Source organism: Lissotriton helveticus, chromosome 3_1 (genome assembly GCF_964261635.1).
Source record: "Lissotriton helveticus chromosome 3_1, aLisHel1.1, whole genome shotgun sequence".
Taxonomy (NCBI): Eukaryota; Metazoa; Chordata; class Amphibia; order Caudata; family Salamandridae; genus Lissotriton; species Lissotriton helveticus.
This window is the reverse complement of record NC_136061.1, coordinates 143213816-143357994: the sequence shown is the minus strand read 5'-3', so window position 1 is coordinate 143357994 and position 144179 is coordinate 143213816.

The following is a 144179-nucleotide window of genomic DNA, read 5'->3' as shown; positions in this document are numbered from 1 at the left end:
ATTTGTTTGTCTGTTAACTTTGAAGGATGTGCATTAATTTAATTCAAAGCTGTAGAAAGATACGCTGAAAATAGATTAAAAAGTAAGGGGGCCAGGACACACCCTTGTTTTAATTCACTAGACGTTGGAATTTCTTTAGTTAGTGGGCGTCCGTCCCCAATCCTCACCCTGACGCAGGTATCGGAATGCAGGAGCTTAATCATTTTTAATAACATGTCAGGAATTCCTTGTTTTTTAAGTTTTGCCCACAAAAGTCATCTGTCAACACAATCAAAAGCAGATTTAAAATCCACAAAACAAAAATATAAGGGTCGTTTTGCTAAAATTGCCTTATCAATTAGTAGATATAATATTAACACATATAATATTAATATATTTGTAGGGGTTCCAAGACCTTTAATGAAGCCTGTTTGATTCTGGGGCAGTACCTGCTTCTCCTTTGCCCAATCTATTAAACTCATTAATAAACAGTTTTGCATCAGTGTCTTGGAGGGTAATTAAACGATAATTTTCCGGCAATTGCCAATTTCCTTTCTTAAAAATAGGAGAAATGAGGGAGCCTTTCCACAATTTCGGAATTATTCCACTCTGAACCACTTCATTAAAAACGTCAGTTAGACAGACGGACCAAAAGTCTGGTTCTTCTTTGTAAAATGCAAATGGAATACCGTTGGGACCGGGAGCCCATCCTTGTGTTTCTTTAACAGCTTGGCCACTTTTGATTTAGTTATACACATTTCATATTCACATTCTAGGTCCGTTTTACTCGTCTTTTTCTGTATGCTATCTGATCTTATCTTATCTTAAGTGCCATTTGTAGAGCGCACTGTCGCCGAAGCTTCCTGGCGCTAGAGACAGAATATGTGAGGAGGGAAACCAGGATAACAAAGAGCCTAACTGAAAGAGGGGAAGAGGTGAGTTTTTAACAGTTTCCTGAATTTGAGGAGAGATGTAAAGGATTTGATTGAAAGTGGGAGCAGGTTCCAGAGTGCAGGAGCCAGGTGAGAAAAACGACGACCGCCGAATTTTTTAGTTTTGCTTTTGGGGGTAACTAACAGGTCACGATGGGCTGAACGGAGGTTACGTGATGGGCAGTGAGGATGAATAAGGGATTTAAGGAACCCGGGACTGGGGCAGTGAAGAGCTTTAAAGATGAGGCAAGCCACCTTGAAAGTGGACCTCTGGTCTACCGGGAGCCAATGAAGGTTGCGGAGCAGAGGCTTGGCTGATAGCCATCTGGGGGATCCATGAATCAAACAGGCCACTTGATTCTGGACAACTTGGAGGCGGTGTATCAGAAATAAGGGGAGACCGTGATAAATAGCGTTTGAAAAGTCCAGTCTGGAAAGCACGAGTGAGATACCAGTTTGAGTAAGTGCTTCGGGGGGGAGAAGGTGACGGACTTTGCGTATCCTCCGGAGTTGGTACATACAGGAGGATACTACAGCCCCAACTTGTGTTTGAAGGGTGAGTTCAGTGTCAATGATTATGCCCAGGCTTTGTACAGCTTTAGCTGGGGTAGGGGGAGAGCCGAGCTCTGGAGGCCAGTACTGTGGGCCCCAAAGGGTATGGCTGAGCCCTGGGAGAAGGAGCTCAGTCTTGCCGGGGTTTAGTTTTAATTGATTCTGGTTCATCCAGAGCTGGATGTGGATCATGACCTCGTGAAATGTTTTAGTGGCCTGAGGAGAGTTGAGGGGCAAGATGAGTTGCAAATCATCTGCATAGTTGAAAACTATGATATCCCATTTTAAGAGGGATTGGATTAGTGGCCGAAGGTACAAGTTGAAGAGGAGCGGGGAAAGGGAAGAACCCTGAGGGACACCACAGGAAGTGAGGAAGGACCTGATCCACTCATAAGCCATGCCTTGGATGCCCGCCTCTCCGACATGGTGGAGAAGGATGTTGTGATCCACCGTGTCGAACGCGGCCGACAAATCCAACAGGACCAAGGCCTGGTGATGTCCGCCGTCCGCATTGCTTCTGAGTGTATCAAGAACTGCCAGGATGACAGCCTCAGTGGAGTGGGCAGGTCGGAAGCCCGCCTGGTTGGACTCCAGTTGGCCGGAGGATTCGATGAAATTAGACAGGCACCGAGTAACATGGGCCTCCAAGATTTTAGAAAAGTAAGGAAGGAGAGAAATCGGCCGATAGTTCGATGGCTCTGCAGGGTCGGCACCAGGTTTTTTTAAGAGGGGTAGTAAAATAGCCTCCTTGAAAGAGGTGGGAAAGATGCCACGACAGAGGGATCAGTTAAGTAGATTTAGAATGTCATCAGGTAGATTGAGACATACATTCCGCAAGACAGATGGTGGGCAGCAGTCGTTAGGGGATCCGGATTTTACACGGATGGCAAGTTCCGCTAGGGAAGTAGGATCCAAGGCGGGGAAAGTAGAAAAATCATGGGGTTGGTAGAGGAAGTATCCGGTGAGGATGACAGGAGAGGGGATGGAATGGTCATTTTAATTTTTATGATTTTTTCCAGAAAGAACAAATTTGAAGTATCGCAGGCCTCCTGAGTGGGGGTCTGAGTCGGGAGGGTTCTGTCATCAGAGGTTAGCTCATTCAGAACTCTGAACACCTCCTTAGATTTGTCTTCTGCCGATAAGATCCTTTTTGAAAAGTGATCTATCTTTGCCGATCGAATGGCTGCCTTGTATTCTTTGCGTGCAATCAGATAAGATTGTCTGGCTAAATCTGAGTAGTTGCGTCTCCAGATGCGTTCCATCTGGCGGGTTTTCAATTTGTAGGCTTTGAGCTCTTCAGAAAACCACCTGTGAGAGTTGCGATGCCTGGTGCGGGGTAATTTAACCAATGGAGCGACTAAATTGCTAGCCGATTCTAGCCAGGAACCTAGATTTTGTTCTAATTTGTCGATATCATCAGAGGGGTCAATACGAGAATCCGTGAGAGCAGCAAGAAAGCCCTGAGCATCAGAGGTGCTCTATTTCCGTGACAAGCCACCGGCCATCAATGGGGCAGGGATCTGACTGGCCATTGTTATGGTGGTGTCCACCAAATGGTGGTCTGACCAGACACAGGGGAGTATGTCTGGCGAAGACAGGGCCAGGTTACAGGACCAAATCTGGTCCAAGATATGACACTTGATGTGGGTGGGTTGGGTGACATGTTGAACAAGATTCAGGTTGGTGAGGGTATCGAAAAATTCGACGGCATGAGTGCCGGCGTTAGAGTCGTTGAACCAATAGTTCAAATCGCCAAACATAGCAAAGCAGGAGTGCATTGTTAGCAGAGAGGACAATTGTTCGTTTATAGTGGAAGAGAAAGAGGGCATTGAGTGAGGGGGCCGGTAGAGAAGGAGAAGAGTGAGAGAGCCAGAGTCCGTTTGTACACTGAAAAGTAGATTCTCCACCTCAGGAAGGGGGAGAGAGTGAGAAGAGGTACATATCAGGCTGCCACCCCGCCACCGGGTCGGTCGTCAGGACGATCGGTATGAAGGATGTAATAGTCGGGGGGAGGGCAGCCAGTATATCAGGGAGGGACTCTGAGGTTAACCAAGTTTCTGTGAGTAGAAGCAGGTCAGGATTGAAGTTAGACAGCAAGACGAAGATGTCCTTTGCGTGCTTTACTAGTGAGCGGGTATTCAGATATAAAATCCTAATGGGCGTGGAGTTCCTGGTAAGTGAGGCTGAGGAAGCACAGTCACCGGAAATAATTTTGTTACATGCTACATTGGAGATTTACAGAAGTTTCTGGGTTTAGGTGTTTTATAAGGAACATAGCCCATCTTCAGTTAGGACAGATCCTACAACAGATGTATTTGGTCTGGCTAGACCGGTAATCAATCTCCAGAAATCTCTTGAATTTGTTAAAGTACTTGCATGGAAGATTTTTGTCCAAAATTCTTGTCTGGCTGTATTTTATTCGTTCCAGATCAATTTCCTCAGGTTATAATTAGTATGTTTTAATTGTACCCGTAAATCATCTTTATGCGGAAACTTGAATAACTGTTTCCTAAGTCTGTTGCGGGTATGTCTAATTTTTCTCACAGTGTACGAGAGATAGATGTTAGTTTCTCTTGTTTCAGTCTGGGACGCTTTTTTTGTTTGTGCACATAAAGGGTTTTCGTTATGGTTCACTATTTTCTATGTGATCTTTTCCCAATGGTCAATTACTGTTCTCATCCTTGTTTCTTTAAAACACTCTTTAACTAGATTTTGTGCTTTTTCCTGAACATCATCCATATTATTTGGTTTCCATATACGTTTCCTATAATTGATGGTACAAGTCTGGCCTTGCATTGTCAAATACTGTTGAGGTTTTAGACAGGATAGTTTTATCTCAATAATCTGTTGGCTATGGTCACTATCCAGCACTTTATTCAGATGGTAAGAAATCACTTTTTTGAAGGTATACAATAATACTATTGGATAATCAATTCGTGAGTTACCGTTTTGAGAATGAAATGTCCAAGCAGGTGGAATGTCCCTTGGAAATCTACCGTTTAGTATTCTTAATCCCAATGCTTCCAAGTCCATTAAAACATTTCTCCCCATTCTATTTTGTTTGTTAGTTATTTTAGGTTCCTTTGTTTGTTCAGGGATTTCTCAGTGTTGGTTTTGTGACTGAACAAAGTCGTCCCGTAAAAAGGATATTAAAAAGTTTATAATAAAATCACCTGTTATGATATAATCTGCCAAAGGGTCTTCCATGATTTGCTCTAAGAGAAAATTATTAAGAGCATCACACATTTCTATCCTAGAGGTCTGTTGTGGCGGTATATATACGTTAATTAGAATTAAGGTTTTTTGTAACCAAATTTTGCCAGATATATATTGCAGGTTCACCGCAAGAAGATTAGGATTATTCGTAACTAAGCACTCATGATTTACTTTTAATTCAGTCAATATAAATATTGCTAACCCCCCACATGGCCGGCCAAATTTGTGATTTTTGATTGCATGTTCAAAATATCCTTTATATTGTTTTAACATCAATGGATCCATTGCCCACGTTTCCTGCAATAATATTACATGACTGGTATTTGGTATTGCATCTATTTGGGCATCTTTTAGATTTTTACAAATCCCATTTATATTCCATGAACACATCCTTATCAAGAAAGTGTCCATATTCTGCTCTTCTAATTCTGCATGTAATGAGTTTCGTCAATGCTCTTCATTACCATGTAAGGCTGTCACTATCCATTTTTCATTTATTCCCTTTGTATTTTCTTCTTTTACTTTTTTGGGGGATTTTTTATCTTCAGGACATGATTTGCCAAGGATAGGATAGACCTTTGGAGTCGGTTGGCTAATTAGAATCCCCGAGTTTTGAAAGATTTCTTGCTCTCGCATGATCTAATCCGCTAGAGACACAGTGGCCACTGTTAACTACGTTAGAGGGTGTCAGCCTTCAGGATTAGGTAAAAAACCTACACATTCTAAATCCTCAGATGTTATCTTTTCTAATGTAGTTATTGTTTTTATTAGCTGAAGGATATTTTTTCTATTCAAAATATCAAAGGTACCCCGTGAGTCATATAGCGCTGTAAAGATAATTTGAGCAAACTTTTTTGGGAGGCCTTTTTTTGTTCTCAATTCTTCCATGTTCCTCATATGTGATCTGTCTGTTATGGCCGCTTCTTTCGATCACTAGGTTATCCCGAGTTTTTTTATATTTCGTTATATCTATTATTTCTTTTACTTTCCAAGATTTCATCGTTGTTCTGTCGGGCCACAATTCATTCCTAGCCCAATTATCTTTTTGTTGGTTTGTGTTCCTGACTAGGGGGCCGATTATGATAGCGGACGGACCTGAGTCGGTCCGCCACCGTAGAGTAGGAGGGACCGTGCAGGGGCTGCGGCGGTCCCTCCGTGAAGATTAGGATGTGACCGCCACCCTGGCGGTCACATCCTCAATCTTTAACATTGCGGCGGGTGCAGCTTCAAGCTGCACTCGCGCAATGTTAAAAATGCATGCACGGCATTTGCGTGCACAAAGCAGCAGGCACCGCGCGGTGCCTGCCACTTTGTCCACGCAAATGCAGGGGGGTACCATAGGTACCCCCCATGTGCACCCCCCACGCCCCCTTCACCAGGGCCCCCAAAGTCAATGTCCGTATGCTTTTCCACGGCTGAAAAGCCGCCGTGGAAAAGCATATGATTTCCACTATCCTAATATGATAGACACCGCCAGCCATGTTAGAGCTTTTCTGCCATGGTCGGAAGGCGACCGCGGAGGAAAAGCTGCGGACGGATTTTGAGACCCACCGCCATCCTAATTTGGCGGTGGGTCTTTTGTGCCTGCACAGCGATTTTCCCGCATCCTCCGGGCCGGCGGTGGCTTCCGCCGGCCCGGAGGATGCGGGAAAACCGCGATCCTAATCGAGCCCTAGGTTCAGTGCAGTATTTTTACCTTGGTATATTATCCTCTTGACCGATGGACCTATATAGTTTGGCTCATCGTTCTGATTATGTACCGCAGGTCTAGGATCAAGTATATTTAGGGGCTTCATTTCTTGGGTCATATTTTATGTTTGTTCATTTTGAATATCACAAGAAATGGCCTCTGTTATAACACAACCATTACCATTGAGTTTGTGTGGCGCTTCTTTTTCTTGGGTCCTATTTAATTCAAAGTCAAGATCACAAGGCATCTTGTTGGTACTAGCAGCTAGTGTAATTATATTTGTCCTGACAGGATTTTGTTCGCCACAAGATTTCCTAGACTTAGTAATGATATCATAGTATTTTTCTATTCCATCCAATGTTCTTGCATCTATCCGCCCACTCGCATTACTATCTTGGTTTCCTATTGATTTTTTCCTTAGGTTTCCTCCTGCTTCTTCTGTAGTAAGAGATGGATCCAATTTGGTAGCTATTTTTGCTGCATTTTCCTTTTTTAAAGATGTATCCAATTTAATATCTATTTTTACTGTACTTACCTTTTTCTCTTTATTTCTTGCTTTGCTCAGTTTTTTTCTTTGTCTTTTTGTTATTTCAAAGACTATTGGGTCCTCATCATTTTCTCCTTCTTTCTCCAACTCATGTGAAGAATCCACCAGTATTTCAGTACCTTTTGTCTTGTTTATTTCTTGTTTTATACTCTGTATTATTGCTGTACTTGATTTAATAACGTCCTCAGTATCTATTTTTTGGCCCGGTTGCTCTGTCTGTTTTTCTTCTGCCAGAGCGAAAAAACCCTTTTATCTGAATGACGACCATCCTCCTTACGATATTCCTTTTTTCTGCTGACAATATGTTTGACATCCTCTAGAATTGTATTCGCAACATCCGGAATAGTTACCAATTTATTAATTAAGGGAGCACATATACACTCAAGGTAACTTGAGGCTGCTTCCCTTTGAGCTTTAGTTATGAGATTATTCAATTCAGCCAATTTATTCTCAATCCCGGCAACTGCATTTGCCATAACTCCAAGTATATCAATTTGAGCGGCCATTTTGTTTGATTGTACTGTTAGGGCTTCAATGGTTAATACTGATGTTTGATAAAATATGTCCCATATGGATCCTACGTCTTGGTTGTCTTGATGTTTGTTTTTTGTCCATGTATGTTTCCTTAGCACACATTGAAGTATTGATGAAATCATGCCCACTTTCTTTATTTGGGAATGGTGACACAGTTCTTGGCATAGCCTTACTAGTATTGTAGCTGGCATAGTAATTTGTAAATCGAAGCTGGTCATTACCTCCCAGAATTTTATTTCTAATAACTGGTGTTTTTGATTGATTTATTGTGGCCTGTTCTTGGTGTTCTTGGTTTTCGTAGCTCTGTTCCATGTTATTTTCTTCACCAGTATATATTTGCATACTTGGCCCATATACGGAATCGATTACACCAGTAGAGCATTGTTGTTGGTTTCCTAATATATGGTCAGTTTTAGTCTTTTCATTATCCTTTTGATGTAATGCTTTAGTTGCCAGTGTATTATTATTGAATAAATCCTCATTTATTTTCCTTATGTCAAACTTAACTTCTAGAGGCAACGGAACTCTGCCAGTGAGTACATTCTTGGTCTTATCAATTTGTATTAATTCCTTCGTCAATATTACCATTCTATTTTTATCCATCACTTTGTTTCCCGTTTCTGGTAATAATGTTTGATGTAGTGGATGTACAAGGGTTAATGATTCCACATTCTCTATTAGCTCGTTTCTTTGTCCTTCCAGATCTTTGGCTTGCCGATCGTTAACCTGATCCGATTTCCAATCTACATCAACTAAGTCTATATTCTCTTTTTCTTTCAACCTAGTCGTTGGCTTGATTGGGGTCTGTAAACTTTTTGATTCTGCTTCTAATTGCATTGACATGAGTGTGATTGTTGGATCTCTCATAAAGTCAAATTTCTTTTTTTTAATTTTTTTTTTATTGAGTTTTTACCCATTTTATCCCGTGGTGGTGGGAGAAAAGTAGACCATCAAAACTTACATCATACGAAATACATGCATAAAAAGAGTTATAGAGGCATGACAAATAAAATGAAAAGAAAAAATAATCATAATTAATTTGCGACCCATTTTTCAAATGGTCCCCAGTTCTTAGAAGCGATTAAGCGTCTTCTCTTTCCTCTGAAAGCCTGAACTGAAGGCTCAAGTTTGTACCAGGCCAACATCCTGGCTTTCTAATGACAAAAGGTAGGAGGTTCAGGATTTATCCAAAGTGATGTAACACAAAGTCTGACCATGGCCCTAGCAATAAAGAGAGACGCTTGCAAATGTCTTGTTTTTTCCAAGGCAGTAGAATATTCATAGCCGGTGATGACCATTTCAGCTGAAATTTTGACTGAAATTTGAGTAATCTGCGTGAGAAAGGTTTCAATTTGGTTAATGAAGAGAGATAACTCCGGACAACTATAGAACATATGAACAGAATCTGCAGAGTGGAATTTACATCTTGCACAGAACGACCCTTTGCCCCCACAGACGACCCCCCATCTAACAAGTTTTGCAGGTGTATAATAGAGATTGAACATAGCCATATAACTTTGTGAGCGGAGGGTACCTGATACCAAGACAGACCTAGCAAATACCAATGGAAATTTTAAATCGATAGAGGATACTCCGAATTTTGTCGCCCACTTATTATTCTGATCATCTAGATCATCAGGAAGTTGGGATAGAAAAGACTGATATAGACTGCCAATTTTCACTTTCTTTCTAATTCAACTAAAGCAACTTTTTGAAACATTATTGGGTTCTGAGGAAGCTTTTTATCAAAAAAACTTCTCATTTGGAGATATTTAAAAAAATGATTAGAGTGTAGCTGAAATTTCTCGTTTAAGAAAGCAAAAGAAGCTATTTGCCCTAGATCGGCTAAATCACCGATCTCCTTTAAACCAAGAGCTATCAAGATATTTGCCACCCCATATTGAAATATCATTGGGAGTAGTCCAGAGGCAGTTAGTGGGGTATAATAAGTAAGCTTAGAGATGTGAAAATGTCGGCGTACTTTTTGCCATACCGAGAATAATGCCCACAATACCTTGGGGCAGATTTATGATAACTGGCGCATCCCCAGGGATGCGCCAGTTATTTTGCGCCGCTGCTCCGCCAACCATGGTGCGCCGCATTCACAATGCGGCGCACCATGGGGCAAAAACGGCACAGATGCGTGACGCATCTGTGCCGTAAAGGTGGCGCATTGCTGTAGTTGCGCCGCAAGCGCGATGCAGCCCCATCTTTACGATGCTGCGTCAAGACCTACGCCTGCTTCAAGCAGGCGCAGGGTTTTGACGCAGCATTGGCCTGAAAGTGACTGAGTGAAATCTTATAGATTTCACTCAGCCACTTTTGCGAGGCGCACCTGCCCCGGAAAGCCCACCCGGCGCCGGAACGCCCACAAGTGGCGCAGGGCTTTACAACGTGACGCATCTGCCTAGATGCGTCACGTTGTAAATAGGTCGCAGGGATGCGCCACGTTTCCGCGCCATTGCGTGACGCAGCGGTGGCGTAAACGTGGCGCAAGTCCGACATAAATCTGCCCCCTTGAATTTAGTTTTTTTGAAATAGCTTGGTTCGAGTATACGAGTAAGTACCCCTTTTGTGGAGTCTCCCAATGATATTGAGTACATTGAAGGTGAGAGATGGACCGGAAGCTCAACAGCATCACCTAGTAGAGGGACAGCGAAGTGTTGGACCATAGCTGCCCAATAATAAAGCATTAGATTTGGGACTGCCCCCCACGATCCTGCGGGAAACAGGTCCACTTGGCTGCCCGCCTTGGTTTACGATATGACCATAAAAATCGTTGGCAAATTCTTTCTGCTTTTTTTAAAATTAAAGAAGGAATTAATAATGGGATAGATCTGAAAAGATATAAAAATTTAGGGAGAACGAACATTTTAAGAATATTAGATCGGCCAAACAACGAAAGGTGTAGGTGATCCAACCGCTCTAATTTTGTCAGGATACGCAGCTCGATCGCGCCTGCCTTGCTCAGAAACTACATTTCCCATGAGCCGGCGGAGCCCCGCAGGAAGTACATCTTCGACACAGACGCGCTTCCGGGTGCGCGTTATTCTGGATTTGTTTTGCCTTCGGCGTGAGAGCGGCCGCTCTGCACGCCGCCTTCGAGTCTCCTGTTGGCCCCCTCCCCTAAGGCTCCGTGTGGGGGAAATCTGCAGGCTGTCTCTGCTGCGGACGGATCACAGCGCCAGCAGGTATTGCCGATCTGTTATCTTCGGCCGCTCTGGCGGTCAACTGTTTACTTTCCTGTTCGGTGAGCGCTGGGAAGTACGAAGTCTGTTGCTCACAGATTCCAATAGTTGCCGATACTTTCTTGGCTAATTTGGGTGTGGCGGAACACAGTGGCGGTCGAAACCACGTGTTACCGTACATCCTGGTATTATTTCGGTACTAAGAAAGCGGGGCGCGGTAGTGAGGACAACTACGCGTCTCCGTGATTTACTGGGTATTTACAAGGAACTAAAGAGCTGGGCATGTAGTGAGGAAACTACAGGTTTCTCCAGTTCTCATTGTGTGTTCACCCATTGTGTGTATTGTTGGCAGAATTCAGTGGTGGTCGCAACTACGTTTTGCTGTTTGGCATTATCCAAGCATGTTCTGTGGGGTCATTATTTAAAGAGCGGAGTGTTGTAGTTTTTGCTTCCTACACACTACCGTATCCCTCTTACTTTGTGTTGGAGCAAGCATCCATACTTTGGAGACCTTGGACACCCCTTGTACATTGCGTCCTATGACACATCCGTGGTATGATGTGAGTGGTGGGTTAGGTGTCTTAGTACAGTGTGTGTCTGGTATGACAGGAATGTTTTCTTTAATTATCTATCTATGTGTTCCTTAGGCCTTCCTCACAGATTGTGGCAGAAGGGCTGTAGTAGTTTCCTATCCAAGGTAGGGTTTTCTTTCTGCTCAGGTACTTGCCTAATTTCTTGGTTTATTAGTGAGACTATACGAGAGTAGCATTTCATGTTAGTAGCACTTAACTGATGCATGTCTTGTCTTTTGTTACAGGCGTCCTTTCCCTGCTGACCCTACCTTTACCCATCCCACATTTTTTTATTTTAGTTTGTTATTTTTCTCCCTCGCCTAATGGCTCGAACACCCTGTGTTTACACTTCAGGGTGTTGGTGACATTTGGAGGTGGAACCATACTTGCAGCGACTGGATCCCGTGGAGTACACCTGACAAATTTGTTATGAAGAGAGTCAATAGCAGGGGAATAATTAAGATCTAAGATTTGATCTACATCGGGCGAGATTTGAACACCAAGATATGTTGCTTCCGAAGTTATAGAAACTTGGGAAATGGGCATAGCCGTAGATTGTAAAATTTGCGTTTTTGCAATATTTAATTTACAGCCCGAAATTAAGCCAAATTGGGCTGCCAAAGTAGGAAAGGATTGAGCGATGTTATCAGTTAAAACTATGATATCATCAGCATATGCCAATGACTTATATTCGGTTCCATGAACAATGACGGGAGTGATGGTCCTGATGCCCATTTTGGGGGGAGAGGGGTGTGGGGGCTCATTGGGTAGGGGGGTGGGATTAGATAGGGTGGGTGGGCCAACTAGGGTGGGTTGTGGGGTGGTGTGGTGGTGGTGGTGGACAGAGATAACCAGATTATTGATTTATAATTGGCTCTGCTTTTTGAATGCATCTGATGCAACATTAATTTTTCTACTTTTCATCAAGAAACAGTTCGATTGTAATTATATCTGCTATAAAAGGTTTAATAGGTGTCCAGGGCTGTCGGTCTTTGATCAAATTTCATGGCTGCTTCTAGATTGACGTGTGCAACTTGGAATATCTGTGGATTAAATGACCCCAAGAAACGCAGAATTTTTTATGAGTTATTGAAGGTGATGCAGGTGGATATAATCTGCCTGCAGGAAACCCATATTCCTTGGGGCAACCAGGCTTATCTTAGATTTTTAGGTTATGAATTAGCGGCTTGCACCCAACAAACCTCTACAATTAGGGGAGTTGCTATTATTTTAAAGACTGGGATAGGGCGTATTAAAAGAGTAAAACAAGACAATTCTGGTAGATGGTTAATAGTAGAGCTATTGGTCAACGGCTGTGTGTTCTCTATCTGCTCAATATATGCTTCTAATCTAGACGACCCACAGGTTTTGAGGAATCTAAATTTAGAGTTAGCTACGTGGCCTCATCCGCTGTTTTTTTGTGGGGACTTCAATATAAATATTCCAAGTCATTTGCAAGCTGATGCTCTGGTGCAGACCACAGGTACAGGCCCCAGGTTTCGCCCTATTTTTTGCTGGTCAGCAGTCACATGGCCTTAGACTAGCGATACTTAATACGCGGTCTTTACAAAAGCACCATCTAGAAGTCTTCTCCCTACTGCTTGATGGAGACATTGATATCCTTGCTCTTTCAGAGACATGGCTGGGCTCTGCCTCCCTGCCTGACATTCTGGCTGCCCTACCCCAGAATATGACGCGCTTTGGTATAATCGCCCAAATGATTGTAAAGGGGGGGTGTGGCCGTTCTGTTTAAGAAATGGCTCGTAGTGAAAGAGATTGTAGCACAGAATTGTGCCAGTGCAGAGCTGTTAGGGATAAAAGTCTCGTTTAAATCCTCATGTATAATAATACTGGTGGTCTATCGCCCGCCACAAAGTTCTCCGGATTTCTGTGACGTCTTTTTTGACCTTCTAACGGACTTGGCTACTAGATACAAGTCCCTTTTGGTGGTGGGTGATTTCAATTTCCACTGGGACAAGGCACCCAGAGGCCCCACGGAGACTGAGTTCGAAGCCAATCTTTCGTTGCTCAATCTGCAACAGCTAGTGGTGGGGCCAACTCACGTGAAAGGCCATACACTGGACCTTGTTTGGTCCTCCTTGCCCAACACAGAAATAACGGAGATTAGTCCATGTATTTGGTCAGATCACTTCATGATAAAATGTTGGGTTCCAGGGGACCTTGTCAGGGCTGTCCCTAATAAGTCACGGAGGAAAATCCGATCCTGGAGTAAGGTGGAAGCCAACCTCCTAACCTCGACCCTGCTCTCCTCTACCCCCCCCATTATGCATGGTACAGATCTGGACCATGATGCTAGGATGTTAAAGACCTGGTTATTCGTTGCTCTGGACAAACTCGTCCCTGAGCAGATGGAGAGCACTAGAACTAAAGGGAGAGGAGCACCCTGGTTTGATGCCTCCTTGAAACAGAAGAAGCAAGCCCTCCGTAAGGCAGAGAGAAGGTGGAGACTTCACTATAGCCAATCAGAGGCAGAAACTTTCAAAACTCTGCTGTCAAAATATAAGGCAGACATCCTGGAAAGAAAGGCTGCTTTCTATGAGGGAAGAATCAGGGAGGCAACTAACCTACAGCGAGAGACATTTACGATACTAAGGGAACTCACACAACGAGAAGGGAAAATCTCGGTGGGCGACCAACCTGACTGTGACTCCTTCCAAACCTTCTTTCTACAGAAGGTACAGGACATTATTGCTGACATCAATGCACGACCAGCCATAACCATGCCGCCTAGCCAGATTGCTCAGGCGCCATTCATGACTTTGAACAGCTTTCCGCCCATCGACGCCAAATGCCTAGTGGAACTGGTCGGTCAAATTAAGTCAGGTTCTAACATAGATCCTTGCCCCCTAAAATCTTCAAAATGGCCTTGCCAGGCATCCAGCGTCAGGTACTGAGTCTACTGAATGAATCACTTAATTCAGGTTATCTGCCAACTCAGATGAAAGAAGCCAGGGTCTCCCCACTCTTGAAGAAAGCAGGAACGGACACGACAGCCTTAAAAAACTAAAGGCCCATCTCGCAGTTGCCTTTTCTAAGCAAGATCTTAGAAAAGCACGTCCTTGGCACTCTAGCCGGCCATCTGGAAGAACACCATCTCCTTCACACCAGGCAGGCTGGGTTCCGGCCCCAACATAGCACAGAATTAGTCATGGCCTCGGTCACCGATGAGCTGAGAGTCAGGGCAGATAATAAACAGCCATGTGCCCTGATTCTATTAGACTTATCGGCGGCCTTCGACACGGTCAGCCATACCATCTTGCTGGACCGTGTCGCGAAATTGGGGATCACAGGCCAGGTGCTCAAGTGGCTAGAATCCTTCCTGTCAGGTCGAACCCAGAGAGTGCAGCTTGGAGACCAACTGTCTAAGATCTGCGACGTGACCTGGGGGGTGCCCCAGGGGTCGGCTCTATCCACCCTGCTTTTTAACATCTATCTACAACCACTGGTGGTGGAGCTTATGTGGATGAACTGCGAAATTTTCAATTACGCAGGTGATACTCAGCTTCTAGTCCGGCTGGATAACACCAAGGAAGCCCAGGAATCAGTGAAGAACCAGCTCTCATTCACAGTCAATTGGATGACCACCAATCTGTTGAAAGTGAATGCTGACAAAACGGAGGTGCTGGTGATCAGTAACAAAGAGGATCCCTGGAGTGACCTGTACTGGCCCCCCGAATTAGGAACCACACCGCATCCTGGTACTGTAGTAAAAAGCTTAGGGTTAAGGATCGATGCAGATCTCTCAATGGCCCCTCAAGTTTCTGCCGTGGTTGGATCCTGCATAGGTGTGTTGAGGCAGTTGCGAAAGCTAGTCCCCATCCTATCTGGTTCCACAATGCAATCGATCGTATCTGCCACAGTCATCTCGAGACTTGATTATGGTAATGCCCTATACCTAGGCCTGCCTCAGAAGCTGTTGAGGAAGCTGCAGGTAATACAGAACGATGCAGCCAGGCTGATCCATTCTCTGCCTAGAAACTCACACGTAACCCCCCTGCTTCAGAAGCTGCACTGGCTGCCAGTAAAATTCCGAGTCCAGTTCAAATGTCTCTGTGTGGCCCGCAAGGCACTCTTCGGGAAAGCCCCAGAGTACATCAAGCAACGTCTGAAAAGGTACATCCCCGGGAGACCATTGCGCTCAGGAACCACCTCCAACCTGATTCAACCTAGGTTCAAATTAAAGACCAAAGGAGGCAGGGCCCTGTCTGTGCTTCTCCCGCAACTGTGGAATGAGCTCCGGCCCACCTTGAAAGAGGAATCGTAGCTCCTTCCCTTTAGAAAGAAATTAAAAACTCACCTTTTCAGAAAGGCTTTCATGGCAGTATAGGAGGTGAAACAACTGATGTTCTAAGGGCATTAGTGTGTTATGTTTCTTTCTGGTAAGCGCTTAGAGACCAGTGGTGATAGGCGCTATACAAATAGTCCTTAACAAAACATAACATAACTTATTCAAGCAGCAAATGCTAGAAGTTTTTCGTCTCGCCCAGACTGGGTTAATTCCCGATTCTTGGCGACACTCTACCATTGTACTTTTTAGAAAGAAAGGTAAGGATGAATTACACTGTTGGACAGGCCTCGTGGCCGGGCCGTCCCCCCTCAGCACGACGGGGCCCGGACCCCGGCTCTCCCTGAAACCCCAGCAAGAGCTACACCGGCAACCCCCCGAGGCAACCCACAACCCGTCCACAACAGGACTCCAGCTCCTGAACACTCCCGTACCGGCTGGCCTGGTCCCCGTTAGCACCATGGCCCCGGCCCAGCCGCCATCTTTGGACATTCCAGCACGAGGCCGCGTGGCCTCGACCCGACCCCAACCCTGGGCCTGGCCAGGCCCCGACATCGAGGCACCAACCTCCCCTCAGGAGGTAAAGAGACCACTTGGCAGGTCCATGGAAGAAGGAGTCGTCAACGACTCTCCTCCGCCAGGTGTCGATTACCCCCGGCCGCCCTGGGCGCTGGCTCCACCCCCCTGCTGGGTGTCTGGACTCCCTCACCCCGGACCTCCCGACCTCCAGGCGCGAGGGTCCGGACATCAAAGGGGACCAGACCTATAACTGGGGCAGCTCCAGACCAGGAAGGCAATTGTATCCTGGAGTCGAGAGACACCGAGAAGAACTCATCCTTGACGGACTGCTGGCGCTGCCGCAGCCCTGCCCTGTGAACCCTTCGTCTTGGCCTGCTGGCGCTGCCGCGGCCCTTTGCAACGTGAACCATCGTCTTGGCCTGCTGGGCTGCCGCGGCCCTTTGTAACGTGAGCTATCGTCTTGGCCTGCTGGCGCTGCCGCGGCGCTTTGCAACGTGAACCATCGTCTTGGCCTGCTGGCGCTGCCGCGGCCCTTTGCAACGTGAGCTATCATCTTGGCCTGCTGGCGCTGCCGCGGCCCCTCTGCAACGTGAGCTATCATCTTGGCCTGCTGGCGCTGCCGCGGCCCCTCTGCAATGTGAACCATCATCTTGGCCTGCTGGCGCTGCCGCGGCCCTCTGCAACGTGAACCATCACCTTGGCCTGCTGGCGCTGCCGCGGCCCCTTCGTTGTAAGCCTTCATCCTAGCCGGCCGGCGCTGCCGCGGCCCAATCTTGCAGACTCTTAAGCTCGAGGATTGTGAGCTTCCCTCTCGCCATCCCCTGTACCGATCCGGTACCAAGACTGTCCCGCTACCCCCTTTCCCTACAGAGACTAGAATTGAGGGGACCCTCGAGTCCTGCATCTCCTGTATCGTTGATAACCTTGTCACAAGAACCCTATATAAAGAGCGTTGTTCTCATCCTTGTGTGGTGCCTGTCTGTGGGGGGGAAGTGACTTGTCTGTACGATCGCCGGAGACGGCCCTCAGCGGAGGCCTCTCCCCCAATACTCGGCCGACCCTCCGGGTCCCCGCCTAACATTGGTGGCCAGCGGCGCGATCCGAACCAACGCATAATCGTACAGAGAGTAACTCGCCCCACGACACACAACCACCATGACGACAAAAGAGAGTGGAGCAACGGAAAAATTCCAGATGGAAAAACTGGAAGAATACAACCACAGAGAACTGAAACAATTCTGCATAGAACTAGGCATTTCAACTACAGGACTAAGCACGAAAGAGTACTTCAAACGAGCCCTAGAATCTTGGGCGGAGACGGGTACGACCCTACCCCGAACACGAAGCCCCGAGACACCCGAAACGAGCCCCCCGCCGATGGAAGAAAGATCGGGTCTCTCTCCAGAGGAGGTCCGAGAACGTGAAAAAAGCCGACTCCATGAATTGGAACTGGCGCGACTTCGCTTAGACGGAGAGCTCAAACTGGCGGAACAAAAAATAACGTTGGAACACTTGTGGCTCCAAGAGGAGCGAGAAGAGAAACAAAGGCAGAGAGAGCTAGAAGAGAAGAAGCTAGCCTACGAACATGAGCGCAACCTCAAGGAACTAGAGATTCAGAAACAGAACAAAGAGCTCGGGGTCCCCGAACGCACAAACACTCCTGCCACTACCGATCCCAAGGTCCACATCCCCAAAGATGTCATCAGAGAGTACTACAAGAACGATGATATCCAGCAGTGGTTTAAAGCCTACGAGGTGGCCATGACCTCCCACCGGATTCCCAGGAGCGACTGGGGAGCCGGGTTATGGGGAAGGTTCGTCAACGTAGGACGAGACGCCCTGCTGCAACTCCCGGACCATCTGATGACATCCTACGACCACATGAAAGCCGCCCTCCTCACTCGATACGGGCTCACCCCCGAGATGTACCGCCAGCGGTTCCGCGACTGCAAACGGATCCCGGGTACAACTTGGGTGGAGTACGTGAACTTCTTTAGCCGAGCCTTCGAGGGGTGGATCAAGGGGAGCAAAGTGACCACCTACGAGCAACTTTTTGACCTTATTGTGTGGGAGCACTTTTCTAACAACTGCTTCATCGAACTCAGGCAGCACCTGCTGGACAGTAAACTAACGGAACCTCGGCAACTCGCCGCCGAAGCTGACCGATGGGAAAGCACACGAGTTGGCCGAAACGGGCCCAGCGAACCGCACAGAACTAACCAAGGGCCCCATCGCCCCCGTGGGGGAGGAGGAGGCCAGGGTCGGGGTAGAGACACTGGCACCATGACTCCCACGAGCAACCCCCCGCCCCCGGCCGGCAGCGGGAGCCCCCCGATGCGACCCGGCTTCTGGGCCAACATCATTTGCCACCGATGCCAACGACCCGGCCACTACGCCAATGATCCCAACTGCCCAAAGAACCAGAACACTATACCCCGCCAGGTCGCTGCTGCCGCCCTGGGGGAAGAGCCAACCCCGGAAGACCAAGAAGAGTACGAGACCGACCAGCCTGAGTGGGAACCGGCCGCCATGTCCCTGGTTTGCTTAGGGGAAAGAGACATGATCCCGCGGGCCCCCCTTCCCGCCAACACGCAGAAGTACAGCCAGTGGGTCAACATTAACGGCCGCCGGGCTGAAGCACTCCGCGACACCGGGGCCAGTGTGACCGCAGTCCACTGTCATCTGGTGACCCCAGACCAAATCTTGCCGAACATTCTTTGCCCTGTCCGATCAGCCGACAACTCAGAAAGTCTGTGTCGCATGGCCTACGTCCCCTTCGAGTGTGGAGGAGTCTCTGGGATGCTAAAAGTAACTGTCCGCGATGATGCCCCCGTGGATTGCCTCCTGGGGAACGACCTTGAAAGTTCTCCCTGGGCAGCAGTCGAACGGAGAGAACACCTGGGGATGCTGGGCCTCCCCGAATGGATCCCGGGTACAACTTGGGTGGAGTACGTGAACTTCTTTAGCCGAGCCTTCGAGGGGTGGATCAAGGGCAGCAAAGTGACCACCTACGAGCAACTTTTTGACCTTATTGTGTGGGAGCACTTTTCTAACAACTGCTTCATCGAACTCAGGCAGCACCTCCTGGACAGTAAACTAACGGAACCTCGGCAACTCGCCGCCGAAGCTGACCGATGGGAAAGCACACGAGTTGGCCGAAACGGGCCCAGCGAACCGCACAGAACTAACGAAGGGCCCCATCGCCCCCGTGGGGGAGGAGGAGGCCAGGGTCGGGGTAGAGACACTGGCCCGATGACTCCCACGAGCAACCCCCCGCCCCCGGCCGGCAGCGGGAGCCCCCCGATGCGACCCGGCTTCCGGGCCAACATCATTTGCCACCGATGCCAACGACCCGGCCACTACGCCAATGATCCCAACTGCCCAAAGAACCAGAACCCTATACCCCGCCAGGTCGCTGCTGCCGCCCTGGGGGAAGAGCCAACCCCGGAAGACCAAGAAGAGTACGAGACCGACCAGCCTGAGTGGGAACCGGCCGCCATGTCCCTGGTTTGCTTAGGGGAAAGAGACATGATCCCGCGGGCCCCCCTTCCCGCCAACACGCAGAAGTACAGCCAGTGGGTCAACATTAACGGCCGCCGGGCTGAAGCACTCCGCGACACCGGGGCCAGTGTGACCGCAGTCCGCTGTCATCTGGTGACCCCAGACCAAATCTTGCCGAACATTCTTTGCCCTGTCCGATCAGCCGACAACTCAGAAAGTCTGTGTCGCATGGCCTACGTCCCCTTCGAGTGTGGAGGAGTCTCCGGGATGCTAAAAGTAACTGTCCGCGATGATGCCCCCGTGGATTGCCTCCTGGGGAACGACCTCGAAAGTTCTCCCTGGGCAGCAGTCGAACAGAGAGAACACCTGGGGATGCTGGGCCTCCCCGAATGGGTCTGTGTCACGACCCGGTCCATGACCGCCCGGACTGTCCCCAGTCCAGAAGCCCGAGTGGCCGGAGCCTCCTCCCGCGATCGTCCCAGAGGAGGCCGCCCCAGAAGCAAGTCTCCCGACCCAAACCAAAGAAGGATTCGATCGGCTTCAGGACCTCCCTGACCTGGCACAGTGACGCCAGGAGGGGGGTCCCACCCAGGAACAATTCCAACAAGAACAAAGAACCTGTCCCTCCCTCGAGGGACTCCGGCAGCAAGCCCTTGCCCAGAGCGCAGGGGACACCTCGGGGGCCCACTGGATCTACTGGGACAATGACCTGCTCTACAGCGAGCAAAGGATTGCAGAACTGGGGGCCAGTCGGGTGCTGGTGGTGCCCCTTCGCTTCAGAGATTTCCTCCTGAACTTAGCACACGATGTACCCCTTGCCGGACACCTGGGACAGGACAAAACGTACGACCGCCTGGTGACCCACTTTTACTGGCCCCAAATGCGAAAGGATGTTACCAACCACTGCAGGGCCTGCCCCACCTGCCAGGCCAGCGGAAAAAGTGGCCGAAAAACCAAAGCACCCTTACAGCCTTTTCCTGTCGCCACCACCCCGTTCGAACGAGTGGGAATAGACATTGTGGGGCCCCTGGACCCCCGAACAGCCCAAGGACACCGGTTCATCCTGGTCTTGGTGGACCACGCCACCCGCTATCCCGAGGCCATCCCTCTTCGAACCGTCACGGCGCCCGTGGTGGGCCGAGCCCTGATGGGGATCTTCTCCCGGGTGGGTTTCCCCCGGGAGGTCGTCAGCGACAGGGGCTCAAACTTCATCTCGAAATACATGAAGTCCCTCTGGCAACAGTGCGGGGTCACCTACAAATTTACGACCCCCTATCACCCGCAAGGAAATGGATTGGTCGAACGGTTTAACCGCACTCTCAAGGGAATGATCATGGGCCTAGAAGAACCCCTCCGTCGCCAATGGGACGTGCTACTCCCGTGTCTCCTGTTCGCCTACCGAGAGGTCCCTCAAAAATCCCTAGGCTTCAGCCCATTTGAACTCCTGTACGGACACCCCATCCGGGGGCCCCTCAGCCTAGTCAAAGAAGGTTGGGAGAGGCCCCCCCAGAAAACTCCACCGGACATATACAAGTATCTCTTGGCCCTTCGCAACCAGACCCGCCGATTCAGGGAGATCGCCAAAGCCAACCTTGAAGCCAGTCAGGAAGACATGAAGAAATGGAATGATCAGCATGCCTCATCCGTCGAGTTTGAGCCAGGACAGCAGGTCTGGGTGATGTCCCCGGTGGAACCCTGCGCCCTACAGGACAAATGGTCCGGACCCTTCAAGGTGATCGAACGCAAGGGGCCCGTCACCTACTTAATCGACATGGAAACCTCCCGGAACCCCCTTCGGGTCCTCCACGCCAACAGGCTCAAGCCCCATTTTGTACGCTCAGAACTCAGCCTCCTAATGGCTACTGATAATGGGACGGAAGAAGACTCCGAGCCCCTTCCGGACCTGCTGAGGACCCTCGAGCAGGATGGCTCAGTGGAAGGGGTCAGACCCTCCAAGGCCTTGTCCCCGGAGCAACGCCAAGACTGTCAAGCTCTCCTGACACGATTCGCCACCTTGTTCTCTCTCACCCCCGGGGTCACCCCCTGGTGCCTTTACGATGTGGACACCGGGGACAGCCCCCCTATTCGACACCGGGCGTACCGCGTACCAGATCGGGTGCGCACCTGCATCCAGACCGAGGTATCCAAGATGCTGGCCCTGGGAGTGATCGAACCCTCTGACAGCCCCTGGGCCAGCCCCGTCGTCCTGGTCCCCAAGGCTGCCGCCCCGGGCGTTGCCCCTGAGCTCCGGTTCTGTGTGGACTACCGGGGGCTGAATGCCGTTACCAGGACCGACGCTCACCCTATCCCCCGGGCGGATGAGCTCATCGACCGTATGGGGGCCGCCCGCTACCTGAGCATCTTCGATCTAACAGCGGGCTACTGGCAAACCGGCCTCACCCCTAGGGCCCAAGAACGATCCGCCTTCTCTACCCCGGACGGCCACTACCACTTTAAAGTGATGCCGTTCGGCATGAAGAACGCTCCAGCAACATTTCAACGACTCGTGAACCAGGTACTGGCGGGCCTCGAAGAATTCAGCGCCGCCTACCTAGACGACATCACTGTGTACAGCCACCACTGGACCGACCACCTCCGCCACCTGCGGAAAGTTCTACACGCACTCCGGCAGGCCGGGCTCACCATCAAGGCCAGCAAATGTCAGGTTGGCCAAGGGTCCGTGACCTACCCAGGACACCAAGTGGGCAGTGGCCTGGTGGCCCCCCTCCAGCTCAAAATTGCTGCTATCCAGGCCTGGCAACCCCCTACGACCCAAACCGAGGTCCGGGCCTTCCTGGGACTCACCGGGTACTACCGGCGGTTTGTGAAGGACTATGGCAGCATCGTGGGGCCCCTCACGGAGCTCACATCCAAAAAGAACCCTAAAACAGTCAACTGGACCCTGGACTGCCAATCGGCCTTCGAGAAGCTGAAGGCCGCCATGTGCACGGCCCCCGTGCTCCAGGCTCCCGACTACGGCCGGGAATTCATTGTGCAGACGGACGCCTCCGATCATGGCGTGGGGGCCGTCCTCTCCCAACTCAACACCGAGGGAGTCGACCAGCCAGTGGCATTCATCAGCCGACGCCTGCTGGCCCGGGAACAATGCTGGAGCACCATCGAGAGGGAGGCCTTTGCCGTAGTATGGGCCCTCAAGAAGCTCCGGCCCTACCTCTTCGGCACCCACTTTCGGGTACAGACAGACCACCGACCCCTGCAATGGCTGATGCAGATGCGGGGGGAAAACCCAAAACTGTTGCGCTGGTCCATCTCCCTGCAGGGGCTGGACTTCACTGTAGAGCATCGTCCAGGCCAGGACCACGCCAACGCAGACGGCCTGTCCCGCTTTTTCCGCCTCGGCGAGGAGAGTCCCCAAGAAGATGGCTGACTCTCCCTGCCTTCAGCTGGGGGGGACGCATGTTGGACAGGCCTCGTGGCCGGGCCGTCCCCCCTCCGCACGACGGGGCCCGGACCCCGGCTCTCCCTGAAACCCCAGCAAGAGCTACCCCGGCAACCCCCCGAGGCAACCCACAACCCGTCCACAACAGGACTCCAGCTCCTGAACACTCCCGTACCGGCTGGCCCTGGTCCCCGTCAGCACCATGGCCCCGGCCCAGCCGCCATCTTTGGACATTCCAGCACGAGGCCGCGTGGCCTCGACCCGACCCCAACCCTGGGCCTGGCCAGGCCCCGACATCGAGGCACCAACCTCCCCCCAGGAGGTAAAGAGACCACTTGGCAGGTCCATGGAAGAAGGAGTCGTCAACGACTCTCCTCCGCCAGGTGTCGATCACCCCCGGCCGCCCTGGGTGCTGGCTCCACCCCCCTGCTGGGTGTCTGGACTCCCTCACCCCGGACCTCCCGACCTCCAGGCGCGAGGGTCCGGACATCAAAGGGGACCAGACTTATAACTGGGGCAGCTCCAGACCAGGAAGGCAGTTGTATCCTGGAGTCGAGAGACACCGAGAAGAACTCATCCTTGACGGACTGCTGGCGCTGCCGCAGCCCTGCCCTGTGAACCCTTCATCTTGGCCTGCTGGCGCTGCCGCGGCCCTTTGCAACGTGAACCATCGTCTTGGCCTGCTGGCGCTGCCGCGGCCCTTTGTAACGTGAACTATCGTCTTGGCCTGCTGTCGCTGCCGCGGCCCTTTGCAACGTGAGCTATCATCTTGGCCTGCTGGCGCTGCCGCGGCCCCTCTGCAACGTGAGCTATCATCTTGGCCTGCTGGCGCTGCCGCGGCCCCTCTGCAACGTGAACCATCATCTTGGCCTGCTGGCGCTGCCGCGGCCCTCTGCAACGTGAACCATCACCTTGGCCTGCTGGCGCTGCCGCGGCCCCTTCGTTGTAAGCCTTCATCCTAGCCGGCCGGCGCTGCCGCGGCCCAATCTTGCAGACTCTTAAGCTCGAGGATTGTGAGCTTCCCTCTCGCCATCCCCTGTACCGATCCGGTACCAAGACTGTCCCGCTACCCCCTTTCCCTACAGAGACTAGAATTGAGGGGACCCTCGAGTCCTGCATCTCCTGTATCGTTGATAACCTTGTCACAAGAACCCTATATAAAGAGCGTTGTTCTCATCCTTGTGTGGTGCCTGTCTGTGGGGGGGAAGTGACTTGTCTGTACGATCGCCGGAGACGGCCCTCAGCGGAGGCCTCTCCCCCAATACTCGGCCGACCCTCCGGGTCCCCGCTTAACATAAACCCAGCCTCATATCGGCCGATAGCATTAATTAATACAGACAGCAAAATGTATTCAAGGATACTCGCTTTTCGTTTAACCCAAACAATTGTCCCTCTGGTTTCTATCCGTCAACACGGGTTTATTCCCGGTCGGGACACGACGGACCACATCAGGCGTGTAGTAGCTCTGTTAGACTGGGCAAAAACCACAAACTCCGCCCTCGGGGTGATCCTGTTAGACGCCGAGAAGGCGTTTGACAGGGTCTCCTGGGGGTATCTATGGGGTGTTTTATCCTGGAAGGGCTACACACCAAAGTTTATTCAAGCTCTACAAGCTCTGTATATATCTCCAGTTGCTAAAATCCGTATCTCTGGTAGTGAATCACATTACTTTTCCATTAGCAGGGGCACCAAACAAGGATGCCCCTGTTCTTCTCTTCTTTTTGCTTTATTCATTGATCCTTTTTTATGTTTAATAAAGTCAAATTTCTGAGGAATTTTTGTGGATTTTTCAAACATCCTAGCTATTGGTGAGATTAACGTCTGATTCCACCCGTTAATTTGAGCTTTGGCCTTTTATAGCACAGTTGTTGCTTGATTTTTCCGAGCGCGACTTTTTGGAGTACCCAAAGTTCTTTCTTTACCTGAACGCATTTTCCAGTAAACCATACTTACTCCCCTTTTTCTTCCACAAAGTACTGGTGAATGCGTGTTTACTTTTGCGCTGGGGAGGGTATGCGCCACAGTATAGAAAAGAAAAAAACAGGTCAAAGAAAAGTATATGAAGATTCACAATCTCACTTCCAATGAAGGTGCACATACAACTCAGTGCCACCACTGGTTATCCTATGGCACTCCCATTAAGAGCACTCTCGCACCCTCAAATGTAGCGCAATTTACAGTCTCTTGCTCAAGCTCACGGTCATAGACAGCTCCAGAAGGCCAATGACAGGATCAGTTATTTTTCTTAGCTGCAGCGTTTATTTTTTTCAGCGTGTCGCAGTTCTCTCAGCTGCTACTGCTTTCGCCTTACTGGTACTTCTTTCCAGCACTCACTTTTCCCAAACGCTTACACTCCTGATGATGGCTTCCCCTCTCAGCTTTTGTGGACTTCAGGGGTTCCTCAGGATTCTAAGAGGGGTCTTTAGAAGGTCTTCAGAGGTGTAGCCATGACTTTGCATGACCCTGCACCCGGGCAGGATTTTTTTTTATAAAAGAAATGCTGCCGCACACAAATGCACACGAATGCACACCAGGTGCACATCAGTGCCTCCTCAAAATTCCAACACTATGGGGCCCATTAGGATGTCGGGCAGATCGCCAGCGCCATGCGGGCGGTGGCGACCCGCCCGACATCCAAGTCCGACCGCCACCAATTTCCCACCCGCCATATTAGCATGGCGGGGGGACCGCGGCGGACGGAAAGACCGTCCGCCGCTTTTCCACCACAGTCGCCTTGCGACCGGGCGGAAAAGGTTTAATATGGTGGCGGTGTCTATCAGACACCGCCAGCCATATTACAATGGGCTTCAACAGATGCCTTTCCGTGGTGGCAATGCCACCACGGAAAGGCATGCAGTCTTAACTTCGGGGGCCCCCTGCGGGCCCCCATGGTGAAGGGGGTTGGGACATGCACATGGGGGTGCACATGGGGGTTACCTGTGGTGCCCCCCTGCATTTGCATACACAATGCGGCAGGCACTGCATGGTGCCTGCCGCTTTGTGTATGCAAATGCATACATGCATTTTTAGCATTGTGGTGGGCAGTGCTGAGAGCACCGCCCGCCACAATGTTAGAAATGCATGATGCTCGCGGGCAGTCCCGTTTTCTGCGAGGGTGGCGGGCGGGCAAAGTCCACCCGCCATCATAATGAGCCCCAAGGTGAGGAAGGCATTGTGTGCGTTGGACACTTCACGGTGCTTACTGCTGATCACCTGCGCGTCCACAGTTCCCCCGTCCCCACTGCTCACCTCTGCACCACTGCTCCCCCTGGTGTGTGGCGCGTTGGAGGCAAAGCACTCGAATTTCTGTGCATTGGAGGAGGACACAACTCCGCTCCTCACCGGCCCCCTTCTTTTACCGGCCTCACAAGTCTTTGCTCGATAAATGCCTCAAGGCTCGGGACTCCGGGGGCTCACGCAACGCAACACAAGGCTCAGGGCTCGGAGCTTGGTTCACGCTACCCGGCTCCCCCTGCTCCGCTCTGCTCAGCTCGGCTCACTGAACAGCTCCGTCCACTCGCCTCTGACCTTCGTAGAAGGAATCACGGGACTTCCAGGCAGCGAAATCTCTCTCTATGACAAAACACTGGGCAGCCAACGCCATACGTTCTTGAAAAAAGAACTTTGTCAGGGCAGCGGCAAGATCAAACGGAGTGGCCAACAATGTCTGCACTCAGGTGCTCAAAAACTAGAGTGACTGTATCGAAAACTGTATACTTGTAATAGTGATTTTACAACACACTAAGCATGAGTTATTATCTATATGAATAAATAAAGTGGTGTGTGTATAAGTGTGTAGCTTAGTAAATTTAAGTATGATTAATTGTTTGCATATGTGAGTAGGATGACTGCATAAGTGAATAAGATGTGTGCTGGTGTGTAATGTTGATGTAGGTCTATAAGCATATTTAATAGTATTTTATTCATCTTTGTTAGCATGTATGAGTGAATCTATAGGTAAATATTTAGATGTGTGTTTAGATGTAGGAATCACTGAGTGGGTTTTTAGAAACTTGTATTGGTATGTCAATGCATTCAGATATGGTACTCCATATTTTATAATGTGTTGAAAGATTATGCTAGTGTATGATGAGGTGTATCAGATTGTCACGTGGATGATGTCATCAGTGATGTCATCAGTGGTGTCATTTGAGATGTCATCAGTTATGTCATCAGTGATGTTACTGACCATGTTATGAATGATGTAATATGTGACATCATCAGCAGTGGATTGCGGGCGCGCGAGTTATAGTGAGTACAACTTGCTATAGCGGAGGAATTTCAATGGTTTTGTACGAGTGAAATGTCTAGCTATCTATAACACACTCTGAAACCTAAGGTACTTTCAGTGAATTTCTAAGGTTTTTTAAATGCTAATTCCTAACTATAACATGTCTGAAACCTATGTTTTTTTCAGTGAATTTCAAAGGTTTTTTAAATGCTAATTCCTAACTATAACATGTCTGAAACCGATGGTTTTTTCAGTGAATTTCAAAGGTTTTTTCAATGACAATTTTTAAATGTATTAATTGTTGTATATATTTTTTTATACTGATTTACAACATTTTGTAAAACTATTTATTTTTAGATATTTTATTTTTTAAATTACTTTAGAATTACATTATACATTACATTACAAAATATACTTTCTCCGAATGAATTACTTTAGTTTAAATACTTTGCAAATAGGCAATAGACTTTTAAGTACAATAGTTACATTTTATGCAATGGGCAACACAATTTCAAACACAATGCAAGATTGAGATCAATGTGAATTTCTAGTTAAATGCAATTAGTTACTTTATGGATTACTTTTCTAACCACAGGACGGGATCCTAGATTCAGTCCTTGGACATCTCCTGTAAACAGTTGAGTAAAAGCGTTTTGGTTACAATAGTGATTTTTAAGGAATATTATTGTATTTTAAAAGTTGACACAAATGTTTTCACAGAGAATCACCAATGTTATCCTATGGGAGGAAATTCACTTAGCAGGTAAGTAGTGTTATCATTACTTATTCTTACTCACTGGTGGATCCTGGATCCAGCACTGGTGCATCTCCTCTAAACAGTTGGAAGAATGTGTTTAAGTCATACAGGCGATTGTTTAGGAATATTTTTAGTTTGTGAAAATAGACACTTAGAAACCTTTCTGGTGAAAACCAGACAATGGATTCCTATGGAAGGAAATACAAGCTACTGGTAAGTACGGTTAGAATTACTTTTCAGGATAAGTGCTGGGCTAAAAGATGCAGTACTGGGTTCTCTCCTGATAACAGGTGAGTAATCAGAATTCGTTGTTCGGATGATTTTAGGTGAATATTTAAAAGTTCCAAAACTCCACACTTAGAAGAATTTCCAAGTGAAACCAGTCAATGTTAGCCTATGGAAGGAAATTCAAGTTACTAGTAAGTATGGTAAGAATTACTTTTCAGGGGGAGTGGCTCGGACGCCGAGGAGGGATGGCGGCTTTCATGTGAGCTCCGCTCTGCCGCGGACATCCGCCGCTCATTACGGACCTCATTTGTCACCCTAAGGAGCCCAACCAGCGTTTTCCTTCGTCGGAAGGTGGCCTGAGCATGAGGGACGCTCGGTTTCCTGGGCCCTGAGCATTTTCCACAAGCTTTCGCTGCCGGTAATTTTTTTTCTCTTGCTGCGAACGCGGGCGGCCGCCATTTTGTGCCGCCGAGCCCGCGATTCCACCGACTTTCATGCTCATTATTGATGTGGCCTTTCTTCAGCATGTTAATTTCTCGCGTGTCCACCAGGGCTCTTATATCAGTTTGTGTGTGGTATAAAAACTTGATAATCTCTCTCAAATTCATGCTAGCATATGTACCAAATGCTTTTACCTGTTTCCTCACATGGAAAACGGCCGCCATTTTGCAGACTGTTCTAATGAGCTTTGGATGTCCTGCAATATATTGCCATGTTATTTACTGGTTATTTAAAAGTCTTAAAATAAGGGTTTTTCTCAATTTAGTAGTAGTAAAGTTAGGAGTCCTAACTTTACTACTACTAAATTGAGAAAAATCCTCATTTTAAGACTTTCGGTATTCACAGAAGGCATTTAGGAGTCCTAAAGTTAGGAGTCTTAACTTTACTACTACGAAACGGAGAAAAATCCTAACTTTAAGACTTTCGGTATTCACAGAAGGCATTTAGGAGTCCTAAAGTTAGGACTCCTAACTTCTGTGAATACCAAAATGAGTAAGTGCCTTCTGTGAATACCAAAATGGTAGTAAGTTTAGGATTTTGTCTTAAGTTAGTTCTGTGAATCGGGCCCTGCATGTGTCATATAGGTCATGTAAAGCTCATTGATGTTGAGCGGCACTTGTGAGGCAATGTGCAGATGTTGACATGCGGGAAACAACACACTCCAGAACCAACGAGAGAGGCTGCGGGTGTCATAGCACGAAAGGAACAACATTTCTACGAAGATGAGCATGCTCTACCACACTTTCAGCCACCAAAGGGTCAGCAGCTGCCTGTACGTCCACAAGGAACAGAGACTGTTGCCGGCATCAGCAGTTGCCATCTCATTCACGAGTCACAGGATCAGTTGCCGGTAAGCTCGAGCGGTAGAGCTCAAGGCGTATTAAAATGTTGAGATTTTAACCAACAACACAGGAGGTGGTGCAAAATGTCATGCCAGATCTCTTTAAGGTCCGGTGTCATGATGCAAAAAAAAAATATCCTCAAGTTGTAGAAGAATTCCAACACTTTGGCTCAATTTCCTGCCTATATTCAAACTAAACCCTGAGTAGGATCCAAGAAATAGAAATTTTAAAAAAGATGCTCCAAACAACTTAGGTTTTCTTAATCGGTGTAAAAGATGTTGACCCTGAGCTATACACTAAGATCCAAACGTCACAGTTTAAAAAAAATGTTGATCAGTATGTGGTCAGGTTTGCTTCACAAAGTGCAGAAAAAAGCAAAACATACATTTATCCTCACAGACTAGATGTAATTGTTAAAGGAAAAGTCTAAGAATACCTAAATAGATGTTTGGAAGCAAGGGTGCTACCGTAATCTACAAATGATCTCTATATAGTGCACTAAAATGAAGTACACTGTGCAGAGATTCCAGTGAGACCCAGATTGGTATACAGAGGCAAAAGTAGATAATACTAATGCTCTATTTGTGGTAGTGTGGTCTAGCAGTTAGGCTTAACAGAAAGTAATACTAAGCAATAAATGGGAAACCCACTCAAGAATAAATGAGAGACCAATTTATAAAAATAACACCGATTTCTATGTAATTTTTCAGACCAAGAACTTCATTCTACAAGAAGTACTTTTTAAGATATACATGTTTCAAGTTCACAAAATGAATTACGTTTGTGCACAATTTTGCACCATTGAAAGCAATGTGAGAAAATAGAAAAATAAATCTAAAAGAACACAGTTGGATTTCAAGGTTAATCTTTGGAATTTAAGTAGGCCCAATTTTCCACCAGTGAATTCTCTGGAGCGTTCCGGATTTGTCTGGCAGCAGGGTGCTGAGTTCGATGTTAGCTGATGGCCTAAGAAGAAGGGGGCCACTTGAAAATACACTGCACAAAGGGACTAAGAGGTAAGTCTGAGGGGGTCCCACTGAAGGGAGAAGATTGCAAGGGTCTCAAGACCACAGCTGGATCATCATTACTAAGGCCAGGTGGGACAGGTGCAGAGCAGATAGGTCAGTCGGGTGGTGTCCTCAGGGTCAGGAACAGGGAGCTCGGTGAGGTGATTCTCAGACAGGTGGGTCACTCACAAAGTGGGTCTCAGGGGCCTCAATGTCCCTAAGTGGGTGCTTGCTTCATGAGCAGTTGGAGTCTTGGATTGGATTCTTCATCTCAGTGAATGCTAGAGAGGCTCTGGTACCACGGGTATTGGTACGCCATGGCTCCGGTAGGTCCTGGTGTGTCCAAACTTGGGAGAGAGACAGATCCGACCCTCCGAAGCTCTTGTACCACTTTTGGTTTGAGCAATGTGTCGGAGTCACAGGGGAGCAGCAGATTGGTAAAACTAAATTTTGCTGTTTGTTGCCTGTGGCTGCTGGGGAGCGGTACCTCCAATCCAAGGGAGTTATTTGGTGATTTGTAGAAGGCTGGAGGAGCTCCAGGGTTCTTTGGGGCCTCACAGTCGCAGGATGTGACAACCCACAACGATTGTTGTCTGCTACTTGATCTCCGCTACTTGATCTCCGGAAAGAGCCTAAGAAGTGAGAACACTGTAGTGAAGACCTTGACAACACAGCAAAAAACAGTGCTCACAGATATCACTAAGGAGATTAAAGCTGTGTTATTTAACTCACGATCACTAGTAAAATATAACACAGAACTCTCAGAAATGATTGAAAGGCACAAGCTCGATCTGGCCTTTATAACCGAGACTTGGGCGGATGCAGCATCAGACCCAGAGCTGACACTAGCACTCCCCGCAGGCTACTCCATGACCAGAGCTGATAGAACATACAAGCGGGGGGCTAGCTATCATTTCCATAGAAGAACTGAGAGTGGTTGAATGTTCAACCGGTAGCTCTATTGACTGTGAAATGTTAGCATTCCGGATACTACTTAATAACAACCATACACTAAAATGACTTCTTATATACCGTCCACCGAAGGCCCGGACCCCTTTGATGGACAGTATTAGTCCCTTCTTGGAGTCCAGTATAAACTGTTCTGATTTTACAGTATTATGAGATTTTAACTATCACCTAGAAAATTAAGCACACCACTACACTACTGCACTTATTGACGCTATGGCAGGGTTCTCTTTGGGACAGATAGTTAGGCAAGAGACACATGTCGCTGGATATACCCTGGATGGATTGTTTACCTCTGATCCCAGGATACAAATTCTGGAAGTTATCCCTGTCCCTATCCTTGTACAAGAAATTGATCATCGAGGAAAAAAGCAAATATTTTACAACGAAAATATTGGAGGGTAAGAACTCCATCAAAGAGCTGTTTGCTATAATAAAAAAAACTAGCCAATCTCCCAGCTAAATCTCAGACGATGAATAGCACGGAATTTTGTAACACTCTAGGACAATTTTTGCATAAACATAGTTGAGATAGTGTATAGAACCTTTAGAGATAGCAATCACTCCTCCTCTGAGATAACTAAGCTAGGGCCAGATACATACGCACCGGCACGGGTTTCTCCATCTTCTCGCCCACGGTGGAACAGATCACCCAAGTGGTGAAGACCACCAAGTCAGGAGCCCCGTCTGACCCTTGCACTCCTAAAAATTTCCATCTATTCCTAGAAATACTCAGTGAGCAACTTAGAGTAGGGTTCACTGAAATAATACAGTCAGGCCTGTTCCCAGTGGTGTGGAAGATAGCTGCAATTGTGCCTCTAATAAAGAAACCCAACCTCAACCCTAAGGAACCTAGCAGCTTCCGGACGATCTCTAGGATTTCTTTCCCATCTATTTGTTGGCAAAACTACTCAACAACTTTTATTTCCGCCGGAGAACTCCTGGACCATTCACAATATGGGTGTAGAGAGGGCCACTGAACGGAGACTGCTTTGGTTATGGCAGCAGAGGAACTCAGGAGAACATTGGATGCAGTAGGGACGGCCGCCTTGATCTTATTAGATTTATCGGTGGCCTTTGATACAGTCAACCATGAAATTTTAATTGGCAGACTAGCAGAGTTGACATTCCAAGATACAGCCCTTACTCTACTGTCATCCTATCTAACGTTCAGAAATTTTGTAGTAGAAGTGGACGGATCCGCATCCAAACTGCCAAGTGGGGTGCCTCAGGGATCCTCCTTGAGCCCCACACTTTTTAATATCTATCATCAACAATGCCATTTGCAATTCCTTATTAGCGAAAAATGAGGATTTGCTAATAAGGAATAGCAAAAGGCTATGCATGTAGAAATTGCTTAAAAAATAGTGATTTCTAAACATTTCTTAATTACGACTCGCAATTAAGGAATACCTCCCCATTCATTCCTAAGGGCCTAGAGGCCCATAGGAATGAAAGGGAAGACATTCTCAATTTGCGATTCTCAATTAAAGAATCGCAAACTGAGAATGCAATTTCAAGGGTGTCAGGGTATCAAAAAGACACCCTGTTGCACCCCTGAAATCTGCATATGAGTACATCTTGCACACACACATGCCCCAAGGGCATGTGTGTGTGTAAAATGGAACTTTGAAAAATGCACTTTTCACTTTAATGCATTGCATTTAAGGAATCTCAATTTGTGATTCCTTAAATGCAATTGCAATTTAAGTAATTGCAATTTAGAGTTTACTTAACCCCTTCCATGCTCATGACGAGCTGAGCTCGTCATGAGTTGCGCCGCTCGCATGCTCATGACGAGCTCAGCTCGTCATCTAACGCGTTTCTTTTAAAAACGCCGCACAGCGCGAAAAAAGCCGCCGCACGTATGCGGTTAAATTGCGATTTTGTAATGGGATGATGCCTCCCAAATGCAAAAATACCGGTTGCAAAGGGGCAGATTCTGAGAATCCGCCCATTTGCGACCGTTTTTTACTTTGATGCATGTGGGCCTATGTGGCTCCTCTGGCAACGATCATGAGGCAATGGGGTTTTGTCCGTGGCCTCCTATGCCGATGACACCCAGGTGGTGGTATCAGTCTCAAATGACATTGAAGAGACAGTTGATCATTTCAACATCTACATGTCGCAGATAAATACAGGGATGAAGACTAACTGCCTTAAATTGAACGGCAAAAAAACAGAAGTTCTGCTACCAGGGTCCAACGCCTCCTTTTGGACTCCAAGATGGTGGCTGGCTGATCTGGGCGAATGCCCAATCCCAGTCCCCAAGGTCAGGAACCTAGGGGTTGTATTTGATGATAGATTGACATTTGAGTGTCAAATTAATGAGCTTGCCTCCACCTTCTGGGCTATTTTAAAAATGATCAGGAAGATCTGCCCTTTTATTCCCCCAGATGCATTAAAAATGCTGGTAACAACCTTGGCCCTTTCCAGACTGGACTATGGCAATGCCCTTTATGTGGGTTGTGTCCCAGTTTTTATTGAAATTGCAGCGAATGCAGAATGCTGCAGGTAGATTAATACTGGGCATCTCCAAATATGAACCAGTATCCCATAGATTGAGAGACCTCCACTGGCTTCCAGTGGGAAAAAGAATTACATTTAAATCACAATGCCTAGCATGTAAGGCCCTACTGGGTAAATGACCATTGTATTTGGGGACACATCTCAAAAGGTATATGCCAGGCAGAAATGTAAGGTCTGCTCACTCACAAATACTGTAAATTCCCAGGTACAAGCAGGTCCGCTGGAGGGGCAGAAGCTTCCTATTAAGGACAGCGAAGACCTGGAACCGCTTACTGATCCCGATAAGAATCATCAGGGCTTGCCAAACTTCAGCGTTGCTGCCAATTCCTGTGTCAAAATGCCCTTGGGCATATGTGCGCTTTACAAATCTATAAATCAATCAATCAATCATAAATCAATCAATCATTGTTGAGTCCTCAAGTCAGCAGGCAGGGTTTGGCACCCATTTTCTGCAGAAGGGCTTCTGTCCTCGGGTCAGCAGCTCTTCTTTGTCTTTTTCTTCTCTATGTCCATCAAATCTGAGTTTATGGTCCAGGGTGTTAAAGGGGGTGACAGGTAGTACTCAATGGGCTCTCAACCTTGAGAGTGTCCACACCGTCTATGTGGCCACTTCTTGTGGGAAGGGGCACTACCCTGACCCTAATCGGCTAATTCCATCTCAAACCAAGATGGATGGAAAGGAAAAGTGGCCTCCATATCATCTGCCACACCTTAGGGGTGGTGCTGGCTGAATGGAGACCTGCTTCCCAATGTAATTAGTTTTCCCACCTGTCCTCCCATCAAATGTGCAGCAGGAAATAGGGGTTGGCCTCCAACACTGTCTGGAGATGCCTGGTTCATATTTCAAAGGCGGCATCCCCCGAAGCTTGTCACTCTGCAAGGCCATCCTGTCCTGGAGGTGGTATAAAGCACCTCCGCTTTGCTCCAGGCCTCTGTGAGCACTAGCTCAAACCCCATGAGGTCAGAAGCATGTCTGGTGGTGGCAGTCTAGCTAAGATGAGTCAGAGACCACACCAGTGCGTGGGTAGGGATTGTATGACAGAGGCACGCATAGCTGATCCTGGCATGCCTCTACAATGCTTTTTCAGTCTCAACCACAAATATGGTTTAACCATGCATTCCTTCACCAAGCATGCCTTCCCCATGCAAATTCACTGTAAATGCGTAATTGGTAAAGGGATATGCATGGTAAAGATCACCACTAACCCGACCTCCCCCTCCTGCCCTGTGGCCAAAAAACCTTGCCCCCTACCAAAAACTACCCCGAACCCAGCCCCCCAAGCCTTTAAACTGACCCTGCACTGCTCTTAAAACTACCCCTGACCCTTTCCCTGTCCTGAAGCCTAAAACCTTGCCCCCTTTAAAAGAGACTACCCCAGCCCCCTACTCTTAGCCCTAAATCCAACACCCACTACAAAAATCTCTCCCCAAACCCAGTCCCAGCCAGTAAAACTACCCTGCCCCTCCCTCTTCCCTGATCCCTAAAACCCTGCCGCCTTTTAAAAAGACTGCCCTGACCCTAAAACCAACCCCAACCTCAACCCTTAAAAACTAGCCCCAAACTTAAACCCAGCTTTTAAAACTATCTCAACCCTCCCCCGTCCTGGGCCCAAAAACCGTGCCACCCTTCCAGAAACTGCCCCAATCCCCCCACCATGAGCCCTAAACCGACCCCAACCCTAAAAACTACCCCCCAAAACTGGGCCCAGCCCTACTGACCTGAATGTGTCTTGAGCTTCCTGTTCCAATGCTTCCTCTTCCTCTCCCCACCCAACCGGACACTAGAGTGCTATCTGCCTTAACTACACATATTCGTGGTTAAGGCAGATGTGTGGTTCAGGCAAGCGTGATTACACTTGTGTGGAAATGGCATGCATGGCTCAGCCTGCATGCAAAGACCGTTTCCCTTGGTAGGTTTTATGGGGACCCTCTAAGTTGTCGCCTGTGTGCATACAGTGAGGAGTTATTAAGATGACATGTTTGTTACCAAACATCTTAGGGTACAGTGAAGTCATCGTGGAGGTGTGAATCTCGTGATGACAAGTGTCCAGCCCATGGAGGGGCGCTAGGTGGCGCTAGACCTTGATGGCCGCTCTAGCGTAGAGCTCTCGCCCTGCCGGGAGTAAATATCGCCATAATCCTCATCCTGCCTTCTAGTAAAAGCTTAAAAACGACACCGACGTCAATAATCGGGCCCGCTGCTCAATCGGTGCAACTCTTGGCTCGGTAGCTCTCCCAACGGGCCCAACATCGGCAGAAGAAGTTGCCGCGGCACGAAGATGGTGAGGGAGCTGGTCCCCTGAGCGGCCTGGTGAATCATGCAATAACGGGGAGGCGCAGACCGGCTGGTTGCCGCACTTTGCAGACTTGGCGCTGACCATCACAAACAGCTAAAGACTCGCCATCTCTTTGCCAGGTGCGCTAACCCCCTCAATTCTGCTGCGGTGTGTGCCCGGAGGCGAGACGCAACTGCCCCCATACACCCCCACCCGCCGATAGCCGTTGCCCTCTCGGTTGTGGCGGAGGCGATCGGAGGACAGAAACGAGTTCCTGGAGAACTCCTGGACACGGCGGGAGGCTAGTGAGGCCGGAAAACATCGCCGGGGACTGGGATGCAAAGAGGAACCTGCTATGGGCGATAACAAGAGACGCTGCGGCAAAGGCTGGTAAGTCCGCCATTTTGTCAGCTCCGGTCCGCCCAGGTCCCTGGGGCATTTTAAACAATGCCTGATTTAGAACGCCTTGGACCCCTATCTCCTAACCAGAGCGCCGACATGGAAATCGTCTGGTGACTGTGGGGTAATCGGGCGGTCTGGGAGAGAGGTGAACTGCCGTGGCCTATACAAATATTAGCCGCCATTTTCCAGCGGGCCATGCCGCTATTACTGCATCTTTGACCCCATAGCCCACCACATGGACATTCCTGTGCCTCTTTGAGTTCCCCGCCGGGGTGGGGGCCCCTGGACCTCTGGAAGGAAATAGCTCCATGTGGTGGAGGAAAAAAAAAACCAACTAGCTTTGATGCTCATCGTGACACGCATTCTGGACTGGCTGCGCGTTGCTCGGCATTGAGCCCTCATCCTCTCCATATAAAGCATAGGCCTGCATGGATATTGACGCTTTCGGAGGCTGTGATAACTGGTGGATGGCTGGCGGTACTTGGGATGTCCCCGCTGGTTGGGTACAAACGGTCTTGCTTGTAAAGCACGCTTCCCCCTCCCCCTTCCAACAGCTGGGAAGTAACTAGGCCACACGTGCCCAGATAAATTGGCCTGGAGAAACACCTCTCTAGCACTTTCCTGAACTGGACCTGCGAAACCAGCTAGGGGTCGCGCGGGGGCCTTCCGCTCCTCTACCTCGCCGCAGTTAAATACCACGCGGCCCGCCACGATGGGCAAAACGGAACCACGACAGTGAAAATTGTTATTTGACGGGCGAAAGACATAAGGCGCAAACTCTAAGACCCAAGGTGAGGATGACCCGCCGGAAACGCGAGATGAAGGATGGAAGGCCCTCCTGGTAGCATGCAACAAAGCCTCACCTCTAAAGATTCCAAAATTGACTCCATGAACCATAGGCTGGACAATGTAGTGGCAAAACTAGACGGGCACGAAGAACGCCTTAAGGAAGCTGAACAAAGAGTATCTGATCTGGAGGATGGAGCTACCTCTAATCGGCAGCAATTAACGCATATGGACAAACTATTAAAAGTAATAGCAGACAAAAATGAGGAGTTGGAAGCGCGCTCCCGAAGGAACAATGTCCGCATGCTGGGCCTGGTGGAAGCAACCAACACGGGCCGACTGGAAGATTACATGGAAGGTATGTTGTGTGGTCTTTTTGGACGTGACTCTTTTTCAGCGCAATTGGTCATCGAATGGGCACACCGCTCCCTGGCACCCAAGCCCCTCCGGGAGCGACGCCACGCCCGATCATCATGAAGTTCCTCAATTATCGCGACCGTGATACCTTATTGCGCCTGGCGAGGGAGAAGGGGGAAGTGAAGTTCGAAAACACCACCTTGTCCTTTTATCCTGATTTCACCCAGGCGGTGCAGGAGGCCCGGCGACAGTTCCTCGCGGTGAAGCAGCAACTTCAATCACACAGTATCCAGTACGCGATATTCTACCCTGCGAGACTGCGGATTCACCATCGAGGCCGACAGCACATTTTCCAGACACCCCAGCAGCCCGAATAATATTTGAAGCGCGACAAGAGATCATCCTCACGGGAGGCAGCTGCACGGCGCCGCTCGCGCTCCCACTCTCCCCTGTCGGAGCCTTCCTGAGACATGGTCTCTGTATAGCATCAAACGAGAGCTGGAGGTCTTCCTGGCGGCACGTTGACATTCAGCTGATTGGTGAAGTATAATACTCCTATTGACTTGAAGGCATTTAGTGACACCTGGCTGCCCACCTCCGTCCCGTCAGTTTGACCCCTGTGACCCAGGTGGTTGTAGATGGGTGAAATAAGGAGGTGGAGTGGAACGGGCATGAGCCTCTAGTGGCTCCAATTGAGGGCATTACCCATTGTTACCTAATGATTGTTAAGGTTTGGGACTTTTTAGTCTGGGTGCAACGACTCAGCGATCTGTTTAGGGGGGGGGCGATCCTTTCCTGGCAAGTTGGGGCAGCCAGTGTGGGTGAGGATGGAGGGGGTGTTAATTGTAATGTTCGCTCCGAAATGTCATTGATATTTGCATTATACCTAGAAGGTGGAGCTATTTCCTGAACGCTTTCCTTAATTGGGTCTCCGACATATGCCTGTCCACCGCTTTATGTCATATACACCTATGTTCTCTATAAACAGTCGTAAGGCAGGCCATTCTATCAAATTAACTTCCTGGAATGTTAGAGGCCTCAATGACTCCAGAAAGCATAGACAGATTTTGGGATATTTAGATAGGCACGGGATAAATGTAGCTCTCCTACAGGGGACGCACCTTGCTCCTGGGCACACTACACAATTCGCTGCCAGATGGGCCACACGTCGCACCTTCTCGCCGTATTCTAACTATGCTAGAGGTGTTCCAATTATGATAAAAAGAGGGGTGGCCTTTCCACCCGCTGGGTTTGACAATGATAGAGAGGGCAGATTTTGTCTGATGTGGCGGTGCTTGTACACACATGATGTCCTATTTGCAAATTTTGATGGCCCCAATGTAGATAATCCTTCCGCTTTGCTTACATTATGGAGTAAGATCCAAACACTGGGTATCACACACGTAATTTGGGGTGGTGACTTTAACACAGCGCTGCGACCCACCTTTGATAGATCTCGACCCCTCCCTTCACACTACACAAACACCCAACGCATGCTCTGCGACATAATTGAGGGTAATCACTTGACAGATACTTGGGGACACATACATCTTGTACTACGGGAAGGCACACACTATTCTACCCTACACTCAACCTGGGCGCGATTGGACTATGTCTTCATCTCTGCGGGGGTGGCTCCCTGGCTACGACACGGAACCCACCTGACCCGCACATTCTCCGACCACTCTGAATTACAGATTCCTCTAGACAGTTCCCCATACCTGTCCTGCCGTCTCAAACCGGCACATCTCCGAGACGCTGACTTCAGGGCCGAATTGGAATACGATATTCGAAAAAATTTCTAACGCAACATTTCATCTGTAGATAGCATTGTTACCGTTTGTTACCATTTGGGAAGCCTTTAATGTAACCGTTAGGGGCTGGTGTATTGCCAAAGGGGGTGGTATTCTAAAATCCCTACGTACCGATCTGCATAATTTAGACATCGAACTGAGAGATTTGAAACGCTACATTTCCAGGGTCGTGGAACTTGGTCAGCGGACTCGATAATTCTCGCTTCGGTGCTTACTCTAATCAGGGGTTCCACTCGGCAACTCTGGGCATTAGCTTGCCTAATCTCCACAACGGCCCCACCAATTCCGGGGATGCCTGGCTCCACCTTGGGGACTCCCAACAAGGGACCATCCCACAGGGAAAGCCAGGACGGGTTCCCCAGAGTTATACAGCGCCGGGACGCCCCGTTGCTGGGGCAGCTGTGCGCTTTACAAGTATACTACATTTACATTTACATTTACATTGATCGCTGCCCAACTGACCTTGAGATTCATGCATGCGTGATATTCCCGGACCACTATCAGGCCATATACTCCTTGCACAGAACAGAGCCTCTCGATCTCCCCACATACTTTGAGGATGTTGCACTAGCATGGTTGGGGGATGCTCAGCAGAAGTTTCTCCACGCAGACATAGAATTAGATGAAATTAATGAAGCCATTATGGGCATGAGATCAGGCAAAGCTCCAGGATCGGATGGCCTTCCTATTGATTTCTAAAAACTCTTCGCTCCCATTTTGGCCCCCATTCTGAAACAGGTTTACTATACAGCACTGGAGGAAGGCAGCCTGCCCCGCACTATGAACGAGGCTCTAATCACTTCCCTGCTCAAGCCTGGTAAGCCCCCCTCACACTGTGACTCCTACCGCCCATTATCCCTTTTAAACTGTGACACCAAGATCCTTTTATAAGGTGTTGGCTACACGACTCAACCTCTTCATGGAGCGCTTGGTACTGCCAGACCAGGCTGGATTTGTGCCCAACCGTGCTACCTCCCATAATCTTTAGGACCTCAACCCTAAATGCGACACCGTGGCAGTGTTCCTAGACGCCACTAAGGCCTTTGACTCACTCGAATGGGACTACCTACTTGGCACCTTACAATATATGGGGATGCCCTTCAGCTTCCTGGACTGGGTAAAGCTGCTCTATCACCAGCCCACAGCTACGGTGTTGCTCAATGGTTCTAGGCCCACCCCGTTTAATGTCCAAAGAGGCACCCGCCAAGGTTGCCCTTTATCCCCCATCCTCTTTGCTATTGCGATCGAGCCCTTAGCCGCAACACTTCGACAGAAACATAACCATCGCTCCCTTATTTATCGTACCCGGCCACTTCTCGCCTCGCTTTCCGCGGACGATATGACGCTTTATATTGAAAAACCCTGGGATAATTTAAATCCGGTCCTACGCGAAATTACAAAATTTGGAGGTATTGCCGGAGTGCAAATCAACTGGGCCAAATCTGCTATTTTCCTGCTCACAGATAATACGCACCCGTTCCAACTTGACAACCCACTAGTGTGGGAGCAGGATGACTTGAAATACTTGGGCATCCACATTAACAGGGACAAGGAGGCACTGATGCGAGCCAACTATGGCACTACACTGGATAAAATCACTGACAACATTACTAAGTGGCTGCACCTTCCTCTTTCCATGGCGGGCCGCATTGCATTAATTAAGATGACAGTACTGCCAAAATTATTATACCTTTTTGTAAACATCCCGTATAATCCCGGCTGCTTTTTTTTCGCTCCCTCAGGTCCCAGATCACGCGATTGATTTGGGGTGGGAAACAAGCACGCCTCTGTCTTGACACCCTTATGTTTCCTTTTCACCTAGGTGGGTTCGAAGTACCCAACTTTGAAAGATATTATGATTGTGCCCAAGCGCACTTTGCCGCATACTGGTTTCATCCACCACCGTACATGGCGCACTTGGCTGTTGAAGATGGCTATATGGCTCCCATAGACCCAACTGGCTACATTCACACCTCGGTGAGCCAAAGAAGCTGGGATCCTTCCACGGTAGATTGTACGGTGCAGGCCTGGGATCGACTGGTACGAGCCCTGGAATGTCCATTTGTCTATTCGCCCAACCTGCCCTTGATAACTGATCCGAGACTACAAGTCACCTGCGAAGTAATATGTCAGAAACTGCTACGGACAGTGGGAATCTGCTGCTGGAGGGACTTATACGTGCAGGGTACTTTCCGAACAATGGAGCAATTTTTCGAGGAGTTGTCCCCGTTTGGCATGGATACTTTTCTATTTACTAGACTGAGGTAAAATGTCCGAGCCCTTACCCCGTCATTTCCCAATGAACCAGACACGTTTGCTCCACTTCACGCCATAGTACAACCCGAAACCCCACGGCACATAGTATCCATGCTTTACAAACATGCACACACCACACCTAGTGCACTTCCCTTAGGGCCAGAGCGGAGAGGGATGGAGACCTCGAGGCACCACTGACAGACGAACAATGGGAAATCAGTTGCACTCAAACACGTGCGATTACAGGCAATAATAGACTGCGGCTGCTTCATTATAAATTCCTTCATCAAATATATCATACACCTGCCAGACTGAAAAGGCTTCATTTGAGCGAATCAGATTGCTGCCTCCGCTGTGGCGCGGCTGGTGCAGATTTTATACACCTAGCGTGGTCCTGCCCCCAGATTGCCAGATTTTGAGAACAAGTTTTCGCGGGCCTTGCGAGCATGCTTGGAGTGGAACTGACCCAATGCCCACTCCAGGCGTTGTTGGGTTTGTCGCAGTCCGTTATCACTATCCCCAAAATATTCCTGGCCCTCAGTCTCTTACTGGCCAAGTGCTTAATTTCCTGCCGCTGGGGCAGAGGCCGAGCCCCAAAGTTTAAGTGCTGGATTCGTACTCTGTCCACTTGGCAGGAGAGTTTACATGATTACGCAGAACTCCTGCCCCCGAGGTCACAGCCTAAACACATATGGGCACCTTTCACGGCGTGTACTTCACAACTGCTCATTGTCTAGCTATGGTATATTTGCATGGTCCTTGGAACACCCGACTACGTGATCGAGGTCCACTGGCGAACCTCCACCTGTGTCATTACTTGAATGTTGTGCCTACTAGAATGTCTTACGGAACTGCTATATTTGGGTCGTGGGGGCTTTTCCCTCCAGGTTGAGGCTTCTGGACTTGCCTATGCTTTTCTCTTATCATTTTGGACATTTGACCACTGTTTTACGATAAGGTATTTGGGGTGGGGGGAGTTGGGGGACACTTATTGAACACCCTTTCATGTAACCGATTATTGCTTAACGCTGCTTTGCATGGGAAGATGCCACTATTTCACTCAACTATACTATGTATACATGCTTGCCTTTATTGCATTGATGTACCATGCTTTCAAGACTCAATAAAGGTTTTTGAAACATAAAAAAACAAAAAAAAACTCTCAGAGCCTGTCCCCTCTCTCTTCTTTCACCCCTTTCTTTCCTGCCTTTCTTTCTGTCTGCCTTTCTCTCATTTTCAATAAATAACGTCATGTGGGTTTAGCTAAACAAAACGTGTCATAATGTCTCAGACACTGTTGTATAAACTGTGACTAGCTGACCGTGTAACAGAATTGCTAATGTGTTCTTGTATAAAAAATAAATAAAACACTTTGAAATTAATAAAAATAAAGTTTTTAAAAAAAAGTGTCCAGCCCATGCACTCTCTATGCCTTTCAGGTTATAATATCCAAGAATGGAGTTGATATTGTAGGGTCATATTTGCTCATGCATATATATCTACACATGGGATATAATGCACCCTGCTTTAGGGCTGGAAGGCCTGTATTAGGGATGACTACCCATACCTCATGCAGTGTATGTGGGCATGGCACACAGAGCAGTGTGCCTTGTTCAGTCATCAGTTTTCTCTGCAATTGCAGTTTGCATGGTCTTAGTGAGGGGTCCCTATGTTGTCACAGGTTGTACTGCACCCCAGTGGCCCCTCTTCAGTTCCAATACCCTGGGACCAGAGGTAGTCTTTACTAGGGGCTTTTAAGAGTTGCTAAAGTTATGTAAATTAGGGAACAGTTTTAGGGAAAGAACACTGGTACTGGTGACCTGGTTCACAGGGACTCAGTATACCTCACTCAAAATTGCATCAAAAAGCATGCAAAAAGTGTGGGGGGTCCCGCAACAAGAACACCGTTTCCCACACAAATGTGTAGTTACAGCAGCGCACAATACCATATTTTAAGAAAAAGATAATTAAAAAATGCAGTCATTTCACATATAATTATATAGAATAACGACACAAATGTGAATCAAAAAGTGATGAATAGAACAGCCTATTAATGAATAAAATGTAATATCAGCCATAGATAAATTCTAAACATATTCTGAAATGTTTCCGTGCAGAGCGAATGCCTCCAGTCTGGGCGTGCGTCCACATACATACTATGAAAGGCATTAACCTAATTGCTGAGCCAAGGTGATATAAGATTATGTTCTGCGCTATTAAGTAGCAGTACATCAAATTATTTTAATTTTATGTATAGTGCACACAGTGTGGCATTTTCTCGTTAGTGACTTTGAACGTTTTGCTTTGAATGCTTCTATGGAGCAATAAAAGGATTACTGTGGAGCTAGCGCCACAACAGGAATGTTATCGATTTTTGGAGTCTTGACTCTGCTGCAACCTCAGTTCCAAAGCTAGTGGGGGGCACCTGGTTACAGAATATGCATTCAAACGTCAGCTTCTTCTCCATGCTGAAATAAGGTGAAGCACTTTGTAAAGACCACTTAGTTCAGGCCTTGGATCAGGGTCACTATTCATCACCACACTTCCTTTAGAGTGCAATGCGGCTTGGCCTCTTACTCCTTTCTAATTTTATTACAATAGTTTGTCTTGCAATGTCTGACAGATATAAAGTAAATGACCAATAATATTTTATGTTAGAATACTCAAAATGGAAATACTCTTATAATATGCAGTTATATTCTAATGTCGGTGAGTCCATCATTACAGCCAGGGTCCACACGTTAAAATGTTAATAGGGGCTGATTAGGATGGCGGGCTGACGTAAATGGGATCGCCCGACATAGGCATTAAAATGCGACTGCCAACCCGGCGGTCGAAATGCCTATATTTTGCATTGTGGCGGGTGCTGATAGCTGCAGTACCCCCCCAATGCAAAATGGGTACGCCTGACATATCCCTGCACTATGTGTCAGGCACCATGTGGTGCCTGTCACATGGTGCAGGGATATGTAGGGGGCACAATAGGTGCCCCCTCCAAACCACAGCTTACGGCAAGGGTAAGCGGGGGGCCTGCTAGGGGCCCCCAAAGTTCCTTTCCATTTGCCTTTTCATGGGTTGTTAACCGCCATGAAAAGGTGGTCGGAAAGGGACATCATAATCCATACAGCAGTGCCTGGTAGGCACTGCTAGCATTGTAGGGATATGATTCCCCTTTGACGCACCGGCAGGCTAAAGTAGCCGTCCGATGCGTGATGGTTGGTCTTTTTTGACCGCCACCTATCTGCCCGCCATGGTAATATGGCAGGCGGATATCAAGGTTCGGATGGCGATGGGACCGCCACCAACAGGCTGTCGGTGGTGGTCCAACCTTCATCATAATCTACCCCATAGTAGCATGGAGAAATTAATGTTCTTAGCTGACTCACCTTGTCATCTGCAACCATTGAAATAAGATTCCCTTATAACATAAGGCGCCAACAGGAAGCTACCATCTAATGTACAAAACTAAAGCTGAACTAGTGTTGGTAAGTACTGACAAACATTGCCTTACTTTTATAACACTTACAATTCTAGCTGCAGTGCCAGACCTGCAGTAGCATGACAGGACCACACCTTCGGGCCTTGAGCATGACACTCAACCAGTGGCAGCTGCTATTGGTGGTGGGACAGGTGGGGATGGAAGAAAACAAAATCACTTACCTAAAGTCTGGCCGCTGCCTCTTGGTTCTCTTCAGTTGACTCCAGAAGCAGGAAGCACACAGGCTCCCATACTCCCCTAGCCAATCAAGATGCTGCTGTCACCAGCATGACAGCAGCGCTGTGATTGTTCTGAGAACCATTGTTCAGAGCTCAGACAGGGACTGGGAGCCTGTGCATGTGCTCCACCCAGGCTGTGCAATACAGCCAGGTGGAGAACATGCTAAGTGCGTATGACTCTTTGACTGTTCTCCAGGTTCATGCACAAAACTTCCAATATAGGTCATGCTATAAACATACACTCTACCAAGCACACATGCTAGACATGCAGCTAACAAGCACATGCCTAATAAGCTCAGTGACATACCTACACAAAATTGTATATTATAAAGGTACATACTTCAAAGCATGTATACTAGACAGGATTGACACAATTCTGACAGGTTCCAGACAACAGTTTGAGCCCACATCAATGGCTTAGAGCACTACATAAATTATGTAATTCACTTCAAAGCATAAGTAACATTCAAGCATAACATGTACTGAAATGGTTAAAGTAAAAATGCAGCATCCACCTTGGGACCTAGCCTTTCGTTTTTAAAAGGGGATGCCTTAAAGTGTGGGTAGTAAAGTGCTTACCAGTGTTGTCCAACTCATTTTAGACCACCATGTGAATCTCCAGTGTCCATTTACTGGCCATCATGCACTTCGGTATGATATTGCATTTTTCTGTATGGAAAAGAAATAGATAATTTCACATTTTTATAGCAAATGAAAGGAGATAATGTTTCCATTCCCATTCAAGCTGCTTCAATAATGTAAACCGCAAGCATTTCTGATCACATGTAGCTGACAGGGTTCTAGCAACTTATAAGCAGTGGTAGCTGGTGAAACAGGTGGGATAACATGCTACATCGATACCACTACCAGCACACAAGTGCTGCATGCAAACATGGCCATGAGTAATGGATGTTTGAAGGATCCCCAACAAAGATTTAAATAAAATGTGGTAAAACAGTGTATCTGAAACCACTGTATTGCAAATAAATTGTTAACATTTCATACGTTTTACGTGCACATAATGAAATAAATCAGTATCTGTCACAAAAACCTGGGGCCCTATTATACATTGTGTACTGGGGCGTAATGGGCGCACCCCTGTGGCACACAGGTATAACAGAAGGGACTGCAGTCACTTCTGCATCCCCTTCTGTAATACTGATAGCGCTGGAGCACATGTAGCACCAGTACTATCATGAGTGAGTGTTCCCTCATTTGTCTGGGGTGGTGCCATATGGGACGCAAACGCAAACATGCCCTTAGGGGGCGCACTGAAAGTGTGTAACAAAATATTGGTGCACTTTCAGTGCGCATCCTAAAGGCAGCCCTCTTGAGGGGAGAACGGGTACCCCAGAGACACCTCAGACATCTGCCTGCAGGCGATGCATTTACTCACTGCTCCTGCCTGTGAGGGAATCTTTGTCCCATCTTCAAATTGCAGGTCGCCTGAGGTGTGGACCACAGAGTGGCTTTGAAGCAACTGCTACATATTTCACTTGAATGAGCTGACCTGAAGGGGCATTACATTTTCTGTAATTAGGCGCTCTGTTCCTGTACGTACCCAGCACACCTTTTAAAAGGTGAGCCATGGCACAAACAGGGAAAGTGCACCATACGCCCAATACGCTTCCCAGGCACTTTGGCCTCCTGGGGACTTGCTGGATGACTGTTTTTCCAGCAGGAGTCTGGGTTTCCTCCTCCAGGGGGACCCACCATGAGACCAGTCCATAGAAGTCCAAGTGAAGCCTCTCCTTCAGGGTACCCTGCAAGTTTACCCTTTACTGCCACCAAAGGGCGTGAGGAGACCTATGACACTGGGCCTGGAAGTCTAGAGTCCTCTCCAAGCAGTGGTTCATACTAAAGTCTATTTGGACTTATAAACGTTCTATACAGCACATTAATTTGGCAGGTACCCTATTTAAGGACCATCAGCCATAGTTATAGACTCAGAGCAGTGATCTCTATGCTGAGGAGGCCAGCCTCCACCACAGCAGCTCCCTTTACAGAGACGTTTAAAGCGCCCATAATGCAACTAATTTTGTTCAGGGAAAACAAACTCCTACAGGGCAAGAGAAAATGTCCTGATTATAAAAGTGACTATCCAGATGCACACATAGCTTTCTACCTGCCCATGGGGGGCATGGCTGATACAAGTAGGAAAAATTCATGTTAGAATTCCTGCTCTCAATAGGTGAGACAATCATTTGGTGGGGACATAGGACCCCGTTATTCTTCCGGTTCTCTGACAAAATATCGACTGGGAAAACATCGACCTACAAAATTATTAGGGCAAAAATATTGAGCACAAAAATATCTACTACCTATACTTAAAAAGGTAAGTGCAAAAATATCAAAAACAAAATATCGTTAACAATAATATAGTAAAAAAGTGTTTCTTCAATATCTACAGATTCAAATATTGAAAATAAAATATAATGTATGCTAACATTAATTTAATAAAAATAAAATATTTTAAATATATATTTTAACAAATATAACAAATAAACTTACTTTCAAAAAAATAGACACACATACATATGTACATACATATTAACATAAATCAAAGTAAAGAAATATAAATAAACTAAGATTTGTAAATTATATTGTAATTTCAAATTGTTTGCACTCATGGGGTATAGAAGGGATTTAATCATCCGTAGACGCATTTCAGGCTTGTGCCTTCCTCAGTATGGAAAAACCATGAACAACAAAGCACAGTGACAACCGTTTAACCAGTCCTGCAGTCTAATTGGCAGATCCTTAGCCAATGAGAGGACTGCAATTTCTCAGAGGTCGGTAGTGGGGCATCAACATTTCCGGTGCTATCTGATGTTATACAGGCCTCAATGCTCCATTCCATAGTTGTATCCGATGTCAAAAAATGAAATGCTGTGTCACACCCACCACCTTAAAAATCATAGTCACTCTGCCTACACATGCCCCTCACCTGCCGCGGAATGTTTTCTTGGGCTTTGCTGTGGGTGTCCTTCATATGGCAAGGCACCCTGACTTTGAATAAACCATGGCCTACATATGTAAACAGAGTACATCAGTAGATGGTTATCAACTAATTTTTAACTAATCAAAAATAAATTACTTCCCACCCTTTACCCCTATCAACCCCATAACCTACCCCTAAAGAAAATTATACAATTACCATAATTAATGATCACTTAATTAATTATTATTAATTAACAACTAATTATTAATTAATTAAAAATAACCTACTTCCCTCCTTTTAAACCCTATAAACCCCACATCCCACACATAAAATGTACCCCACAAAAATTAAAAACACCATTAACACTATAAAATATAAATTAAAGAATTTGTATTCAATAAATATTTATCATTCATTTTTGATTCCCCTGTAAATGCACAACCCTCTACGGAACTAAAAGACACAAAATGTAATTAAATTAAGTTTACTAACTACTAAACATTTAACACTTATATTAAAAACCATAAACTATATTTATAAAAGAAAATTATATGACATACATTTAAAATATATACTAAAATAGACAACACTAATTAAAAAACAATATTTTAAACCATATTTTTGCAAACGTTATTAATGACTTCTATATTTCAAAAATTGATATTCCTTACCTTACATCAATATTTTTGTCCATGATATCCTTGTTCACGATGTTTCTGTTTGACGATATTTCCAACTCGATAATTGTGTCAGTCGATATTACTGACTCGATAGTTTGTCTGAATACCAACAAAACTACTGTTTTCAGCTAAAGCTTTCCCATGCAGAATACTAAGGTTACTGAAAAACACTTCTTCATTCCACTGCCCGGTGGGTATCATGCCGCTGATCTCACTGACACTGTAATGCATTTCTTTGATACATTTAATGGCCTAGTTTAAATTCTGACGCTCTATTTTTACATTGCTAAAATACAACTTCATTGCAACCAAATCATTCAGCCCTGATGAAAGAACATTCTAAAGGATTATGTCACCAAACATGTGTTGGTGTGTAAGTTCTTGAAATCCTATATACTTTTGTGTGATACCACATTATTGATTATACATTATCAAGAATAAAATTAATTTCTTTGCAAAAAGCGGTTTCATTGGAATCATCCTACTTACCTTTATCCAAGCCTCAAAACTGTCTACATTTCTAATTCCCACTTAAACTGTGTTTGTAAGTGAATTTCTTTTTTTAAATATTTAATGTTAAGGTGGAATAATCAAAGCTAACCATTACTTCCCTATAGCATTTAGTTTCTGCAGTGAATATGAAGAAAATGAAGGTCGGACCTGGTACAGACAGGATTTCAACAACAGAAGCTTGAAATAAGCTCTGCACACACTAACAATCTCATTATGTAGGTCCCGATTTGGGCTCATATAGGGCCAGATGTAGGTGGCCATTTACCGACCGGTAACGGCCGATTTCGGCCGTTTCCGACCAGTAAATGGGTTTTTGGTATGTAGGGGGCTAAATTTAACGAATCTGTAAATTTACCGAATCGGTAAAATACCGAATCAGTAATTTTACCGATTCGGTAACTTCGGGATGTAGGTGGGACTCTTCAGAGTCGCTAAGGCCTTACAGATTCGGTATTTTACCACCCAATCCAATTGGGTGGTAAAATACCGAATCCAGGTGTGCATGCACATGTGTGCATGCACACCTATGCCATGTGGCAGACAGACATGCCCTAAGGGCATGTCTGTCTGTCACATGGCACACATGCCAGTATTTGGGGTGCTAGAGGGTGTCAAAGTGACCCCCCCTGCACCCTTGCTGAAATCGGTATTTACCGAATCGGTAAATACCGATTCGGTAATGCCCATTGATTCCTATGGGCTTCAATGCCCATAGGAATCAATGGGCATTACCGAATCGGTATTTACCGATTCGGTAAATACCGATTTTTACAGAATCGGTAATTCTATTACCGATTTTACCTACATCTCCCCCCTTCTATTTTACCGATTCATAAATACCGAATCGGTAAAATTCGGTATTTATGAATCGGTAAAATAGAATTACCTACATCTGGCCCTAAGTCTGCTCTCTGCCCCCTACGAGTCCTTGGAGCCTACTGTTGGTGGTGAGAAATGTTCGTCAACTTCTCCCCAGTATAGGACTTTGTCCTGCGGCCTGTTGAATGTTCGCTCTCTCATAAAGCATTACGCTGAGATTGCTTTGTTAATAGAAGCTTCCCATCTGGATATATTATTTGTGACCGAAACTTGGGCCACGGCTGATTGTGGGATGGAACTGGGCTGGGCCTGCCCGCCAGGTTATCTCATAAGACACACCCCCCGAGCCTTCGGTAGGGGTGGTGGAGTAGGATACATTTTTAGAGACTCGATCTCTCTGTCTGAATTGGTGGTAAAAAAGGTAGTGGGGTTTGAGCTCATGGGCTTTTCCATATCAGCCCAGGGAGGTACTTTGGTAACAGGTCTTCTATGCTACAGACCACCCTCTCTATCCACAAAGGCCCTTCAAGCACTGGTCGATCTGATTTATGACCTTTCTAACTCTCATGCTAAATTTTTAGTATTGGGTGACTTTAATCTTTGGCCTTCTGGTCCTCACGACTTGGCTTTTCGTGACCTTTGCCAAGCGTGCAGCAACATTCAACTTGCTCAATTGGTTCTGTCACCCACCCATGTTGGAGGGCATACTCTAGATCTGGTATTTGCTGAGAGGGATTTAGTTGTGGTGGAGGAGGTTGTAGATCAGTGTTGGACTGATCATTCGCTGATTGCTATGTCCTTTGTCATGCCTGCCCCGTTGAGACCCCACAAATCGGGCGGCATGAAGCTCAATCGACAATGGAATCGTCTTCTTAGGGAGCCGAGACGACCCACACTACTACCGGGAACTTTTCTAGTGGAGGAGAATGTGGACAAGAGCTATGCATCCTTCCGCCGGCACATCCTGTCATCTTTGGATGAGCTGGCTCCTTTACGTAGGGTGAAAGACAGGCCTAGAGGAGCTAATGCCTGGTTTAGTGAAGATCTTGGACAGTATAAACTTCGCTGCAAACAGGCGGAGCGTACATGGAGGAGAGGGTATGGGGAACAGGATAGGGCGGCATATAAAGTGGCCCTGCATGAATACAAGGTCCAGTTAAGGAGTGCAAAAGCTAAGTTCTTAGAAGACACTCTGGCGAAGGCCTCTAATTAGTCACAGACCCTGTCTAGGCTGGTGAAGAATCTATCTGACCCGCCTTGTACAGTGCCAGCAATTCCGGCTTGGCAGGAACTGTGCGATTCGCTGGCCCTTGCATTCGAGGAGAAAATCAGGACCATTTTGACTGGACTTATAACACCTGGACAGTCTGTGCCACCTACATCTTTCCCTTCGGAGTCTTCCGACCACTTGGTATCCGAGTGGGTTAACAACAAGGAGGACTTGCCTCAGCTGCCCTGCTTCCCCATTCCCTCGCTAGAGGAATTTTGTGTCCTGGCCAATGGCGTATCCTCAGGGTCACCACTTGATCCAATGCCCCACAAGATCTGGAAGGCATTTCAAGATGAGCTGTTTCCCCCACTGCACTCCATCTGTTGCCAATCGCTGACTACAGCGACAGTTCCAGACAGTTGGAAGCTGGCAATCGTAACACCTTTGCTGAAAAAGGCTTCTCTGGACCCTCTCTGCTCGGCTAATTATAGGCCTATCTCGCTTTTACCATTTGCGATAAAAATTCTCGAGAGATGGGTCACGAGAGCCTTATCCAACTTCCTGGAAACAAATCTCTGTCTGGATGCTGTTCAATTTGGCTTCAGACCGGCCCATGGCACGAGACTGCTCTGGTCACCGTGCTGGACGATCTACGAACGCGAGTCGACAGGGGCAAATCAGCATTTTTGGTGCTGCTTGACATGTCGGCCGCGTTCGACACGGTAGACCATGAAGTCTTACTTGGCCGTCTTCGGAGTGTGGGAGTGAGCGGTCTGGCTCTAAATTGGCTTACATCTTATCTTGGCAACAGACAACAAGCCGTGGCACTACCACCATTTCGATCAGCCACACGGCAGGTGAATCAAGGAGTCCCCCAAGGGTCGGCGATTAGCCCGATCCTTTTTAATCTATATCTCCGTCCCCTGGTAGAGCTAATAAAGACATTCGGCATATCAGTCATCAACTATGCCGATGATACTCGAGGGATCGGAGATAATTTCAAGGGACACCTTTCACCGTTGTATGTCGGCAACAGCAGCATGGCTGCGAGCCAACTCATTGCAATTTAATGGGTCAAAAACGGAGGTACTCCATTGCTCCTCGGACCGAATTCCCCGTACACTACCGGTTGATTTTTGGCCAACTTTGATCCCGGGCTCGGTGGAGGCCGCAGAATCAGCTCGTAATTTGGGAGTCCTGTTCGAACCCAATTTGCAGCTGGATGCCTCTGTAAACAGGACGGCAGCGACATGTATGGGCCTGCTCCGTGCCCTACGAAAAATCCTGCCACTTCTTCCTTCGGGATCCAGAGCAGAGGTAGTGCGTAGTACCATCCTCAGTAGATTAGACTACTGTAACGCACTACTTCTGGGAGCCCCTAAGACTCTGATCCTTAAGCTGCAAAGGATTCAGAACATGGCTGCTAAACTGGCCTTGTCTCGACGGCGATCTGCCTCTTCATCGGCAGCTTTGGCCGACCACCATTGGCTACCGGTCCAGCAGAGAATTGCATTTAAAGCTCTATGTCTTGTTTTTAGGGCTCTGCATGGGCTAGGGCCAATACCACTCCAAAATCTTTTTTCCTGGTATCAGGCTGCCAGACTTCTAAGATCCTCCTCTGCGTTCCTGGTAAGGATTCCCAGGATAAACAGAGTGAGGATGGGCGGCCGTGCCTTTAGCTTTACGGCCGCCACGCTATGGAATACTCTGCCTTTGGCATTGAGGAGTAGCCTTGATCTGTCCACGTTTGAAAGGGATCTTAAGACCCACCTGTTCCCAAGAGTAATGTAGCCTACCTAATAGATGTTTAGATCGGTCTCAGCGCCAGGATACCCTTTGGGTGACAGCTGCGCTTAACAAGCAATAAATACATACATACATACATAAAGTTACTGATAGCAGAGATATCAGTATCACCAAGGACAATTAGTGGAGATTACAGAGGAAACTATGAAGCTCCTTTGAGAAATAAGTTCTTAACAGATGAATTAGCCATTGCTCTCTGACATCCCCGGTAAGGTTCACTGACAAGATATCTAGAACACAAATATCACGTTATCTAAATATTGTTTTTCTATACATATAAGGTAAGTACAAAAATATCAAACAGAAATAATGTTTCACACTAATATTGTAAAAAAAGATACAACATCGATTTTTTATAGAAATATATAGGTTGAAATTGTAAATATAAAATATTTGAACAGAGATGTATCTGTCACAAGCAGCAGGCTGCTAACACCAGAGAGACACAGGCGCTAAGGGCCTGTGAATAGAATCAAACCAGCAGCATCAACGGTGGCCACGATATTGGCACGCCTGACCCCAGGCTCAACACAACTACCTCCTAGTGAATACCACAGTCTGGGACCCGGTTGGACAGTGAACTGTCCTCCCCTTAAGGAAGTAGTGGCAACATCCCTACTGCACCAGCGAGACATCATCCCCAATTCTCAGAACAGTCTCATAAAAAGGTATCCTGAGACTGCAGAGTTACAGACCTGCTGCCAGTGGCTCTCCACTTGCACAAGCAAAAGGAACACCATGAATAAGGATTGATGGGAGGGGACACCTCTGCAGGTTACTGTACCACTGAACGCAGACACCATAACATTGTAGGGCAATGAGATAGTGGGGGACTGGTGTGCAGCTCTCTCATTGCTACCTCCCCAACACAACCACTCATAACCGGCCAAGCTACCCGGCACCTCAGATCAGCATAACCCATACCTGTCAATGAGAAGCAGTCCAAGGGCCTCCTTTCAGTGGGGGCACCATGGTGCCACCCCCCGTCCATACCTTTTCCTGCCTCAGCTGGCCTTCATAACCTACTGTTTTCCCAGGTGAGACCCAATCTAGTGTCCCCTCCTGTCTCCTGTTTTCCTGAGGCAGCCACACTCACACCAAAGCACTGCCAGCCTGGTGTACACAAATCAAGACAGAGCAGCAATAGGTGCCTCTGCTGGCCGAGGGGGTGAAATGGAGAATAAGACATTGCACCCAGCTGAGGGGATGCTTGAAAGCACTCTGTCAGCCCACTCCCGCAGGTTCAACAAAATCCTGTCCGCAGTTCTGTATGTTAAAACTTCCTTAGTACCAAAAATCGATGGACTCAGGATCCACATGGGCCTCCTGAGGGGAGACCACAAAAAGCTGAAAGGATGAGTAGAGGCGGCAGAATCAGCTCTGGCCAAAGTCAGATCAGCTGTGTCGGACACCGGCAAAGTTTTAGGCCTTACAAGAAGAGGTACCTACCTCAGAAACAGGGCAGACGACCAAGAAGGAAGACTCCAATGCAATTTTGTGAGACTAGTAGGCCTCCCGGAGCATACAGAGGGCCCCAGCATGGAACTTCACCTTGAGGAGTGGTTTGCGACCAATATCATGCAGGACAATCACTCCTTCTTTTTGCTGGAATGCACCAATTGAGTCACAGGCAGACCACTACCATCTGGAGCACCTCCTAGACCAATGGTTGTACGCTTATTCAACTACAGAGACAGACATCACTCAAACAAGGGGCTCATGGAACGTTGAGAACTCGCAATCTTCTCTGATTACACCATGTCGGTGCAACATCGCAGGTTATTATTCTACCCGTTATGTGGTGTTCAAGAGCGCATAACATTAAATGCATGTTGCAATTCCCAGCTTCTCTTCGAATAATACCTGAGGAATCCATGACATTATGTACTACCACTGAACATGGACATTGATATAATGCAAGGGGCTAGCCGCTTCACCCAAGGAGGCAGTGTACCTCCCCTCTAAACAGAAGACACAGCGGTGTTGCAAACCCCACGAAATAAATCAGTTGCTGGATCCAACAAAGGAGCAGGCTAAATGAAGAGGGCCCAGGTGGTCGCAAAAATAAAACATCACAGTGCAACGGCTTCCTCCTTGGCTCAGTGGTGGAGAGGCTCATAACAGAACCACAAGACTTGGACCTGGCACTGATGGTCAAACTGTTGAGAGGGGAACCAGTGTGTACCCCCAGACTGCTGAGGATGTAATGTGACTGCCTGTCAACCATGAGTACTTTTTTCTAATGGAAAGTTAATGGAAAGGCTGGTATGCTGGCTAAGGGCTGTGATACCGTGCTAGACTGTATCTTAGTTTAGTTCCGTATTGCATAAGGGTGCTACTGGCTGGAGACCCATTGGTGTGCCAGCCTGGGAAAGGGCATTTGGGGATTACTGTTATCTGGTTTAACTTTTTGAGTTCATTTTTTATTAACAATTACAGAGGCATGTGATTGGTTGGTGTGATGGGGACCACATGGTTGTGGGTGGGGGAGTGTATTGGGGATGATATGGAGTTCTCCTGGCTCACTCTTGACTTCCAATTCCAAGTTTCATGATTGGGCCTCAATACTTGACCCTTTCCTGGAATGTAAGGGGACTGGCTAGTTATGTTAAGAGATACACCAATACCTATGCAGGCTTAAGATACAGAAGAGCTCCTACAGGAGACCTCACTGCCCCAGACTTGGAGGGTAAGTGGACACGCTGGCAAAGTACATTGGTGGGGACTGGGTACTCCCAATACACCAGAGATGCCCTTGTTTGGGTGGCTCCTGGGGTGCCACTGGAGGTTTCACACATTAGAACTGAGTCTGAGAGGTGATATGCTATCCTACACCAGGTAGACACCCTGGAACCCTTCATTTCTATATATGCCCGCAATGCCAACCAGGCCATGTTCCTGAGATCCCTCACACCTGCACTGCTACACAATGCTTAGGTTTCTTGTTACCGGGGCAGAGACTTTAACTGTGTCCCGACCTCTCTGTGGATCGGTCACGCCCACCAATACCAAGTGCGAAATCCAAGGCTCTCACACATTATTTACTCGGCAGGGCTTCCAACACACAAGTAACAGATGCTTGGCGCAGCTTACATCCCACTGATAGGGAATATGCCTGCCAATCCTGTCTACACGATGTTCACCTGACATCTTCTATTGCAGCCAGGAAGCATTATAGAAGATATCTAGGGCTGAATACTTGGGGCGCACCATATTAGAACACAGCCCCTTACAAATGCAACTGACATGGGGGCAATGCATGTCTGAGAATACCCACATCGCGACTTCCCACAGAAGCCTTGCATGACACGGCATTTTATACCACTATTTTAGACCACATTAACACATTTTTTTAAGACAACAAAAGTATGACATGAAGTACTAGCATTGAATGGGATGCATTCAAACTGTTCTTCGTGGACATGCACTAAAGTCTACATACTACTGCAAAGTAGCGCTGCAAAACAAACTTACAAAACTCGAAGCTGACATTCGGAAGTATGAACAGTTGTTATTGTGCTCACTGGTGTGATCGAGACTCGAGCACCAGGTGACCCTAGAGGTACTAGGCACAGTGGATTACAGGGAGTACGAGACAAAAAAGCATGTTGAAGACAATAATGTGTTAAAGTGATTGTCTCTGGTCCTTCACTCCACTTCCTCTAGGGTCCCAATAACAGCCGTTTATGATGAGACAAGTCTTTTATATAATACTCAGGATGTCATCAATAGCACCTTTTGTTTTTGTTATGCCAAGCTCTATGCCGCCTCGCGGTTGGCAGATATCTTCCGCAGTTACTGGCTTCCCAGTGGGCAGATCTAGAGGCACCCCTATCGGAGGGCAAAATCTATGAAGCAAATAAACAGATGGTAAGACTCCAAGTGCGGATAGCTGACCGACTGAGTTTGACTCCGCTTTCTAGTCCCAACTTGTTAAGCGATTGGTAAAGGTTTACAATCTGTGTATGAAGTGGGTATTCTTCCTCCAGCCCTTTGAGAGGGAGTGTTGGTGGTCCTGCCCCGAACTAGACATTAACACCCTACATCTGGGATCATAGTGGCCCCTCTCCTTACTGAATTCAGACTATAAATCCCTTGGTAAAGTATTGGCCAATTGGTTATAGCTCATTATCTGGTGCATCGCCACCAGGACGGGTTTATACCTGGCAGAAATACTTCTTGAATGTACGTAGATTAATCATATTGTTGGACTGGGTGTGGTCGATAGGTGTGTTATCCCCAATACTATTTGTGCTAGCCATGGAACCTCTTGCATGCGCGCTTCAGATGTGACCCACTGACTGAGGGATTCAAGCAGATCGCAGCTGCCACATAATCTCCCGCTATGCAGCTGATTCTTTAGTATACCTTAGGGACAATTCCACAGTACTCCCTGGACATATGAAGCTCTCACATCAGTTTAGTGATGTTTCAGGGTTTTGGGTGAATTGAGACAAGTCACAATTATTCCCCCCTGATGCCACTGACCGAGGCACAATAGCAAGTTTTACTGCATGCCCCACTCCCCTGAACTTGTGAATCCATAAAATGCCAGGGGATTTGTATTCATCATTAAGACAAAGTCCTTGTTAATGACAACTTAGTCAAGGCCCTAACTGGGATGAGATCCTCCCTCTCATTTTGATCATCCCTGCTGCTCTCACCAGCAGGTCGGATTGCCATCACCAGTGCTTAGAGGGTCCCAGATTTATTTCCACAAATACTAGACTAATATATACTCAGTTTAACTACCTTCATCACACTTACCTCACCCCATAGAAACTGGCGTGTATGTATCCTGGGATGCCTGACACCTGCCCACGCTGCCAGGCCTCTCCTGCCAATATTCCACACATGGTCTGGACATACCCACCATTAATGGCATATTGGGACTCAACAACTGGTAAACCCATTAACACTTTTATCGACTTGGCGTTGGTACTGCTTAAATGCAGGATTGCCCAGTGTAAGGAGGCAGCGTACCCCTCCTCATTTGGAGGTAACTGGCAGATCTACAGACTGGTATATATAGCAGGCATTCAATAGTGGTGGCGGCAGGAGCTCAGCAAACCAACCCCCTCACTGGCAAAAATATCTGGAGAGGGAAGAAGCAAAGTCAGATGATAGACCAACCTAAATCCTTACCATGCCACACTCGATCGGAAAGATCAAGGATTTTAATCCGCACCCTCACACAAAATTGGACATATGCAGCCATGGATATAATACCGCCACTAACTAAGTCCTGTCGGTCGGACGTTCCTGTCAGCTCCCCCACCTTATTCTCTTCCCTCCCCCATTTTTCTTCACATCTCCCCCACCCAGATGCGGGAGTTAACATGCCATGAATATGTTGCTTTTTGTTGATAACATATATATCTATACACACACGCACACACACATAAATATATATATATATGTACATATATAAATATATATAGGTACATATAGGTATTACTTACTGGCGGTCGCCAGTAGGTAGTTACAGTTAGGACCTAGTTTCCATAAGAAATCCGCAACATTCTATTTGGAATAACTTTGGCGCCGGTCGACGAATCTTTCGCGAAATTCTCCAAGAAGATGGCCCGCTCCGCTCCTATCCTGAAAGTTTCGGGGTGATTCATCAAGCGGGGGACAAGAAAAAAGGGGGGTCCCAAAACGTGTTTTCCCCATGTAATTTTCCACAGGGACCTTTAGGCGCAGCTACAGCCCGAACTGCTGAACGGAATTACACCAAATTTGGCAAAAAGGTAGAGTTTGGTTCACAGATGACACTTTTTGTTAAATGGTGTAAATCCGTACAGTAGTTCCTGAGAAAATCAAAAGTAAAATCCTAGATATATCTATGGGCGCGTAGGGTATGCGTACCTTTAATGAGCACAAGCTGCATGCTAATTGGCAATCAACTGTCTGTCAACACTCCAAACCAGGAAGTGTTGGCAGCCATCTTGTGTCTCAGTAGAACCGAGGCACAAGAAAACTGAAAAACAAGTGCGCAAAAGACGCAAAGGGGGCAGGGTAAAAACACCCTGACCCCCTGGGCCTGCTCAGGGGGCCCCACAAGGACCCCCAAGGCCCCCCCCCAATTTTTTTTTTTTAAATCGCAGGGATACGTGTAGGATACGTGTATCCAGTGAAAAGAAAAAAAAAACAAAGCCTGATTAATTTGTAATCAGCCCTAGGGGCAATGTGTATAATTAAAATGGGGGGCCCAGAGGGGCGCCTCAGCCACGGGGACCACCACCCCCGGGGTTTTATTGTTACTTATGCGGGGGGCTCACAGCCCCCCAGCAGCCCCGGGGACCGCCCCCCCGGGGTTTCTTTTTTATTATGATAAAGGGTGGGGCCCCCAGCCCAGGAACCGCCACCCCCGGGGCTTTAACATTATGGGGCCCGCCATCCACACCTAAATGACCCCCGCCATATTAGTATGGTGGGGGGCCGCGATGAACGGAAATACTGTCGGCTGCTTTTCCGCCCCGGTCGCCTTGCGACTGGGGTGGAAAAGGTCCAATATGGTGGCGGTGTCTAATAGACACCGCCAGCCATATTTGCATGGGCTTTCTTAGATGCCTTTCCATGGCGGCGATGCCGCCACGGAAAGGCATGGGGTATTCACTCTGGGGGCCCCCTTTGGGCCCCCAGAGTGAAGGAGAGGTGGGGGTGCACATTATGGTGGCCCGCCATCCACACCTAAATGACCCCCGCCATATTAGTATGGTGGGGGGCCGCGATGAACGGAAATACTGTCGGCTGCTTTTCCGCCCCGGTCGCCTTGCGACTGGGGTGGAAAAGGTCCAATATGGTGGCGGTGTCTAATAGACACCGCCAGCCATATTTGCATGGGCTTTCTTAGATGCCTTTCCATGGCGGCGATGCCGCCACGGAAAGGCATGGGGTCTTCACTCTGGGGGCCCCCTTTGGGCCCCCAGAGTGAAGGAGAGGTGGGGGTGCACATTATGGTGGGCGTTGCTGAGAGCACCGCCCGCCACAATGCTAAAAATTCAGGATGCGCCCGTCAAAGTGGCAGGCGCATCCTAATACCCCCCATGGGACCCCCGCCCTCATGGCGGGCGGTCCTGATAACCAATGTTATGTTATGTTATGTTAACAATGATTTGTATAGCGCACTGACACCGGTTGGTTTCCTGGCGCTGTTGAGACAGAGAGTGGTCAGAGTTGAAAGTTTATGGAATTAGTGGTATGCTTGTTGGTAAAGCCAGGTCTTTAAGACTTTCCTAAAGGACATGAGGTCAGGGCTTAGCCTGATCTCAAGAGGAAGGGCATTCCATAAGCGAGGTGCCAGGGTGCCAAATCTGCATCCGCCAGTGCGCTTGCGTTTGAAAGAAGGGGTTTGTAAGAGACAGTGGTGTGCTGAACGTAAGCTTCGGGATGGAGCATATTTTACGATCAGTTTAGAAATGAATTTGGGACTTTTGCCATAGAGTGCTTTAAACATCATGCAGCTGACTTTGAAGGTGCAGCGCTGGGCCACCGGGAGCCAGTGTAGTGTTTTTAGAAGAGGGGTTGCTGGATGCCATCTAGGCTGGCTTAGAATTAGTCTTGCAGCATGATTCTGCACCATCTGAAGTCTTTTCAGAAGGAACTGAGGGAGACCTAGGTAAATCGAGTTGGCGTAATCTATGTGAGAGATCACAGTAGCGATCACCACCTGTGTCAGGGCTTCGTGAGTCAAAAGGCGACGAATCTTCCGAATTTTCCTCAATTGGAAAAGGCACTTGGAAACCACCTGACCTACTTGCGTTTTGAGTGAGAGGTCGCTGTTTAAGGTGATGCCAAGTGTCCTTGCCGATGGTGAGGGAGTCGGGGCTTGACCCATGTCTGTTGGACAATAGTGTGGGCCCCAGTACTTAACACTGTCCCCAGTAAGGAGCAGCTCAGTTTTCCCTGGGTTCAGTTTCAGATGATTCTGGTTCATCCAAGCTTGGATGAACCTCATAGTTGACTGGAAAAATGCAATGGACGTTTCTGAATTATCAATTGTAATGAGGAGCTGTAGATCGTCCGCATAATTCAACACCGTAACCTGTTTCTTCCTAAGGGCCTGGATTAGAGGAGAGATGTAGAGGTTGAACAGGTGTGGTGACTGGGACGAGCCCTGAGGTACGCCGCAGGAGATAGCTTGCTTAATGCCCACTAGATTGCCCAGGCGAACTGCCTGAGAGCTGAGAGCGGTTCGCTAAAAAGGATTGCAACCAACAGGCTGCCGTTCCCCGGATGCCAGCCTGGGCGACACGGTCGATCAAGATGGTATGATCGACCGTGTCAAATGCGGCTGACAGATCCAGGAGCACTAGAGCCTGCGGAATGCGATTGTCTGCACAGTCCCTGAGGGTGTCCATGACTGACACTACCACTGCCTCCGTTGAGTGGGCTGGGCGAAAGCCCGCCTGATGAATGTCTAGGCAGTTTGATGTCTCTATAAAATTAGACAGGCAGTTGGCAACATGTGCCTCCAGCACCTTCGCCAAGAAGGGGAGGAGGGAGATTGGTCGGTAATTTACATTAGCGGGGCAAAGACAAAAAAAAAAAAAAAAAAAATAGCTGGGCTGAATAATAGAGCAGTCCCTGGATAGCGCAGGAGTGCTACACAAATTTAAAATTTCGAGCGAGGTGAGTCCTAGTAATCAGAACTTACAAGTAATTTAAGAAAAATAATAACGAGAATTAAAACCACACACACACACGTCCCGGCTTTCCGCCTCAGGACACAGGATGGTGGATGGACTAAGTCCGCCTGCCATCCTAATGACCCCCCTATGTATGCGGGGGGCTCACGGCCGCCCTGCAACACCGGGGACCACCCCTGCAGGACTTATTTTAAAAATAGAAATAAAAAAATCCTGTGTGGGGGGCTCAAGCCTCCCCACACGCCCCGGGGACCGCCACCTCCCCGGGGCACAACATTTTTTAATTGGGAGTTCCGTGACAGACCCCCCAACCCCGGGGCTTTTAAATGTTGAGAGTGGGGCCGCGCGGCCCCCCTCTTGGAGCCTTGTGGTGGCCCTGGGCACCAACACCCCCCTGGGCACCGACACCCTCCTGTCTTACCATAGCAAACTGCTTTGGTTTTTGGAAGAGAGAGCAGGAAACCTGCTCTCTCTTCCAAAAACCAAAGACGATTGCTTTTCTACATGTGGAGCAGCATGTTAGCTGCTCTCCATGCCGAAAAGCAATGTTCCTCAGGGGTCCCCAACGAAGAGGGCCCCCCGGCCCCCCTCCCCAAATAATAAAAAAAAGGGGGTCAAGCCGGCCCTGGGGGATGGGGTCCCCAGGGCCAGAAGAGGCCCTGGAGGGGGGCCATGCAGCCCCCCCCCAACAAATATATAAAAAAAAGAGGGAGAGCCCTGGGGGATAGGGTGCCCGGGTCTAAAAGTAGCCTCAGGAGGGGGGCCACGCAGCCCCCCTGCACACTTAAAAATAATAGAAAAAGAAGGAGGGCTATACAGACCCCTTCTTAAAAAAAAAAAAGAAGAGGGCGAACAAATTCCCCTTGAATACTGGGGTCCCTGGGGGCCAACTAGCCCACCAGGAACCTTCAGTATGCGCCAGGCGGCTGCGTTGCAGAGTGGTGTTCCGAGGCCACGCCCCTTTTTACACCGCTCTGCAACACAGCTCTGTGGTGCTTACTAGAGGTAGCTGGTGGGCTAGTTGCGCCCCAGGCACCCTCAGGATTCAAGGGGAGTTAATCCCCCAAATTAAAAATGCACCACGGGGCACGTTTGCACAGTGGTGAAGGTAGGGGGCGGGTCCTGAGTTCACTTGTGTGCAAACACGCCCTGTGGCGCGGTTTAAGTTGGGGAATTAATTCCTTGTCAATCCTGAGAGTCCCTGGGGGCCGACTAGCCCACCAGGTACCTTCAGTAAGCGCCACGGAGCTGCGTTGCAGAGTGTTGTAAAAAGGGGCATGGCCTCTGAACACCTCTGTGCAATGCAGCCCCCTGGCGCATATTGGAGGTATATGGTGGGCTAGTTGGCCCCAGGGGACCCACAGGATTGAGGAGGAATTAATTCTCTAACTTAAAACGCGCCACAGTGCGTGTTTGCAGACATGTCATCTCAGGCCACGCCCCCTTCCTTCATCAGTGTGCAAACGCGCCTGGTGGTGCGTTTTAAGTTGGGGAATTTATTCTCTTTCAATACTAAGGGTCCCGGAGGGCCAAATAGCCCAACAGGTGTCTCCAGTATGCACCAGGGAGCTGCGTTGCAGACAGTTGTTTAGAGGCCACGCCCCTTTTTACACCTCTCTGCAATGCAGCTCTGTGGTGCTTACTGGAGGTACCTGGTGGGCTAGTCGGCCCCCAAGGACTCTCAGGATTGACATGTATGAGTACATATGATGAGTGAGTACATGTATGATTGACTATATAGAACTGTTGGTGAATGAGTGGATGTATATGTAGATTTTGGATTACTGAATAGGTTGTTGTAACTGGTATTGGTATCTCCATTGTTTTGAAAATGTTAGTTTATATATTTGAATGTATGTATCAAAGGTTATATTACGGTGAGAGGAGGTCTGCCACTCTTTCACAAGGATGATGTCATCAGTGATGTCATCAGTGATGTCATTTGAGATGTCATCAGTGATGTCATGAGTGATGTAATGTGTGACGTCATCAGCAGTGCATTGCAGGCGCGCGAGTTATAGTTATCTGAACTAACTATAACGGGGGAATTTCAATGGTTTTGTATGAGTAAAATGTCCAGCTAACTATAACATGTGTGAAACCTATGTTTTTTTCAGTGAATTTCTAAGGTTTTTTAAATGCTAATTCCTAACTATAACGTGGCTGATACCTATGGTTTTTTCAGTGAATATATATATATATATATATATATATATATATATATATATTCACTGAAAAAACCACAGGTTATAGACCATATATAGTTAGGAATTAGCATTTAGAAAACCTTATTTTACTCACACAAAACCATTGAAATTCCATATATAGTTAGTTGCACTAACTATATATCGTGCACCCGCAATCCACTGCTGATGATGTCACATATTACATCATTCATGACATGGTCAGTGACATCACTGATGACATCACTGATGACATCTCAAATGACATCACTGATGAGATCACTGATGACATCATCCAGTGACTGTGTGTTTCTATAAAGTTTAAATATGTCTTACATATTGAAGAATGAGTGGATGTGTAAGTGTCTGGACGAAGGATTTAGTAGGTGCATGACTGACTGTATGAGTGAGTGATTAAATGTGTCTCACTGACTGCATGGGTTAGTGACTAAACTGTCTTAATTTGTGCATCATTATGTCTGTTGTTCTGTAAACTGCTGCATGTGTTGATCAGTAGCTATATGAGTAACTATATGGGTTATTGATTGATTGCCCAAGTATTTGTATGGGAGACTGAGTGTGTGTGTGGCTAGCTGGGAGGTGTGTGACTCTGTGCAGATCAATCTGTACTTGTATCAATGATTGTATAAGAAGGTAAGTATGTGTTAGTATATGTTTGAAAATGTAAGGTGCTCTATGTTTAACTGTATAGACAAGAAAATGGAAGTGTCATTGATTCTTTACAGGACTGACTAGGTGTGTGAGTAACTCCATGGATGAGTGGCAGACTGTGAGTGTCTGTATAGGTGTATGAGTGCATATGATAGTGTTGTAAAGATGAGTGATTGTATGTATGAATGATTGTATGGGTGAATGAGTGAAGGTGTGTGTAGACGTAGCAATCAGTGAGTGCGTATGTAGTAACTAGTATTGGTGTGTCAATGGTTTCAAAAATTATACTCTCTTTTTAACACTGGGTGAAACAGAGGTTATATTAAAATGTGAGGAGATGCATTGTATTGTCACATGAATGATATCATCAGTGATGTGGTCATTGATGTCAAATGAGATGTCATCAGTGATGTCATCAGTGATGTCATTTGAGATGTCATCAGTGATGTCATCAGTGATGTCACTGACCATGTCATGAATGATGTAATATGTGACATCATCAGCAGTGGATTGCGGGTGCACGATATATAGTTAGTGCAACTAACTATATATGGAATTTCAATGGTTTTGTGTGAGTAAAATAAGGTTTTCTAAATGCTAATTCCTAACTATATATGGTCTATAACCTGTGGTTTTTTCAGTGAATTTTCAAGGTTTTGTAAATGCTAATTCCTAACTATATATGGTCTATAACCTATGGTTTTTTCTGTGAATTTCATTGGTTTTTTAACAGCTAATATCTGTAGCTGTAAAATGTATTCTTCTTTAAATCCAAAAATATATTTTATATGTTTATGAATAATTTTTTTTTTTTATATTTTTTTTTCTTCGTTCCCGCTTCGCGAATCGGGAAGCTTCCCGTTAGCTGACCTTGATGCCGCGAAATAGACCGCGAGCCGGTAAACGTTTCTTTACCGCAAGTGCCGCGTTAGAAAACAACACCGTGACGCCTCCCGTCCGCATGACGTTTCACGTTGTCGCGTGATACGTCATATGACGTGCTACGTTAGCGAACTGGTACGCGAAGCGAGTCGCAAAGCGCAGGTTTCTGGAAGCAAACCGGGAGGCCCTGCAAAGCGCTTAACGTAAACACAGCAAGTCATGTGACTTGGTAATAACACTTTTCATTGGTTCATTTCACTTTTGGTTTCCTAATGATGTAAGACTAGGTCATATAATCTAAAATGAACACTTTTGATTGGTTGAGAACTCTTGTTTTTCCCAAATGATGAAAATCCCTCCTTCTTTCCTCACTCTGACTTTCATCATTGTGAGAGAAAGACCCTTTGTGATCACTGAGCAATGGCTTCTTTAGTAGCTTCAGCTGGTGCTTCCCCACCACCTCCACCACATCCAAGGAAGAGTGGACCACCTGCTCAAGTTATAATTCAACAAGAAGAAGAAGAAGAGGAACAGGACGACGAGCACGAAGAGAGGCAGTTTTTGCCTGAGCAGCCCAGGACGTCTCACCGGAAAGAAAACTTCATTTGGCAATTTTTTAAAATTCCCAAAGGTCAGAAAAAAGTAAATGCAAGATACGTAACTTGCCTTATATGTCAAGATAGACTGTCCAGAGGAACCGAGAAAAAATACAGTTTCGGAAACTACACAATGCATCGCCATATGACTAGGTGGCATCCTAACAACTACAGTGCTGCACAGTTTCGGAACGACCTAGATAATCTCCCTATTATGGCCAGAAGATCTGTTGTACCGGAAGTAACGGGACCAGAGGGCAGGGAGATGGTGCCAAATATACAAATGAAATTTGGTGAAGTAAAACACACCTGCGTATTTTGCGATGGATTCATTTCCTACGGAGAAAAAAGCATCACTCTGATCAACAGAGCTATTGACTATCATATGCAAGTTTGTACGAAACGCCCAAAATAATAAATACTTCTTTTTTTGTTTTGTTGCTCCTGTTGAGCCCTTTACAATGAATCGTTTTCATTGCCCCCTCCAAGAAAAACCCAAAAAAATATAAAACTTCAGAAAAATTCAAAAAAAGTAAAAAAATGTTCCGAAAAATAATAAAAAAAATATAAAACAACAAAAACAATAAAAAAAAAAGTTCTTTTCAGAACTACCTCCCCGTTATTAAAAAATTGGTACAATATTTGGAACTGTGCCAACCTCTATTTCTCTTAGTTCGCTTCCCAGTTCGCTCGCCGGTACGCGAACTAGAAGCGAACCAAAAACAGTAAGTATAAGGGAAGGAAACAGACACTTATGTTAAAAGAAAGACAGCTATAGGGGAGTAAACTAGAGATACTATTACCCGTAATCCACTGCTGATGATGTCACATATTACATCATTCATGACATGCTCAGTGACATCATCAGCAGAGGATTGCGGGTTTTTTGGCAACGTGCCTTATCCACGGTTTAATAACGCTGCCTTTTGCTTTATATAAGTTTTCAAATTGTATGAAATATATACCAATAGGTCGTTATGAACCTTTAGGTAGTGCTTTTCTTCATGAGGTCTGGTCGCTTCCATACACATACAGATGTTTCAAAGATGATCAAGAAGTTTATCTGAATGGAGAGGAATGCACTGAGACGCCAGATCATTCACTAATGTGTAGGCACATACAGTTACACGGTTCATGCAACAAACACCGACCAAATATGGCTTGCGTGTTGCAAGGCACGCCAGTTCCTGCTATCATCCCCACGTTCAAGTTGTTGGAAAATGGTAGTTATTTGATGCTCAATAATGAAGATTGTTCTGAGTTAATTGAAAAGGGTCTGCACCTCTGTACGGGTGTTCGCTATGTGAAGCACGAAAGTTTCACGGGCCGAACTCAAGGCCACCTCTCTCTGAGACAAAAGAGCTCTTATTCTTGCCATGCCGTTGAAATCTGTCCCAAGGTTGGTATTTGTGGCCAGATTGAAAACTCCCTATGTTCATGTGTGGGAGGAAATAGAACATTTCTGCAGCAAATAACCCGTTCACTTACTGTTACGATAAAAGGAATACTTTTAATTCAGATTTGCCTTTCAATTTCAGCAAGATGGTTCCGACTATCTTTAACGCATCCTCCACAAAGACCCTGGCGCACTTTTTTAAAGTTGTTACCAGTGGTCTCGTGACTTCATTTGAGAAAATCTTTGGAGTCATCCCTGCTTCCTTTCATTCCATTTTCTCCACTCCGGTTCGTGGATTGGCATTTTTACTTGCATTACCAGCGGACGCTCTTGTGCTTTTTTACATTTTTAAATATGGATGTCCCTCCTATGCAACCTCCCACCCTGCAGCTGCTGACACTGTTCCGCAATCGCATGCTAGAATATTATGGCACAATGCCGTTGGCGATATTAAGCACGGCATATGGATTATCTTTTCGATTCTCCTACTTCACCTGTGTCCAGCCTGTATTTCACTGCCTGACCTGTGATTTCGATTGGGCCATTGATTTGTGTCTCTGCGGACCGGTTTCTCCTGATGTCGACTTTAATCAGCTGATGACTCCTATCATTACTCACGAGTTGGTTTGTCCTGGCGAAAGGATTATGGCTGTGGCATTGATGCATGGACTACTTGGTCCCTGGAATTTACTGGCGGCAGCACAGTCTTTCTTGGAACAGAGCTTTCTTGAAAACCCACCGAGCTGTCCTCTGATGGTGATAGAGGATCCGGTGCTGGGAGAGCACGTATGTTCTTTTCCGCTTTTAAATTGGATGGCTGAACTGTTTTCGGATGAAGACGGTGACTTCCTATTGGAGGCTGTTGCAGCTTATTTTGCATACACAGTTATGTCATAGACCTTTTTCATGTTTGATATGCTGAGTACTAGCATTTCATTGACAATTCATTGACTTATTTGTCAAGTTTTTATTATTTACCTTGCCTATTGGCTTAAGACTCGATAAAGTACTTGGCTGTTTTATTTTTCTTTAGCATTAAATTTTCCTAGTTTTTAATGCTTTACCTTGCGGACCGTCCACATATAAACTTGCAATCTGCTCTCATGAGATGGCACTTCTATTATCTTATTCAGTTCGTTTCCGGATCATGGGGAGGTGTCATCTAGGTCCTGGATATCTTTACACCGTGTTAAGTTAGCATGGGCTCATTACCGGTTTAAACGCCATTTTTCCTTTTTTGCAACTTCTGCACACGACACTTAGTTGTTGCTTTAGCTTTCCACCTAGTAGTTCATCGTGGTTTACATGAGAATAATATGTTATTGCTCTACTATCTGCTTTGCTTGTTAAACTATATCTGTACAGCGAGTGCTAAAGTTTCAAGAACAACACGATACAGAATTGTTATGAGGTCTGATCTCCACGACTTCATACTCATAACATAAGTGCAACTTCTGCCAATTCTGGGCATGAGGCGAGTTTTATATTGCTTTGCCGAACACACATACACAACAGTTGATGCGGTTCACATGAAGAGAGAGCTGGTGTATGCTGATGTGATTCCTTCAAATCTAAGACACTAAAGTATGGGCACGCCCTAAACCAACACAAAGAGACCTTCTTAGCAAATAATATAATATGTGTATTAGGGAGGCTGAGATATAAGCAGCCGCGGGCCGTGGAGGGAGTTACGGTGAGGCAGGGAGGCGGGGAGGGGGAGAAGCAGGGTGGAGCCCTCTCTACCTTGCCCCTCCCCCTCCCCGCCTCCCTGCCCCACCGTAACTCCCTCCACGGCCCGCGGCTGCTTATAAGTGTTGCTAACTCTTATTCATTTACAGCATGTTAACATACTGTCACCATTCGCTTTTTATGTACTAGTAACTATGCTGGTAATTTTGCTACTGATAATATGTGTACTTCTATTATCTAAGATACTACGCCTGAGAAGACGGCATTAGTAAATAAACATTTCAAATACACATGTGTTCTTCTTAACTCCATGTTCTGGTTTCTAAGAAATATATAACGACCGACTGTTCATGAGTTCCACGTATCCTGAGGTACTATAAGTTCATATTCTGGATTGTCTAAACATTGAGAGTTTGTTATATCCAATGTGACACTGTACCTAGCTTGCTAAGGAGTTTTTGATTACTAACGTGAGTTTTGGGACACCCTAATTCGCCGAGGTTCCAATCCTCTGTCCACAGTTCTGTGTGAGAACAGAAACCCTGCGACAGGGGCACCCCCGACCCTTGCTGGAGCTTCATCACACTTGCGATACAACTCCAGCAATGCGCCACCTTTACGGCACAGATACATCACGCATCTGTGCTGTTTTTGCCCCATGATGCGCCGCATTGTAAATGCAGCACACCATAGGTGACGGAACAGCGGCACAGAATGACTAACACATCCCTGGTGATGCGCCAGTCATCATAAATGTATCCCTATGCTTCTTATCTTGTTAGAGATGAACCGCCATATGTATCATCAAAGTTTTTTGCATTTCCTAAATAGCGAACTTTAAGGAATAAATAGCGATTCTTTACCATTCCTAGTTTGCGATTAGCTATTTGCTAATTACAAATTACCCATTCATTTCCTTCATTTCCATAGGGCGGTTGGACTCACTTTTAGCTCGAACGGCTGAATGGATTTCCACGAAACTTGGCAAAATTGTAGGGACTGGTAGCCCGATGTGCCTTTGCTATGTCTCAAGATATATGCTCCAGTGGTTTTTACGAAAATTAACTTTGAAAAATATATATTGGGCTACATTGGCCTATATATATGTTGGAGCCCAAATGTAGCCCAATGTAGCCCAATGAAGCCCAATGTAGCCCAATGTAGCCCAAAGATGGCCGCCAGACACACAAAAAAACAAATGTAGCCCAAATATCAGCCAGATGTAGCCCAACTATAGCCCAGTGACAGAATGACCAATCAGCTTCGCAAACCTCCGTTACGCGAAGCGGAGCGCTGTTACAGATATATATCTTTTTTTGAACGTTAATTTCTCAAAATCCACTGGAGCACACATATTGAGACCTAGCAAAGGCACATCGGGCTACCAGTCCCTAATATTTTGCCAAGTTTCGTGCAAATCCATTCAGCCGTTCGATTATTATTATTATTATTTTTTTTTGCCCCGCGGGGCCCTTTTAAAACCTCCACATCAAACCTAGGGGGTCAGCGAGGATCTACTATGCCCCCTTATAGTTATTTCCCCCTTTGTTTTGACCTCCTCTTGTCTCTCGATCCTACCGAGAGACAAGATGGCGGCCGCTACGGACTTTTTGGAATGTTGACAGACGCCGGAGAACCAATCAGCTTCGCTTCACAAAGCTCCGTTGCGCGTAAAGTACGCGAACCGGAGCGCTGCCTGGTCCGCTGTTACAGATATATATCTTTTTTTAAACGTTAATTTCTCAAAATCCACTGGAGCACATATATTGAGACCTACAAAAGGCACATCGGGCTACCAGTCCCTACAATTTTGCCAAGTTTCGTGCAAATCCATTCAGCCGTTCGGGCTAAAAGTGAGGCCAACCGCCCTATGGAAAACTCAATGTTAAAAACACGTTTTGGGACCCCCCTTTTTTCTCGGCCCCCCCTTGACGAACCCCCCCCAAATTTTCAAGGGCTGCTCAGAAACAAAATGTGCCATTTTCCTGAAAATTTCAGCCAATTCCGTCCACAAACGCCAAAGTTATTAGACATAGAATTTTCAAAAAACCCATAGAGAAAAAATCCTAACTATATATACCTACTGGCGACCGCCAGTAGGTAATATATATATATATATATATACATAAAGCAGAACATTTACAAATTAAACAAAAGAATACAATTACCAAGAAATATTTTAAAAGTATATAAAAATGTGTATATATGTATATACAAGAATTAAAAAAAGATATCAATTTAAACAAATAATCCTACATATATTTAAACACTATTTTATAAGTACATCTGTGAAAAATAGCTATACTATTTCTACTGTAATGGATAAAACAGTAGTAAAAGCGTTAGAATCTGAAGAGGTAAAATGTACTAATCCCACTCCAGTCTGATCCCAGTAGGGAAAGCGTTGGACACTGGAGGAGTAAAAAATACTATTAATACTCCGGTCTATGCAACAGTAAGGAAAACGTTGAACACCAGGGGCCGCATTAGAGATGACTGCATCAGCGCTAATTGTCATTGTGCGCCTGAGTATGTTTATGTTTATGTGAATTTGCGTCTGTGCAGTAATACAATATGAACAGATGCAAACACACATAAACACAGAGTTCAAAGTCTGCACCAACATCACAGCGCATTACATCCTCTGTAATGCCGATGGGCGCATAATCGGGCACACAGAGACAATTAGCGCTGGTGCAGTCATCTGTAATACGTTTCCTGAAGGGTAAAATGTACTATTCCCACTCCAGTCTGTGCAACTGTAGAGATGGAGTAGTTCACTTTAAGCAAATAACATATTTTACAATGCTATTAATTCATTAAAAAAATGAAATTTTTAACATAAAATTAATATGTCTACATTTTAAAAACAATTAAACAAATTACATAATTCTTAAAAATGTATATAATTATTATGCATTAAAACAAATATTATTAATCTAATCAAACATAACAGGCAACAATTAAAATGCCACTGAAATTACAAAAAAGTACACAATTAACATATTAAGTAACAAAACAAACAATTATAAATGAAAGAATAATATTTTTTATTTATTATTGCTTAAAATAACTTCCCACTCTATTCTCCTACAAACAACAACCAACTACCTTAAATATATAATATAGAAAATGTAATTAATAAATAATCTGCAAGATTAACAATAAATTAAATATGTCAATGAAAAATAATAATTAATGAGTCATTATTGTCCCACCCTATTCCACCACAAACTAAACAACCCAAACCTGAAATGAAATTCAAAAAATATGATAAATACATAATTTACATAATCACTCAGCCATTAAATAATTAATAGTAAACTAATAATTAAGGATCAATACATTCTTTCTTAATTTACTTCCTACCCAGTACCACTAAAAACCCAACAATCCACACTTAAATTAAATCTTTTACAATATAATAATTAAAACATTTGCATAATGAATAATCAATGAAACAATAATAATAAATAAATAATCAATTATTAATTAATCATGCTTAATTAACTTCCCAACCTTTACTCCTACAAACCCAAAAACCAGCACCTAAAATATAACTCACAAATATATATTAATGACACCATTTACAAAATTAATTATCAAATAAATAATTATTATTGTTTGAAAAATAAATATCAAATCATTATAATTAATTAACTTCCTACCCTGTAGTCCAACAAAACTCACTACATGCTACGAGAATATAAATTACAATTAACAATAAATTACATTTAAAAATAAATAAAATTTACAAACTACATTTTAAAACATGAATAACAATTATACAGTTTATACCATATACAAATAAAATGTAAGCTAAAATACATAAAGATCAATAAAAACGATATTTTTACAACAGATATTTTTTACAATAAAATTACCTAAAAAAATGTAAAATGTTGTAAACTATATTTCTGCAGCATGATATTTCTGTATCATGATATTCAAAACGCAATATGTGTATGACTCGATATTTATGACACAAGATTTTGTCCAAATACCCCAATAATGTTTAATCTTGCTGAAAACTCACCATGAGAACCTCCAATTGAAAGGAAACAGATCTGAGGTGTTCCAGAAGATGCCACTGTTCACACTTGCTCTAGTGCACTACGTTTATTCAATATCTTTTAAGGCTTGTAACCAAAACTTACTGAAACTGTTTTTAAAAAAATCAACCGAACCAGTAATGCATCCTCTTACTAATAAATTTTCAAGACAACAATTCAATCTTGTTAGTCAAATTCATTACTTTTATATGATTTCGTGAATACTTTTTAAACCATACTTTTTTAACCAATGCAGCAATTCAAAATCATTGCAAATACATTAACATGTATGACATCAGTTCAACAAAAAAACATTGGTGACTTCATCTGTGTACTTTCATGATTTCCCAATGCATTTCGATGCAATTGCATCTTCGTCAGGGGAATTTACTGTATAGGACAAATAACAACGATCATATATACAAAAATATCATTTCTTTTAACAACAATCAATTCAATTATCTCATAGGCAATCTTCCAAAGGTAACTTAATTATGCCCGCACTCCCTGCCCTCCCAAGCACTCTTGTGTACTTCATGCTGTGGTTATCCCTATACATGCTATCAGAATCCAACAAGTGCAATCAACATGCGTGTCAACTAAGTAAAAAAACGTGACTCAAAACTTCAAGGAGTTCAAATAAAAATAATGATAGTAAAAACGTACCCTCTGTACAACAACTGCTGTTTGTGTCCTTATTTACAGATGAAATATCTAGCCTGTAGGTCAAGAGTGAAACTCGTGTAAATAAACCATACTGAACCACACGCTACCAAATCCAAGTTATGTAAATCATTACTTTACTTACTGCTCTCTGGATAATCGAGTTGAACCCTCAGTTTGCACTATTCTTGCTTCCTAAAAAGACGATGAACACCATGTTACCCTCGTGATTACGCTCACTGCCAACTGCTAGTATTATTACCCTCCCACGAGCTAGAATTACCGTGTTTGTTATGCTCGTGCCGTCCTAATCTCCTCGACTCTCCTCCAAGCAAAAAAACGCCGTACTGCAAGACGCCATGCCGGGCAATATTTAAACCCGTCATCATAAATGGACCGCGGTCTCCGCCCACAGTTTCATATTACCGCGTTAGTACAATGTACTATCAACAAGAGCAACTCGAATGTGCACGCTATCCAATAGGTCTTAAAAGAAATTAGTGTATGACAACATACCCTTCACGTTGTGAAAATAACACCGCTGCTATCCGTATTGACTCGTAGGGAACTATGCCATCATGTCGTCCATAAACATAGAAAGAGGACTCCAAGTTTACCCTTACTGAGCGTCCCGAGTCTAACCTGTGTGAAACACTACTCCCCACTTCGCCTGATCACTACCTAGAGGTTAAAAGGACTCTGCAAATGAATAATGAATATGTGTGCTAAAGCAATCAACATTAACATCGAAGATCAAAAAAAGTATACTAAAGAGGTGGGAGTTGATTGAGCAAGAAGAAGACTTCAAGACGGTGTTTGTTGACAAACCAATTTTCGCATTGTCGAGATCAAAAAATCTGAAAGAACTACTGAAACATCAAAACGTGCAGGTGTCGCACGAAAGAACAAAGGGAATGCGCAAATGCTTTAATTGTAGCCATTGTGGGAATGTACAGACTGGAGAGACTTTTGCACATCCGCATACAGGCAAGCTGATAAAACTCAGACACACTTCAGACTGCAATACCAGTTCTGTGATATATGCTATTAAGTGCCCTTGTGGCTTAGTTTATGTTGGACGTACAACAAGGAAAATTAAAATACGAATCACAGAGCACAAGTCTAATATAAGACTAGGGCAGGAAAAATCTAGTCTGGCGCAACATTGGAGAGAAAGAAAACACACTATTCCGCAACTAAAATTCACTGTACTGGAGCAGGTGTTGGTCGAACCCCATGTGGATCCCAACATAAGAATAGCACAGAGAGAGACATTCTGGATGAGACACTTAAATACCGTGAAACCGGGTGGGCTAAATGAGAAAATTGAATTTTCGTGTTATTTGTAATTGTTTGAATAACTGTGGTCATACAATAAGGTGTTAATACAGGATTAGAATTACAACAAGTGTTAACAACAAAGTGTACACTGGTTCAATAATCACTTGCACTACTTTATTTATTTTTCAATTTCATTTTTATTTTTCAATTTCATTTTTACGTGTATTTTTTCATTTTTTAGTCATCATTATCATTCATTATTCATTTGCAGAGTCCTTTTAACCTCTAGGTAGTGATCAGGCGAAGTGGGGAGTAGTGTTTCACACAGGTTAGACTCGGGACGCTCAGTAAGGGTAAACTTGGAGTCCTCTTTCTATGTTTATGGACGACATGATGGCATAGTTCCCTACGAGTCAATACGGATAGCAGCGGTGTTATTTTCACAACGTGAAGGGTATGTTGTCATACACTAATTTCTTTTAAGACCTATTGGATAGCGTGCACATTCGAGTTGCTCTTGTTGATAGTACATTGTACTAACGCGGTAATATGAAACTGTGGGCGGAGACCGCGGTCCATTTATGATGACGGGTTTAAATATTGCCCGGCATGGCGTCTTGCAGTACGGCGTTTTTTTGCTTGGAGGAGAGTCGAGGAGATTAGGACGGCACGAGCATAACAAACACGGTAATTCTAGCTCGTGGGAGGGTAATAATACTAGCAGTTGGCAGTGAGCGTAATCACGAGGGTAACATGGTGTTCATCGTCTTTTTAGGAAGCAAGAATAGTGCAAACTGAGGGTTCAACTCGATTATCCAGAGAGCAGTAAGTAAAGTAATGATTTACATAACTTGGATTTGGTAGCGTGTGGTTCAGTATGGTTTATTTACACGAGTTTCACTCTTGACCTACAGGCTAGATATTTCATCTGTAAATAAGGACACAAACAGCAGTTGTTGTACAGAGGGTACGTTTTTACTATCATTATTTTTATTTGAACTCCTTGAAGTTTTGAGTCACGTTTTTTTACTTAGTTGACACGCATGTTGATTGCACTTGTTGGATTCTGATAGCATGTATAGGGATAACCACAGCATGAAGTACACAAGAGTGCTTGGGAGAGCAGGGAGTGCGGGCATAATTAAGTTACCTTTGGAAGATTGCCTATGAGATAATTGAATTGATTGTTGTTAAAAGAAATGATATTTTTGTATATATGATCGTTGTTATTTGTCCTATACAGTAAATTCCCCTGACGAAGATGCAATTGCATCGAAATGCATTGGGAAATCATGAAAGTACACAGATGAAGTCACCAATGTTTTTTTGTTGAACTGATGTCATACATGTTAATGTATTTGCAATGATTTTGAATTGCTGCATTGGTTAAAAAAGTATGGTTTAAAAAGTATTCACGAAATCATATAAAAGTAATGAATTTGACTAACAAGATTGAATTGTTGTCTTGAAAATTTATTAGTAAGAGGATGCATTACTGGTTCGGTTGATTTTTTTAAAAACAGTTTCAGTAAGTTTTGGTTACAAGCCTTAAAAGATATTGAATAAACGTAGTGCACTAGAGCAAGTGTGAACAGTGCATTCCTGCATTAGGCACAGTGGTGTCTGTAAATTTCAGTTATATTAAAAACCTGACAGGGGTCAGTCAGGCAGCAGGTCGGCACCACTCAGTTAAAACACATAAAGTACTATTTGAAAACAGAAGGTGTGCAAGCTACATATACAGTTTAGTGTTCCAGAAGATCTCATGGTTCCGATAGAGCAGGTAAGTAACATTTTAAACCCCATCAAAATTTTGGGCCTGATTAGAATAGTGGCGGTTGGACCTCCAACAGGTCGTACGTGGCAGATCGACCACCGGCAGCACTTCGGTCAGGCCCGCGTATAATGACACTGGTTGCTCGGACTCACATCTATCAGATGCTAGACCGCCACCTCTGCCAGGATCATAGACGCCGATGGTGCGACGGTAAGAGTAACCTCCCAGAATGGCGGCGGTGCTGAGGCTGACAGCCCTGTCGGCATCTCGATATCCCTTTCCGACAGCCTTTTAATGGAGGAAACCCTGCCATGAAAAGTTGTCAGAAAAGGTTCCGGAGGCCCCAAACTGGGCCCCCAGCCCTCCTAGGCCAATGCAAAGTGTCCCAAGGGGCACATATATTCCCCCATCTACCTCTGTGCACCGTATTCCATGCATGACATGGTGCATAGCACATGTTATACAGATGTGCAGGAGGTGCTGCACAGAGGTGGCATATGCTGCAGCGTAATTCCAGGGCCGCAGCATGCTCCTGCTGTGGTCCCAGTGAGTTTCTGACCACTAGCCCAGCAGTCTAATCCAAATACAGCAGTCGTACTGCCACATGCTCTTCGGGCTGTGTCCAATCACCGAATAGCGGACCAGCCACTTGGCATTGTAATGATGCCCTTACTGTCCTCTCATGATAAGGACCTAAGTCTTTACATTTAATTCAAAGATAGTCAATGGCTTTCGCAGGACTTTTTCAACTTCACATCCAGGGAGCCTTAAGGTAAAGAACAAATTGTCTCCTGGAAGTCATTACAGTTCCAAGAACGCAATTTGATATTAAAATCTTTGGTTCGTGGAAAAAAGGAGTATAATTTTCAATTCAAAGGATTTGGAAGACAATTATTATAGACTGCAGCTTGTGATTTGATTCAGTGTTGTTGCTTACTTACATTAAGTTGATTCTTATTTTAGAGGAAAAAATATATGACGATCTAGATGTTTTTTTAACATAATCTTTATAGATATTTAACAGTCATACAGAAAACCAGTAACAAAATGACAATGCGATACAAACACTATTCAATATGACCATAGTTTACACATCATTTACTTTACAGCATACAATCACGAAAATTGTAGAGTGACAGATATTCATAACAAGACCAACACCGTCTGTTAAAGTCAGTGCTCCATACTGAGGTATATCATGAGGGTCTTGCTAATGTGTAGCAAAGATGAAAGTGTTGTGTGTAAGAACTCCAGTTCAAATAAAAAGGAAAAGGGGAGAGAGACAGGAAATAGAATGGGGCAGAGGGGATCAGGACCAGTGGGACAATGGAATCCACAGATAAAGACAACGATTAGAGGCAACTTGGCCTCTAGGGCAGGGTTATGGTATCTTCAAATCTAAAGCAATGTATTTATTACAATGAGCACCAGATCACCTTTGATTTTGGGAAAAAAGAGACAGGTAGATTGAGAGCTGTGTGCAAACCTGAGGAATGAAATCCACTCCCACAAGGTGTGGCATGAAAGATGATTAAAAGATTTCCACTCTGAGAGAATACATTCTACTGCAATCACCAGTAGAAGCCCAAGTAAAGCCATATGATTGGCGTTTAAGTTTAATATATGACTGGAAGCCCAGAGACCTAGAACTGCCATGGGTAAGTCAAGGGTAAGTCAAGGCCATTGGGTATCCTAAAAATCCCAGAGAGCTGCTTCTGAATTGGGCCCCAATAAAGGAAATGCAAGCATACTAATCTTTTGCTGGGTCTCGTCGGAGATATGATCAAATTTCTCAGGACCAAAATGCTTGGGCCATTTTAAGTGAAGGATCAAAATTTTGCAACGGGTCGGATTAGAAGTTTTACATTGGAGCCATGTAGTTAACCAAAATGACAGGACTGGATGGTCAGAGTGGCTAAACAAGGCAATTTTACTTTGATCTTTGAGCAACTATAAAAGTCTAGGTGAGGCAGCTCATATAACTGTTCATATAACCGTTCAGCTTGAGAGAATGAAAATAGGGTGTTTTTAGTATCTTTTGAGTCTTTCTGACCGATGCCTTTGGAGGCCTAATAGGAAGCGATGGTCGCCATAACATCCGCCATAGTTCTATGGTTGTGCAAAAGAGAAGCCGTCTTAGAGTTTTGGAAAGATATCAGCATGCGTTTCTTCAGAAGCTGTAGTGCAGTCGCTGTGTCTGAAAGTATATAAAGAGAGTGCAGAGGTTTGAATCTTGGCACAGTAATTATGGAGGATAGATGGGAGAGAGAACAATTGTCTTGTCTATCTCAATCCAACACTGAGTATTCAGGGCATCAGGCATTAACCATAGCGCACCCTGTGCCCCCAGAGAGGCATATTGGTATAAGCGCCAGTCTGAGAGATTGGTGCCCACAAGTGGATAGCTCTTTTTAAGGGCTTTATAGGACATCCTTTCCTTTTACTGCTCCATAAGAATTTTGATGTATTCATTTTTTAAAGAAGGAAGGAGAAAGCCTAATCTGCAGCATTGTGGAAACAAAATTCATAATTGGAGTAATCATAACTTCGAGCATTTTGGAGCCTACCCCACCACGTAATATGTTTAGGCGACCAGAAGATCAGCAAATCTTTTACTTTGGGAATTGTTTGGGATTCATTATATTGTACAGTTTCATATAAATCATGACAAAACCAAATCCCAAGATATTTAAGATGTTTTGGTTTCCATTTGGTATGCTCAGACGTGAGTACCTTGCTCATTGCACCATCAGGATTCAAGCAAGCCGGGCCGAAGAAGGCTGTGATGCCAGAAACCGGTCCCCGGAAGCTTGTTTCCTTCCCAGTATAAGAATTGGCTTGGTAGTTTGGTTTGCCCTGTTCCCATCATGCACTGGCACAGGAACAGACTAATTTGCATATAGCCAGGTTCTGAGCTGGGATGGTGCATTGAGCTAAAAAACGGTGATGGATTAAAACCATGATCTCTTGACTTGGTAAGAGTATTTGGCATCATTCAGAAACTCTGTCCATCACCACACCCCCTTTTCCAAAATCGGCTTTATCCACACTATGGGGCTCATTAGGATGGCGGAGGGAAGAGCCACCGCGGCCCTGGAGTAGGCCGAAAAAGCCTTTTTCCGTGTCCGCCTGCCGCGGATACTCCGTCCGCCATATCAGGATAGGAAAACGTGTCAAATTTCCGTCCGTGACGGAAAAGCACGCACCGCCGCCGAACTACACACGACCACGTGGCGGACGGAACACATCCTGAGGCCCCGCCGTACGTACTGACGTCTAAGACCGTCCCCCAAATCAAGATGGCGGAAAATACACATAAAACCGCAGCGGAAAAACAACCTGTCTGAACACGGCGGAATCCCCACAGCGAACATAGGTGACATAGCAGAGATACCCACCGCAAGCTGACCACCACCATGGACCCAGCGCTACACGCTTTCCCGATGCTCTTCGCGATCCACCACGTCCTAGTCATGGCCCACTATCGACGACGACGCAGGTAAGGCACAAACCATTGGCTGTCTGGAAGGGAATACCAGCAAGGGAAGTGACGTAGGGAGGGGGAGTGTCATGTTACCGAAACCACTGATGAGAAGCAAATACGAATACACATTTGTAGTACGCAAGCAGGAATGACAACGACAGACCACGAGACTTGATAGACTACCTTTATTGTACAGAATAGGGGTATAATCACAGTGTATGCGTGAGCATGGGCAAAGTGGGCACCAGAGCAGCGACATCATTGGCAGTAAACGAGAGTGCGGAATGCAGTATCAGAGCATCAACAGGGCATTGTGGAGTACAGAGCAGGTACATCATAGGCAGTAAACGAGAGGGCAGAATGCAGTATCAGAGCATCAACAGGGCATTGTGCCCAACAGAGCAGCTACATCATAGGCAGTAAACGAGAGGGCAGAATGCAGTATCAGAGCATCAACAGGGCATTGTGCCCAACAGAGCAGGTACATCGTAGGCAGTAAACGAGAGTGCAGAATGCAGTATCAGAGCATCAACAGGGCATTGTGCAGTACAGAGCAGGTACATCATAGGCAGTAAACGAGAGGGCAGAATGCAGTATCAGAGCATCAACAGGGCATTGTGGAGTACAGAGCAGGTACATCATAGGCAGTAAACGAGAGGGCAGAATGCAGTATCAGAGCATCAACAGGGCATTGTGCCCAACAGAGCAGCTACATCATAGGCAGTAAACGAGAGTGCAGAATGCAGTATCAGAACAGCAACAGGGCATTGTGGAGTACAGAGCAGGTACATCATAGGCAGTAAACGAGAGGGGCTAAGTGCATCAACAGTCCATTGCACTGAACAGGTTGATCAGAGGCAGCACATGAGAGGGGCTAAGTGCATCAACAGTCCATTGCACTGAACAGGTTGATCAGAGGCAGCACATGAGAGGGGCTAAGTGCATCAACAGTCCATTGCACTGAACAGGTCCATCCGAGGCAGCACATGAGAGGGGCTAAGTGCATCAACAGTCCATTGCACTGAACAGGTCCATCCGAGGCAGCACATGAGAGGGTCTAAGTGCATCAACAGTCCATTGCACTAAACAGGTTGATCAGAGGCAGCACATGAGAGGGCAGAATGCAGTATCAGAGCATCAACAGGGCATTGTGGAGTACAGAGCAGGTACATCATAGGCAGTAAACGAGAGGGCAGAATGCAGTATCAGAGCATCAACAGGGCATTGTGGAGTACAGAGCAGGTACATCATAGGCAGTAAACGAGAGGGCAGAATGCAGTATCAGAGCATCAACAGGGCATTGTGCCCAACAGAGCAGCTACATCATAGGCAGTAAATGAGAGGGGCTAAGTGCATCAACAGTCCATTGCACTGAACAGGTTGATCAGAGGCAGCACATGAGAGGGCAGAATGTAGTATCAGAGCATCAACAGGGCATTGTGGAGTACAGAGCAGGTACATCATAGGCAGTAAACGAGAGGGCAGAATGCAGTATCAGAGCATCAACAGGGCATTGTGGAGTACAGAGCAGGTACATCATAGGCAGTAAACGAGAGGGGCTAAGTGCATCAACAGTCCATAGCACTGAGCATGTCCATCAGAGGCAGCACATGAGAGTGCAGAATGCAGTATCAGAGCATCAACAGGGCATTGTGCAGTACAGAGCAGCTACATCATAGGCAGCACAAGTACATTTGAGTGAAGTGTTCAGCACCTCACATCACTGAATCAGGGGGACTGCGTGAACTACCTGCCTCGGACACACTGCCAGCACCAGCAACAGGAGTGTGAGACACAGCCACAGCCCGAGTGACACACACATGGGCCACGGACCCAGACACACTGTCAGCACCAGCAATAGGAGTGTGAGACACAGCCACAGCCCGAGTGACACACACATGGGCCACGGACCCAGACACACTGTCAGCACCAGCAATAGGAGTGTGAGACACAGCCACAGCCCGAGTGACACACACATGGGCCACTGACCCGGACAGACTGCCAGCACCAGAAACAGGAGTGTGCAACACAGCCACAGATGTAGTCACTGACACGTGACCCACTGACCCAGACAGACTGCCAGCACCAGAAACAGGAGTGTGCAACACAGCCACAGATCTTCTAACCGACACGTGAGCCATAGACCCAGATACACTGCCAGGACCTGCAACAGGAGAGGGCACAACTGAGACTGTGCCACTACATGATGCATGACAGCCAACAACAGACACAGTGCCACCATCTGATACATGAGAGTCAACTACACCAGCGCCACTGGGACAACTGAAATGATGAGCCACAGGGCTGTATGGGCCAGGAGGCAGGGTGGGCCTGGGAGCTGGGGATAGCTGACCTTGAGCCAAATCGGGGTTGGCAGGTGTCAATGGTGTGTGTCTGCGTTTCTTAGGGATGTGTGAGTGCACCCTGGACAGGACAGGACTGCCAAGTGGTGGGGACTCAAAAGAATCACCACCCACCATAGGTGGAGCATCTGCAGCCGGGGATCTGGTTTCTGGGGACGTGCTGGAGACTGCTTGTCGTTTGCTCTGTGCCTGCCGCCTGGACTCGGAATCATGTGTAATGGGGGATGCAACAACAGGGGACACCCTCCTCTGCTTCTGACTGGCCTGGATGGGAGTGGAGGTATGGGGGGACTCCGCCGCTGAGACATCTGTTTGGCGTTCAGTAGAAAACATCAGCCTCAGTGCAGCCAGGGGTGAAGTATGCCTGTCCTTGATTGCGCCATTGTCCATGCTAGATGCCTTGACCGTAGGATGTGCCTTATCCTTAGGTGGAGTGTTGTCTCTGGATGTAGCCTGTGCCCTGGTCGCCGCCCTGTTCCTGCCAGCAGACTTGTCGTCTGTGGTGCACCTGTCTCCAGTAGACACCTGCTCTCTGTGTGTGTTCCTGCCCTTGGGAGATGGACCTTGCTCTGCTGTGGGCCTGCCCTTGGGAGATGGACCTTGCTCTGCTGTGGGCCTGCCCTTGGGAGATGGACCTTGCTCTGCTGTGGGCCTGCCCTTGGGAGATGGACCTTGCTCTGCTGTGGGCCTGCCCTTGGGAGATGGACCTTGCTCTGCTGCGGGCCTGCCCTTGGGAGTCTCCCTGCTCCTAGGTGGTGCCTTTGTCTTTTCACTGTCCTTGGGAGGGTCCCTTTCCTCTGCTGTGGGCCTGCCCTTGGGAGTCTCCCTGCTCCTAGGAGGTGCCTTTGTCTTTTCACTGTCCTTGGGAGGGTCCCTTTCCTCTGCTGTGGGCCTGCCCTTGGGAGTCTCCCTGCTCCTAGGAGGTGCCTTTGTCTTTTCACTGTCCTTGGGAGTGTCCCTTTCCTCTGCTGTGGGCCTGCCCTTGGGAGTCTCCCTGCTCTTAGGAGGTGCCTTTGTCTTTTCACTGTCCTTGGGAGGGTCCCTTTCCTCTGCTGTGGGCCTGCCCTTGGGAGTCTCCCTGCTCCTAGGAGGTGCCTTTGTCTTTTCACTGTCCTTGGGAGTGTCCCTTTCCTCTGCTGTGGGCCTGCCCGTGGGAGTCTCCCTGCTCCTAGGAGGTGCCTTTGTCTTCTGACTGGCCTTGTCCAAGGTACAGTCCATGGACATGTGAGTATCCCTTGCCTTGGGAGTACCTTTTGTGTTGAATGCCTGTGTAGCTCCTGAAGGCATGTCCCCCAACAACACTTGTGGATCCTGTGTGTGTACTCCAGTGTATCTGACGTTGTCTACGTGAACAGATTTAGCTGATCTAGGGGATGGGGTCTGTGCCCTGCGTGCCCTGACGTGCTGTCTGACGCTGCTTCTAGTGCAATAACCTGTATTTGATTCCTGCTCAGAATAATCACTACCCCCTGAGACATCCAGTGGTGTAGATGGGGAAACAGAAGTAGCACCCTGTTCATGCGACTGTACTATTGCAGACGACACACTGCTTGCCAATGACTGCACTGTCCTGTGTAGACCTGCAAGATCGCCATGCATCCCTTCCATGAATGCCACCACCTGCCCCAACTTCCTATCATGGTCCTGGAAAGCATTTGTCATATTGGTCTGCCCCACACACAGCTGTCGCAGCAGATCAACGGCCTCAGCACACAGTGCATTTTGGCTCACCGTGGCAGGGGCAGCGGTGCCTGCACCGAACGCCACTCTGCTCCCCCTACTCCTCCGGCCACGAACAGTACATGGTGCAGTTGGCGGAAGTGTGGGCCCTGTGTGCTGTCTTCCGACAGAAGGTGATGAGTGCCCACTCCCAGTCTGTGACAACAGTGCAGGCTCACCAAGAGTGTCCGACGAGGAGGACGATGGTGTCTCCACATGCGAGTCCTCAGGGACGGTCCTGTCCCCCTCTCCGGCGCTGGCCTCCTCTGTGTCAGTCTGCGTGTGTGCGAAGTCTGAGCCGGACTCATTTCCTCGACTACTCTCCACCGTCTGTGGCTGAGTGTCCTTTGTCATAGCTGAAATGCACGTAAAAGATGTGTGAGTCATGGGCAGACTGACGTACAGAAGGACCAGGATTGCCAAATTACATAGCTGACAAAGATTTTGTAGCCCTCATCCTGCACACGGCCCACCTCTACCAGTCATCCTCACATTTCCTGCCATGGGGCCATGGACCACTAGGGGATGTGCTTCAACACTCAACTACTAAGCAAGTGGCGTGTCAACATGGCGGACCTGGATGTCAAATGAGAACCACCCAATGGGACCAAAATGGCATCACAGAGATACATACGCAACACAGAACTCAATACTGTGTCTGTGCACCAATACATGCATAGCACTCACAGGTTTCCTACACAGACAGTATGCTCACCGCTAGTTTGCTGTTGATCGGCACTCAGACGTTCGGCCAGTTCAGAATGCGTCACTGCAATGATACGGTGCATGAGAGGGGTCATGGAGCGTTGGGCCAGACGGGGCGTCCTTGGAATCATGCCCAGTGTTACTTCCGCTACATTCTTGCTCAGCCTGGAAATGTCGTCCTAGCGTTTGTGGCAGTGTGTATGTCGTCTGTTGCACACCCCCAATGCCCGTACTTCCCGTGCTATGCTCCTCCACAGGTCCTTGCGAAGGTGCAGCTTGACCTACCATGATGGGAGACAAAAGGGTTTAAGTCAGTGGACAGTTGGCCTGTCACACACATAGGGGCAAGACGTAACTGTCAGCAGCCATGCACAATCAGGAACATATGTCTAGCCCACACAACACAGCTAAGATAGAAATAGGCCTGATTATTTGGCCCCCTCATGCACACCAACATGTCCCACACTGCACTTACCACCCGTCCTGGTGCGCCGTAGAGGTGTCCATAGTTGCGGAGTACACCGTCCACGAGGACATCAAGCTCCGCGGCGGTGAAGGGTCGAGACCGGATCTCTTTGCCTCTCGACATGGCAAGATCACGGAGTATGGCACTAGAGCAGCAGTCGGTGGTCAGCTCAGCAGCAGCAGCAGGTCGAGGTGATGGTCACAGGCAGCAGTCGGTGGTCAGCTCAGCAGCAGCAGCAGGTCGAGGTGATGGTCACAGGCAGCAGTCGGTGGTCAGCTCAGCAGCAGCAGCAGATCGAGGTGATGGTCACAGGCAGCAGTCGGTGGTCAGCTCAGCAGCAGCAGCAGGTCGAGGTGAACAGGCAGCACTGGTCCCCAGGGTAGGAAGTGTCATTTTGGCCAACACACATATATAGGGCCCTCAGCACGTGCTCATTGGCATACGTCGCCAGCAATTGGTCAGCCCTGGAAGCGTGTTCGTGAAATGGGCCAATGACTGGCCCTGTTGTTGCGGTGCACTGCTTCCGCTACTTGCGATTGGGCATATGCGGCCAGCGTCACTCTTCCCATTGGCTGCATGTGCACGGACCGTCACGGGCACACATCGGCAACCGCACGTGCAAGCTTCAGGCACGGATGCTTCAGTTGCAACAATGTTCTATCACTGGCGCCTCCATGGCGGTGCACGTACTCAGCGGGGGAGGTGCAGACCTATACACCCTGTAGATGTACTCAATGGACATGCCAGTTCATGACCCCCCATACAGTCACATTGCATCATCCACCGTACACCGGCCGGAGCGGCCGGGCCTAGGACGGCCGTGCCCGTCCATGTACACAACCGCCGTGCCCGGCCATGTACACAACCGCCGTGCCCGGCCATGTACACAACCGCCGTGCCCGGCCATGTACACAACCGCCATGCCCGGCCATGTACACAACCGCCGTGCCCGGTCATGTCCACACCCGCCGGCCCTGGCACGGCGGTTGTGTACATGGCCGGGCACGGCGGTTGTGTACATGGCCGGGCACGGCGGTTGTGTACATGGCCGGGCACGGCGGTTGTGTACATGGCCGGGCACGCCCGTCCTAGGCCCGGCCGCTCCGGCCGGTGTACGGTGGATGATGCAATGTGACTGTATGGGGGGTCATGAACTGGCATGTCCATTGAGTACATCTACAGGGTGTATAGATCTGCACCTCCCCCGCTGAGTACGTGCACCGCCATGGAGGCGCCAGTGATAGAACATTGTTGCAAATGAAGCATCCGTGCCTGAAGCTTGCACGTGCGGTTGCCGATGTGTGCCCGTGACGGTCCGTGCACATGCAGCCAATGGGAAGAGGGACGCTGGCCGCGTATGGCCTTTGGGAAGTAGCGGAAGTTGTGCACCGCCATGGCGGCGCCAATTATGTTATCTTGTCAGACGCTGGACCGTGATGTGTTGTGTGCAGTTGCGTCATGAGGGTTGTGAGCGTGATAGGGAAAGGTCATATGTCATACAATATAGCATGTGTGTCCATACTATGCCCATCGGTCGGCCCACAATGGGCAACAGATGTGCATTTGTATGTGTTGACGTCGGGTGTGACCCTACAGACGTTCTTACATCTTCACAACTACACAGTACATCACGGCTGTATGGCCAAATTATGCATCTGTTGTCAGTGTCTTGTTCTGGCGAGGTGACTACAGTGGTGGTGGTACACATGCATTCCGTGTATGTGTTTTGGACGTTGTGTCACCATGCATGTAATTACTGTATGCACAACATTATTGGTGTTGGCATTTGTGCTTGATGACATGGCGTCTGTATAATTATCGTTTGTGTGCATGCAGTTGCATGTGTGTCTGTGATGTGGCTACTAAACATTAGGGTGAAGACTGAAGTTTTGTCAGTAAGGTTCACATGTGATGGAGTTGTACACGTATGCGTCGTTTGTAAGTTGACCTAAGTTACATCTCTCTCCCACACAGGAGGGCTCCAAATGTGCATCGGCCATACACTGTGCTGGAGGATATGGTTGACGAGGAGGTGATTCGGAAATTCCGGCTGGATCGACGTCGGTTGCTGGAGCTTGTGGCTCAATTGTCTCCTCATCTGCAGCCACGTAGGACGTATCCTGGCTCGATTACACCCACTGCAAAGGTCATGGCGGTACTACATTTCTTTGCTACTGGCACATTTCAGTACACAGTTGGACATGCCGGGGGGATGTCACAGGCCATGTTCAGCACGGTTCTTCGGGATGTCTTAACAGCTATGATGCTGTACAAGAATGACTACATACATTTCCCACGGCCGGAAGAGTTGGCAGCAGTCAAAGCTGACTTCTATGCACTGGGCCACATACCTCACGTTGTGGGTTCAATTGATGGCACACACATCGCTATCATTCCACCACAGGCACGGGAGCAAGTTTTTAGAAATCGCAAACACTTCCATTCGCTGAACGTGCAGGTGGTGTGCCTGGCAAACAACATCATCTCCCATGTGTGTGCAAGATTTCCTGGCTCCGCACATGACGCCCACATGATGCGGAGCTGCATTGTCTCACGACTCATGGCAAATCTGCGACCCGGTCAAGCGTGGCTTGTTGGTGAGTGTGCAGTGGGGACTCTTGTGATCTCTGTGTTGTATGGGGTACCCACCATATCTTGTTGTGATGTTTGTGTCTGTCATCCCCCTACATAGGCGACTCGGCGTACCCAAACCGGCCCTGGCTCCTCAGTCCCCTACGTAATCCTACAACAGCGGGTGAAATACGGTACAATGATGCACATGGAAGGACACGGAGAGTCATCGAACGTACCTTTGGACTGCTAAAGTCTAGATTTCGGTGCCTCGATAAGACCGGAGGGGCCCTGCCTTACTCACCAGGAAAAGTATGCAGGATCGTGATTGCCTGCTGCATGCTCCACAACCTGGCAGTACGCAATGACATTGAACTGCTGTTGGACCCTGAAGACGAAGAAGTTCCTCGGCCTCCCATCCCACCCATGTCGACTGATGAGGATAGTGGTGAGGAGGAAGGTGTGGACCAGAGGCGCCAGCTCATAGATCGCTACTTCCCTTGAATGTGAGTAACTACCTCTAGTGGCGGTTGACAATGCCTCATGTATGTTTGCTGGTGTTGTGTGGATGTGGGCTTCATCAGCTGGGTGTTGTTTGTGATGGTTGCATATGTGTGTCTTCATGTCTTTGGACATACAAGTCTCCATGATGTGTGTGCTCTCATCCCATGCTTTTGTGATGGTTGTCGTTTGTGTAATGTTGCTGTGCATTGTGTTGTGATGTGTGTGAATCTGTTTCCTGACGTGTGTTTGCTGTCTCTGATTTTCCCTAGGTCACTCCCGCTGCGCCATGATCATGTACGACTATGAACCCTGAACCTGTTTACGTCTGTTTCTGAAGGCAATCATGTGAATAAACATGGAGGCAAAACATCATTGTGTGTGTAAGTGCAATTTATTTACAGGTTGTGCTTTTGTGCTGGTGAATATTTACAAGTAAGTGGGGTGGAGGGAGTTGGAGTTGAAGGTAATGGCAGATGAAATGTCCGTGCTGACACCACATTGGGGGGTGTCAGGGTTGTCCAGCAGACCAGTGGGAATGATTGTCTGTGGGACAGGATACTTAGCAGGGTGAATGTCTTGCACAGGCAGTGACATTGTCATTGGCGTCCCTTCTTGGAGCGTGTGGATGGCGCTCCAACACTGCTCTCAGCCACTTCCTGCCTCGGCCGGCCCCTCCGTCTCTGAGGTGGAACTGAGTCAGCTGGGGGGGCAGGTTGTTGATGGGCCACATCCGTCGCCAGGGGCACAGGTGGTGGTGGCGGCGGTGGAGGCGGAGGTGACGGTGGCGGTGGAGGCGGAGGTGACGGTGGCGGTGGCGCTACGACAATTGGTGGAGGGGGGGGGTTGTTCCGGCCAACCCATTCCCTCCACATCGTTGCCTGCGGGCCCATGATGTTCACCATCTGGCCAAGGAAGCCAGAGATTTCGCGCAGGATGTTGGTGTTGTCCACTGAGTCCTGGTGTGCACGATCAGCGTTTGCCTGGGACCGGTCGTATGATGCCTGGCACCTGGCAAGGGCTTGTAGGGACTCTGCCACTGGATGGGGTAGCTGTCCTTCCTCTGCACGGTGGTGTGTGGCTCGCCTGATTGGCTGATGTCCCGTTGCCTGTGTTTGTGGCCCACTCACCCTGCTTGTGTGTGAGGCCGATGGACCAGCGTCGTGCGCTGGGTTAGGCTGGGTGGCACAGGCAGGAGTCGTGGTACTGGTGGTACTGGTGGTACTGGTGGTACGGGTGGTACTGGTGGTACTGGTGGTACTGGTGGTGGTGGGGACTGTGCAGATCACAGAGACAGGTGTCGCTGGAGTCACACATGCGACGTTGGTCGGTCCCGGGAGTCCCTGTGAGCCAGATGGCCCTGGCTGCGTGCTTGGTCCCGCTCCATCCTCTGCACCGGAGCTGCCTGTGTCCTCGTCACCAGAGAGTCCTGTCTGTGTGGGAGGCGAGGCTGGCGGCCGGGTACTGGTTTCCCCAGTCAGTTCACGATCACCTGAGGGACAAGATAGAGCTGGCCAGTAATGTGGACATTCCATGGTCATATAGATTTGTAGACATTTCTGTTTCCTGTCGCACACACCCCACCCTCCACCACCACCACCCTCCCCGTGAACATGGGGGCCTGTTGGGAGTTGTAGTTTCGGCCTCTCACACACCCCACCCTCCACCACCACCAACCTCCCCGTGATCATGGGGGCCTGTTGGGAGTTGTAGTTTGGGCCTCTCACACACCCCACCCTCCACCACCACCTCCCTCCCCGTGAACATGGGGGCCTGTTGGGAGTTGTAGTTTGGGCCTCTCACACACCCCACCCTCCACCACCACCACCCTCCCCGTGAACATGGGGGCCTGTTGGGAGTTGTAGTTTGGGCCTCTCACACACCCCACCCTCCACCACCACCACCCTCCCCGTGAACATGGGGGCCTGTTGGGAGTTGTAGTTTGGGCCTCTCACACACCCCACCCTCCACCACCACCACCCTCCCCGTGAACATGGGGGCCTGTTGGGAGTTGTAGTTTGGGCCTCTCACACACCCCACCCTCCACCACCACCACCCTCCCCGTGAACATGGGGGCCTGTTGGGAGTTGTAGTTTGGGCCTCTCACACACCCCACCCTCCACCACCACCACCCTCCCCGTGAACATGGGGGCCTGTTGGGAGTTGTAGTTTGGGCCTCTCACACACCCCACCCTCCACCACCACCACCCTCCCCGTGAACATGGGGGCCTGTTGGGAGTTGTAGTTTGGCCCTCTCACACACCCTACCCTCCTCCACCACCACCCTCCCCGTGAACATGGGGGCCTGTTGGGAGTTGTAGTTTGGGCCTCTCACACACCCCACCCTCTACCACCACCACCCTCCCCGTGAACATGGGGGCCTGTTGGGAGTTGTAGTTTGGGCCTCTCACACACCCCACACTCCACCACCACCACCCTCCCCGTGAACATGGGGGCCTGTTGGGAGTTGTAGTTTGGGCCTCTCACACACCCCACCCTCCACCACCACCACCCTCCCCGTGAACATGGGGGCCTGTTGGGAGTTGTAGTTTGGGCCTCTCACACACCCCACCCTCCACCACCACCACCCTCCCTGTGAACATGGGGGCCTGTTGGGAGTTGTAGTTTGGGCCTCTCACACACCCCACACTCCACCACCACCACCCTCCCCGTGAACATGGGGGCCTGTTGGGAGCCATGTACATGTTTGTGAGTTGGTGTCCAACGTGCATGGGTTGGGGCATAGGAGATGTTTCTTCTCAGTTGTGTGAGCCTGACCATGTCGTGCTGATCGTGGTGCTTGGTTTGTACTCACCAGCCTCTTCTCCTTCGTCAAGTCCGTCTAGGCTCTCTGGGTGTAGTATCACCAGCACCTTCTCCTCCCAATCGGTGTAGGGTATGGGCTCCGGGGGTGTTCCACCGCCAGTATGATTGGCTCTAGCAAAGTTTTTAGCTCGGATGCCCTTCACCCTGGTCTTCAGGTCATGCCACCGCCTCTGAATTTCATGCTTCGTCCTCGGCACAGTCCCCGACGCATTCACCCGAGTGACGATCCTGTCCCACATGTGGTTCTTTTGCGCCACGGACGTCTGCTGGACTTGGGCCCCGAAGATGTGGGGCTCAACACGGATTATTTCATCTACCATTACCCTCAACTCTGTCTCCGTGAATTTAGGATTTTTTTTGGGTGCCATGGTGTGTGGTGCTCAGTGTGTGAGTTGAGTGAGTTGGGGGGTGCAGGTGTGTGGTGTGTGATGTGTAGGATTTGTGTGGTGGGTGTTTGTGTGGTGGGTGTGGTAGGGTGGTGGTTGTGTGTCTTCTATGTGAGTTTGCAGTATCTCGAATAGGGCCTCTTGCTAGCAGCAATGCTGTGATGCAAAGGATTGTGGTAGTGTGTGGGTGTCATTTTATAGTCGTGTCTCAATGGTTGTTGGCAGTCAGGTGGTAGGTGGGCGTGTTGACTAGTGTGCATTATTGGATACTTGGGACGTGTCATGGTGGCTTGTGCTTGGTGTTGGTGTATGGGGGGGGGCGTTGTCAATGTTCGTATGTTTGGTTTGGACTTGCGGTACACTTTCTAACATTTGTTTGCCGCTAGGGATGTTGTGCGTGTTGGCCTTCCGCAGTGATGCTGTGTTTATCATTGCATTCTTTCCGCCGCGGACGTGGATGGCTGTGCGTTCTGTGGTACGGGCGGATTTATCCTAATTGCGGCCATGGAGTGTTCACAGGTATGGCGGTACATGTGTTATTTTCCGCGGTCATTTCCGTCCGCGGCAGTGGTTGTTCATTGGACTCTGTCCGCCGCGGACGGAGTTGGATGTGTTCCGTCCACCGCGGACGGTGTTGGTTATGATCCGTCCGCCGTGGTCGGAGTTTCGTGACATGATTATCCTAATCCCAACCGCGGAATCTCTGCGGCGCAGCCGGGAGTAAAATTTCCCCCACCATGGCGGACAGTACCCATTTCCGTCCGCCATCCTAATCGACCCCTAAGTGTGGGATGGTATGCTCAGACGTGAGTCCCTTGCTCATTGCACCATCAGGATTCAAGCAAGCCGGGCCGAAGAAGGCTGTGATGCCAGAAACCGGTCCCCTGAAGCTTGTTTCCTTACCAGTATAAGAATTGGCTTGGTAGTTTCCCGGTGGACTGGTCAGACCACCACATCATTTTATTTCATATCATCCAGCCGGCCGTGTCACTCCCACCCACTCAAGCCCCCCCTAAATGGGTCAGGAACACCACCAGAGTTCCCCGAGACAAGCTTGAGGAAGGACTCAGCACGCTCCTCCCGAACACGTCGGAGCCCCTCTCTACCGCGGAACTCACCTCGCTCTACCATTCCAATCTAGAGCTTGTCCTAGATCAGCTGGCACCTCTGAAACTAAAAAAATCCAGAAGCATCCCCTCCAGATCTTGGTTCTCTACTGACATTAATGAGGAAAGAAGACACCTTAGATCCGTGGAAAGAACTTGGAGAAACAATCCCTCTGCCTTGCATCGGGACCAACTGAAGGCAGCCCGCAAAATCTACTATACCCACATCGAAAGTAAGAAGACTTCCTTCTTCAGTTCTGCATTAGACAATGCCAGAAACCGCCCCAAGGAACTCTTCGACATCATTAGAAACCAAACCTCCATTCCCAAGGCAGCCAACTTAGCTGCCTCCAAAACCCAATGCGACAACTTCGCAAGCTTCTTCAATGAAAAAATCGCCAAAATCGACCGCTCCTTCATCCAGAGCCCTGCAATCATCCACAACCCCCCAGCAACCTCATCTCTCCGCTGGTCTTCTTTCCAGCCGGTCGAGGTTGAAATGATAAGCAATCTTATCGACGCAGCGAAACCCTCCTCTCACTCTCTCGATCTACTTCCCTCGAGACTGACTAAGGACCTGAAGCTCACCCTAGCCCCAATCTGGGGCAAGATCATCAATAGCTCCTTAAGCGAGGGCCTCATCCCTGACTGCCTTAAACTAGGACAAGTCACCCCTCTGCTCAAAAAACCCGGCCTTGATCTCACAGACATGAACAACTTCAAACCAGTCTCGAATCTTCCGTTCCTAGCCAAAATTCTGGAAAGATGTGTGCTGTCACAATTAAACCAACACTTAGAGAATTCTAACCTACTGGATCCTCTCCAATCAGGGTTCAGAAAGGGCTGCAGTACGGAAACCGCTATCCTAAATGTCCTTGATGACTTGCACATGTCACTCGACTCCAACCAATGTAGCCTCCTCATTCTCCTTGACCTCTCGGCTGTATTTGACACAGTCGATCACTCCCTCCTTTTGCATGTCCTCCGAGAAAGAGCGGGCATCGAAAACACAGTCCTAAAATGGTTCGCCTCCTTTCTTAACAACCGCTCTCAAAGAATAAAGATCAACAGTTTCGAGTCAGACCCCCTTCCCATCAACAGAGGTGTTCCACAAGGATCAGTACTCTCCCCCCAACTTTTCAACATCTACATGGAACCCCTCACCTCTCTCCTAAGGAACTCTAACATCCCCTTCCACCTGTACGTGGATGACACTCAACTCTACTTGGAAACCACTTCGATCGCTGACATTCACAGACTTAATGCTACACTCATGGAGGTTCAACACTGGCTCTCAGCCAACCACCTCAAACTGAACGAAGAAAAAACAGAAGTTCTCCTAATTTCGAACAAAGATGAAAACCCACAAATAGTGGAATGGCTCAAAGCCATAAATGCCCTCAATGTCTCTCTTACTCCAACGGACTCAGCAAAATCACTAGGAATCACTCTCGACCCCAAACTGGACACGAAGAAGCACATCTCTAAAACCGCCAAAAGCGCGTTCATGAACTTGAAACTTCTCTACAAAATTAAACCCTTCCTCCCCCCCAAAGATCTGAAACATGCCACCCAGGCACTGGTGCTCTCAAGAATTGACTATGGCATTGCTGTACTGACTGGAACAGCCAAGTCACACCTGGGACCCCTCAACTCCACCCTCAACGCTGCCGCAAGAACGATCACAGGAACAAAGAAATTTGACCACATCTCACCGGCACTCAAAGAACTCAAATGGCTCCCGATTGACCAACGAGCACAGCCTGCCTCACACATAAAGCCTTGCATACAGGCAAACCAGAATACCTGGCCTCTAAACTCAAAAGGGCTGGACAATCCAGGAACTTCAGAAGCTCCAACACACTCCTGCTCATCCCGCTGAAATCACAGAAACGCAATACCTCTAATAAATCCTTTGCAGGGAACGCTCCCAGGATTTGGAACTCCATCCCCCCACATATCAGAACGACCACCTCCTTCCCACAATTCAAAACGCTACTCAAAGCCCTCTTCCTTGAACGCTCCGGTGCTTAGCGAGAAGCCCATCTCCCAACAGCAGAAATCTGATATCCTTTGCCGAACTCAAATCTATCCGATTCGCCCCCAAACTCCGTCTCTTATTGCGTTATTATTGTTGTTGTTTTTGTTGGTGTACAGGCTTTATTTCCCTCCTATCGTTTCCGATTCTTGTATTCTATGCTTATTGCCTCGGTTGCATTTCTCTATTTGCTGTGAAGCGCTCTGATACCCCCGGGTCCAGCTAGCGCTATACAAAACTTCAATAAATAAATAAATAAATAAATAGTTTGGTTTGCCCTGTTCCCATCATGCACTGGGACAGGAACAGACTAATTTGCATATAGCCAGGTTCTGAGCTGGGATGGTGCATTGAGCTAAAAAACGGTGATGGATTAAAACCATAATCTCTTGACTTGGTAAGAGTATTCTGCATCATTCAGAAACTCTGTCCATCACCACCCCCCTTTTCCAAAATCGGTTTTATCCACACTATGTGTGGGAGGGTATGCTCAGACGTGAGTCCCTTGCTCATTGCACCATCAGGATTCAAGCAAGCCGGGCCGAAGAAGGCTGTGATGCCAGAAACCGGTCCCCGGAAGCTTGTTTCCTTCCCAGTATAAGAATTGGCTTGGTAGTTTGGTTTGCCCTGTTCCCATCATGCACTGGGACAGGAACAGACTAATTTGCATATAGCCAGGTTCTGAGCTGGGATGGTGCATTGAGCTAAAAAACGGTGATGGATTAAAACCATGATCTCTTGACTTGGTAAGAGTATTCTGCATCATTCAGAAACTCTGTCCATCACCACCCCCCTTTTCCAAAATCGGTTTTATCCACACTATGTGTGGGAGGGTATGCTCAGACGTGAGTCCGTTGCTCATTGCACCATCAGGATTCAAGCAAGCCGGGCCGAAGAAGGCTGTGATGCCAGAAACCGGTCCCCGGAAGCTTGTTTCCTTCCCAGTATAAGAATTGGCTTGGTAGTTTGGTTTGCCCTGTTCCCATCATGCACTGGGACAGGAACAGACTAATTTGCATATAGCCAGGTTCTGAGCTGGGATGGTGCATTGAGCTAAAAAACGGTGATGGATTAAAACCATGATCTCTTGACTTGGTAAGAGTATTCTGCATCATTCAGAAACTCTGTCCATCACCACCCCCCTTTTCCAAAATTGGTTTTATCCACACTATGTGTGGGAGGGTATGCTCAGACGTGAGTCCCTTGCTCATTGCACCATCAGGATTCAAGCAAGCCGGGCCGAAGAAGGCTGGGATGCCAGAAACCGGTCCCCGGAAGTTTGTTTCCTTCCCAGTATAAGAATTGGCTTGGTAGTTTGGTTTGCCCTGTTCCCATCATGCACTGGGACAGGAACAGACTAATTTGCATATAGCCAGGTTCTGAGCTGGGATGGTGCATTGAGCTAAAAAACGGTGATGGATTAAAACCATGATCTCTTGACTTGGTAAGAGTATTCTGCATCATTCAGAAACTCTGTCCATCACCACCCCCCTTTTCCAAAATCGGTTTTATCCACACTATGTGTGGGAGGGTAAGCTCAGACGTGAGTCCCTTGCTCATTGCACCATCAGGATTCAAGCAAGCCGGGCCGAAGAAGGCTGTGATGCCAGAAACCGGTCCCCGGAAGCTTGTTTCCTTCCCAGTATAAGAATTGGCTTGGTAGTTTGGTTTGCCCTGTTCCCATCATGCACTGGGACAGGAACAGACTTATTTGCATATAGCCAGGTTCTGAGCTGGGACAGTGCATTGAGCTAAAAAACGGTGATGGATTAAAACCATGATCTCTTGACTTGGTAAGAGTATTCTGCATCATTCAGAAACTCTGTCCATCACCACCCCCCTTTTCCAAAATCGTTTTTATCCACACTATGTGTGGGAGGGTATGCTCAGACGTGAGTCCGTTGCTCATTGCACCATCAGGATTCAAGCAAGCCGGGCCGAAGAAGGCTGTGATGCCAGAAACCGGTCCCCGGAAGCTTGTTTCCTTCCCAGTATAAGAATTGGCTTGGTAGTTTGGTTTGCCCTGTTCCCATCATGCACTGGGACAGGAACAGACTAATTTGCATATAGCCAGGTTCTGAGCTGGGATGGTGCATTGAGCTAAAAAACAGTGATGGATTAAAACCATGATCTCTTGACTTGGTAAGAGTATTCTGCATCATTCAGAAACTCTGTCCATCACCACCCCCCTTTTCCAAAATCGGTTTTATCCAGACTATGTGTGGGAGGGTATGCTCAGACGTGAGTCCCTTGCTCATTGCACCATCAGGATTCAAGCAAGCCGGGCCGAAGAAGGCTGGGATGCCAGAAACCGGTCCCCGGAAGTTTGTTTCCTTCCCAGTATAAGAATTGGCTTGGTAGTTTGGTTTGCCCTGTTCCCATCATGCACTGGGACAGGAACAGACTAATTTGCATATAGCCAGGTTCTGAGCTGGGATGGTGCATTGAGCTAAAAAACGGTGATGGATTAAAACCATGATCTCTTGACTTGGTAAGAGTATTCTGCATCATTCAGAAACTCTGTCCATCACCACCCCACTTTTCCAAAATCGGTTTTATCCACACTATGTGTGGGAGGGTAAGCTCAGACGTGAGTCCCTTGCTCATTGCACCATCAGGATTCAAGCAAGCCGGGCCGAAGAAGGCTGTGATGCCAGAAACCGGTCCCCGGAAGCTTGTTTCCTTCCTAGTATAAGAATTGGCTTGGTAGTTTGGTTTGCCCTGTTCCCATCATGCACTGGGACAGGAACAGACTTATTTGCATATAGCCAGGTTCTGAGCTGGGACAGTGCATTGAGCTAAAAAACGGTGATGGATTAAAACCATGATCTCTTGACTTGGTAAGAGTATTCTGCATCATTCAGAAACTCTGTCCATCACCACCCCCCTTTTCCAAAATTGGTTTCCATTTAAGTCCTGAGTCACCTAAAAGTGAAGAGAAGCAGTAGGAATTCTGTAGGAAAACCTCTGTTTTATCCTTGTTAGTGAGCCTGATCCTAACCCTGACCCAAACATTATACCCGGAGAATTGCTGAATTATGTTAGTGATATTTTGGATCACATTCTCACGTCTTTTGTGAAAATGAGAATGTCGTTCACATATGCTGCGGTTTTGTAGGCTTTGGCACCAAATTGTAGACCCTTAGGGGCACATTAGGATGGACGGGACCGCCCGCGATCTGAGCGACGGTCCCGCCATGCACATTATGATGCGCCCTCCACACTGGCGGACACATTATGCAATTGTAACATTGCTGTGGGTGGTGTTTACACCAGCATCTGCCGCAATGTTAAAAATGCATGTTATGCATTTGCATACACAAAGCGGCAAATGCAGGGGGATGCAATAGGTACCCCCCATGTGCACCCCCCACCTCCCCTTCACCATGGGGGCCTGCAACGGGCCCCCAAAGTAAAGACCGCATGCTTCTCCACGACGGCAATGCCGCCGTGGAAAAGCATCGGACCGCCTCATCGTAATATAGTTGGCGGTGTGTCGCAGACACCGCCACCATTGAAATGCACTTTTTCCGCCGGTCGCGAAGTCGACCGGCGGAAATGCGGCGGACGGACTTTACGTCCGCCGCTGACCCCCCCCCCCAGCCATCCTAATGTGGCGGGGGGTCATTTTGTAGAGGATGGTGGGCAGATTGCCCCCGCCGGGCCAGCGGTAGCTACCGCCGGCCCGGCGGGGACAATCCGCCCGCCATCCTAATGGGCCTCTTAATGTGGAGGGATGAGTTAAGCAATCTTCGCAAGGGGTCATAAGGTCATAAGTGAGGAGAAAACGTAATAGGAAAAGGGAGCTGGAGCCATTAATTCTAATGTTTGCCCTGGGACTGGCATACAGGGTCATATGCATGTGATTTAATGCACTTCCGAAGTTAAGCGACACAAGCATCACTTAGAGAAAGGGCCAAGAGACCTTTCCGAAGGCAGTTTTGCCAACTAATGTGATGACAGCAGTCGGAGAGGAGGACAGGCGAGTCTTTTCAATTATAAAGCTAAAAGTATGGATATTGTCTCTAGAGAGTCACCCTTTAACGAAACCTGATTCGGATTTGTGAATACCTTTGGGCCTAGAGGGTTGTAGTCTTTTAGTAACAATTGTGGTGAAGATTATGGTCTCTATATTCAAAAGTGGGATGACTACTATTGTGGCACCTGAGGCCATTCTTGATACCCTGCCACTAGCACTAAAATGATCAATGGATGCCTGAAAATATGATCTGTAATGTTTTATAAAAGATTATGGGCCATCGGGCCCTGATGCTTTCCCTGAGTGGATCGATTTTATTGCCTTCATAATCTCTTTTGTGGCTATTGGCTCATTTACATTTTCTCTCTTCAAGTCTGAGACCGAATTTTGAAGCTCCAGACATTTTGTCTCATTAAATGTTGTTTGTCTGTTGTAAGGTTTTCCCAAAAATCCTAAAACACTTCAAGTATCAATTTGGTTTTAACTTTTTGAGACCCATCATGCACTTTAATATGTGCAATTTGGATTTGAGAGTGTTTGCGAGATTTCTGCCTGCTCTATTGCGAAAAAGGTGTTATTTTGATTTTTGAGCCTATACGTAGAAATACGGTTGTCTACTAACAATGGCGTTATGTGTGTTTGAGCTGTTTGTTATCCTGTAGATAGTTTTTATTGCTGGAATGCCTGAAGGTTTCCTCTTTGTTCTTAAATTCAGCTCCTATGGATTGTAGGTATTGTTTGATGGCGCTATTTTTCTTAAACATTCATTTAATGATTTGGCCTCTAATTACACAATAGAATGAGTCCCAAAGAGTCACAGGAGAGGAAACTGAATGTTCATTCTTGCTGAAAAAAAGAGCTCCATTTCCTTCTTTGATTCAGCAACGTCAGTTCCATTTTCTAAAGTGTCAGAATTTAACTGCCAAAACCAGTCCTCACTTTTATCTGGGTCATTAAAGATGGATACGGAGATGGCAGCATTGTCCGTGAAAAGAATGGGATGAATCTTTGAGTCAGGGTCAGGCTCACTCTAAGGAGATAACAATAAGAGAGAAACTCGAGTTGGGAGGTAAAGAGACAGTGAAATAATTGCTCTTCGAGTTGTGTAACCTACACACATTCAAAAGGCAGTGAGTGGAGCAAAGGTTAACATTTGTTTGCGTGCCCTGGGGGTTCTAAATTTAAAGACTAAATGCCGATCTAGAATGGGATCCATATAAAGGTTAAAATTGCCTCCCAAAATCAGCTTTGAGGCCCGTGGGATGTCAACTAACTTTTTGTTGAGGGTATTTCAAAAAGGTTGATCATCAATATTGGGAGTGTATATATTCATAACATAAATATCCTGTTCTCTGTTACAAAGGGGTATATGTATCAAATACCGTTGTGCGATTATCAAATAACGATTTTTAAAGAATCGCTATTTGAGAATCGCAAAACGGGATATAATAACAAATTCGCAAATATTCTCCGATTCCTTGGCGTTTCTTAATTGCGATTCGCAAATTGCGAATCGCAATTAAGGAACACCTTCCTATTCATTCCTATGGGCTAGGAGGCCCATAGTAATTAATGGGAAGACATTCTCACTTTGCGATTCGCAAATAGAGAATCGCAAATTGAGAATGCAATTTCAAGGGTGTCAAAAGGACACCCTATTGCACCCCTGAAATATGTATGTGTGCACATGTGGTGCACATACATGCCCTGAGGGCATCTATGTGCACCGCATGGCACTTTGATTAAAGCAAAAAAGTGAATTTTTCAAAGAACTCGCAAATTACTACCAACTTGAAGTTGGTGGTAATTTGCGATTCCTTAAGGCTAAATCGCACTTTTTCAGTGCTTCATATATTGCATTTAAGGAATCGCAATTTGCGATACCTTAAATGAAATTGCAAAATAGAGAATCGCAAATTTTGAGATTCTCCAATTTGCGATGACCTTTTGGGATGATACATCCCAAAAGGCCTTTTCCCGTTCGCAAACGGGCGGAATCTGAGAATCGGCCCATTTACGAACGGGAAAAGGGCTTGATACATAAGCCCCTTAATCTGGTCAGGAGTCATAAGACATTACTGTTATTCTCAGAGATAATAACTATTAAACCTGATTTCTTTAGAAAATAGAGGAAGGATCCCAATCTTTGTAAAGACCAGCAAATAGTCAATACCTATAAGAGTGCTATGAATAATCCTGGGCATAAAACTCGACTGATGTTGTTTGATTTATTTACTTTTCATAGTTTTTTCTAAATGTATTGTGGTGGGTGGCTTGTAGTTTCAGTAGGGGCTTAGTTGTTTCTTTGTGAGTAATTTTTCTTCTTTTACAAAGGAAATACGTTGCATAGTTCCCTACATCTTTCTCCGTGTTTTGAAATTAATTTGCAATATTTATTTAGTTCACTATGTAGCCCAGTAGTCTGCCAAAAATAGACATTTCTCAGTCAGTAGGCCCAGAGCTTCTCATCATGGGTGCATGAAACAACTCTTTCTGTATTGTTTGTTTAATTTAAACACCATTTTGGCCATGGATGGCATGGGATTAATAATACAAAATGTATTTTTTGTGGTATTTTCACCTTTTGTTTTAATGTGTGTTCAATGAAATGCCTTTGTTGAAAGTGTGTTGTTGTAACTAGCAAACCTTTTTAGCCCTGTGGATTTTTTTTTTTGGCACTGTTGCATTAAAGATGTGCTGTTTAGTATGTTTCCTTTCTCTAGGCAGTGTGTCAGTGTGTTTGTAATAGTGGGCCAGCATTTTTCTTTTCTTTTCTTTTATTTTATTTGAAGACTTTTATATAGCGCTGGCTAGACCCAGAGGTATCAGAGCTCTTTATATAAGGTCAACATTTTTACACAGTTAGCATCAGTTTACAAGGAAGAAACTTGGTATAGAGAAAAACAGCATTATATAGTTACATCAATTACTAGATCGTTAAATAGCATCAGAAAATAAGTCTTGTAGTGCATAGAGAGGAGTGGGTGAGTAGTAAGGGGGTAGAAATCAGAACACGGCTAGCAGAATGGTCAGGGAGGAAAGTACATCAAAAGAGTAAAGAGGAAGAGGAAAGGAAGGAGCAGGGATAGGAGGGCACGCAGATCGGAAGGAGAATGAAGACGATGCGGGTAGAGGAGAAACAGCACCAGTGTCCAGAGGGTAGGTGACGTTGAGGAAGGATCCTCAGCCTATCTCCTCAATAACAACTAAGGCTGCTCCTTTGGGCATCGGTAATATTGCAGGAAACTCCGCCATCGTAGAATATTACAGAGTTCATCAGAAAGGTGGTGGGGCAATCAGATTCGAGGGCCAAAGTAGCAACCCCGGAGAGAGAAAAAGGGGAGAACCCCAGCCAACAACCATGCTGAGATGGCTCAGCCATCGGCAGGTCCACGATGAGTAAGACGGAGGTGGGAAGACACAGCTGAGAGGCAAGTAGAACTGTGCCCAATGTCTGGCTGGGTAGGTGACGGATGTGGGTGTGAACCACAGTCAGTTTCCCCTATAGCTGCAATGGCAGCTCCATCGGGCATTAGCCAAGTTTTGCAGACTCGGTGGTTGGAAGAAAATTCACTGATCCTCAGTTGCCACCAGTCAAATCACCGGAATCGGAGGGTCAACAGACCATTATCCACAGAAATCTCAGGTGAGTAAAAAAGGTCCAAGGATGGAGTAGATTCACGAGTATTAGTCGTCAAAAAGACAGTCCTGACAGCGGTCGTAACCAGTCGTAAACCAGTACGCGGGCCCCTCCCCCACCGGCTGTGTCTGCCTCATACTGATGTTGTGGGCAGGCAGGACAACCTCGATGGCAGTCTTTCCCCACAGGGGGTTAAACCAGCTGTGCTGTACCTTGGGGTGGGGACGGCGGGGGGCTCCACAGATCGTCAAAGCTGGATGCAGCAGTATCGCAGCTTCCATCTTACAACCTCCCGGGTACAGGCTAGGCATCCTCCAAGCACCATCTTGGTTCACGGTTGCTGAGGAGCGCATCGTCTCATTGCTGGGATCACCAATGATTATGGGAAGCAATGTTGCATTCTGCGATAGCCGCAGACATTTCGATAGTGGAATTTGTGCTTCTGGTTGGTTCTAAGTAGGGCGAGATGCTGATCTGGATTTTGGGCACTGGTTCACCGTGGAGCTTCAGCTCCAAGCCGCCATCATGGTTGCTCCTCCCCTCGGATTTCCATGGCTGAGCCTCCCCATGTGGCCAGGGGACATTTTGTAAAGGCTGTGTCCATTAAATAGGCCTGCTTGAGTTCATTGTATTCCAGGCATTCTGCTTGTTGTTGTTGTGACAATGGGGCTGGCGGCCATTTTGTAAAGTGTGCTTTTGCCATAGGCCTGCATGTTTTCCCTTTGTTCTTCTTGGCTTATTGCTTCTTGTTGTGGTGGTCTGGCCATGTGGCTGGAGATCATTTTGTGAAGGCAGCCAGTGTGCCTTTGCTATTGGCATGCATTGGCTTTCCTTTGTAGGGTTATTGATTCTTGTTGTGGCCTGGCCATGTGGCTGGCGGCCATTTTATGAAGGCAGTGAGTGTGTTTCAGCCATAGGCCTGCATGCCTTCTTTGTGGTGGCCATGTTTTATTGCTGGTTGTTGTTTGGCATACAATTCTTTATTCTTTTAGTCAGCAAAAATGTAGTGCAGTTAACTACATTTTCTCCATGTTTTAATACATTTGCAATATTGTTTTGAATTGATTCACTATGTGGTTTAGTCTGCCAATGGGTTTTCTAACCAAAAAGGCCAAGAGCAACTCATGGGTGCATGAAACAACTGTTTCTGTGGTGTCTGTTGAATTTAAACATTTTGGATGGCATTGGATTAAAAATACAAAATGTGTTCTTTTTCTAGTATTTCGTCTTTTTTTATGTGTGCCTTAGTTGGATGTGTGTGGGCATTGCTGCATTAAAGATGTGCTTTTAGCATGCCTCCTCTGTCTGGAGAGTGTGAGTGTGTTTGTAATAGTGGGCCTGCATTTTCCTTGGCTGAGCCTCCCCATGTGGCCAGGGCCAATTTTGTAAAGTCTGTGTCTACATAGGCCTGCTTGAGTTTATTGTTTTCCAGGCCTTCTGCTTGTTGTTGTTGTGAGGGGTGAACATGTAGCTGGTGGCCATTTTGTGGACGCAGTTAGTGTGCTTTTGCCGTAAGCCTGCATGTCTGTCTTCCCTTTGTTCCCCTTGGCTTATTGCTTCCATCAATTGTCATTTGTCAGCTGCGGCTCCCTGAATGCTGCATCCCACGTAGTGCATAATACCAAACCATTATATTTAAAAAAATGTTGTTGTTCTTCTTCTTTCCTATCCTTTCTGAGCACACTGTACAGTACACCAAGAAGGCCTTGTTGTCAAAATCTAACAAATGCCTACACTGTATTATTAATTGTTTTAATAACTGATGAAATAATAATATTAATAAGACTAACAAGTGTGACCACATACTAAATTATATTATATTTGTTTGCACTAGTAATTGAACCACAACTATGCCACGTTTCACTAATGTTCTTCTTGCTTCTTTGCTTTTAGGTGCGCAATGGAGGAGGAGACAACATCACCCATTGTGATAAAAACCTGGCTCTTCCCCGAAACCCCTCACCGTTACTCGTTCCTAGCCCCCCCGTTCACTTTCATCTCAGGAGTAATTCTCTCAGCGCCAGGATACCTGCCTGGTGACAGTTGCGCTATACAAATGTTTTAAATAATAAAATAAATAATAAATAATTGTACGGTTTTACAGAAGGCCTGCGCCCTGTGCACGATGTCACGAGACATGTGACCAAAGACATCACTTCAACTTGCAAATCTAAGACATGTGCCACTGTGTGCTTTTGCTAACTGACATCTTCAAGATGGCCCCAAAGAAAGGTACCAGTACCAAGAAAGTCAAAGTTGCCAGTGAGAAGAATAAGCCACTGACACTTACCACCGCCGGTATGTCACCCAAGACATTTTTTGGGAAACCAAAAATTGCACCTGTAGCAGCGGTGTCCAGGAAGCAAGCTGGGAGCAGCACCCCCCGCAGCAATGTGGGTCCACTCCACTAACCTAGGGTCAAGCCCATGTCTGTCGCAGAGGCAGCCAGTTTTATCACAACAACGCCAACGAGCAGTGATGTTGAAATTGACTGATCGTTATCCCAAAGTAGTACTGAATCAATGCAGAAAACTCAGATAAGTGGGCAACAAAAGCCACACCCACCCCAAATAGTAGTTGTTCCTCTTGAAGTAGGGGCAGTTCAGTAGATAGAGCTTCCTCCTGAGAAAGAAGAAGAGCAAGCCACCCTTTTATAAGATTCATTATCTTCCAGAGCCCAAGCAAAGAAAAGGAGGGTTAGTAGTTCAACTTTATCTGCAAGCCGGCCTCCTGATGGTCTAGACGCCACTTGGATCCCACCTCAGTTGGAGAGTGAGACACAGTCAGAGACAAGAATAGGGAAAAGGAATTATCCAGAAAGACTTAGAGTTATGGAGGTAGATGTAGAAGAGGCGGATGATGACAAGCCTGTCATCATGGACATTGACTGCCCCAGTTGAGACAGACATTACCCCATCCAAATTGCTGTGTGGGATGCGGCATGGATACCACCAACACAGATACCACCAACACCACCTCCAGCTGCCATATTTACAAAGTCCCAGCAGGGTCCTACATCCACCACAACCACTTAGTAGAAGTAGGTACTGCAGAGAGTCAAACGTCATGCCCACCTACCACTTATTCTGACATTGCAAGTGGTAGCAGCAGTGTCCGAAATTTGACTTCTTTTTGGTTATCAGGTAGTAGGTGAAAATTGCTATATGCTCCATTTGTGGAGCCGGTATTAGTCAGGTAAGCTTGGTACAAACTATGGTACCAGAGGTCAAACAATCCTTCTGAAAAAACATACTTGATCCAGTGTGAGGCGCACCTTAGCAGCGAAATAACTGCAAGTATTGTTGGTGGAGGAGAAGAAGAAGATCTGATCATTATGGAAGGTGAACAAGAGGGAGACATTTTGCCTGATACACAAAGCAGCCCTGTTCCAAGCAGTTGTACCACTCACATCATCACCAGCAATATCACAATGGCATAAGAGTTAGGCCGAGACACCAAGGGGTCCAAGGCAAGAGAGTACAGCAATGAAAAAACGAGCTCTGATCCTAACAATATCTGGTGTCAAGAAGTCACCTACATCAGTGTTAGCGCTGGACCAGCTCACTTTTTGTTTTGTGGGAGGGGTGGGTTTTCTTGAATTTATAGCATCCATCTGCCTGAAATGGAAGGTTCCCAGTCAGTCCTTTTTTGGCAGACCTGCTGTTCCAGCATTTCATCCTGACGTGCTGGAATTGCTTGGACAAGCTTTGCAGCAGAGTGCAGTTCACACCGGACAACAGACATGTGGACCAGTTGCCGAGCCATCAAAGCAAACTGGATCTCTTTTGTGTGGTTAGAGAATTTTTTTTTACAGGTGTTGACAATTCTTACATATTTAATGGCGCTCGGAAGCATGCTACATTAGCCATGTTCGCCATGGAGAAATCCCATACTGTGGCAAACAGTTTGGAAGACTTTAACACTAAGGTCTTTAAACGGCTGTGACGAAGAGGGCTTAACATTGTTTTTGTTACCACGGATAATGGCAGTAAATAGTTAAGTCCACGGCTGATGGTGGCTATTTCACGGTCCTGTGTTTAGCGCACTGCATTAGCATCATTGTTCAAGACTTTCTGAAAAAAGAAGACACAGTCAGCAACCTATTGCCCACCTGCAGAAGAATCTGCACATATTTCAGCCACTCTTGTAAAGCCAGAAAGCAGCTGAGGATCATTCAACGTGATATTAAAATGTCAGTTAAAGCACTCATCCAGGAGGTGCCAACATGGTGGAACTCAACTTATTATATGCTTGAACGGCTGTTTGAGCAGTACAGACCAATCAATAAATATGATATGCAAAGAGGGGATGCTACTGTGAAAAGTATGATCATTGAAATGGACCAATGAGGCCTAGTTAAATGCCTGACAGAGATGCAGCTTCCTTTTTTGGTCTTCACACATGAAGTCAGCAAGGCCGACTGTACCATGGGACAAGCTATCCTATTGTTGCACATGCTACAGGAACAGCTAGAGGAGGTGTCTGCAATGTACGCAGGTGTGAAGGAAAATAAAGAAGCGTACGAGTTGGTGGAGAGCTTAATCCTTCGCTTATCTGAAAATACAATAGTGCAATGAGGCATTGTGTCTTCCAACCATTACATTTGTGCCACAATTCTTGATCCATGATATATGACCATGACAGTAATGACTGGACACTTTCATTTGCTATTCAGATGGGGATGTTGCCCACTACAAAACTTGTATAGCTGTGGAAGCCAGTCAGATAGAAAAAAAACAGCCGGGAACTAGAGGCCCGCTCCTCCAGGGCACAACCATTACTGCAGGGCAGCCTTCAAGTTCAACTTCAGAGCCTGAGGGCAATGCGGTTGGCTCACAACAGCCAAAACCACCAAGAACATCATCAACAACAGCAACAAGAACAGGAGCATCATCCCCAAAATCGGCACAGGAATAGTTTCTACAGGCAGGGCTTAATTCCAGCGCTGAGGCAAAGGCAAAAGAGGCCAATTTAAGCAGAGCACCCATGACCAATGAGCAGATGGTGCAGGCCTATCTGGATGACACAATAGATGTCTTTGATCAAAACCCATGGCTGTATTGGTATGGGAAAGGCGTCAATGGCCAGTGCTCAGCAGGCTTGCCCTGTAGAAATAGTCTCTGCTGAGGGTGTTTTCAGTGCTGCTGGTACTGTTCTGACAATGACAAGGACCGGTCTCTTGCCCCAAAATGTGGAGAGGTTAACCATGATTTAAATTAATCAGCACTTTATACCACCGGATATCACCTTCACCTATGAATGCATACCATCCAGGCATCCATCCATCCAAACATGGCAATTATTCTCAGCAAACCTTTCACCAACATATATTTGTCATTTAATCACCCATGTGTCCTTGGCTTGCTTGCCTTCAAGTTTGACCCATCAAACATGTGGAAGATTCCTTTCACCCACACAGTTTCACCCACCCAGGCTGGCATCCTCTTTTCTACCTTTCACCCATCCTTCAACCACCCATCCATCCTATCAGCCACCTAATATGCATCACAGGCCCCCTTCACCCACACATCATTCCCTACCAGTCATATATTAAATGTCACCCGTCCTTCCTCCTTCCATCCTGCTTTTGCTTTTCCGTCAACCCATCAAGGTCTGACTCATAGTCTTCTTCATAAAACTTTCTCTGCTGTGTTTAAGAGAAGAGGCCATCAACTCATGCTAATGCTAAGTAAAAGGTGCCTTCTTCAACTGGTCACAACTTAGTCTCTACAGTAAAGTGACTGTACACCCTTGCAGCGAGTGAATATATTAGACTGTCAATAAGCAATGAATATGACTTAGCACCGTCTGCCACTGCTGCTGACTTACCCCCTGTAGCTGCCGCCTCTGCTGCTCCCTCCTGGCTGGCATCGCCTTCCCCGCTGGCCCCGGCAATGGTGTTCAGTATGTCTAGAAAAAACATTACACTTTTTTTAGATGCCATATACGCCTCCCCCTATTTATTTATTTCACTTGCAAGACTGAAAATACAATACATACACCACACACATAACTGCACTCCTCATACGTCCTTTCAGCCATGGTGCATGGTAATCAGTTCACCATCAACTGCTGCTAACAATACTAAGCCTAGACGAGAAGAAGACACAAATTTGGGGTGCCCAATGTGACCATTATTTACTGATTGAGCATAAGTAAGTAAAAGAAAGCCTTCTCATCTCAACAAACATGTATAGAATACCTTACTTGGGCATGCAGTCTGCACAGCAGAGAATTAGTACTAGTTGTAGTAAGGACCAATGGGTTCTCTGGGTCTTACAGTACCACCTCTAGGCAGTCCACAAAATATATAAGGGGAGCAGGAAAGCTGACTGAAAAACTAGAAGAAAGCAAGATACAGACACCCTAATACAAGGCAGTTTAAGGTAAAAAAAAATCATAAACTAGAAATATATAATTTATATATAACTATAACTAAGTTAGTAGGTAATCCAGAGATAACAAGAATTTTAAAACAGGTAGATCGAAGAGGATTTGGGAAAAAATAAAATGAGGAAATGGAAATAATAGTCCAAAATAAGGAGAGGTAAAAGTTAGGGAAATATGTATTAATATTAACAACAGGATAGAGTGAGGGCCAGAACAAAATATACACTTTTAAGAAATAGGAAAAGTTAATAAATAAAAAAGATTAAAAAAAAAGTTTTTAGAAAGAAGGATTGAAAAGATTAAGACAGGATTGAGAAGTAGGCCCCAGCACCATAACAGAGATAAGAAAACGAAATGGCCGCATGGTGCAGTTCGTGCTTTATTTTCTCTTGAACATGCAATCCACATTGCCGAACAGCAGAAACTTCATGTGAACGGGCGGAACTAGCAACCCCGCCCGCTCTTGGAACTCCGTGTAGCGCGGTAGAGTTTTTTTGCCGCTTCACGGAGTTCCACGTAGCGTGGCTACGTGAACTTCGCCCAGGTTTGCTATGAGCACTGTAAGGTCACGGTGGACCTCACAGGAGAGGTCTTGTTGAGGAACCCTACTACAGGCATAACCCAAACATATATGTCTTAGCCCATGATTGCCAATCCTCCCATGTGGAAGCCTGGTTAAGACTGCAGGAAATACAATAGTACCCTGTTAGTGTAGGAATCTCCCAGTGACTAGTTAAGAGCTAGGCTAATGAGTAAGTATGGGCGAAAAATTCGTTCCGCTTGCTGAATTTGCGAATTTTTGGCAATTTCGCGATCCGCGAAATGCACGAAATCGCCCAAAAATCCGCAATTCGCGACTTGGCGGATTTTGTTTTCTTGTTCGCGCTTCAAAAATACAATCTCGCGCGCATGGCATTGACTTACCATGATTCTGCGTTCGCTGATGAGTTTTCCTCCCTGTTCGCGTGCGCTGCGAAATTTTGGTAGCTGGCTGAGCGACGCCGCGATCGAGAACACGTCATTGCGACCCGAAACAGGAAATTGCGAACGCGAACACGTCATTGTGACCCGAAACAGGAACGCTTGTCGCGAATTCGCAAATTCCGCTCCCATGCTTACTAACGGGCCAGAGTTTATATCAGATCAGGTGCCTCCATCTAGTATTATAAACAAATCTGCTACTTAATCAAACATGGGGACTATTATTTCCTAACATATACAAAATATTACAACCTAGTAATAATTATCAAAGTCAGAACCCAGAGTCTCATCCTCAAGTTCAACAAATGGATAGACCACTCCCTAACAATATGAGTGTTCTTACATGAAAAAACAAAGTTTCTAATAGCAAAGAAAGGGACCAACAACCATTGGAAGGATACGGTAGTGGTGCATATATAATATCATCAATACTTCAAATGGCCTCTATGAAAGTCATTCAAAAAGGGGGGTGGTGATGGACAGAGTATCTGAATTAAGCAGCACACTCATACCTAGTCAAAAGATCAGGGCTTGATCCATCACCGTTTTTTGGCTCACTACACCATCCCAGTTCAGAACCTGGCTACATGCAAATTAGTCTGTCCCTGGCCCAGTGCATCATGGGAACAGGGCAGACCAAACTACCAAGCCAATTCTTTACTGGAAAGGAAACAAGCTTCCGGGGACTGGTTTCTGGCATTGCAGCCGTCTTCGGCCCGGCTTGCTTGAATCCTGATGGTGCAGTGAGCAAGGGACTCACATCTGAGTATACCCTTCCACACTTGTGGTTGCTAAAACGATTCATAAAAAGGGGGGTGGTGATGGACAGAGCATCTGAATTAAACAGAACACTCATACCCAGTCAAAAGATCAGGGCTTGATCCATCACCGTTTTTTAGCTCACTACACCATCCCAGTTCAGAACCTGGCTACATGCAAATTAGTCTGTCCCTGGCCCAGTGCATCATGGGAAAAGGGCAGACCAAACTACCAAGCCAATTCTTTACTGGAAAGGAAACAAGCTTCCGGGGACCGGTTTCTGGCATTGCAGCCGTCTTCGGCCCGGCTTGCTTGAATCCTGATGGTGCAGTGAGCAAGGGACTCACATCCGAGTATACCCTTCCACGGTTCTGAGCTGGGATGGAGTAGTGAACTAAAAAACGGTGATGGATCAAGCCCTGATCTTTTGACTGGGTATGAGTGTTCTGTTTGATTCAGATGCTCTGTCCATCACCACCCCCCTTTTTATGAATCGTTTTGGCCACTATAGGAGTGGCAGGGTATGCTCAGACATGAGTCCCTTGCTCACTGCACCATCAGGATTCAAGCAAGCCGGGCCGAAGACGGCTGTAATGCCATAAACCGGTCCCCGGAAGCTTGTTTCCTTTCCAGTAAAGAATTGCCTTGGTAGTTTGGTCTGCCCTGTTCCCATGATGCACTGGGCCAGGGACGGACTAATTTGCATATAGCCAGGTTCTTAGCTGGGATGGTGTAGTGAGCTAAAAAACGGTGATGGATCAAGCCCTGATCTTTTGACTGGGTATGAGTGTTCTGTTTAATTCAGATGCTCTGTCCATCACCACCCGCCTTTTTATGAATCGTTTTGGCCACTATAGGAGTGGCAGGGTATGCTAAGACATGAGTCCCTTGCTCCCTGCACCATCAGGATTCAAGCAAGCCGGGCCGAAGACGGTTGTAATGCCAGAAACCGGTTCCCGGAAGCTTGTTTCCTTTCCAGTAAAGAATTGGCTTGGTAGTTTGGTCTGCCCTGTTCCCATGATGCACTGGGCCAGGGACGGACTAATTTGCATATAGCCAGGTTCTGAGCTGGGATGGTGTAGTGAGCTAAAAAACGGTGATGGATCAGGCCCTGATCTTTTGACTGGGTATGAGTGTTCTGTTTAATTCAGATGCTCTGTCCATCACCACCCCCCTTTTTATGAATCATTTTGGCCATTATAGGAGTGGCAGGGTATGCTCAGACATGAGTCCCTTGCTCACTGCACCATCAGGATTCAAGCAAGCCGGGCCGAAGACGGCTGTAATGCCAGAAACCGGTCCCCGGAAGCTTGTTTCCTTTCCAGTAAAAAATTGGCTTGGTAGTTTGGTCTGCCCTGTTCCCATGATGCACTGCGCCAGGGACGGACTAATTTGCATATAGCCAGGTTCTGAGCTGGGATGGTGTAGTGAGCTAAAAAACGGTGATGGATCAAGCCCTGATCTTTTGACTGGGTATGAGTGTTCTGTTTAATTCAGATGCTCTGTCCATCACCACCCCCCTTTTTATGAATCGTTTTGGCCACTATAGGAGTGGCAGGGTATGCTCACACATGAGTCCCTAGCTCACTGCACCATCAGGATTCAAGCAAGCCGGGCCGAAGACGGCTGTAATGCCAGAAACCGGTCCCCGAAAGCTTGTTTCCTTTCCAGTAAAGAATTGGCTTGGTAGTTTGGTCTGCCCTGTTCCCATGATGCACTGGGCCAGGGACGGACTAATTTGCATATAGCCAGGTTCTGAGCTGGGATGGTGTAGTGAGCTAAAAAACGGTGATGGATCAAGCCCTGATCTTTTGACTGGGTATGAGTGTTCTGTTTAATTCAGATGCTCTGTCCATCACCACCCCCCTTTTTATGAATCGTTTTGGCCACTATAGGAGTGGCAGGGTATGCTCAGACATGAGTCCCTTGCTCACTGCACCATCAGGATTCAAGCAAGCCGGGCCGAAGACGGCTGTAATGCCAGAAACCGGTCCCCGGAAGCTTGTTTCCTTTCCAGTAAAGAATTGGCTTGGTAGTTTGGTCTGCCCTGTTCCGATGATGCACTGGGCCAGGGACGGACTAATTTGCATATAGCCAGGTTCTGAGCTGGGATGGTGTAGTGAGCTAAAAAACAGTGATGGATCAAGCCCTGATCTTTTGACTGGGTATGAGTGTTCTGTTTAATTCAGATGCTCTGTCCATCACCACCCCCCTTTTTATGAATCATTTTGGCCACTATAGGAGTGGCAGGGTATGCTCAGACATGAGTCCCTTGCTCACTGCACCATCAGGATTCAAGCAAGCCGGGCCGAAGACGGCTGTAATGCCAGAAACCGGTCCCCGGAAGCTTGTTTCCTTTCCAGTAAAGAATTGGCTTGGTAGTTTGGTCTGCCCTATTCCCATTATGCACTGGGCCAGGGACGGACTAATTTGCATATAGCCAGGTTCTGAGCTGGGATGGTGTAATGGGCTAAAAAACGGTAATGGATCAAGCCCTGATCTTTTGACTGGGTATGAGTGTTCTGTTTAATTCAGATGCTCTGTCCATCACCACCCCCCTTTTTATGAATCGTCTATGAAAGTCAAGCAGAGTTTATGCACGGTGAGGTTCCTTCCTGGAACGGCATCCGCATTCATTCATGACTCTGATATGTTATCAAGAAAAGTTGATAGTTTCGAAGGTTCTATAAAAGATTCTTGTCTGGCCTTTAAACATAAGAAGGAGCTTTGAAGAGCCCAAAAAGGAGAAGGGTATCTCCATATCTGTAAGTCTTTTACGTAATGCCAAGAACCCTGTACGATGTATGACCGTTTCTCTTGTGTAGCCTTCTGAGATGGAGATTTAATGGTTCTGCGACATGATCGTCCAGATCCTCCACATTTGTGCCAGGATTTTTTTCATGTGCTGGTGATGTAGTGGTTTAAGATCTGTGACCTTGGAGCAGACATGGTCTTTGGTTTAAAGTTTGGAACATTCGATCTCCAAGTCTTTGGAAAAGGTGATTTTGAGCACTTCTGGAATCCCTGTGATTAGGAAGTTGCATATGGAGCAGGCTCAATTTTCAATGCCCTCTTGAAGTCCAAAGATACACAGATTGCTCCATCAATTACGGTCTTCTTGCTTAGTAAGTTCCATTTTAGAGAAGATATTGGTGTAATCTTCCACTGTCCTTGTCTTATTTTCAGCTTTAGACATTTTTATTGTTCTTGACATCTATGAGAATCCTTGAGACTTCGACCTGTAGAAAATCTAATATCTAAGTTTGTCTTAGTGCTTTGCGCTATGGCATGCACTGAGTTCAGTTTGAGAAGTGTGGCCTCTAAGGTAGAGGAGCATTTGCGATTGCCTTTCACTGGAGACTCTGGGATTGGAGGTGAATGCTTGGAGCACTTGAGATTCACCTTGGCCTCTCTCTCCTTTATGTTACTCTCTCTGGAATCTGACATCTTGTGATAAGGATGTGTGTAGCCATTTTGTTTAGGCTACCCTGATAAGTTTGAACTTGGGATCCAACTTTGCAGGTTCAGGCGCATAGTATCCCAGCTGACACAGACAGTTGACAGCTGACGGCTATAGCAAGATTGTTTCTTTATTAACACTCTCCTGGGACCTTAATAGAACGAAATAGGCACAAATGGTAGATACTTCCCAGTGATACATTGAGTTAAGCTGACCCAGGATAGTGCACCAAGAGGTACAGATAGATCATTAAGGGAAGGTCTTGATTGCTGTGCAGTTGTCTCAGGCTGATAAGTAGTATCACAGCCTCCCTCTAGCACAGGATAGCTCAGCTCTCGATATGTTCCTGATAGAATTCATTCCAGATGTAAACAGGCTAAATTGGATAGTATCCCTGCAAGAAAGTCTAATGTAGCTCTTGTAGCAGATAAGCTTGTAGTTCTTATAGCTCTTAACACTAATATATCTTTAGGCCCTCCTCTCAAACCCCAACCCCCTCTGGCTTCTGCAGCCCAGCCAAAGTGACCTAAAAAACTGGGCATGAACACGCCGTTCAGTCTATCATACGTGATATAATTAGTTAAAAAAGAAAATCACCATCATGTGCAAGCGCCACAGCTCACTGTGAACACAGTGTCCTCTTATGTAGCATAATTACTTCCAGTAGACCAGAGGGGGTCCGGGAACCACCACAGAGGGGGATCTCACTTGTGCAGCTGACTGAGCTCAGGACAGCCTTCCAACAATATTGCGGCTGTCACCTGGTCGCTCGATTCACCTGCCTGTGTGGGCCTGACGAAGGCATGTATAATATGACTTCAGCAGTCAGCCGAGCAATGAAGGCTCACTACCACATACCATTCATATCCTTGCCTGCAGTCGTCAAATTAACAGAGAGCCACAGGATGCGTAATAAACCAGTAATGAACCTGCCCCCTTCACGCTCTGCAAACAGATGCATGGGCTGGGGGGCTTCCGACTAGATATACGATCGCCGCCGTCCTAGTAGGTTCTGTCACGACTGCTTATAGGTAAGGAGAGCAGTTCTATGCGGTCCTAAATCGTTCTAGTGTGGTTCTAGGCAGTTATTCAGTTTGAATAGAATATTGGCAACCCACTATAAAAAAAAAAATAATCAGTCACAAACCTGCACCCATCACACTCCTCAAGCAGGTAGGGGGGCAACAGAACTTCTGAGGAGACTTTCATGTGCACCATCTTAGGCTGTTTTGACATGGTCTGCTATGATCAAGGAGTTCTGTTATTGGCAGTAGTTCAGGACACCTAGAATTTTAGGCAAACTGCATTGGGCTGCCCCAGTCAGGCTTCTCAAATAGGATACGGAGCGGCATGGATGTGTTTGTGTGACTTCAGAAGGAGCAGCTGACCGCCGCCATCTTAGGTATTGGGGATGATCCATCCCGGGACTCAAAGGCATTAGTATGAGCCTTTCAGGGCTGATAATCAGGCCGTTACTAGCTTGCCCTTGAACATATTAAGTTCTACTACATAAATCTCAGTTTGGAAGCTGAGAAGATGTACGCCAACCCAAGAATATGCTGGAGGGTTTACGGAGCTCACTCCTAAGGCTCCATATTCTGTACGTACTAAGCGAAGCCCACAATCTAGATGATTTTAACCTATTTACAGTAACAAAGTAATGTTCCTCAACTGTAAGGTACACAAATGCTATGGGTCAAACGAAATTTCCTGCTTAGACCTACAGAGGACCTCCATATAACAAGTGAGTATATGGGTATGTGTTACAAAGTATGGGAGCCTAAACCGCTTAGGAATGTTCTTGTGCATTTGGCATTCTAGCTTTTATTACCCCATACACCCTAGCCACTGCAGATTGTATTAACTGACCAACAATATATATATTTGACACTTTGAATGTATTACACTCCGGTGCTGCCATCAAATATTAAAGCATTAATGAAATATAGGCCTCTAATTGATAAATAATTGACACTTTCTTAATTCTGAATTAAGTTGCTTCAAATGTTGGTACTTTTAGTGCAACACTGATGCCCCATTGTCAGTATATAAAGGTAGCCTTCACCATCTCTTACCCTGGTATTGGTTGGTGTTGTTGCACTAGTGATAAACCACCAAGAACGATAATGCATAGGCTTGGATATCTTCTCACAATATTATTGGGTTTTTATCATCTGAGGTACTTATTGAAGCACTTTAACAACAGTAAGGTGCTTTACTTTATCTAATGCACTCTGCACTCACTGAAGTACTTTAATATATCTGAAGGTACTTTATTCGATCTTTAGCACTTTATAGTAAGGTTCTCTTAGTATACCATATCTAAAGAAACGATGTGGATGGCACCTAGGGTACTGTAATAATTTTGGGCCACATGTATCAACCAAATTTGCATTTGCAAACCATTTGCGAGTGTAAAAGAGTGTAAAAAAGGTTTTTTGCATGTATCAAAACCCATTTTGCTGTTCGGTAACCTGTTACCCGATTCGCAAAATGAGTTTGTGATTCGGTACTTGGAAGGAGCGTGTTTAGGACATCCCTTCCATATAGCGAATCCTAATGGTATGTATGAATGTTTTGTGACTGTGAATGCGGTCGCAAAACATTTGCATTTTACCACCTACTACAAGTAGGTGGTAACCCATTCGCAAATGGACCCCTGCCCCTTTGGGAATGGTTATAAAAGGTTTTTGAAGGACAGGCAGTAGTCCCATGGAATCGCAATTAGGTAATCACAATTTCTAATTATATCTTAATAAGTTTGTGACTTATTATCTACTGTCATTCTCCTTGTTTAGATATATTTGTAGTGAAATGTGACATTTCATGGGAATCTTTATTCGTACTGTATGTAGGTATATCCATCTTCCTTTATTAATTATTTATCTATGAACCCTGATCTGTAATGTTACGGATCTGCTCAATAAAAAAAGTTACTAAAAAAAAAGAACGATAACTTTCTCACCGTGATGATCGATCATAATAATTGTAATGGCCTATGAAAGCAGGCAAAGATTAAAGTTCAAAGACTCGAAATGCCATAATAGGTTTTCTGGGAATAGATAGGTTGACTTATTGTTCAGAACATTACCCTGGCACACATTGGCTCAGGAGTGAGGAATATTCCCATGTGTGTATGCATGATAAAGCAAAACACAACTACTTTTCGAAGATGTAGGCCTAGCCTGCAAATGCCTGGAGTGATGGAAGCACAACTAGCAGGACTATTTAGTACAGTGTCCCCTGTCTCAATGGGCAACACTAGGTTCTGACTTTGAGAATTGCAAAACAAATGTGCCTGAAATCCTGAGCGGATTTCCAACGCATGGGAACTATTTTAATGTATTTTCTGTCCGTTTGTGCCAGGGTGTATGTGCGAGTTCCAGGCAAGAAAAAAGCTGGTGTAAAGGCTGACCTTCCAAACAAGTAACCACTGGGATTATTTGTCCCAGCGAAATGGATTTCCCAATACCAGAGACAGCTACTTCTGCACTGCAGGGGAAACTAGCTAAACACGCACTTGCATTAATTTGCAATCGGTCTCGCCTTTGGGATCTTATATGTATTTAGCTATGCAGCACATTAGCCTGGGTGCTGAAACATCTACGGTTCTTTAACATGGAGGGAAAGTAAGCACCAAACTGCGTGACTTGCCAGGTATGGGAACACATGGAGAGAAATATTGCCTTTCAGCTAGATATTGTATAGTCCAAAGCTCTGTTTTTAATATAAAACCAGTGCCTTTGGTGGTCATTTCACTGAAAATACAAGATTTGAAAAAAATATCGGGGCAGATTTATGTTAACTGGCGCATCCCCAGGGATGCGCCAGTTAACATGCGCCACGGTGCGCCACTGCTACGCCAACCATGGTGCGCCGCATTTATGATGCGGCGCACCATGGTGCAAGGAAGTGAGGATGCGTGACGCATCTCTTAACGTACGGGCGGCGCATTGCAGGAGTCATGTCGCAAGTGCGACATGACTCCTGCAATGCACAGGAGCCACCTATTCTATGCATTGTGCGTCACCCTTACGCCTGCTTCAAGCAGGCGTAAGGAAGTGACGTAGAAAGTGACTGAGTGAAATCTCATAGATATCACTCAGCCACTTTTAGGAGGCGTTCCTGCGCAGGAACGCCCCCCCCTGCGCAGGAACGCCTCCTTATGGCGCAGGGCTTTCCAACGTGACGCATCTCTTAGATGCGTCACGTTGTAAATAGGGCGCATTGTTTGCGCCGCCGTTGCGTCACATTTAGTGACGCAATTGCGGCGCAAGGCCTTCATAAATCTGCCCCATCATATTTAAGTTGACTCCGTGTGTATTCACAAAATGCCATATACCTGTTTGTGATTTCTGATGCCAAGATGTTTATTTGTTTAATAAGTTAATTTGTTGTAAGCCTAAAAATGGAAACTCAAAGAAATGTGTTAAAAAAATATAAAGGTGTCAATCATCAACACTGGCCAAGGGTGTGGTTGTACCGGTAGCAAGAGTGCCAAACCTTCATAGTCAATAATCAGCATCAACATGGAGACTCTATCCAAGAGGCAGCTGAGAACTATAGCCTTTTTTACCCAAACATTTGCAGGTAAACATGCTGCCAGGTATATGCAACTTCCCCTGCCACCGCATGCGTAAACAGGCATGAAACAGCAGCTTATTGTCTATGCACAAACATTTTTTAAATAAAGGATCTTCTTTTGAGGCAAAGAACATAAGTGTAGATGAGTGACAGATGCTGGACTTGTGCGGTAACAGAAGTTACTGAACATATTGGCTCTGGATGCGAGTATTTGGTACTACTTTCAGAAAACTGTATGAATGAAGGAATGATGGGGTACCAGCGCTGATGGCCGAAAAAAATGCCAGAATCTAAAGGAACCCCATTATGGACCCAAAGATTCCATGAGTAGAACGTAGAAGACCAAGAACAAAATATTATCTCTTTAAAGAGATGGGTCTTCAAGAAGGCCTTGAAAATGGTCTCAGAAGTAATGGTTCGAAGGTGATCAGGAAGAGAGTTCCACAGCTTCGGAGCCAGATTTGTGTATCTTAGGGACCCACAACAAACACAATGGGTGCGACTTGAATTATTTTGTCATCTACCTTCTCTTTTTCTACTTTCAGCATTGACTTTTGCCTTTAAAAGTGTTCTTCTAACAAATAAATATATTCCTCGCCAGTTTTTTCTTCCATGACAAATACCCGTCCCTATCAGTTAAACTGTGGTTCACGGAGATGGGGTTTCTTGACACAGCCCAGGCTCCCTTGACTCAAGTGTGCCGAGCTGGCATTAGAAAGGAGCATCTATGATGCTTGCTATGAATTGTGGGATGTGTTTTCCATTGCAGTCCTCCCGGGAGGGTTGCAAACAACTAAGAAATGGATTGAGGTGCGTGCACCTGTTTCCCAAGCACAGGAAGCAGGTGCAGTGCGGCTTATGCCATTTTTGTTACCCTGAAGCTCCCACTTCAATTGCTACTTTGTGACTGTTCCGATGAGTAAGGATGAAAATTTTTATCATTTGCAGATTTGTAACAGTATTGTTGAACTTTGATATTTTCCCCATAGTCCCAAGGAAAATGATAATAAGGGTGCCTTTAACACCTGTTCATACCAGTTCATTGACTGTGTGGAAAAGCGCATTGCTAATTCCCTCCCATTAGACTTTTATATCCAGGTGAACGCGGATATGTTGCATCTCTTTGAACATCCGCTGGAAGTGTTACTTTTATTATACAAAGACAGCAAGGGCTGACATGAGACCAGATGAAACGCAAGTAGACAATCATCGCCCCTTTGAGGTGACTAGCACTTCTAATCTAAACTTGAAACGACACAACCACACTGACAGCATAATAATGATTAACCGAGTGTGGAAAAGAGTAAAAACGAAAAAGAAATGTTTTACACGAGGGATCACCCACCAGAATAAAATTACTTCTGAGAGCTGGATACACAGGTTTTTTTTCACATTGCCGCATTCACAAAATGCAATCGCGCTTTCACAAAATGTGCTCTATCCACAAACTAATTTGCACACATACAGAAGAGCAAACAGCGAAAATTGGACATGAGGTCGGGTACTAATGCTCAGGGGCAGGCCAGTGCATCACGCTTGTGCAAACTGTTTCCTGGGGACCAACATGCCCCACACCTGAATTCAATTAATCAATCAATCAGAGAATTTGCGCTTCTTACCCGTGTGGGTCTCAAGGATCTGAGGGGGTAGGGGGAGGGTGCTGCTACTGCTCGAAGAGCCAGGTCTTGAGGAGCTTTCTGAAGATTAGCAGGTTTTGGGTCTGGTGTGGGTGGGTGGGGAGGGTGTTCCAGGTTTAGGCAGCAAGGAAGGAAAAGGATCTGCCGCCGGATGTCGTTTGTTGGATGCGCGGGATGGCGGCAAGGGCGAGGCTGGCGGAGCGGAGATGGCGGGCGGGGGTGTAGAAGTTGAGTCTGTCGTTCAGGTAGGATGGTCCGGTTTTGTGGAGTGCTTTGTGTGCGTGGGTGAGGTGTTTGAAGGTGATCCTCTTGTTGACGGGGAGCCAGTGCAGGTCTCTTAGGTGGGAGGTGATGTGGCTGCGGCGGGGGACGTTGAGGATCAGACGGGCCGAGGCGTTCTGGATGTGTTGTAGTCGATGTAGGTGTTTGGCCGGGATTCCTGCATAGAGTGCGTTGGCGTAGTTCAGTCTGCTGCTGATGAGGGCTTGTGTCACTGCTATTCTTGTTTTGGTCGGGATCCACTTGTAGATCCTGCGAAGCATGCGGAGGGTGTTGTAGCAGAAGGAGGCGATGGCGTTGACCTGTTTTGACATGGAGAGGATGAATCCTAGGTTGCGTGCGTGGTCCGTGGGGGTTGGAGCTGCTCCCAGTGCGGTCGGCCACCAGGAGTCGTCCCACGCGGAGGGGGTCAGACCTAGGATGAGGATCTCCGTCTTGTCCGAGTTCAGTTTCAGAAGTCTGCTCCTCATCCACTCGGCGACGTCCTTTATTCCCTCGTGGAGGTTGGTGTAGGCGGTGTGTGGGTCCTTGAAGAGGCAGAGGATGAGCTGGTTGTCGTCGGCGTAGGAGATGATGTTTCGGTCGTGCTAGCAGGCCACTTGTGCGAGGGGGGCCATGTAGATATTGAACAGGGTAGGGCTGAGGGAAGAGCCCTGGGGTATGCCGCAGATAATGTTGGTGGCTTTGGATCGGAATTGCGGGAGGCGAACTCTCTGGATTCTGCCGGACAGGAAGGACGTGGTCCAGTTCAGTGCCTTCTTCTGGATACCGGCTTCTTGGAGGCGTGTTCTTAGTGTGCGGTGGCAGACTGTGTCGGAAGCGGCTGACAAGTCTAGGAGGATGATGGCTGAGGTTTCGCCGTTGTCTAGCTGGCGCCTGATGTTGTCTGTGGCGGCGATGAGGGCAGTCTCGGGGCTGTGGTTGCGTCTGAATCCGGACTGGGATGGGTCTAGGATGTTGTTGTCCTCGAGGTGGCAGGTCAGCTGCATGTTGGCGATTTTGTCGATGACCTTCACCGGTAAGGGGAGCATGGGGATGGGCCGGAGGTTTTTGAGGTCTTTGGGGTCCGCCTTGGGCTTCTTGATGAGGGCGTTGATTTCGGCGTGTTTCCAGCTTTCCAAGAATGTCGCTGTGTCGAAGGAGATGTTGATGATCTTTCGAAATTGGGTTGCGATGGTTGTGTCGGCATTGTTGAAAACGTGGTGTGAGCAGGGGTCTGACGGAGATCCTGAGTGGATGGAGTTCATGACCTTGCGTGTCTTTTCTTTGTTGACGTGGGACCAGGAGGTCAACTGGTTGGTGCAGGTGGCTTTTGGGGTGTGGTTTGTTGTGGTCGGGGTGGATGAGGAGTTGAAGCTGTCCTGGATGCCGGCGATCTTGCGATGGAAGAAGGTGGCCAGTGAGTCGCACAAATCTTGCGAGGGTGGGATGTCGTTGGCGTAGGCGCAGGGGTTGGAGAGTTCCTTTACTATGTGGAAAAGTTCCTTGCTGTCGTGTGCGTTGGTGTCCAGTCTGGCTTTGAAGGATGATCTCTTGGCTGTTCTGATGAGGTGGTGATGTCTGCGGATGGCGTCTTTGTGAGCTGCGTGGCTGTCTGGTGCGTGGTCGTGGAGCCATTTCTTCTCCAGCTTCCGGCATGTTCATTTGGAGATGTGGAGTTCTTCGGTGAACCAGGCGGCTTTCTTGCTGGGGTGGTTGATGGAGGATTTCTTGATCGGGGCAAGGTGTTGGCGCAGTCGTCGATCCACTGTCTGACGTTTTTGGGCGGCGGCATCTGTGTTGGTGGGGTCGGCAGGTGGATTCTGGGTGAGGGTGGAGGTCAGCTGGTCCTCGGTAACTTTGCTCCAGCAGCAGCGAGGCAGCTATTGGGTGCGGTGGTGCGTGGTTGGTTTCTTGAAGGTGAAGTGGATGCATCAGTGGTCAGTCCAGTGGAGTTCGGTGGTGCGGTTGAAGGCAACGTGGGTGCTTGTGGAGAAGACTGGGTCGAGCGTGTGGCCGGCGGCGAGGGTGGGCTCGTGATGAGTTGTCGGAGGCCGAGGTTGGCGAAGTTGGCGATCAGGTCGGTGGAGTTGGCGTCGTTGTTGTTCTCGAGGTGGAAGTTCAGGTCTCCGAGGAGGATGTAGTCCATGGAGGCGAGTGGGAGGGTGCTGGTGAGGTCGGCGACGGAGTCGCTGAAGAAGGCCCGGGGTACGGGGGGTCTGTAGATGAGTGTTCCTCTGAGGGTGGTGTTGGAGTCGGTTTGGATCCAGAAGTGAAGGTGTTCGGCGGAGTTGAGGGAGTCATCTGCGAGGGTGTGCACCTGGAGGGTAGACTTGTGGGCAATGGCTATTCCTCCTCCGATCACGTTGTTGTGGTCTCTGCGGGAGATCTTGTATTGTATTGTATTGTATTGTAGGTATACCGAAGGGCATCCTGGCGCTTGAGATCCGGTCAACAACACTACCACTGCTCAAACATTCCCAGGGAAAAGATGCGTTTTTAGGGCTTTCCTAAACGGGAAGTAGTCCCTTTGACTTCTCAAAGGGAGTGGCAGGGAGTTCCAGAGTTTGGCCGCTGCGACACTAAACGAGCGGCCACCCATCCTTACTCTCTGGAACCTCGGGACCACAAGCAATTGTGCCAAAGAAGAGCGAAGGGGCCGCGAGGCAGAGTACCAAGCGAACATATTCTGCAGTGGCACTGGGCCCTGTCGATGTACCGCCTTAAACACTAGGCACGCCGCTTTATACAATACACGCAAGTGTACCGGCAACCAGTGTAGGTACCTTAAGGCTAAGGTGGAGGAGCTAAGGTTAGGGCGAGAGAGAGCCAGCTTAGCGGCCATGTTCTGCACCCGTTGTAACTTCCCCAGCAGGTTTTTTGGGGCCTCCAGAAGCAGCGCATTGCAGTAGTCTAAACGACTCAGTATGGTCCCGCGCACTACTTCCGTCCTGGCCTGTACAGGGAGAAGGGGCAAGACTTTACGCAGCATGCGTAACAGCATCATGCACGAGGAGATGGTCTCATTAACATGCATGTCCAGCTGTAAATTTGGGCCGAAGATCACCCCCAAGTTACGAGCTGACTCCGCGGCCGACACTGTCTCGGGGAAAGTAGAAGGCCAGAAGTTCTCCGGAAGTACCCGAGGAATCCGGTCCATGGAGCAGTGGAGCACCTCGGTCTTTGTGCTGTTAAATTGCAAGGAATTGGCCCGAAGTCAATCCGCTGTAGCTGCCATGCAGCGATGGAATGTCTCCAGCGGGACCGCATTATTTCCTTCCAGGGAGAATACCAGCTGGGTATCATCAGCATAATTAAAAACCGAGATACCAAAAGATTTTATAAGCTGGACCAGAGGGCGGAGGTAAAGATTGAAAAGTATAGGGCTGATGGCCGAGCCCTGTGGGACCCCCTGCCCTACTTTCCGCAACTCCGATCGAAAAGGAGGAAGCGCGACCATCTGCTGCCGGTTGTTAAGGTAGGATACCAGCCAGTCTCTTGCCACCTCTGTGACCCCGCACTCCTCCAGCCTCCTGATGAGGGTCCGATGGCAAACCGTATCGAACGCGGCCGACATGTCGAGCAGCACCAGAAAGGCTGCCCGACCACTATCGACACGCGAATGAAGATTGTCGAGTACGGTTACCAGTGCGGATTCTGTCCCATGCGCTGGACGGAAACCAAACTGTGTCTCATCGAACCACCCGATTTCTTCCAAGAAGCCCGAAAAGGAGCGGGTCACCAACTTTTCCACGATCTTAATAGGAAAAGGGAGCAAGGAGATCGGCCTATAGTTGGAAAGACAGGCGGGGTCTAGAGTCGGTTTCTTAAGCAGTGGTGACACGACTGCCAGAGTCCAAAGACTGGAGGCAGATGGAGTACAGAGGCTGGAAGAGTCCTGCCTGAAATATCTTCCAGAATTTGGGTGGCAATGGATCAAGCGGAGAACCCGATGACACCGTTCGTGCCAGGCTGCAAAACTCCTCAAAGGAGGGAATGGGGAAGTGTCTTAGTTGGGGTTGACTGGACATAGCTTCCGAAGCACCCAGGCTGGAGGCATGACCACTCGGCTGGAATCGACTGGGCGAAGTGTCCGGGGCTGCCTGGGCTGCCTGACTAGAGGCAGGCCTACTCAGCCGGGTTTGACCGGCCACGACGCCCGAAGCCTCCAAACCGAGGGCATGCCCACTCAGCAGGGGTCGACTGGAAGGAGTGTCCGGAGCTCCCAAACTAAGGGCTGGGTCACTCGGCTGGGGTTGACTGGGTGACCCGTCCGGAGCTCCCAAGCCAGAGTCAGAGACATCCGGCCGGGGTAGACTGGACAGGCTGGCCGGAGCTCCCAAGCCGAGAGCAGGAGGCACTGTGTTTTTTAAGCCTTCCATGATCTTAGCGATCTTCTCCTCAAAGGCACTCGCCAGGGAGTCGCACAAGGCCTGCGACGCAGGGACAGTGTTGGCCACGCACACAGGGTGGGTCAGGTCCCTGACGATTTTAAACAGGGCTTGTGACTTGTTGGGCGCCTGGTTCAGGGTGGTTTCCAGAAAAGCCGCCTTAGCCAGCCTGATCTGCACCTTGTATTCCTGCAGTGCCAGCCTGAACGAAGCCCTCGCTGAGTCCGAGTACTGCTTCCTCCAGGCTCTATCGGCACGTTTGCAGCTCAACTTCAGCTGCCGCAGCTCCTCCGTATACCAGGGACAAGCCCGGTTCAATCTACCTCGAGACTTACGGAGAGGCGCAACCTTGTCCAACGTATTCGTGATGGACCGGCACAAGGTGATATAACTTTCCTCTGCCGAATTACTCAGACAGAAATTATCTGGTAGTAAGGTAGGCAGCGACGATGAGTTTAGAAGTCGAGACCAAGGTCTGCCCAATTTAACCTGTCCGGCGCCGGCTGTTAAAATCTAGATTGTGACGTAAACATTATCGGCGCCATCTTGTCCCCTTTTAGCTCAAATGTGCGCGTAAGTAGCAGCCATTTTGAACGCCATGGCCTCTCTGCCCACTGCCGATAGCCAGCGCGTCTCTCTCTCCCTCTCTGACCCCGCCAGCATCGCCCGCGCGCTGACAGCCCATGTTCCCACATGCTTAGGCCATAAACCACCCCTTCTGCCTCGGAACCACATCCCGTACCCGGCTAACACCTCCCTCCATCCCTTTGATGATCACACATCCTTTTAATGAACCCCCTTCCTCTGTGCCCGATTGTCCGGCCCGATCCCAGGCCATCACCTAGCCCTGCGGACACGGTTTATTGCCCCTTTCAGTAGGAAGCTGTCCCTCTTCAAAGAATCTATGGCAGATCAAAGCCCCCACCCCATGAGATCCGATCGGCCGCACACATTCCGGGAATCGACGGAATGTCCTGGTGTGCGATAGTCATCACCCACTGTGACTGGGGTGGGGACTTCTACTGTAAATGTGTGTGGGAACAGGCCCAAAGTGAGGATTCCGAGGATGTCTTTCCGTACATCAAAGTATTGACAAAAAGGTGTTTCATGTAATAAAGCAATAAACCTGTGTATAAGAGGCCAGGCCTCAAGGATGCGTTTAGAGCACCTCGAGAAGATACCCTGTTGTCTGATTTGACGTGTTCTGCTCCATCGGAATAAACTCCTGTTTCCTGCCTTCCAGTCTCCAGCGCCTGCCTCTTTATTTGGTAACCGTGAGTTGGGTGAGAGGCGGCTAACGCCGGGCAATCCTTGAAAAGGGGTAATCGACCTGATCTGCCTGACCCTTTTTCAACAATTGGCGTCCCAAACGTGGGGCCCATCAGCGACGCGTGGATCCAGTGGGAGAGGTCCCAACGACAGAGTGAACGACTGCAACGATCGGGAAGAGCTCCTGTCCGATAGACCCTCGTCTGGCAGCCGATCATCCGAACTTCACCGGTTCCGAGCAGACCTCTCTCGAGTGATCTACGGTCCTGACTGGGAACCATCAGGAGTGCCTCAGCAATTACGGAGAACAGAGGACGATCAGGCGCTGGAAGCGGAAGACGAGAAACTGTCCATGCGGTCCGGGTAAGGTCATGTAACACGACGAATTGCGAATTGATTGTTTGATTGTTTGAAAATACTAGTATTACTCATTTGATTGTTTCTGAGAGATTCTCTATTTGCAAACAAGCACGGAGTCGCCATACTCTGTTTAGTTTTTGCAGATAGTGAAGGGTAGGTAACGCAGGCTTTTGCCCCGTAATCCGTCGTGCCTACATCCCTCTCCATTTGATTGATTGTTATCCAAGCATTTACTGTTTTGGAATTGGTTCTCTTTGGATCATTCTCTATTTACAAATAAGCACAGAGTCGCAATACTCTGTTTAGTCCTTGTGAATAGTGAAGGATAGGTAACGCAGGCTTTTGCCCCCGGTGTAATCCGTCGTGCCTATTTTTATCCCTCATTTGATTGATTGTTTGTCCGAACATTGATCGTTCGGAATTGGTTCTCTTTGGGTTATTCTCTATTTACAAAAAAGCACAGAGTCGCAATACTCAGTTTAGTCCTTGTGAATAGTGAAGGATAGGTAGTGCAGACTTTTGTCCCCTTTGTAACCCGTCATGCCTATTTTTGCCCCGTTTGTTGGTAGTTGGTTCAGCCCGGACCGCTTATTAGAGGTGAACCCACTGGAGGGCACCCCTAATAAGGACATGTTTACTAAATATGGACTAGTCGCCGTGGCTTATAGTAAGCTGTGGCATAAATACACGAGAAAGGATCGGGAAAGTCAATGGCCACTGATAGGATCCTTTGATAACGACAAAATAAACGCGCTGGAAACAGCCCTTTATAGAAATAAGACAACACCCACTATGCTCGATAGCTTCGGCATGTGGCGCAAAGAAACAGAACAGCGGAAAAAGAGAAATGAGGTCAGGTTAGAAAAGGAATTACGTAAGCAGCTCACCTAGCCGCTAACAAATTGAAGGAAGAAATAAAAGAAAGAGAGGAAACCAAGCTAAAACAAGATTCCGAATCATCGGGCCAGTGTCCCGTCAGGACACCCTCTACACTCTACCCCGAGCTAACTTCAAAACAGCGAACGAACTATGATTTACTACTAGGTCCCCCGATCATCTACATGCCCCCTCCATACGCCCCTTCCCAACCCTTAGCGCAGCACCCGCAACCCCCACCGACAAGCGAGAGTAGTGCTGGAGCCTCGGTCCTCACGGCCTCTGCGCCGACTGAACCCCTCGTACCCAACGTAGCACGAGCAGCAACTTCAGATGATCCCGAAGCTGGGAGGAAAGACCCTGCTAGATCGAATAGATTAAGTAAGGATGAACGAGCTGGGATCGATAAGATTGTAAAGACGCTGGTGGTGCGAAAGGAAAGTGAGCATTATATAACGGATATGTACAATACATATGCCAGTAGCCACAGACGACACTTTGTCGTACGCCTTTGTTACCATACCCTTAATGCCTATGAAGACCGATACCAAGGAAAAGGCCCTGAAACCCTAACAACTCTGTAAAGGAAAGTTGATGTCGGAGATGGGGACGAGTGTGATGTGACGAACCTCTTCATGCGTACGCTTGAAGTTTTTCGTCACCTCACGGAACAGAAACCAGAGACTAACACCACGACTCCTGCAGCGACTGAAGCCAGAGTACAAAAAATTGACACGATGATGCCCATAAAGGAGGCCGCTCCCTATTGGGTTCCCCCACAAGGGCAGGGAACACACGACGATATTAACCACCAAGATGCGAGAGGGAGGGTAGTTTACAACTGGGTTTACCAACCATGGGATCGGCAAGACATCCTGACTTTCCGAAAGTCCTTGCCTGATCTGCGAAAGAACCCCACGGCCTTCTATACAGAATTAGCCACCGCTTTGGGTTCAACGATTATGACCCTAGCGGATATCGATTTGTTTTTCGGGCTATGTCTGCCAGCTGATGTGTGGAAGCAAATCCGGAAAGTCGACCACCTTGAGCTGTTCGGACATACCTGGATACAACTCGGTAATGTTGACAAGCAACGGGAGCCGGGACAGAAACCTTTGAAGGCCATTCTAGACTTACCAGATAAGATTGTGCAGAAATTAAAAACCCTAGTTCCAGAAAGGAAGGTGGACTGGTCGATAGTAACGGCCTGTCACCAGAAACCCCAGGAAGACGTATCAGAATACTTCTCCCGGTTTGAAACAGTGTTCTCCGATTACAGCGGCCAGGGCATGACCACTGCGACCGGACATCACTTGTTTGTCCAGAACTATGTGAAAGGCCTGACACCAGAAGTCTCGCAGAAACTACAGACTAGCGAGAGTAGTTGGGCGGCCTCCAAGCCCGCAGCTATCCTTCAGACCCCCGCAATACTAAAAAAATTACAGGCCGATCTCTCAGTTACCATTCCTCTCTAAAGTACTGGAACAACACGTACTAAAAACCCTGTCTATGTACTTGGAGTCCAACTCCCTGCTTCACGAACGACAAGCAGGGTTCCGAGCACATCACAGCACCGAGTTGGTGATGCTCTCGGTGCTGGACGAATTGAGAGGCCTGGCTGACGGTAAAAAACCGAGCGCCCTGATTTTACTAGACCTTTCAGCGGCGTTCGATACCGTCAGCCATGCGCTGCTACTGGAAAGGCTGAGTGACTTTGGTATCAATGGCCTGGTTTTTAGATGGTTGCAGTCTTTCCTGTCAGGAAGGACACAAAGAATACAACTGGGAGAACAAATCTCCGCAGTGGGAGAGCTAAAATGTGGGGTGCCCCAGGGCTCGGCCTTATCCCCACTGCTGTTTAACTTATATCTACAGCCGCTGATTGCCTCCTTGGCGAGTATGGGCTGCACAGTATATAATTATGCAGACGACACGCAGTTGCTGCTGAGTGTTGATAATACAAACACCGCCCAACTCCACACTCAGAACATCTTGAGACACACGGTCCAGTGGATGACAGGAAATCTCTTAAAAATCAACCCAGATAAGACCGAGGTCCTGGTGATTTCATCTGCCACCTCACCATGGTGTGACCTCTACTGGCCCGCAGAGCTGGGTCCAGCTCCAAAACCCAGCCTGGTTGTGAAGAGTCTGGGGATCAAATTGGACTGTGACCTCACTATGGTCAACCAAATCTCCTCAGTAGTGGGTAGTTGTACTAATATTATTCGACAGCTGCGGAAATTAGTGCCCATCATCTCCCAATCTATGCTATGTTCTATCGTCGCAGCTACTGTGATCTCACGTATAGATTATGGAAATGCCCTCTACCTTGGCCTACCAAAAACCCTGACAAACAGGCTACAGGTGGTGATGAACGATGCTGCTCGTCTTATTTTCAGGCTGCCAAGACGTACTAAAGCATCCCCCCTGCTACAGAGTCTCCACTGGCTCCCTATCAAGGAGCGAGTGGAATTTAAAAACATGTGTATCGCCCATAAAGCCATTTATGGCATGGCGCCTGCATACATTAAAGATCGTCTAGCAGTGTATAGCCCAAAGAGAGCTCTTAGATCCTCAAATTCTCAGCTACTGGTGTGCCCCCGGTATAAACTTGCCACCAAGGGAGGAAGAGCTTTTTCGGTGCTGGTTCCTCATCTATGGAACACATTACCTGAGCCATTACGTAAGGAAGGAAACCTCCTACGTTTCAGAAAGGGGTTGAAAACGCTGCTATTCAGGAGAGCCCTTTGAGCCACTTAGGTTAAGTGGAGACTTCTGTATTGTCAAAGTTGTTGTTTACCATCGAGTCCCATGCGCTTAGAGGCCTGTAGGTGATTGAGCGCGTTATAAATTAAAAATAACAATAACAATAACAAGATGGCTCAATACTATGAGCGACAAAAGAATGAGAACGATCAAGCGACTGAGAAGAAGAAAAAGGACTTGAAAGAGAGGAAGATGATTGCTCAGTTGCAAGGGGTGTCTATAGGAAGGGAACAGTATAGAGGAAACTACCAGTCAAATGCTCCTAGAAATCCACCCCCTAGAGACCGCACACCCGCACCCGGCGCTCCACGAACAGACCTCGATGAGGACCTGTGTGCGTTTTGCAAAAGATATGGCCACTGGAAGTCTCAATGTCCAGTTCTGCAAGAAGCACTCAGAAATAAAGACACGAGAGACGTAGCGGGCGGGCCGAGAAATAGAGGACAGGGACGAGGGCACACAAACGACACCAACAATGACAGACCTGGCAGACCGAACACGTTTGACCGTCCCCGACAGAATCAGTGCCAACAGTCTGACTGCGACAATGCCCACGACTTTGCATAGGACTGCCAAGGGCAAGGAAGGGATCCAGTCGATCTCTATGTTGACCAGCAAGGCCCTTATGTCACCGCTAAGGTCCTAGGTACGAAGTCTCCATTTCTGGTAGATACTGGTGCAACACGTAGCGCGTTGTCTAAACGATTGATTCCCAGGGCACCCTTGTCTGGCTCACATGTGACATCAATAGGTTTTGATGGAACGCCCTCCACTAATCCCTTGTCCACACCGATCTCTTTTAACTTGGACAATAACACCACTGACACGACGTTTTTGCTCTCCTCCAACACCCCCGACGCCATTATGGGACTTGACTTATTGAAACATTTTCGAGCTACTATTAGGTGTTCACAAGACGGAGTTCGAGTCATTCTGTACGACAACCCAACACTGCTCAGATCTTGTCGCACACAACGCATGTTTTCCATCACTGACGCTGACTTGTCCTTACTCGACACCCTACCTCTGTACCTATGGGCAAAGACTGACTCGGACGTAGGACGCATGATGATAGACCCTGTACACATAACCGTTCGACAGGACACAGTACTCCCCAAACTCCCACAGTATCGGATATCGCCCGAAGGCGAGAAGGCATTGGTAAAAATCATCCAGTCTCTGGTAGATGCAGGAGTGGTAGAAGAAGTAGTTAGCAATGTTTGCAACCGCCCTATCCTACCCATTGTGAAGAAGCAGGGTGAGGGAGATGAAAAAGCGTACCGCTTCATCATCGACCTACGAGAAGTCAACAAAGTAGTTGTACCTCAGTACCCTGTAGTCACAGACATCACCACCATTCTGACCCTGATCCCTTCCACTGCCACCACCTTCACGGTAATCGATCTCAAGAACGCATTCTTCTCCATCCCCATTCACTCGGACAGCCGCTACCTTTTCGGCTTCACTTTAAAATCCCGCTCATACAGATTTTGCAGAGCACCCCAGGGCTACACTGAAAGTCCAAGCATCTACAGCCAGGCCCTCAAGAGACAGCTGGATGCAGTCCAATTGCCGGATGGAGTGGTGTTGATACAGTACGTCGATGATATCCTTTTGGCGGCTGACACCACTCCACTTGCAGTCACAGCCACCATCCAACTCCTGCACTTCCTCGCGGAAAATGGCCACAAGGTCTCCAAGAAGAAGTTGCAATTCTGCCAACCTCAAGTCACTTACCTAGGCCACCTCTTGTCCAAAGACGGGAGAAAGCTCACACCCGATCGAATACAGGCTATTCTAGAGACCCCTATCCCTAAAACCCCCAAGCAAGTCCGCTCTTTGGTAGGCCTCACCTCCTTCTGCCGACAATGGTTGCCAAATTTCAGCCTCATTGTGAAACCACTACTTTCCCTACTGACTAAAGATGTCCCCTTCCCCCTCCCTTGGACCCCTGAATGTCAATCCTCCTTCAAGGAACTACGAGACGCCCTTTGTTCAGCACCCGTCCTAGGAACCCCTGATTACACAAAGCCCTTCTCTCTCTACACTCACGAAAGGGAGGGATGCGCTTTGTCTGTCCTGACTCAGACCATTGGCCCCAAACAACGACCATGTGCCTATTTCTCTGCCACTCTTGATCCTGTAGCGAGAGCTTTGCCTGCCTGCCTTCGAGCAGTAGCCGCTGCTGCTGTCTCTATCTGACAAAGCGAGGGAATCGTACTCTCGAATTCCCTCACGGTACTAGTGCCTCATGCTGTTGACACCCTCCTAAACCAGACCAAGACACAACACCTGACCAGCGCACGACTGACTGGGTACGAACTGACACTGCTCGCACCTCACATCACGCTGAAACGATGCACCACACTGAACCCAGCCACCTTGCTGCCTCTGCCTGAAAACGATCCCGATGTGCCCCCAATACACGACTGTGTGACCCTCACGGACGAACAGACTAGGAGTAGAGTTGACATCCGAGACACTGCCTTCCCAAACCCTGACGGAGAGCTATGGGTAGACGGCTCTTGCATTAAACTCCCCGACGGCACCACCTCAGCTGCCTATTCAGTTCCCACAGTCCGAACTGTAGTTTAAACCGCTCGCATCACGCAACGATTCGCCCAGGCGGCAGAACTGATTGCCCTCACCCGAGCATGCATCTTAGCAGCAGGAACCACAGCAAACATTTACACCGACAGCCAGTATGCCTTTGGGGTGGTTCACCATTAGGGGCTCCTTTGGAGGAAGAGGGGATTCCTGACTTCGCATGGTACACCCATCTTGCACGGAGATCTGGTCTCCGCCCTGATCGAAGCCGTCCTCCTTCCCAAACGACTTGCAGTCATCAAATGCCAGGCACACAAGAAGGTGACAGACATCATTGGACAGGGAAATGCACTAGCCGACATCACTGCTCGAACCATAGCTGAGAATAGGACGACGACACGCATGTACGTGACTAGGTCACAAGCAGAGAAATGGACAGACGCTAGGGACACTATTAGGGACATTCAAATGGCTAGCTCACAACATGAATTGACTGAATGGGCACGGGTGGGACTGAAGGATGATGAAGGCTGCTGGCGGACACAAGACTCGAACAAATGGTTACTACCCGATTCATACTTGATTCCCATTCTGACTATGGCACACTCCCCTGCTCACATAGGGCCAGCCCCCATGACCGAACTTGTCTCCAAAGTCTAGCACAATGATAAAATCGCAGACTCCGCCAAACAACTGGTCCAGCAATGTTTGATATGCCTACAACACAACCCTGGGAAAGGAACTGTAGTACCCCGGAGAGGGTTTGGTGTTCCCAATCACCCATTTGAAGTCTTGCAGATGGACTACATCCAGCTAGAAAGATGCCAAGGCCTGAAGTACGTACTAGTTGTGGTGTGCGCATTTAGCAAATGGGTGGAAGCCTATCCAACCCGTGACAACACTGCCATGGCTACTGCAAAGATACTATTAAAGGAATTCTTCCCTCGTTACGGCCTCTGTCGAATTTTGTGGAGCGACAATGGCCCCCACTTCGTAGCCGACGTTATCCAACTCATCTTGAAGGGGTTGGGTGTAAAACAAAAGTTCCACGCAGTCTTCCATCCCCAATCTGCTGGACTGGTTGAACGACATAATGCCACATTGAAACTCAAATTGGCCAAAATAGTGGCTACCACAGGACTGAAATGGCCAGACGCACTCCCACTGGCACTGCTCTCAATGCGTTCTACCCCCACCAAACACCACTTGACACCTTACGAGGTTGTATTTGGCCGGCCTATGAATATCTGGTCTGCACCAAAACCGACATCCATTCATGACGTCCCGGACGTCCTAATGTCTGATTACTTATGCCAGTTGACTAAAACCCTGTCTGTTATCCACCAACAGGTGCTGCATGCCATCCCTGATGCTTCCAGGGGTCCCGGACACACCATCCAACCTGGGGATTTCGTTCTGATCCGGAATTTCCAGCGTGCTAAGAGTCTGGAACCCCGGTGGACGGGCCCCTGGCAAGTCCTCATCACCACCCGAACAGCACTTCGAGTGGAGGGAAAACGCAACTGGGTACATGCGCACCACTGCAAGCGGATCTCCTCGACTCTGACGACAATCGAAGACGTGGCCACCCAGGAAGAGCTCCTGAACAAAGACCGACCATCACTGAACTGCTATCCAGACACAGAGACACTCGAACTGGCAAAGATTCCCGATCCCACTGTGCCATCCAGAGAAGGGTATAACCTGCGACGAAAGGAGGGAGCTTCGGCTAAGCAGACCACTGACTAAGTCATAATTCTCAGAACGGTGGCCTAACACTTCTAAGGCTGTCAGGAGAGAAAGCCTGACGAAGTCGTGGTTCTGCCCACTACCGAGCACCTTGAAGATGAGGGAAGCGCCCGATACAAAGATGATGGAAGCAACCGGACATCCGAAGACCCACTACAGGAACCCGAAAACTGACAGGTTGCACAGCTCAAAGACTATTGCTCTTCTTATCACTCTTCTCTTTTGCCTCCTCCTCATGACTACCTTTTGGATCGTGGAAGAGAACGCACCGGCTCATAAGACATTTCTAACGACTGCACAGCCTACCACCATGAAAGAACACTACCTGGTCTCTCTTTCACCTCAAATCCAAGAAAGGCGTAAGGAGTTCTGGAACAACTCCTTTGAACAGTTGCTGCACCAACACAACCTTGCTGCAAATGCCACAAATTGCTGGATCTGGGGGTTGATACCACATGCCACCGGACATTCCATCCCCTTCATCCCTTCACCTTTCTCTGTTCATGGCTCCTGCCTTGCTTGGCTGATCCTCTTGCAAGAGAGCTACAGAGACAATGCCACTTCCAGCAGAACTATGGCCCATTTCTTTTATGAGGTCTGGCAGAACAAAACTAAGAAAAATACTGCACCCTTCTGCCCACAGACCTCCAATGATTCTATCCATATGGACATCCCCGTCAACGAGCGGATTGAAATGCAGGTATTTAACAATCCGACCAGACCCACTTTCTCCTACCTCCGTAAACGAACAGCTGCCACCCTGACTGTGGCCCTATCTGTCATCAACGTCACATGCCTTATGTGCATCGAAGGGCTTGGGACACAGCTGGTAGGCCGCAGCACTTGCCACATCATCCGAACCTTGGACTCCATTGATCCACCCTCTTTCGTCTCCTCACCGAATATGTACTTTGTTTGTGGTACAAAGGCCTACATCTGGCTCCCCAAAGGCTGGGGGGGCAACTGTTATATTGCCTTCGTCCTTCCTCCGACCTATGTGGCTCCAGCGAACCATCACAGACACAAACGAGCCAAGGACATTGAACAAGCCGACTCTACTGGAGCACAGTTCCTCGATGCAATAAAGGGACTCATTCCACTCTGGGGCCCGATGGCGAACAGTCGTGCCATCCGACATTTGACCCAGGCAGTTGAAACAACAATGAACATCACGGCTGGTATCCTCACGAACAATACAGCCGAGCTTCAGGCGGTCCGCTTGGTGGCTCTTCAGAACCGCCTTGTTCTAGATGTGGTTCTGGCGGACCGTGGAGGAGCATGTCGTATCATCGGGTCCAGCTGTTGTACCTACATACCAGACAATTCACCCTCCGTTTACAAGGCCATTGAACACCTCCACAGACTCTCCTCAGAAGTTCATCAGGAACAAGAAGGATGGTCGCTTGGGAGTTGGTTCTGGAGTGCTGTAAAGGACTGGGGATGGAGGTTGCTCATGATTGTACTGATACCAATCGTCGTAATATGCGGACTCTGCCTGGGTATTCAATGCTTGCCACCTCCGTGTTCACTATTTGCTAACTATGTTTGCCCTAAGACTCCGAACTTTGAAGCTGAACGCATGAAAGCTTTGTATGATGTGGAAATCCGTAATATGATGGGGATAGACATAAATTGACAAGCTGGCTAGATATGTTGAAATGGGAGGACTGTTAAAATCTAGATTGCGACGTAAACATTATCGGCGCCATCTTGTCCCCTTTTAGCTCAAATGTGCGCGTAAGTAGCAGCCATTTTGAACGCCATGGCCTCTCTGCCCACTGCTGATAGCCAGCGCGTCTCTCTCTCTCCCTCTCTGACCCCGCCAGCATCCCCCGCGCGCTGACAGCCCACGTTCCCACATGCTTGGGCCATAAACCACCCCTTCAGCGCGGCCCTGCCTCGGAGCCACATCCCGTACCCAGCTAACACCTCCCTCCGTCTCTTTGATGATCACACATCCTTTTAATGAACCCCCTTCCTCTGTGCCCGATTGTCCGGCCCGATCCCAGGCCATCACCTAGCCCTGCGGACACGGTTTATTGCCCCTTTCAGTAGGAAGCTGTCCCTCTTCAAAGAATCTATGGCAGATCAAAGCCCCCACCCCATGAGATCCGATCGGCCGCACACATTCCGGGAATCGACGGAATGTCCTGGTGTGCGATAGTCATCACCCACTGTGACTGGGGTGGGGACTTCTACTGTAAATGTGTGTGGGAACAGGCCCAAAGTGAGGATTCCGAGGATGTCTTTCCGTACATCAAAGTATTGACAAAAATGTGTTTCATGTAATAAAGCAATAAACCCGTGTATAAGAGGCCAGGCCTCAAAGATGCGTTTAGAGCACCTCGAGAAGATACCCTGTTGTCTGATTTGACGTGTTCTGCTCCATTCGGAATAAAATCCTGTTTCCTGCCTTCCAGTCTCCAGCGCCTGCCTCTTTATTTGGTAACCGTGAGTTGGGTGAGAGGTGGCTAACGCCGGGCAATCCTTGAAAAGGGGTAATCGACCTGATCTGCCTGACCCTTTTTCAACACGGCCTCCCCCGAGGAGTATTCCCCCAGGCAGAGAGAGAAGGCAACCAGTGAGTGGTCAGTCCAGTATTGACATAGGATATCATTGACCACTACTAGTTGTGCGTCTGCGAAGACCAGGTCCAAGGCATGACCTCTCCTGTGAGTAGCTGACCGGACCAGTTGTTGCAGCTGAATGTCGCTGAAAACTTGACAAAGTGTCGTAAACGCACTATCCAGCGGGCCACCCGGCCACAGGTTGAAGTCCCCTAAGACCAGCAGCTCGGAGTGGGTATTAGAGAGGTCATATATCAGGTCGATGAAATCTGACATGGAGGGTACAGAGCCCGGCGGGCGATAGCACAAAACGCCCGTGAACAGTGTTCTCTCAAGATCTTTAAAAGAGAACCCCATCAGCTCAAAGCCCGAAACCTCTCTAATTTTAAGTTGGAAGAGACCCAGCGTTTCTTTATAAATTACGCCAATTCCACCACCCCTGTTCTTCACCCGAGGGGTGTGAATGATTTTAAAACCTGGGGGGCCGGCCAAGCCCAGTTCAACCAAGCAGTCCTCCCGAGTCCAGGTTGCCGTAAGGAACAAAGCATCGAGCCTCAAGGACTCGATGAGGAAAGCGATCTCTGTGTGGTGCTTGCAAAGCGACCGAACGTTAAGCAACCCACAAGAGAGGGAGTTAGGCATAGATAAGACACTAGCCTTCTGATTCGAGAGCGCCTGGCTCGGTCTGAGTTCCAGTAGGTCAGCCCGAGAATAGGCTAGGCGTGGAAAGTGCGGGGGGACAGAGGGAGCAGCCCTATGCGCGCCTGTTGCGCGAACGGGCGCAAACGGGCTTACCTCTGGCGCACCTCCGGCGCGCCTACGTCGCGCCCGCTACGTCGCGCCCGCTGCGCGCGACCGCTGCGCGCTTGCTCGTCCATCCTTTTATGATATTGGACCGAGCGGGAGTCCGCCTCCTGCGTCCCTTGCCCTAAGCAAGATGGCGCCCGAAGTGCTCCCAGCCTTCAACCCCACCCAAGATGGCGGTCGGACCCGCTAAGCTGGCTGTATCCCGCCGAATGCGGGTGGAATCCAATTACAGTGCGAGTGAGCCTGACTGTTCCCCGGCCTAAAAAGCCGACACCTAAGGTAGGCAGCACAATTAATAAGCTCTAGCAGCTCTATAGCGCGTTACCAGCAGCACGACGAAATTTAAAATAAAGCACACGATTAAAATGCAGCAACAGCAAAGAGCGCGTAGACCAGAAATCTGACCTGACCGCACCCCCGGTGGCTTAAATAAGCACACCAAGTGCGGGAGTCCGCCTCCTGCGTCCCTTGCCCTAAGCAAGATGGCGCCCGAAGTGCTCCCAGCCTTCAACCCCACCCAAGATGGCGGTCGGACCCGCTAAGCTGGCTGTATCCCGCCGAATGCGGGTGGAATCCAATTACAGTGCGAGTGAGCCTGACTGTTCCCCGGCCTAAAAAGCCGACACCTAAGGTAGGCAGCACAATTAATAAGCTCTAGCAGCTCTATAGCGCGTTACCAGCAGCACGACGAAATTTAAAATAAAGCACACGATTAAAATGCAGCGACAGCAAAGAGCGCGTAGACCAGAAATCTGTCCTGACCGCACCCCCGGTGGCTTAAATAAGCTCACCAAGTGCGGGAGTCCGCCTCCTGCGTCCCTTGCCCTAAGCAAGATGGTGCCCAAAGTGCTCCCAGCCTTCAACCCCACCCAAGATGGCGGTCGGACCCGCTAAGCTGGCTGTATCCCGCCGAATGCGGGTGGAATCCAATTACAGTGCGAGTGAGCCTGACTGTTCCCTGGCCTAAAAAGCCGACACCTAAGGTAGGCCACACAATTAATGAGCTCTAGCAGCTCTATAGCGCGTTACCAGCAGCACGACGAAATTTAAAATAAAGCACACGATTAAAATGCAGCAACAGCAAAGAGCGCGTAGACCAGAAATCTGAAATCAGAAAATTGTAGCCGCCGGGATGGCTATAATGATGTCAGGTGCCGAGGAGTAGTTCCACCGGGTCTCGGTCAGAAAGGCCACGTCTGGGGCGGAGGTGTCGAGCAGGTTCCAGAGCTCGATGGCGTGTTTGCGTGCGGAGCGTGTGTTGAGGAGGTGGTTGTGTCCAGTCCTTGGGGGTCTGGTGGTTCTGTTGCATGTGAAGTTGCAGGTGTGGCAGGAGAAGGGTCCGTAGGTGCCTGGAAGCAGCAATGGTTTCGGGCGGTGTTGAGTGCGTGGAGGGTGTTGGCGTCGTACATCCTGTCCGCTAATGTAGTAAACAGTAGATCATGCCTACCTCTAAATTAGGTTTATGAATGAAGGGCCTTATGTAGAGGTTGTCGGTGGCACCCTCTTTTATAAATGTGGCTGATCTTCCTCCACTGCATCCTATGTGCATTATAGTCTATAGCCCTCTAATAGGGCAGACATGATATCCGTGACTCTCTGACGGAATACCCGATCCGCCAATCTCAAAGAATGCCCAAAATCATGACATCATTTTTATGATGGGACCTTTACAGCCCATTCGTGCACATACAATCTGTGGGAATTTTGGGTGGGCAATTGGGGGACTCCTGATGCATTTAGGCCTTTATCTCTTTGCCTAAATAGACTGTGGGAGCCAAAGGGACATCTTAAGGATGTTGAGGGCATTGGGCCAAATGTAATTTGGGGCCCCAGTTCGGAACAGCTTTGAATTTATGATCCAATATCAGTTCTTTCAAGCCTTTTTTGGCCAGGTGATAAAATGCTACTAGTGGGCCAGCAGCACTGCTTGTGCCACCCACATGAGTAGCCCTAAAATGGTGCCTCAGGCCTGCCACTGCAGTGCCTGTGTGCAGTCTGTGAACTGCCATGTCCTCCTGGTCAGTGTCCCCACTGACCAGGCCTAACCCTTCCGTTTATGTACACATTATTCACCCTTATGGAAGGCCCAAGGTACCCCCTTGGGCAGGGTGCGGTGTATGTGAAAGGTAGAGCATGTACCTGTGCATGTGACATGCTCTGGTAGTGAATCACAGCCATTTTCGTTTTTCACTATTGTAAGGCTATCTTGCCCATAGGCTATCATGGGGAATGCTGGCTACAGTGACTACCTGCATATCTTGCCATAGGAGCAAGATGGGACATAAAAGTCTGGTATCCCTGAACTCAGAATTTATTAACACATCTTTTAGGAAAGGTGGTGTTTAAATCCTGTGTTTGAGAACAGCACTTTTAGAAAATTGCTGTTCTCTTGTCTGACCTTTCTGTGTGCCTTAGCCTGTTTGTGAATTGACTGTCTGGTTTGTGAGTGGCAGGGGCTGTGTGGCTCCCAGATGCTGAGTGGGCCATCCCTGGGCTGAATAGCACCATCTGCATCTAGAGTGGTGGGAGGGGGTAGCACCTGGGCCTGAATAGAGCTGTGCCTGCCTTCCACAATGCTGGCTCCACCTCCTGCTGGGTGGCTGATGACCCCACCCCTCTCTCTGAAAGAAAAGGAGAGGCTAGGAAAACAAAGTGCTCAAGGAACACCAAGAACTGGTTTAGACCGGGCTCAGAGCCCTCCTGCACAAAGGGAACAAAGACTTTTAGGGGTATAAGTGGAGGACCCCAGACTACAGAAAATTAGATCATCCTGGAATCAAGAAGGAACCTCTGCCAAGGAGAAAGCTGGAAGACTGAAGAAGGAAGACTGTCCTGCTGTTGCTTTGCTGGACTGACCTGCAGTTGCTTTGCTGCCAAGGAGAGGGGAAGGACTTTGCTTTGTGCTGTTTCCCCTTGCTTGAAGGAATCTCCAAGGGCCTGAAGAAGAGCTGGCTCCCTGTTAAGAAGTCCCAGGAACAAAAGGACTTCACCCCCAGCTTCCCTGAACTCTGCTGAGAGAGTACTGTCCTTCCTAGAGTGATTGGGCCAGTTGTGGTGCCTCTGGAAGTTGTACCTGTGTTGGGAAGCTGGAAACCAAGATTTTAAAGACGTTCTGCAAGTTTTAACGCATCGCTCGCTTGCGGGGCGCATCCCCGTCAGTGCGAGGAAATTCCTGCCACTACCAAGGCCGAGATCGTCGCAGCGCCTGTTGCCGCTGCCTGAGTCATCCCATCCTTTGTTTGCGGGACGCACCAGTCCAGTGCAGGAAGATTACCATCACTGCGAGTATCGTCACAGAGCCTGTCGTCACTGGGTGAGATCGTTGCACCGCTTGCTTGTGGACCGCATCACGTCGCTGCGAGAGTTATCGCAGAACCATCGCATCGAGGGGCCGCGGGAGGAGAAGATCGCCGCTGAGCCGGGCATCGTCACCACACCGGAGATCGTCGCCGCCCCGAAGATCTTTGCATCATAGCCGCTTCCACCAAAACCTTGCACTGGAATCCAAGCAAGGTATCGCATCCCTCCCCATAAAGACCCGAGTCACCGCTACATGCCTGCTACATCCAGCGGGGTTGTCGCATCGCCTCCTCAGGGTCTCAGGAGTGACGCATCGCTTGCTTTTCAACGCTACAGCTTTCACTGGTAACTTTTGTTGCATCTAAAGGTACTGTTGGCTAAAACGTGATGCAACACTGGATTATTTTAACGCAACCGTAAGAACTCATTTTAAACCATATTCTTGAACTGTGTATGTTGGAATGTTGTCATTTTGGTCTTGTGTAGTTTAGATTAAATACTTTTATTTTTTTAAGCTGATGTGGAGTCAGTTTGTGGTGTATTATTGTGAGTGTTGGTACAAATACCTAGCACATTGCCTTTGATAAGCCTGACTGCTCATGCCAAGCTACCAAGGGGGGTGAGCAGGGGTTATCTAAAGAGTGGTTCCTCCTAACCCTGACTAGAAGCAAGGGTCCCTATTTGGACAGTGGTACCTACGTCTGCCGACTAGAGACGCCCAGTTCTAACACCCATTAACAGACAATTCTTCATTCAAGTTCTTTATTCAGAATTAGTACCAAAATACATTGGTCCAAGTTCAGCTACTTAGATACAGGACCACATCCCAGATACTTTTGAGCAGGCAAAGCTAGTCACTGTGTCCGGCCCATGCTCTATCGTGTTCGGCCTAAACTCTTGGATGTACTTAGGTCAAGTGCGACCAGATGTTCCCTGTTGGCACTTTAAATACTTTATTTCCGTTTAATCTTTATGAATGCATAACTCCAGTTATACTTTTTGAATTTTTGACGTTTTAGATTTGTTCTGTTCATTTTCTAAACTGGTGTGAAGTCTTGTGTGGGGTTTTTTCTGTGTTACTGTTTGAAGTGTTGCACAAATACTTTACACATTGCTTCTAAAGTTAAGCCTGCCTGCTCTTTGCCAAGCTACCAGAGGGTGAGCACAGGTTACTTTATGGTGTGTATTTGACTAACCTTGACTAGAATTTTGGTTCCTGCTTGGACAGGGTGCATAGCCCTGCCAACCAGAAACCCAATTTCTAACAGAAGGTATGTAGTGCATGCAATAATTATTGGATTTGTTGAATAAGCCAATCTTCATTAAATTTCAGCAGGGCGCACCTGATGAAATTTTACGGAGGAAAACATACGGTATGTACCAAATTATGTGAATTTCGGTGCATAAAACACAAAAAACACATGTTATTCCCCATGAACTCGTAATAGGTGTTAAATAACAATGCCATTGGGTATTTAATGCACCAGATAAATAACGTACCCTGTGGTTTCATTAATTTTCAGCAGCAATAAATAATGCCTTAGCTCGTAATCATGCCATAACAGTACTGGAACCATATTCTATTTGCACTTTTCGAGGGCATTTATTGGTTTAAACAGATATAGATAATAAGTCACGGGCAAATAAAGTTATTTGCCCATTGACAGATATTTCTTCATTCAAGTTCAGTATTCAGAATTAGAACCAAAGTATGCTGGTCCAAGTTTAGCTACTTGGATACAAGACCTCATCTCCATACATCCATTAAAATGATTCAAAGTGGGGGGGAAGTTGACAGACAATGGAATAGGATTTATTTATTTATTTAATTTCCCCTATTACGTTGTCTGTCGATTTCCCTCTCTTTTTCTTAACAAGTCCTGTGTTGGCACCTATAAAGTGACAAAATTAGAAAAAAATATTTGAAAGTTAGAGTTTGTGGCAGATCTTTTAGTGCAGAAAGGAAAACAACCCTTTTAATACACTGTCTGGGTTCAGCAAGGCTTGTGGTATTTGCTCATCCCCAGAGATTTCTGATACCGACACCCTGGACTTAAATGAGTATGGAACTTGTATTAAAAAACTTGATAACATTTATTTACCAAAGGTAAGCACAATCCTGGAACAGTATCATTTCGGAAAAGGGTTCAAAATGAAGGGGAGTCTGTTGAAAATGATATAACTGATCTCAGACGGTTAACTACTTCTTGTAAGTTTACAGCTTTGCTGGAGGAGAGAATTTGTGACCAGTTTGTGTTTGGATGCAAAATCAAAA